Source organism: Rhipicephalus microplus, chromosome 9, assembly GCF_043290135.1.
Source record: "Rhipicephalus microplus isolate Deutch F79 chromosome 9, USDA_Rmic, whole genome shotgun sequence".
Classification (NCBI taxonomy): Eukaryota; Metazoa; Arthropoda; class Arachnida; order Ixodida; family Ixodidae; genus Rhipicephalus; species Rhipicephalus microplus.
Window position 1 is genome coordinate 8,006,214 of NC_134708.1, and position 118,210 is coordinate 8,124,423.

At 45.4% G+C, this 118,210-nt stretch overlaps 3 protein-coding genes across 4 annotated transcripts; 1 reads left to right on the forward strand and 2 right to left on the reverse strand.

Annotated features, from left to right (window-relative positions):
• Positions 1 to 5,448: 5,448 nt before the first annotated feature.
• Positions 5,449 to 27,811, reverse strand: LOC119163415 (ethanolaminephosphotransferase 1). Its single transcript, XM_037415405.2, has 9 exons — positions 27,617 to 27,811; positions 27,278 to 27,346; positions 27,014 to 27,206; positions 24,085 to 24,347; positions 22,252 to 22,357; positions 20,601 to 20,649; positions 13,729 to 13,909; positions 9,572 to 9,748; positions 5,449 to 5,645 (listed from the first exon to the last, which is right to left on the reverse strand). The coding sequence occupies exons 1-9, from the start codon at positions 27,662 to 27,664 to the stop codon at positions 5,580 to 5,582; spliced, it is 1,152 nt and encodes a 383-aa protein (XP_037271302.2). The 5' UTR covers positions 27,665 to 27,811; the 3' UTR covers positions 5,449 to 5,579.
• Positions 27,812 to 29,161: 1,350 nt separating this feature from the next.
• LOC119163416 (DGAT1/2-independent enzyme synthesizing storage lipids) lies at positions 29,162 to 37,632 on the forward strand. Its single transcript, XM_037415406.2, has 7 exons — positions 29,162 to 29,624; positions 29,918 to 30,089; positions 30,764 to 30,931; positions 33,448 to 33,705; positions 36,276 to 36,351; positions 36,418 to 36,481; positions 37,074 to 37,632. Exons 1-7 carry the CDS (start codon positions 29,544 to 29,546, stop codon positions 37,164 to 37,166), a joined length of 912 nt encoding a protein of 303 aa, XP_037271303.1. The 5' UTR covers positions 29,162 to 29,543; the 3' UTR covers positions 37,167 to 37,632.
• On the reverse strand, positions 36,160 to 117,689 carry LOC119164835 (uncharacterized). Of its 2 annotated transcripts, XM_075873052.1 has the most exons (17): positions 117,462 to 117,689; positions 115,519 to 115,627; positions 113,450 to 113,530; positions 107,581 to 108,026; positions 100,320 to 100,433; positions 88,745 to 88,852; positions 87,451 to 87,540; positions 81,196 to 81,503; positions 76,474 to 76,549; positions 75,285 to 75,896; positions 73,251 to 73,326; positions 69,078 to 69,224; positions 65,606 to 66,073; positions 61,674 to 63,254; positions 48,200 to 48,372; positions 40,261 to 40,394; positions 36,160 to 37,316 (listed from the first exon to the last, which is right to left on the reverse strand). In XM_075873052.1, exons 1-17 carry the CDS (start codon positions 117,528 to 117,530, stop codon positions 37,214 to 37,216), a joined length of 4,695 nt encoding a protein of 1,564 aa, XP_075729167.1. In that variant the 5' UTR covers positions 117,531 to 117,689; the 3' UTR covers positions 36,160 to 37,213. The 2 variants fall into 2 exon arrangements, with proteins under 2 accessions (XP_075729167.1, XP_075729168.1); XM_075873053.1 differs by lacking the exon at positions 113,450 to 113,530 and having other exon boundaries at positions 107,581 to 108,021; positions 115,514 to 115,627.
• Positions 117,690 to 118,210: the final 521 nt, after the last annotated feature.

Here is a 118,210-nt window from a genome sequence, read left to right on the forward strand (position 1 = left end):
ATGCAAGGGATAATCTGTAAAACGTGTTGCGTTTTATTAAAACTTGCTCTGAGCATATCAGCCAGTACAACAAGCCTTTGAACTTGCAAAAATGATGAATCGATGTAAGGGTAATATGTTCATTTAACCTTGAAGTGGGGCATTGCTGTGGTGTTCATTTTTAACAAAAAGAAGACTCTCACTTCGGCGACATAGGACTAGGACTACATGGCCAATTTGGTTGTCCTCGGGAGTTACTTAAGCTTCAAGCTGCAGAGCACCAGGCCGATGTGCAATTTTTCCTCCTTTTTTTTTATTTTGGCAGCATTTCGAGGTTGTACACCCAAATAACCATGCTCCAGGTAAGGGTACGCCTCGACCTATCAAAGAAAACCATTGGGTTTCTGGCTTGATGTGCCACTCGCACCCAGAACCTACCACTTGGAAAGCAGATGCTGTAACATTTCGCCATGTCTGCTGTGACCTCCAATTAAAGAACTGTATGCCCCTGTTGGCAGGCTGAAACTATTATTGTCTTGGGTGGCAAGATGGCATCTTTGGGCCGGGTAGTTCAGAAATTGTTTTTGCCAGTCAAGTGAGCGATCATAGAATCAAGATATCATTTTTATCGAAATCCAATGCAGCTTCCAAGATTTCTATAGGCATAAATGCCGAAAAACAATCGAAAAAGTTGCGGCCCTTATCACCTTAATGGTGAGGCAAAATGTTTATCTGATGTGAGATGGACCAAACTAGTGGTCGATTAGGTGGTAAGTTCCCCTGAAACGTTTTCCTCACTGCAATGAATACCGAAAAGCTGTCAAAAAAGCTTAGGTTTTTATCACTTAAGATAAGGCTCAACTTTTGTCTGTCTTTGTGCCTTGCAATATGGACCTATTTCAGTCCCTTCCGAGCTAAGTTTCCATTAAAGTTTGCTGCACTGCAACATGCCGAGAACCAGACAAAAAAGTTTAGACCCTAGTCGCCCATGATTAGGGTCAACTTGTTTGACGTCACGCCTGCAAGATTGACCTGAGTAGTAGTCGGAGGTAAGTTTTCCCTGAAACGTTTGCTTCACCACAACAAAGGCTGAAACTCAGTCGAAAAAGTTGAGGTCCTTATCACCTATAATATGGCTCAACTTTGGTCCGACGTCATGCCCTGCAAGATGGACTTTAAGTAGTAGTCGGAGGTAAGTTTCCCCTGAAACGTTCGCTTCACTGCAATGAATGCCGAAAACCACTCGAAAAAGTTGAGGGCCTTATCACGTATGATAAAGCTCAACTTCTGTCTGACGCCATGCCTTGCAAGATGCACTTATTTCAGTCTTTTCCGAGCTAAGTTTCTCCTTAAAGTTCGCTTCACTGCAAGAAATGCCGAAAACCAGTCGAAAAGGCCAAGGCCCTTATCAGCTATGATAAGGCTCAACTTTTGTCTGACGTCATGCCTTGCAAGGAGCACCTATATCTTAGTCCCTTCCGAAATAAGTTTTCCCTTAAAGCTCGCTTCACTGCAACAAATGCCGAAAACTAGTCGAAAAAGTTTAGGCCCTTATCAGTGATGATAAGGCTCAGCTTTTGTCTGACGTCATGCCTTGCAAGGTGCACCGATTTCAGTCCCTTCCGAGCTAAGTTTCCCCTTAAAGTTCACTTCACTGCAGCAAATGCCGAAAACCAGTCGAAAAAGCTGAGGCCCTTATCAACAATGATAAGGCTCAACTTTTTTTTTTTTTTTTTACGCGATGCCTTGCAAGGTGCACCTATAATTTCAGTCCCCTCCGTGCTAAGGTCTCCCTAAAGTTCGCTTCACTGCAATAAAGGCCAAAAACTAGTCGAAAAAGTTGAGGCCCTTATCAGCGATGATAAGGCTCAAGTTTTGTCTGACGTCACACCTCTCACTATGCGTATATTTTGTACCACTGGGGTCAAAAACGCTCAAAAAAATTTTCCCACGGTCTGTAATGTTGGGAAGCCAACTTTATGTCGCGTACGAGTTGTACGTGACAGGAAGTTGGCTTTTCTGCAGCGCAGACCGTCGTACGCAGCAGGAAGTTGGCTTCTCAACATTACAGACCGTGGGAAAATTTTTTTGAGCGTTTTTGACCCCAGTGGTACAAAATATACGCATAGTGAGAGGTGTGACGTCAGACAAAACTTGAGCCTTATCATCGCTGATATGGGCCTCAACTTTTTCGACTAGTTTTTGGCCTTTATTGCAGTGAAGCGAACTTTAGGGAGACCTTAGCACGGAGGGGACTGAAATTATAGGTGCACCTTGCAAGGCATCGCGTCAAAAAAAGTTGAGCCTTATCATCGCTGATAAGGGCGTCAACTTTTTCGACTAGTTTTCTTCATTTGTTGCAGTGAAGCGAACTTTAAGGGAAAACTTAGTTCGGCAGGAACTGAAATATAGGGTCACCTTGCAAAGCATGACGTCAGTCAAAAGTTGAGCCTTATCATCACTGATAAGGGCCTCAAATTTTTCGACTGGTTTTCAGAATTCATTGCAGTGAAGCTAAATTTAAGAAGAAACTTAGCACGCAAGATACTTTGTTTAAAAAGAGCGCCTTTTCCAATTCTTTTGATTTGCGAGTGTTGCCGCACTGCGGGAATATGTAATCTTTTTTTCTTGCACTATAGCCTCTGAAACTCGGAGGTCACACTTGCACAAGTGTTATTAAGTTCAACTTTTTTTTTTTTTTGCTTTACAACCGTGTGATGCATTGAAGTTTCGGTTTCGTTCTTCAGTCGGTTTTTGCTTGGGCGCCTGCAAGACTAATGGCGTTCCAGTATGTATAATTTCTCATTTATTTCTACCCGGTTATACGTGATTACACCTGTTGCTACGCAGACGTGCTGACTGACACTGTGGTCCCTAGAACTACAGTGTTCTAGAAGGTTCTAGAACACTGTACTAGAACTGACACAAACGAAATGTGCAATCATTGGGTTGCCAGCATTGCCAGCTCTATGCACTTTTTTACTGTGGCGCAAAATACATTTTGCAAAAAAAAAAAAAAAAGCGGTTGTGGGGAGGGTCAGAAGAGAAGAAAGTGAAGCGCCGAACTATCAACTGCTAAATAGACTTAGAAACGTACCAGAAAAAGAAGATATGTCCGCGCATGCATGAACAGCCAATATATGACGTAGATGCCAGTCATACACAACGTTACTAGATCCTTAACGTTGAATCATACAAGCATCACCATCATCATGTGACGTGCAGTGACATGGTCAAGACATTTTATCAAGAAAGCACATTTTTGCCGAATATAAAGTTGTATAAGTGTCACTGACACAATCGGAACCCCCCATTTCCCCCCCTCTCTAATGAGTGCTTCCAACAACTCGGTTAATTTTCTTTTTTTTTTCTTTCACGATATGAAATTTGCACCGCAGTTAAGTGTGCCTAGGCAATGTAAGCACCAATCCGCTCAAAAAGTCCTTTCGATGCTTCCTCAAGTTTCATGCCCATCATTCTGTTTCGTTGCACACACCATCATTCTCGACTACTACCTGGGCTTCTTTAACATTCTCAAAGTTTATGCCCTACAGGTTAGTATAGCAGATAGAATGCAAATATTGAATACTTTCTGCTTTCGAGACATCGATAGGTGCTGTAATGCTTTGGGTATGCTTGCTCTACACGCTCCATTCATCACGGGGGCGTCTCAATAAATGCGTTGCAAGGTTCTTCAAAAGAATTGCGATGTTTGCTCACTACCTTTGGCAATGCTTTCTCTGCAACAGCAGACGAATACAGAATATAATTATGGCAGCAATTGTGTAAATTAAGTTTATTACCTTACTTAGCAATGGAGATTCCAGTTGGCTCAAAATGAATTGAATGAAGGCCTACCTGTGAAGAGTCCAGTGTCACTTCAAAATTTCAAAGCATCAGTCACCACAAATTCGTATGAAGTATTGAACATCGATTAAATTCGCCTGTAAAATCGAAGCCAGCGCTTCGAAGAGCGCAACTGCCATGTCGCACAGATGTCCAGAATAATGGGACTGTTTTCAAAAACGATTGCAAGTTCTGCATTTGTTAACCTATGTGCTCCATGAGTGCTATCACAACAAGTGATAGCAAGGAAGTTTGCGCACTCATGAAGCACGGTAGGTCGATGGTTGTTCTAATGACTCACTCATTCTAGACACCATGGACGAATACATCAGTTGCAATAAAAGTAGAATGCACTATCGCTTTGTGCCCACATCAAACTGTTGTCACTACCAGTTGTAATCAAATCAGTTCTGATGCAACACAGTGAATCTTGAGGCACTGAAACACAGGCATGCAGTTTGTTTTGCACAACCGGCAACACTAACTGCTAAACATTTGAGTCGCTGTGGCACCCTGGAAGAGGGGCCCTGCCTGCAATAATTTACCTGCTGCTTTAGTTCACTAAAGCTTACTGTCTCTTTTTCCATGTTCACCTCACTCCATTTATTGAGCATGTGGAGCGGGGCAGCAACACTTACTTTTGTAAGCGTTGCCTTTCGATGCAATTAACATGACACTCTCACAGAAATAAACTAGAAGATGACTCTGTGATAAGGCTTTATTTTTGGCTGTGTTAGATGAGCGCTTGGTAACCCTGTGACAGGTACAGCATGGCTGCTTATATCACGCTGGGATGTTGCCAGTCATATGCTCCAGCTGTGCAAAGCGTGCAGCAGAAAGCAATGGCACGAGACGTACGACTTCGTGGATCACTGTCACGGTGTTTGCCGGGAAGCAGTGCCGCACATTCAGGCTTGCGTGAGGTGCCGAGACTGTATGTGGCTAGAAAGGGGCAGAGACAAGTCTCGTGCTGTTCTAGGCATGCATCTAAATGTGATAGGGGAGGGATAGGCCTGGATCTTTGGAAGACGTGCTCATGCGTCATATGCAGCACCATATTTTCACTAGAATAGCAGTGCGGTGTGTGAGATGCAAGCTTTCACCTGTCCTCGCACAGTTGGATGACACAAGACGAATACATTACACAATTTTCACACAGACACTTGCTTCATTGGTAACTGCCAGTTACGGCATCTTTGGAGAGCGTTTCAGTCCTTTCATTTCCACAGACCCCCCACTAACTGATGCTGGCGGCAGACAGAAGAAAGCCAGCTGGCTACCTTCGTTTCCGGACTACGCAGACAGTGCAGTGACAAAAGACTTCATGATCTCTGTGACTACCCTGCCCCCTTCTATCCACAACAGTCGTGTTGTATGCTGTCATCAATGGTAGCTCGCTTGTGTGAACACAGCACGTGGTTTTTCTTTGCTGCGATGCAGGAAACAGATGGCTATGCCCTCCTGCAGCTCAGTCAGACAGACCTCGAAAGCAACCTCATGCTCAAGCTTGGTCCTGCCCGCACTGTTTACAGCTGCATCCCGCACTTCTGCAGCAGCCTGGCCTTGTCCTGAGCAGCTTGCAACACTGCCACTCTGGCCCCTCCCATGATGGCACGCACACTCTCACACAAAAACATACACCTGTTGTCCATGCTAGCACTGTACCCCCCTCCCCCCACACAGGGCATCGGTGGGGTCCATGAAAAGCAGTCCTTTTCTGTCTTTTGTAATCTCTGTACAGCACCTGCGTCAGCCTACTCCACGGGTGGCCTCTTCAGGGAGAAGCAGTGGATGTGGAAGTGATGGCACATTTGCTGAACCTGCATTATGACACAATATTATGAGCACATGCCATGATGTAGCATATCAGTGTGTGTCTATCTATCTATATATATATATATATATGTGCACTATAGAAAATAGAAACAACAATGAATTTTTCTTTTTCGGCACTAAAGACATCAGTCAGTGGAGTTGTCTCATGGTTTCCTTTGTCATCCACATATCTTGCCACAATGCAATTTTAGTACTAGAAGGCAAAGCATTGTAGTTGTGCACATTTGCAAGTGGCACTGAGACACGAAAAACTGGTAAGCGCAGATGCAACACAGGTAACAAATCAAATAAATTTATCGAGGGCTCATTTTATTTTCGTTACATAAAATCCAATGAAACTAACAGAAAATCAAGCCAAGGAATGTGTAAGGGTGTTCAACTAAAAAATCCAATGAAACTAACAGAAAATCAAGCCAAGGAATGTGTAAGGGTGTTCAACTACACTCATTTAACTGTGCTGTAGTAATTACAATATAAGTGTAGGGACATTCAAGAGTTATAGCTGGCAGATGCAAAACAGCACAAAAGAACAAGGACTAGAAAAGAGTGAACACAACATGAGCGCTTGTGTTGTGTTCACTCTTTCTTAGCCCTTGTTCTTGAACACTCTTATGCCTATACCAGCTATGAATCATTACCAACTTCGTTTAGTTTTCAATTACACATTGAAGTGTCTACACATTTTTATAATAATGTGACCACAGCTAAGAGCAAGACCCTAGGTATGGTTTCCTTTCGGCAGATTTGATGCCTTGGTATAGCATGAGAGGGATTACAGCCCATGCCCAATTTTAATGAACTCCCTAGGAAAGCGGTCCCACAAAATCACTAGGCTTTCTCACACAATGAGGCAGCATCACTGGCGGCACGGCAAGTTTGGTTTATCACATGTTAAATGCATGCGGTACGCATACCACAGCACTAGGCCTCATGCAGTACCGAGCAGTTAGCTGAAGATGCTCACATAAGGATTGTTAGAGATCCAGCCAAACTGGCTAGTTTCCCACCTGTCGTCATCATTTCTCAGAGCACTTTCGGTGCTCATCCGTAAAGACGTCGCCACACAGTGTCGTGAAAGCGACCCCTTCAAATTTTTTATATGATTCACCCCATAGAGTTTTGTACAATAATACTTAGAGGGGAATATGGCACTAGTGTCTATGTGGGCTCCTTCAGCCGGGCTTGTACCCCCATGGGAATTATGGGAAGTACAGGCTTTGAACGAACCGTGATATTGTGATTCATGACGCTGCTTTGCCGAGAGTAAAACAAAGTAATTAGAGATCATATTCAATTGAAACTTGCTTCATTCTTTTACACATTAAACTTGTTGCAAAAAGTTTCTATGACCATGAGGTAAAAGTGAAACCTCGACAAATTTTGCTCTGCCATTGTGTTCCACATTTGGCATCAAGATACAATGAATCATTTTTTGCTACACTTGAAAACAAACATCCTTGTTTTTGTCTCTAAAGTAGGCTTTATCTATTTATGGAAATGACAGTACAGTATTAAGTGAGAAACACTTAACAAATCGTCTGCTGCGAAGCCAGGTGCGTCTGCCCAAGTGTTCTGCCCCAAATGCACCTCTTGTTTTATTGTGAATTCAAGCAAGAGGAGGGTGACGGTGAGTTTATTTAGCTTTGTCGACATTTTGCAGTCGACTTCAACAAGCTCGGCAAGAAGCGATTATGAAAAAGTGTGACTCGATGCAATATCCTGCACTGGCATGGGATGTTACAACTATGCACAGCGGTGAGTGGATAACGCTTCACTAAAACTGTCAAATACCACTTGTAAGGCTCCAATGCTACAGCAAATCAAGAAAGCTAGCGGTCTTCAGCCTCTCTGAGCAACAAAAGCACTGCCTTAGTGTTTTGCACCGCACACCGCTACCCACGCTGCGCGAAAAATGAAACTGAAACTGTAGGAAAAAACTCGTAGACAGTTCGTCAGCTAATGCAATCTAATCCGAAGCCTGCACTTCCGATAACTTCCGTGGGGATAGAATGATCGCAATGCTATATTCCTCTCGAGGTATTATTGTATGAAACTAAATGTTTCACTTCATCACACTTAAGCAATTTCTCAAAACTGTCTTTCACAGTCTGCTACGGTTGCAAATGGATCAACTTACAAAAGCATTGGCCGAACCTATGTGACAACAGACGTGGAAGGGATGGGGGCTGTAATTATTGCTATTTAGGACCTGAAGTTTAGGCAGAAAGACAGAAAAGTCAGAAGCTTAAGAGTAAGCGCATCTGAAATTTTTGACATTCTTATACATTGACTTCTAAAAGACTTATGACGGTGCTACAAAAAGGTTCAAACTTACAAACCTGTCTAAAAAATTGATAGTTGGCTGTATTGGTCAGCCGCAAGCTCGTAAAAATATGTACCACATGACGTCAGCTGGCAAAAAAGTGTTCTATACTTGCTGCCATGGCTATGAGTGGTGCTATCGCTCCCAAATTTACATTCACAGAAAAATATACCTAATGAAGTGGACACAAAAACGATAGTCACTGTAGCTTAATTGGAAGAGCATCGGACATGTTATCCAATGGTTACAACTTGGGCCTCTGCCAAGGGCTTGTTCTTTTCATCCACTTTTTGTCCGGTTTTCTTTGCGGACTTTACATATACATTCGAACCCCTTTATAAGAGACACTGATATAACAGACAAATGGGTATAAGAGACATCGGTTTGCTTATGCTGAAATAGGGGTTGATAAGGAAATGCACATGTAGTATTCTGCTTATGAGAGACACCTCCCATAAGGGACAGGAATTGCTCCCGTGTGCATACCTTTTATAAAGGGGTTCAGCTGTATATCATAATTATTAAGATGTAGTTAAAGGACTACAATTACCGTTCCCTATACCTTCCTTGGTTTCATTGTCTGTTGGCTTCATCAAGTTGCACATGACAAGTAACCAGTGAGATTTCATTCTAAAAGACACGTCGTGCAAGCACGGACACAAGAAGGAAGTCGCAGCACCGCAATTGCCGACTAACAACTGCAAAGGCACACAATGTCGGAAAAGAAAAAAGGAACAAAAAACTGTCTGGGTATGCCCATGCAAAATCTGAACCTATCAATCTGGCACGCGTGTGGGATTGATAGTGACAGATAACTATATTTATATATGTGACAGATAACTATTAAGGCATTTGATTTTGTCTTTCTGCAAGTTAATCAATGATTAACTCCCATGTGTTACCACCATTATCGATATGCCAAACCTAGATATTAAAGCAGGTTTTTTCATTTCTGTGCCAGCACAAAATGCATTCAATGAACTTCAACATGCACTTTGACCCTCAGCAATGTAAAGAAAGGTTATAAGATCGTTTGTGTTCAATCATCTGGTTGATAGAGTGGCCCATCCGACCTACGTAGCAGCAGCTGCAGAAAACGAATGTAATGGCAGTCAGTAAATTTGTTGGCGTGCTTTACGAAACAAATTTCAGTCTGCTTCTTGTCTATTACTCACTCATTCTTCTTCTGCATAGCGACACAAATTTCACCCAATTTATTAGCAGCCATAAAAACAACATCAATGCCATATCTGCTTCCTACTTTCTTTAGTCAGTGAGATACACAATGAATGTAAGGAATACTTATAACATGTTTCTTCTAATCGCTTTCTGCAACCATGCAAAGACTTTAAACATTAAGCGACAGTGGCCACTAAAATGCGATGATAGCCTACATATAAAAAATGCTTAGCCTGTGCTTCATATAACTCACATTCATTTTGTGCTCACAAGAATTCCTCAGGGAAAGCATAAGGCAAATTTATTGCCCATTTTTATGCTATAATGTCACCAGCACCACATATGGCCGTGAAAAACACATGCATCCAAACAGCAACCAAGCTGAACCAACTTTGAGCAAATTCTCACCACACAGACACCGTAGTGGACATGTGCAAGAGCCACCAAGGAGGCCAGCAAGCAGAGCACAAGGGTCTCATCGGCCTGCAACCACAGGCAGCTGGCTACGCCAAGTGCCACGGGGAGAAGCAGCAGGTTCAACGTTTCGCACCGCGTTGACGTCATCTGGCTGATGATGAGACGGCACTAAAGAACAGAGGAAGACCAATTGGTTAGGTTTCAATTATTTTTTGTCATTGCCATTTCCCCGTGTGCTACCATTCTATTATTATCGCTAAGCTGCAGTTCACAATCTCTAACCAGCATAACATTCTAGGTCAGCACTGTGGGAACCATTTTCTCTGGTGTCTCTGTCCTTCTTTTCTCCAGCGTCCTTATCACTGAGTATGGAAAAGGGGTACCTCAAAATTTAAAAAACAATTCTCTATTAATTTTTGTTAACCTTACGGAGCTAACACATCGCTCCTGAAAGCAGCGAAGGTGTTATCACCCCCCGTAAGGTCGTCTGTGCGTCATGATGCGCGAATTTTGTATATTTTGGTTTAATAGCCGCCCAAACTGCATTTAGGATGCCGCATTCAGCTTCAACAGCTGCCAAGCATAAAGTGGCGCTGTGTTTGTGCGGGTGAGAGTTAATGCTGGCACCACCACGTGGCTGAAGCGGTAAGCTAGGCCGGCGCACAGAAAAAAACAGGGAGTCTTTTAGGGTTGGGTGGCTGGCGTTGATGGATGTCTCCAGAGGTGAGTCCGGGTCATCTCCCGTGGATCCCTTGAGGTGCGTCGACCGTTGGCAATGCCACATTCACGGCACCTTGTTATGTTGCTCGTATGTCGTATTGGAAGGTTGATTAGTGAGTCATTAGTGATATAATTGATTGATATGTGGGGTTTAACGTCCAAAACCACTATATGATTATGAGAGACGCCGTAGTGGAGGGCTCCGGAAATTTAGACCACCTGGGGTTCTTTAACATGCACCCAAATCTGAGCACACGGGCCTTCAACATTTCCGCCTCCATGTCATTAGTGATATATATTATTTGGATAGTGATATCATCATTAACAAAGCAAGTGAATAAGTGTACACAAGTTTGTTAGTTTGTAGGAACACGTATGCTGTCTCTGTGAGCTCAAAAAGTGCACGACACTTTGCCAAAGCCCCCAAAGCACAAAATACACTACAAAAATCAAACGTTTGTCCTGTGTCCTTCTTTAATGGTGTCATTGATCTAGCATTTGCAGATGCTATAAAACAGGACAACTGAGCCAACTTCTGTGCTTGCTTATTAGGATATTTGTAACTGAGAGAGTTACAAGATAAGTCCATATAACACTTTGGAATGAGCTGTATGTAGTAAAACAACAGCACAACCTCTAAATTCACTTCAATAAAAATTATGGTATGTTGAACATTTGTGATTGAAATCTCAGCTTAACATAGACTCTCTTGGTAACGTTCAACAAACCACAATTTTTGTTCAGATGAGCTTAGAGCATCTTGTTTTATTGCATACAAGTGTCCTTCCAGATTACTGTTATGTGCCGATTTACTTTGCCACTCTCTCAGTACAGAAAAATAATTGCATAATGGAAATCAACAAACAAACAAATTCAGCAAGCTTTATTAGTGCTGATAAAGAATTTTTAAAAGATGCTATACAGCAGTGTCCCCCTATAGGTCACGTTCCAACTTCTAGCAACGGGACGCTAACTTTCACCCAGATTTGGCTGACCTGCTTTCACTTGCCAAAGAACATAAGTCAGCACCCTGTTTCCAAGCTGTCAAGCGATACAATTTCCATCTTTACTGAACTGAACTCTTGACAGGTTCACTCGACCTGCACGAGTTTATTCTATGAAATGTACATAAAAAAAAAACATCACCATCATCTCAGTGTATCATGCCATGAAAGACCCATCATACTAATTCCTTCGAATGCACTGTAAAGAAGGTGCTGACTTTTTCGTGCAGAAGCTGGAGAGCAATTCTCAGAAATATAACACAACAAGTACAATTGGATGCGCAGAGAAAATGAGCACACACTGCACACAACTGTCAGGAACTTCTGTACATATAACTGGAACGATCATTTTCGCATGCTTAGAGGAATCCCAACTCATAAGTGTAAAGCATTAACAGCCTGAAACTACGCTTGAACAATGTATTGAAGATATCTACACTAACTTGAACTAATGAGAATTTTTTACCCTTTGGCATGTAAATCGTGTCAAGTAGGTTTACTGGCAGTCTGGCCTCATTAAAATGTTCTCTGCAACCTACTTGAGCTTTTGATGTTATGATCAAATTTATGATATCACATCACAGTCACAATGAAGTGCCAACAACGACCAAGAAATTATAGCAGATGAGTGAATGAGTAACTATCCTGCTTGTATTAAAGCACCCTTTGCTGTGTGGATGACAATTGCACAGTACAAATACAAAAGACAGAAAAAAGTATAATTCACAGAGTCAAAGCTGTGTTTGTTCTTTTTTTATGTAGGCATAAGGCAGTGGGGCTGCTGTTCAAACATTTGGTCTCTTTCATAACTAAACAACAAGCGACTGAGTAGGATGCACTTGTCACAACCAACAAACACCGTTAATGAGAGTGACGTGCAGCTGGCAGAGAATACATGACTGGCAACAGGTGTGCAGTTGTAATTTATGCTCCAACCTTGTCAGCACGAATGGAAGTTAGCCAAACAAAGACACCGCTGTCATGTGCTGTCTAAAGGACAGAATGTGTAGCAGCCCTCATGCCGAAGTTGCAGCGTGAATTCAAGACTTAAGGAACTGCGAGTGATTCAGTTAAGACTCGAAAAGGGCAAAAGCATCAGAGCAGTAACTACAAAATATCCACAGATTTACGCCTGCCACTTGATATTCCCTTTACTAGAGAAACTCTAGTAACAAAAGCGTGAGTTATATCTATTTTGCACCATCCTAACACATTTTTACTGTGCTTTTAGTGCCATCGGCCTACACTATGTACATGCATCAGCTGCTGACACACACCGTAGCACCTCATGACAGCAATTATTTCAAGTTTAAAACGTAAATTCTAGCGCTTTACACATGCATCCCACCTGAAAGACAGCATTATGTGAGATGGTTACAGGAGTACACAATGGACTCACATAACAGCTGCCACTAATGCATCATTGTTAATGTCCTATTTCCACATTACAGGCAGTGAGTGGGTCACCCATGTGTTAAATTTTTTTTATGTTGTGGCCACAACAGCCAAATAAAATTTCCCCAGACTTGCAATGTTAAGGGAAGATGCAAAAATATTTTTTTTCTCCAGAACACATATTTTTGTTTTCATTTGCATTCACATGTTTATTTTCTCTACTTTCATGATAAATAAATTGAAGATTGTAGTAAAGCTACAAGCAGGTTATAATTGTATTTGAAAAGCACCAAGTGGCTATTAAAAGATGAAGGGAACTCACTGTATAAAGTCCCCTGGAAATTGTGACCTGGCTGCTTGCCCTTGCATTTCACATGAGAAGCTCACTAAATATATGTGCTCAAAATTGCCATGATTGCCAAGCTCTCATGAAAAGAGAAATCATTTTAAAAGAAACATATCTTTGCCGAATGGATGCACTTATACCTTTAAAATGCGTTAGTCTCAAGATCTTTTTTTGGGCAACTTCTTCAGTTAGGACATCATGTTTTGGTACTTCTGATAGCCAGATCAGGATGAAATTTAGCCCACGTATTCTGTAACATGTGAAAAGTGTAAGTATCTCCTTCAAAACCTGTAATCGCCAGTATAATTATCACAAATTAAAAAAAGAACAATTAGTAAGGGCTGAGCATTCTAAGAATTCTTACACTACAGCTTTTGTTGTCAAATAAAATGTCTTATACGAACTTTCTTGACGGTGATTTGGGTTTGACAGTTAATGTGGAGCAATATGAGCCATAAATGGCTCGGAACCATAAAAGTATAGTGGCATAAAAAGCTGATCCAAAACGATGTCATGGCACAAAATGAAAACTCTGCAATTCGCTATAAAACTAACTAAATATTTGAAATCAGCATAAAAGCCAATATATACAGCGAGAACTTCATTGCCATAGGCTACAGATTAACGAAACTTTTTTTTTTAGAATTTCATCTCCCCTTCACGTGAGAGATGATGTGGCTCACCGATATGTTGGAAAAAAGGGTGCCCAGCAGAAAGTAGAAGAGACGTGGCTGATGACTCAGCACGTCGTTTGGAGATGCGGCTGCCCAGCTCATGGCAAGCACAAACAGCACCACACCAGAGAGCAGAGGCCGCACCGCCTCCCAAAGACTGGGCTGTCGTAGGCGCCCGTCTTGCCAGGCACTGGGATCACAAGGAGATTACTATTGTAACTACTACCAACAAGTTCAGCAATTCTATTAAATGGCCAGTACAGAACCCCAAGGTCCAAAAATTGTTATAAAGATATGTGCAGTTTTGCTTTGTGAACATGCTGCTGCAAGAATTTTGTAAATACATGCTATATAATAAAAATGTTACAGGGGTTTGAACATCGTTTCCAGCTGGCTTCAAATTTTCCTGCAGCCTTGCCACTTTTCTTTTTCACAGGGAGGGGAAGGCGCAGCTAGTCATCGTGACCGGTTTAGACCAATCCATGAGCTGCGTGCTATGTCAAGTAGCCAATCAGTGCCTTTGCATCACTGCGCATGAAAGAAGGATTGGTCAGGCATATGAAAGAAGTGTGGGAATTCGTATTTAGAAATGGAGGCTCTGCGCAGTGCACAGCGCTGCAATATTCGAAAAACGTCATCACCGCTGTTTACTGTACGAATTGCCGGGCGTCTGTGAGGCGTGTATAAAAGAAGTCGGAGCCTGCTGACTGGCCCTTAAAAAAGCAAGATATGTATGAACAGCTCCAATGGAATTCAGCATCCCAAATCAACAACAGGGTAAGTAAAACAGAGCAGAATTCCTCAAAGTTAAATAAAACTCGTTTCTGTGTAACACTTAAAAAAAATATAGCTCATTACATGCTGTTTCAGTAAAAAATCAACCATTGCGACGAAAGGAACGCTTACAGCCAGAAGCATCTTCACGATGACTTGGCTTTTCGTGGCCAATGTCAGTGCAAATCAGACATATCCCAGCATTTCCATGCAGACGATAGCATTGCAGCAGCAGTTTTCCCTCGTGACTAATTGTAAGAATATTTATGTGTGTAACTACATAAACCTCGAATTAATTATGCACAGTTGTACTGATTTTTATAAACAGGACAGACCAAAGCAAGACATGTCCATACTGTCACGTGCGTCGTCATCACTGGAATCCGCAGAAGACGAGGTTGCGGCAGACAAGGTTTATTAGTAAGGAGGCGTACTTGTGCCTCTCTCTTAGGACACAAAAGGAACACTAACAGGATCGGAGCGGCATGCCCATGCACAGCTGCCGTTCCACCAAAGAACAACCCACAGCTTACGCGCTGCCAGTTACTTAAGTGCTGAGAAGACAACACAGAACATGCGCACACCTATCATCAGATACTGCACTGTCTGATACGATGGGCCCATCGGAAGTTAATCGCAGTCCACTCTAGCCTATCTAAATGACGCGACGGCTGTCGCTCTATAGTGGCAGCTGCGCAGAACGGCAGGGCACGTGGCATTGCTTCCCCCTTCAAAAACATCGCCTCAATGTTGAAAGCAAGCACTGAAGTCATAAGGCACTGAAGTTTTCACAAAAAAAAAGATAGAGGAACAAGCGCACATAATGTCTGCTAGCGCGCATAATAGGGTTTCAAACGCACGACGTGATCAATTTCAGACCGCACACGTCGACGCTGGGAGTCTGTCACACTATCCGGGACGATTTCATAGATCAGTGGCCCTACGCGACGAACAATTTTGTAGGGGCCAAAATAACGCCGCAGAAGCTTTTCGCTGACGCCTCGTCGGCGAACTGGTGCCCATAGCCAAACTTGTTCGCCGGGTGTGTATTCCTGATGGCGGTGTCGCAGGTTGTAGTGTCGGGCATCCGTCGCTTGCTTGGTTGCCGTTCGCAGTCGAGCCAGCTACCTGGCCTCTTCAGCGCGTTGTTGAAATATCGCTACATCCGGGTTCGGGTCGCCTTCGTTTAGACGCGGCAACATTGCGACCAGAGTCGTTGTCGCTTCCCGTCCGTAAACAAGAGCTAATGGTGTCAGCCCGGTTGTCTCCTGGGCGGCCGTATTATATGCGAAGGTGACATATGGGAGCACTTCATCCCATGTTTTATGTTCAACATCGACGTACATCGACATCATGTCCGCCAAGGTCTTGTTGAGCCGTTCTGTGAAACTGTTAGTTTGCGGGTGGTATGCGGTAGTTCGGCGATGGGTGGTGTGGCTGTACCGCAAAATGGCTTGCATCAGTTCGCAACAGAAGGCTGTCCCTCTGTCAGTGATAACGACCTGAGGTGCACCGTGGCGCAGGACAATTTGGTGAACGAAGAATCTGGCGGCTTCTTCAGCAGTGGCTCGAGCAAGGGCGCGGGTTTCTGCATAGCGAGTCAGGTAATCTGTCGCCACAATGATCCACTTATTTCCTGCTGTAGACGTCGGGAATGGTCCCAGAAAGTCCATTCCGATTTGTTCGAAGGGCCTTGTTGAGGGTTGAAGTGGCTGGAGTAGTCCAGCGGGTTTTGTTGGCGGTCTCTTGCAGCGTTGACACTCTCGGCACGTCCGTACGTAATGCTTGACGTCTTCTAGAATGCGCGGCCAGTAGTAACACTCACGAATCCGCGAAAGCGTTCGTGTACACCCAAGGTGCCCGGAGGTTGGTTCGTCATGTGACGCCTGCAAGATTTCCTGACGCAATGACGACGGCACGACGAGAAGGTAGGTGCTCTTCCTAGAGTCGAAGTTCTTTTTCACAAGGACATCGTCTTTTAAGCAGAATGTGTGAAGAGCAAGCCTGAAAGTTTTGGGTATCTCCGTACGTTTTCCTTCAAGATGTTCAATGAGACAGTTCAGTTCAGGGTCGGCCCGTTGTCGGGCGGCTAAGTCGGAAGCGGTGATCATGCCCAGAAAACTGGCGGCGTCGTCTGCACACAGTGGTGGTTGCTCAACCGGGGCTCGAGACAGACAATCTGCGTCGGAATGCTTTCTTCCGTTCTTGTGCACTACCGATATGTCGAACTCCTGGAGCCTTAAGTGCATAAAGTACCACTTTTAACCAGCTGATGTGTTCCTCGAAAGATGGAGTGAAGACTATGACGTCGTCCAAATACACCAAACAAGTTTGCCGTTTCAGGCCAGCCAATACGGTGTCCATTACCCTTTGGAAAGTTGCAGGGGCAGTGCAAAGTCCAAATGCCATGACTTTAAACTGGTATAGTCCATCTGGTGTAATAAACGCCGTCTTTTCGCGATCCCTTTCGTCAACTTCCACCTGCCAGTAGCCAGTCCTTAGATCCATAGATGAAAAGTATCTGGCATTGCAGAGACGATCGAGGGCGTCATCAATTTGAGGAAGCATATAAACGTCCTTTCTCGTTACCTTATTGAGTTGGCGATAGTTGACGCAGAATCTTGGAGTGCCGTCCCGTTTTTTCACGATCACTACAGGGGAAGCCCACGGGCTTTGGGAGGGCTCAACGATGTCATGAAGCATTTCTTGTACCTGTTTCCGGATTGCCTCGCGCTCTTTCATGGACACACGGTACGGCGATTGGTGACTTGGTTGCACCTTTTCATCAGTTATGATGCGATGTTTCACAAGCATTGTCTGGCGGATCTTGGGTGACGTGGTGAAACAATCCTGGTAGCTATAGAGCAGTTTCCGCAGCCTTTCGTGTCTTTCCAGGGGCAACGCCAGTTTCACGTTAAAGAACACGTCATGTGTACGAGGATGGAGTGTGTCGTCGATCGTGAGTACATCGCTTATGTCCGGGATGGTCTCAAATAGTGCCACAGTGGTGCCCTTTGCAAGGTGACGATATTCCGAGCAGAAATTAGTGATTAGTACACTGACGGTTCCTTCAACGATGTGAACGACTCCTCTAGCGATAGCCAAACCTTTTTCAAAGAGCAAACTCTGGTTGGCCTCGACCAAACCTTGCGCGCAGATGCAGCTGTCAGCGCCCATGGGGATGACAGCACTCGAGCGTGGTGGCAATGTGATGTGCTCGTCGAGAATCATTAGCACCGCTGATAATGTAGAACTTGGATTTCGCGTGACGCCCGTAACTGGTGACAGGGTAATTGTTTGCGCCCGAAGATCTATGCTTGCTTTGTTTGCAAAAAGAAAGTTCGCACCGAGAATGACGTTCTGAGAGCACTGGTCCAGGACGACAAAAACAGTAGGATACGTATGCCCTTCCACATTCACACGAGATGTGCATCTTCCCTTTGGTGTTATGACATGACCACCTGCTGTTCGTACCTGCGGGCCTTCCCACGAAGTCAGCACCTTCTTCAACTGATCGGCGAACACCGCACTCATGACAGAGAAGTCAGCACCGGTATCAACCAAAGCAATTACGTCCCGGTTGTCGATTTTCACTGCCAGATCGGTCGATATTACCTTGGCGTTGCAAGTCTGTCGTGGTGTACTGTTGCGGCTTGGACGGAACTTAGTGCTGATATGTCGCTTGTGTCTCTTACACGCTGCAGGTAGTGTTGCTCCACTGGGACTTCCGAGCGGGGGAGGGTCTTCAGGGGTGTGCCGGGCAGCAACCACACCTCCATTGGTTGCCATCTTTAGTTTCCCAAATGAGGGCTAGGGGACCTTCCCCGTGATGCTCCTGTGTTGGCAGGGTGTGGCGATGGGTCGTATTGCAGCAACCCCGTGAACCTCCTAAATTTCGCGGAACGCCGTGCGACGACCCCGAGGACTAGCTGGAGCAGTTTGAGCGCGTGGCGGCCATCAACAAGTGGAATGACGAAGCGAAGTTGCAGTGGGTCTACTTTACACTGGAAGAGTCTGCGCGTACCTGGTTTATCAACCACGAATCCGTGCTTAGGACGTGGGAGGATTTCAAAGGCAGCCTTCTTCGGACGTTTTCAAGCGTCGCTCGCAAGGAACGGGCGGAAAGGCAGCTGCATTCACGCTTCCAGCTCCCTAACGAGAGCGTCGCTGTCTTTGTCGAAGAAATGAAGCATCTATTTGGTCGGGCAGATCAGGAAATGCCAGAGGAAAAAAACTCGGATTCCTTATCAGAGGAGTGAAGGAAGAACTTTTTGCTGGATTAATGCGCAATCCACCGCAAACTGTCTCCCAATTTGTTACGGAAGCAGCCGCCATGAAAAAGATTCTCGATGTGCGGCGGAGACAGTATGGACGCCCTGCTCTGGTAGGCGGTACGTCGCCGGCCGAGCTTAATGCTGTAACCGTCAGCAACCTTCGGGACACCATAAAAGCTGTTGTGCAAGAGGAACTACGGAAGATGTTCCCGAGTTCTTGTCCTCAAGTCGCGACGTTGAGCGATGTCGTCAGACAAGAAGTTCAGCAGGCGCTGGGGACCGGACCATTAGTTCCACCAAGCCAGGAGCCTGAGTGGGCTCCGCGAGGACCGCAAATCATGTCGTACGCCACGGCCGCGCGCAACCCGGTGCGCCCCGCCCAACCGACAAACTCTCCACCGCCACGCCCACAACCAAATGTCTACCGACCTCCTGCCGAAAGAGCCGTCCCTAGAAAGTCCGACGTGTGGAGGACTGACGACCATCGCCGCTGTGTTTCCACTGCGGTGAACCTGGCTACTTGTACCGTAACTGTTTCTATAGGAACCTCGGAATACGTGGATTTCACGTCGGCGCTTCACGTCTGCAACCTGGTCAAAGGCCAGCTGAGATTGAAGATTATTTGCAACGACAAAGTTTGCCAGCAGGCTGCTGCAGGTCACCATCACCTTCGTCTCGCCATTACCCAGAATCTCCACCAGATGTCACGTGCGTCGTCGTCACTGGAATCCACAGAAGACGAGGGTGCGGCAGACAAGGTTTATTAGTAAGGAGGCGTACTTGTGCTTCTCGCTTAGGACACAAAAGAAACACTAACAGGGTCGGAGCGGCGTGCCCATGCACAGCTGCCGTCTCTGGCATTTCCGGATCTGCTCGACCAAATAGATGCTTCATATCTTCGACGAAGACAGCGACACTCTCGTTAGGGAGCTGGATGCGTGAATGCAGCTGCCTCTCCGCCCGTTCCTTGCGAACGACGCTTGAAAACGTCCAAAGAAGGCTGCCTTTGAAATCCTCCCACGTCCTAAGCACGGATTCGTGGTTGATAAACCAGGTACGCGCAGACTCTTCCAGTGTAAAGTAGACCCACTGCAACTTCGCTTCGTCATTCCACTTGTTGATGGCCGCCACGCGCTCAAACTGCTCCAGCTAGTCCTCGGGGTCGTCGCACGGCGTTCCGCGGAATTTAGGGGGTTCACGGGGTTGCTGCAATACGACGGCTGTTGACAACTGGGCTTCACTCATCTTGACAGGCCTGGCTTCTTTCGTGGCGGGTGGTTTTTCTGGAAGGAGGCCGTGCTCCGGGGGAAGTCCTAGCTGTCGGCGGCTTCTTCTCTGGTCGTCTTCCTTTGCTTGGTGAGGACTGGTGTCACGGCTGCACGAGGGGTTACTGAACATACCCAGCACCTCCACCAGATGTCACGTGCGTCGTCATCACTGGAATCCACAGAAGACGAGGGTGCGGCAGACAAGGTTTATTAGTAAGGAGGCGTACTTGTGCCTCTCCCTTAGGACACAAAAGGAACACTAACAGGATCGAAGCGGCGTGCCCATGCACAGCTGCCGTTCCACCAAAGAACAACCCACAGCTTACGCACTGGCAGTTATTTAAGCGCTGAGAAGACAACACAGAACATGTGCACACCTATCATCAGATACTGTCTGATACGATGGGCCCATCGGAAGTTAATCACAGTCTGCTCTAGCCTATCTAAATGACGCGACGGCTGTCGCTCTATAGTGGCAGCTGCGCAGAACGGCATGGCACGTGGCAATATCCCCACCCACAGTATTGCATACCTTATTTGTGTTGACACATGAATATGCACTCACCGATGAATGTTGTACAGACACATGGGTATCGTCATAAAGAAAGAGCCAGCTGAAAAACAAGAACCATCACTGTTACATACCATGAAACAGAAGTTCAAAATGAATTAAAGTTCAGTTCCAGAGTTACATAACTATACTGTACTGCGTGCCACAATGCAAGGTTTTAGGGTAACTTAAACAATCTTAATGACGCAATCCACATAGACCAAAAAAAGAAAGGGGACAGGATAGGACCTATCCTGTCCCCTTTCTTTTTTTTTTTCATCTATGTGTATTGCATACTTAAAATTTTTTCAATGTGAGCAAACTATCCCAACAACACGTTGTAGTATTAGGGCAATTTCGACCTACCGGATGTATTTGGACATTCTTAATGCATGCCGACTCTAAACAGATGAAAATTTTTACGTATGTGCAATTTGCCCCCTTGCTGAAGTGCATCTGAACAATTTTAAAGTTTAAAAATTCTAATAGCATTACAAACCCAAGTGCCACATATTTTTATCTTGGGAATCTCAATGAAACTTTTTTTTTCTGTTTTCATAGAAATGCCTTTACCAGAAAAATACTTCTTGCCAGAATTGCTGCCCAGTTTTTAAATACTTTACCTCACTTCCAGTCATCTAAAGCATCCCATTCCCAATCAGAAAAATCAACCAGAAGACACCATACATTCCCACTTACAATGTAAAGCAAGGACACTTTGGATGAGCTTCTAAAATTGACTCAGCTTTTACATTGCAGTCATGTCTCATGATGATGGCCCCATTACACTCATTCTAGCAACTAAGCATGTATATTTTATCAATCTCTCGCCCAAGAAACAATTCAAGTTCACTTCATTATAGTTCACTCTATTAAGGTGTGACTGAACCAATCAAACAGTGCACATTCTCTTCTTTCGTTTCTCATATGTAAGGAAACATACACAGTGGGAGCTCAACAAACAGAAATCGCTTAAACAGAATCACCACTGTGCAAATGGAACAACAAACAACAAACCCTGAAGTGCTCTTAGTTCCGTGTTAAAGTAATGCAGAACAGTCAATCGGAGTGTAAATTTTCTAGACCTTGTATATTTTTCCCCAAAAAGAGAGGATGTAAAATATATACTTCCTTTCTATCCAGAATACCATCTTCAACGAACAAAGGCTTTCTCAGCCATTGATTGGGGCAATAAAAGCTATGCTTTTTTTTTCTTCACCACATCATCAGCATCTCTTCCAAGTTCAAGCTAACAAAGCCTAGTCCACTCGGTAGCCATGACTGCAACCCAAACCACAAGAAAGAACAGCAGATACATCACTTCTTGATGCTTAACATGCAAGAAGGGTTTATGGTGGCTTCTTATGTCCAACACTCATATTCCCTTCCTTATGTTTAGCAATTGAGGGACCTTGACACACCACGCTGTACGTAAAAAAATTTTCTCAGTACACATAATTATTGCTAATTGGAACACACTTCACCACTCCCGTGCAGTTTCGTTTGACCAAGATTGTACCGTAGTCTGATTACAGACAAAATTTAACTGGGTGTAGGTTGTTAACATGTACTTAAATGTGAGAAAGTGAGCACTTCAGCATTCCACTGTATGAATGCAGTAGGCACAGCCAAAGCTCAGCAGACAAACAATGCACCAGAGACTGACCGTGTAGTGTCAGTTCGAGGCATTCGCCAGCACCCCATCCAAGGATGGTGAACTTCCACAGCCGGTACGAATACAGGTAGGTCAGCACAAAGCTTCCAAGAAGAATCTGCACACACAGGGGAGAGAAGCAGCAGTTCAGCTGGCGTTTGATGCAAAGCCAATCAATGCATGAACTTTCAGAGGTGCGACAATGGTTATAAATGCATAGCAAAGCTGATAGCACAGTGTTTACTTTTAATTATTACTAAAATGTTATGAAAAAGGCATACTTTTGAAAAATTTTGACACATTGAGTAGTGTGGAACCAGTCTGGTGCGTAAATTGTCTGGTGCATAAGAATGTACGAACCAGACGGACGAAACACAAGTGGTTTTACATGCTGTACAAGTGTACATCCAGAATCACGCTTAACTAGTTTTCAGTGAATAATCATTTGGTTAATCACTGTTCACTGAAAACTAGTTAAGAGCAAATAATTTTTGCTTATTACCCCACTGATATAGTATACTAAATGGCATCCAAAGCCTGGGCATGTTCACCTTGGTGTAAATCTGGTAAATATTAATAAAAACTTCACTGTGCAATGAGGCAGTACTTGTTGATTTCTTCTTGTCCACCTCCTACTGAGCCAACTAAAGACAACTGCTAGTGGCAGGCAGGGTAGACCCTCTCACAACCAAATATTCTGCTAAAATAGAGGAAGGTCTGGTTAACGATCGGTAACATCTGAGCATCACAGTCCTTGTATTAATTTTTATTACTATTCATTTTTGTCAAAATAAAAATTTCTAGACTCAAGTATCTTGATGTGCTATCACAGGCCGCAACACTCGCACCTTATGCATCTCTCTAGAAGTAATTTACCAGCTGAGTTTTTCAGTCACTCCTTGTATCAACATTCAGACATGCCAATGACCGAAATTGTGGAGGCCTGCTGAGTGCAATACCACCTGTACTTAAAAAAAAAAAACCCGTAAATGGCATTTTTGTGTTTACATTTCACAAGTGTGCAAGCAATCCTGCATAGTACACTAATTGAACAGTGTGTTAACGCTCGGGGCTCACATTTTGAAGACGATAATGCAGACAATGTACATTTAAACCTTTCTGAAAAGTACTTCTAATTCTTGCAGAGGCAACTTATGCAACAACAGCGAAGAGTGCAGTGATTGTGGCGATGCAGTTCGTTTCCTATCGTCACACCCAGGTGGCAAGTCAATTCACTCTATACCGCAAATTTGTTCATGGGCCTGTTTTGATTTCAGAACAGTGTTTCGTAACTGATATAGTCACGGGGTCGTGAGTTGGACGAAGGGAACAGTCCGCGTCTTCAAGGTGAAAATGTTGACTTGGCCGAACTTGTGGCCGATAAATGGAAAGTCAGATTGCAGCAACGCAATGGCACTGACAGCAACGAACAAAGCGTCGGCCGTCGATCAACTGATCATCGCTGGGACGCACTATCTTTAACACATCACGCCTCCAACTTTCTAGCCTTATTACTGGTGGTCGCGCAAGTTTTGGAATAAGCTTGAGTTTTTGCACGATGAGCACAACCTTAACAAATTGATTTACTACAGTTATAAAGCTTCTCGAACACTGCAGGCACGGTTTGTACTGAGCATTGCATACGTAAAAACAGAATACAGCAGAAGTGAAATAAAAAACGTGCATGGCAGTATGTTCGAAGGACTTAGAATTACCCATGAAGGAAGACTGTGTATGAGAAACTATACATATCACTCCATGAAAGCCCTTAAACCATTCAGATGGGAGGGAGAGCACAATTGATTCCCAATGACAGGCTGAAAACGGCGTGTGTGTGGCTCCTACCATCTGGGAAATGTCGTAACCCCAGGGCAAGTAGAGGATGCCCGTGTTGTATTTCTCCCAGTGGGAGAGGATGAAGCAGAAATGGATGTTGCACAGGACAAGCAGGAAGCGCCACGTGTTGCAGCTCATCTCGGCTCGACCAAACACCGAGTAGAGGCACACTGGCATGAACAGGGTGGCCCAGCTGTCCAGGCCGTGGTCAAAGAGTTCGCCCAGTGGACCACTGCTTCCAGTGCGGCGAGCATGCTTTCCATCTATTCCATCTGCAACAGAGAAAAGGTCGATGTGATTTCCTGAGCTTGAGCAGCTATGAGAGAGGCTATTATGGAGGTGTAACTCTTTAGGTGCCAGTTAAATCACGAAAAATTCTTAGAAAGTTTCCAAATTTCTTTATGATGCAAAATGCTTCAGTAACACATTCAAAACAGAAAAATACTTGTGAAAAATTTTGCAGTGGACAATTAAGCCTTATTATTCATTTTTTTGCACCATCATGTAATACCCTGTCCCTGGGGTACTTTAGAATTTTCTGCAATATCTTTCGAACATAACAAAAATAAACACAACACCAACATCAGTCACTCGTGTTTTCATCATTCAAAGGAAAAAGATGTACCGTGCGAAAATGCTACATGGATGTGGTAATAGTCATCTATAGCACATGACAGACATAAGATGTGCATTTCACAGTTTAGTGTTAAAAAAAGTGATAACCACTGAAACTGCGCTGCCATCTATGTTTTAAATATGAAAACATCATTTGACAAGTTATGCTCATCAAGAGCCTCTCGAAACATTGCTGAAGAGTCACGATGAGCATAGAGGTTACGGCTGGCTCTGGTCGTCTTAAGCACTTAAGGGGCTATACATAGTAGTTCAGTGAACTTTCAACTTAAGTTGGTACGACCTTCTAATGCAGTTACCCATGTTGAACCCGAGGGCTTACAGTGACTTGCTTTTATGTGTAAGATGATGTGGTATAGTTCTTTGCTATCATTACTGTTTCGTGAATATCTTTGACTTACTTCTATGAAAATAAGCAGTTTGCACACTACTGGTCCTGTTACCTTTGTAATTATTTCTTTTCACTCAGTGCAACTACATTAGAACGGAGGATTTTAACACTTGCCTCCCACTGACGAGTACAGTCATCACCACAAGATATGTTGATGTGTTCGAAAAAATATTTCTGGAAACATTTTCTAAGTAAACCATGTTTTCATTGTCTAATAAACTATCAATTCGTTTTCCTCCACTTCTTTTAGTTGCATCTGCTGTATTATGTCTGTATGATGTTTGTATGGTGTTGCTCGTGAAGAAAGAACAAACAAGCCTGAATATATTAAATGAATACAGCAATTAAAAATTATTATTTGCATGTGTGTATTGGCTTAAAATTTCAATAGCCCCTCGAACATTTTTCTTAGCTATAATGCAATAATCTCACTGTTGGTGCATAACGCCTAATGAATCACACGGCGCAAAAATGTTTAGAATCCATTAAGTCCGAGCAGCGACTCAAATTTTACTTCTTTGGTACAAGCAAGTACAGTGAAAGCTATGTAGGGAAGGGGATGACATGGAGACAAGGACATGCAACCCTTCATCAGTGCATGTCATGACCTTGAGCACTTCTCTTTTCTGCTGAAATGTTCAGCTCAGTTTGAGTGTGATTTCGAGCATTAGCACGTGGTGCCACCTCATGGTAGCCATGGTAACTATAGAGCTCACAATGCTCGAATCAGCCCACAGCCGTAGACTTTGAATATATGACACAGTAATTTGCACACATGGCATCATTTAGAGAGAAAAGGGAGCAATTTATAGCTGACTTTGAGAATTAATTCTGAATTTCAGGTCACATGCTGTGTTATAATGCTTGGCTTGCTTGTTCTTGGAAACTTCAACCCTTGAAAAACAGTGTTTTCTGACCATGCTCAAAAAGTGCCAGGGGCCCCTTTGAGTAGTCAAAGCTTGTATTCTTGTTATAATAGAACGGTGCAAAAGATGAGATAAAGTATTGCTGCATTATTCAATGATACAATTGGTGCAGTGTTGTATATTGTCTTTTGTTACCTATTCAGAGTTTTCTATCGGTAAGCCCCACAAACAAACCCATTTGTGCCTTCGACTTAGTTCTGTACATTTGTGAATATATGTGTATGCATTGAGAATCCCTTACCTGCCGTGTTAGCAAAGCAAGCTGAGATGTTGCACTGATGAGCATGAGGTGGTGGATTCAATTCACAGCCACAGCAGTGGCATTCAGTTAGGAGCAAGGTGTCCTAACATACAACCCCAGATGGTCAAGCTTAACCTCCCCCCCCCCCCCCCCCAAGGTTCAATAAGTCTGAACTCCTACTTTGAATCCCCCTTAAAACATTTCAAGGCGTGCAACTATCTGGCAATAAAATGTGCATGTTCATTTATGTATGTTATATTTGAAAGGTTGCCACAGTTGTTTTTTATTACTACAGCTGTAAGCTTGCAATAAAGTGCCTACTGATGTATTCATGATGACCCCATGACCATACCTGCTGCTTACAGGTTGAATAAACATTAGTAGGTCATGTGCATCATGCGGTATATATCTATTGTCTTCTGTTTGAGTGCAGATGGTAGCCAACCCCAAAGGTATAACTTGTCAGCTAGCTCTTTAGACAAGCGGGTGACCTAGAGAGATTCTGCTTCAATTTCAAGTGGTGAGGAATTTGAAACAAAATACCATCTACTTCAGTTTCTGTAAGGAGAAGCATAGCCACTGTTCCGACTGTTCCGCCCAGCTTACAAAACGCGGTGCGCGGCCCTTAGCCGGAGCCTTGTTTCCCAGTTATATGGAGCTCAAGGGCGATCAATTACCGCATGGTCGCTAGAGGGGTGTGACGTGCGTTTGTGCGTGCGTGCCAATAGAGCGGTGACGCTTACTCACCTAACGTGTGCGCCAGGAATTGGTTCACCGCGCACACCAGCCACACCCACGGCGGCACCGGTGGGGCCTCGGGGTGCAGGTCGCTCGACGCGTAGAAGGCGAAGTCGTAGTAGGACAGCAGGCCCACGTTAACCAGTGTTAGCACGAACCCCGACATCGTGAGCACGTTGGGGGCCACCCCACGCGGCACGAGCTGCGTCGCGGGCCATGATCGTCGCGTAAATGCGTGCGTCCTTCGAAGACGTTTCGCAATGCGTCCCTTACCTTGACTGCTTGGTCCCAGAACGGGTGCATCACGTAGTTGCTCAGCGGGCTGGTATCCTTGCACGTGTACTGCACAGAGGACACAAAAACGTTGACCGGGCGCCGCATCACCGATAAGCACGAGCAGGATCTCAAACAGCCGTCCTTTCGAAACCCCGCTCCACACTCGAGGCACACACAGGGCTGAATATGGCCTGCCTCTAGTTACACTAAGCAGGATATCGACGCGTTTGGGAAGGCTGGAACACGGCAGCTGGGCTTCCAGGTTGGCTCAAGGCAGGGAGCTTCGCGTGATCGTACCACATCGGAAGACAACCTGGCTCGGCGGTAGCACCTTACCTCGTAGTTTTCGAAGCCCTTGAGCTCTTCTTCCGACAGGTACTTCATGTTTACTTGTGACCGAGTTTGCTTGGTACTTAGTGATGACTTATTAATCTAAGCATTTATGATGTGAGACTAGAATTCACTGCGAACACACACGAGCGGTGCCTCTCTTGCGCTTCCTCGCCGCCCGAAAGTGCAAGGAGGAATGGTGGGGAGAAAGCACGGAGGAAGGAAAGGAAAGGAGAAAGCATGGGAGAAAGTGAGAGGAAATGGAAACCGCGCCGATCCCTGGAGGCATGAGAGAAGTCACATGAGAGAGGAATGACCCAGTTCGTGTGGCGATAACGAATACAATTATCGCGAAAAAATGGCATCACTAACGGCTTTAAAAAATATATTAAATGCTCCTTGGTAAGAGTCGTATGAGCATTACGCCCACTCGATTGTTTGATTAGTTAGAGCACGACCTACTCTACTCTTGACCTGCCCATAAAACAACTCTCCAGCGCCTACCTTCTAGTTCATACATTATGCCGCTAGGGCCATAACCTAACAACGACGTGGCGCTAGTCGGCATCTGTTTGCTGACGTCATCTTTACTGTTTGTGGTCAAATTTGAACCAACAAAACACTCATAGTGCGTATTAATTAGGCACAATTTAAAATTATTTAGAAATAAATATACTAAAGATTATTGATTTTTTTAAATTCAACTGGACGCGACAACACACAGGTTGTCCTACACCCTTTAAATCTACAGGTTCCCACGTTTGTGAACCAGTGTGCTATAAATATTAAGCGAACTAAACAGCTTACTTGACCAGCAATCTAAGTGAAGAAATACGCACATATATGCCGGCAGTTTATCACAGAATGCAGTCATTCTTATTCCAGCGCCGTCAAAGCAACCGGTACAGTAGCAGACGAACAGGTTATAGGTAGCGCCATTATTGGTGAGCGGTTGAACGAGAGCGGGGACACGCGTTTCCATAGGAACCCTGCTATCTGAGCGGGTCAGGAGTACAGTAGGTCGTGAGTTAGAGTAACTAGAGTGTACTCTCTAGAGTAACTGTGAAAAGGAGTTTTTTGTCGTAAATTGATTGGAGAAGTGGCGGCACCTAGTAAAGAAGACGAGAAAGTTGCAGGTATATACATGGCTTGTGAGATAGCAAGCACACAATTGCCGTCTTGGAGGCCACGGTATATATTAAAATTATGGATACAAAGATGAAGTGCGTGAGTGGTTGTGTAACTTGTATGCCACATGATCTAGCTGGTGGCAAATTGTGCGTGCAGTAGTAACAGCGCTTAGCTATTTATGAGCCTTATGAGCGAAACAATTAATTTCATTTGTTGGTTTCTCTGTCACTCAGTTGCACACACACACACACAAAAAGCTGCCGATTGTAGCGTTACCTATCATAAAACAATACAACTGACTTGCATAAACAAATATCTGCTTGATTATTTTGTTATGTTTTATATCGGCACATGACGCCAATATCTCTAGTTTTGCGAATTTGAGCGCGAGAGATAACGGGACTGCTGAGGTTTGGGTTTCGCAACTGATAAGTTGAGCGAGCGTGCGCGCATTTGCAAACAAACACCACTGCGCCGCTGGCATGGAAGAAACTAGTTTCCGTTGCGCTTTCCTGCTGGGTGCAAGGTCTACTGCTGCGGCAAGGAAAATGAGCACGCTATCGTAGATGATCGGATCAGACAAGAACCTGTGTTTGTCGGCTACGCAACGAGCTGAGAGAAGTGCGCGTAACCGCGGTGTCGTCTCTGGTATATGCTGTGGGGCTTCGTGGCCCGCGGGTAGCACTTTTCCCCGAGGAGGAAATGCCTAGGTGAGCGGCTGCTGCTGCAGCAACCCAGGTGGTTGCCGGCGGCGGTCGCCGTTGCTTAACCGAGCCACCGCCGCGGCGTCCAGGTGAGCTCCATGGAGGCGCTGAATTTGCTGCACTGGGTATCGGACATCGACTACTTCAACTGGCTCGTCTGGCTCTTCACCCCTGTGGCAGTTGAGTGCTTCGTGTTAACGCGCGTGCAAATGTAGCGTTCGCATGCCGTCTAGAAGACACGCGGCATTTTCCCGCGCGAACGAACTGCGCTTTAGTTTCGCGCAGCGAACGGCTGCGGGTTGAGCGCGTTCGCTCGGTCTCGATTGCACGGATGATTCAGGCCGGTGCCCTGGTGATTCGAGCTACCACTCGGCACGTTTTTCATAGGCATGCGTGCGCATATGTATATTTTTTCCTGGCACCGTGTGGCGTTGTCTCGGGTGGTTTAAGTGGATCGCATGCTGTGCTGCAGGTGGCCTTCTTGCTCCCGACGCTCGTCATCTTGCTGCTGTACATTTCCATACTCTTCCTGCACATCTACCGCTACCGACGTCCCCTGAGAGACGCGTACGCCCGGCACTTTTGGGACGGCGCTCGGTACACCCTGGCGCTGCTGTGGTCGGGCCACGGCCGCGTCTGGCACGGTGAGCGAGCACAGACAACCAACGAACAAGTGCGTCCAAAGCTGAAAAATATGGAGTCGTGTCTAGAGAGGCCGCCGATTACTAACACGAGGCGTCCACTCGCATGCATTGCACACCCCAAGATGACGGTCACAAAATGATGTAGGCATGTGGTGCCTTGCCTTGTCAGCATGCTCGAGCAAGAAAATGCCTGCAGAATAAGTTAAGCACAAAGTGCCTCCATATATTACGCAGCATCAAGTTGTTCCCGGAACAGTATGAACCTCATTTTGACTTGTATGCTTACGCGTGGATAATCAGAACTACATTGCACGTGGTTCATTGCATCAATGGCTTGTCGGCACATCTGCTCTCTTGGTTTTAACACAATGGCGAAATACATAATACTTGGGCATGTATTAGCTGTTGGTAACAAAACTGTATGCAGAAGCTGTGAACAAATTCAAGTGTGTTCGACTCGTATTGTGATCAAACAGGTTCTGCCAGCACTGCCCTCTGCAATGGTCACAATGCACTTTTACACTTCTGTTGTGAAGTGAATGGCCAAGCAATCAAACCCCGTGTTCTTTTGCTGACAGGTTTGGTGTTCCAAACGATATGCAGCAGAGTGTGAATGATGCGTTCACATTCATTTGTTAACGTATACTCACTTATGCTTGCCCCACTTGATTTAGGTTATGAGGTCCAAGGAATGGAGAACATCCCAGACACTGGTGGAGCACTAATCGTCTACTACCATGGTGCATTGCCACTCGACTATTACTACCTTCTGGCCAGCTGCCTGTTACACAAGCGTCGCCTCATCAGGGCTGTTGGTGACCGCTTCCTGTTCATGGTGCCAGGTGTGTGCCTACACTGTAGTGAAACCAGCGTTGAGGTTTACGTAACACACTTAAGTCTGATAGCTCCTAATATTTTATCTACTTAAACCCCTTCAAGGGCATTTCATAGAGGCCGGCATGCCACAAGTCATTTTTAGTGCGGAGCACTTTAGGGTGCCGGGACTGCAATCACGGAACGATTCTATTCCTTTACTCTACGCTTTTTGCCACCACCAGCTGTCTGCGATTGGTCGAAGCGCGACATTTGCCGTCTAACATTGGTCAAAGCTTCGCTTCAACTAATCACAGACGACTGATGACGGCAAAAAGCATAGAATGAACACATAAAATCATGCCACAATTGCCCCTTAGGCTGTTGTATGCTGTTATTGTCGCTTAGCGTAATGCAGGCAAAACTACATATAGCATAGCCAACTGTAGCATATTAAGTGCATGCTCGTGCTTAAAGAGAAATCTGATTCCTCAAGTGCCTTGGTGTCGATATGTGTCGACATTACCACTATGGGCAGGGAAACACGACAGCACAAACCAAGTATATAAAAGATTGAAGAGGAAGCAAGTAAGAAGTAGAAAGAGAAAGGAAAAAATATAGGAAAAAAAGTTGAAATAGAGAAACACAGAAAAAAACTGGAAAATAAAGTAAAAAAAGACAGGAGAAAAAAAGGGAAAACCGAAGAGTAACAATGAAGGCTGCCTTAATTTTGACTATCCCCTTTAGCAGCAGTGCGTAAAAATGTACATGTGAACAATGGAGGTGCGTCATGCACTGAACGCTTCTTCAAATGGCTTGAAGTGAAGTGTTTCTATTTGTACTGACTTCCAGTCATTCAACTTCATTGTGCTTCTTTCACAAGTGGTTTACCAATGGGTCATACAACACACAGCACAAGAAGTTTTGCCGAGTGCATTGTGGGTCATCATTTCGTCAGTCTTTAACATAAGAAAAGTATTCTCCTGGATGTGTATATCCTTTTACAACAAAAATAATTTTTCTGCGTTCATGTCATAAAGTTATCGCAGCCGCAACAAAAAGATAAATGCACGCAACTTTGCAGCGTATATGGAGAGCGCAGGCCATGGCCCACTGGCGACTCATGAAAACGAACGAGTAGCCTCCACTGAATTGCAATTCTTTGTAACTGAACTGGCTGGTAGTTGTGTTTTCTGAAGTCAATATTTTTACTTGTTTATAATGAACCTTTTGTAGGTTTCTGCATTTTTGTATGGTCTGCATTTTATGGCTTATTCCCATCTACTAGCCCTGTTTGCATCACCAAGTTAGTTGCCGATTCCGAAAGAACCGTTTTGGTCCAAAAATGACTGCTTTGCCTGAGCCACTTACTGCTCAAATTTTCGGTCTCACAACTGCAGTATCAAACCTCTGAACCAATCAGATTAGCAGTTACAAGACATCAGTTTATTTTGCAAGGCAATCTCGATGCAAGCAGACGTGACTTTGCTGTGACGACAGGTACAGGTCTGTCAGCTTGAGTCGCTTTTTTTTTTTTCCACCAGTCAGAAATGGTCCGGCACTACCGTAAAACCCCAAGCAAGTGCCGCCTTCTTTTGGGGGAGAAGGGAGAAATTTTCAATATTCCTCAATGTTTACTGTTTTGAAATCTATGAGTGCATGCATATTCAAAAAAAATTTATTAGGACCACGGGTGTGTTTTTTTTTTACAGCAACAGTTATGAAATCACAAGAGCCATCTTTGGCGCTGTAGTTGCCCGCCGCTGGCTGTAACAGTTACCGCTCGATACAAGATAGACAGAGAGAAAAGAAAAGAAGGAAATAAAAAATATTCGGGATGGACTGGGTTTTGAACCTGCGTCCTCTCTGTTGTAATCGTGTATTCTACCACAGAGCCATGCCAGTGCTCGAAACCCCCTTGCAAAAAGACTTTATACAGGTGCTATGTTGGAAAGCAGACACGTTGACATGTGTAATATAGTGTGGTGGAAGAGTAAAGTAAACCAAGTGTGGCTCAATGCGAGTTACGTTACCAAACGTCCAGCAATACACATTGTGTAACTAGTGGGTCATTGAATGCGTCCAACCCAGCTCGGCAAAATTGTTTGTCAGTAGCCACTGCATCAGCAGAGTGCACATAATGCCTTTCAATTGTGTAGTGGGTACCTCGCTTCTCTGAAAAATAACCAATATTGGTGTAGCAAGTTCCTCACACTTCGTAGCCCCCAAGAAAGTTTACTTTAAAAATTCCACTTTTCCAGCTCTCGCTGTGACTGTGCTGCGCTTTCCACACAGGCCTGGTGTTTTGTTTTTAATTCTTAGTAGCTTTTTCTCCGCCATCTTGAATTTTGCTCCATGACCGAGCAAGCATACTCCTTCCAAATCTTTTCAGAATACCTTTCACTGTAGGAATGGCGCTTGCCTGGGATTTCACGGTAGTTGGAGGTGTGATTAATTCCCAGTTTTTGCAAGGTTTAGCAAGCATTAACTGTTTCCTTTAACACTGCTGAATTCCGCAGCTCTCAATCGCGACTGCTTGACGCAGGGTTCAAGATCTTGACTGAGGTGTTCAAAGTGAGCCCTGGCACCGTGCAGAGCTGTGCCCAGGTTATGCGTGATGGCAACCTCCTCGCCATTGCCCCCGGAGGTGTGCTCGAGGCACAGTTTGGAGACGAGCGGTATCGCCTGCTCTGGAAGAAACGGCTTGGATTCGCCAAGGCAGCCATAGAGGCTCGAGTGCCCATCGTGCCCGTCTTCACCGAGAACATCCGTGAAGCCTTCCGAACAGTCGCCTTTGGCCGCGGTACTGCTTGTGCATGCATCGTATTAAGAAGGAAATCGAAGCACATACTTTTACGCCATAGTTGTAGGGGAATATTTTGCCACTGAAAGGAACACACTGCAAAACAAGTTTAGGACAAGGAGGGAGATGCACACACAGTGCTGACTTGCAGCACTTATTTCATAGGAAGGGAAGGATGAACTTTTATGCGCATGCCACTTACATGCACCACAACCAGGGAAGATGAATTTTAACTGAAGTATTATTCATGGCCTGCTTACGATAATATTTTGAGATGAGAATACATTTGAAGGAGTACTGATGCACATGCTATCAAAACTTTCTGATGAAGTCAACCACACTGATTTCATGTGTCAACCAAAAATTATGCCTAACCAGGACCTTGCTTCTTTCCAAGGGTGCACAACCACAGTCGGGACAATGGATACCCAAGTGGCCTTGGACCATGTTGTACACAGTGTTGTGGTGCTTTCTTAGTCACTTAAGCCTGCCAGTCTGTCCCACATATTTCTTCCCGCAGAAGAATCGCGTATACCTTAGCAGTGATACAGGGCGCAAACTGCTGTTTCACAGAGCAGCCACTTCAAGGAAACTTGCAAATTTTTAACAGTTTTTCAAAGTGGAAAACAGTGGCGTATGCTAAAAATTGTGTAGAAGTGTTGCCAGTCAGTGCTGTGCGTGCGTCGACCTGCCTTGTACCAGTCTTCTTTTACGCTGTGTTCACTCCAATGTCAAACCAACATGCTTCAACACTTATTTTGTCACAACCTTGTGCTGGCCATATGTGTTCAACACAGTTCCACCTACATATAAGGGCGATGAACTTCATAATGTTAACATACAGCCATGAGAGACATCATCAAATTCATGCTTAATCAGAAATAGATTGTAATACACAAATATAAATGTGACATATTCAATTGCAAAAGATACCTTTCCACTTGAGCTCTTGGTGAGCTTTTGCATTTGCCAGTGACGCTTAGATACTGTGACCTTTGCAGGGGTACTGACACAAAAATTTTGGCCTCTTTATTTTTTTGCTGCAATGCGTAACTGGAGACCTGCTTGTCATAGCATGTCAAATCATTTGCTGTAGTGCATGACAGAATTAATGACAGGTACCTCATTCTGAATGTACATACTGTTAAAACAGTAGTTCTTTAGTCTCCAAAGAAGTTATTTGCTGACTGCTTAAGCCATAGAAACTTCCTATGCTCAATGGTTAGAGCATAAAGCAAGCATTTTTTGCTGCTGACGTGTTAAACACTCGCCAAAACTTAATGTGGCTGATGCCACCATATGCCCCAAAAGGTCTTACTCCATTATGCAGGAGTGGCTTTATGCACACATATTTATATTGGAATGGACAAATATGCCAATATACAGCGTATCCCTAACAATCTCGTCACAATGTCTTCAGTCATCTGCTGTAAATGGACTGTGTACTTTGAATAGAAGACAACCCAAACTGTCTCTCTGCTACGTCCTTCTGTGCTTCAGGCATATGCAGTTTGTATCACTTGCAGAAATGAAAGCAGCATGTCAATGATGTGTTGAACCAATGCGATTCTTACCATACCCGCAAGGAGTGGACTGGGTAAAAACGCCATGCCAAAGAGCTTTTACGGTACAGCATGTGCACAGCACTGATGGAATTAGCTTTGCTGGCAATGCACTAAGCACCAATAGTTGGGGGCAGTTTGCTGCACCATGTTTTGTTGAAACGATGCCCGTTTTCGGTTGGTAGTAAATAATTGTACAGATGTGCACACATGCATTGGGAAGTCGAGCAGTGTGTTCCCCATCACAATGTTTCTCGTGTAAAACCCAGAATTTTTTCTTCAGTGCTTTGGTGCATAAAAGACTGAGGCCTTCTTGTCAGTGCTTTATGTAACAGTTAATGTGGCTTTTGACTTGTTTTTTTTTTGTTTGAAGCGGCATGTTGGTAGATGCACTTTTGTTCATGGTAGTCAATGTGTTCTACAATTTAGTGCCTAGCTGTCTCATTCCTGGCACATCGTTTAAGTTTTGCTCAAGGAAACCTCGGTGCCACTATTAACTATTTTCTCTATCAACTTTTTACTAAGCTTTTCAAGAGAACTACACATTTCATATTATGAAAGACTACAGCGCACATATATGGGTACATAAAAGCGACACAGAAGGAAGAACACACAAGACATAGTGCCATGCCTTAAGCTTTCCTTTGTCCCCCTCTATGTGTGCTGTGGTTTTTCATGATGTAACACCAACTAGTCCACCTACCTATCCTTGTGCTGCAAGGCAGGCAACTTGGTTGTTTCAGATCAGAATTGCATTTTAAGAAGTCAATGACTGCTAGCAGTATATATAATGTTCTAGATCCACTTGAAGTTTTATTCAAGAAGAAGACTGCTTTGAAAGCAGTCTTCTTCTGCTTTGAAGACTGCTTATGAAGACTGCTTTGAAACAAGATTTTTGCACGCAGAACAAGTTTGTTTATTTGCACGTCTTGAAAATTGTGAGAGCATCAATATCGTTCTGCAGGACGGCCTCTAAATGAAGGGGGTGGGGGTGTTCTGCTGGCACAGGTCTGTTCAAGTGGCTATATGACAAGACAAGGCTTCCCATTGTACCAATATACGGAGGGTTTCCTGTCAAATTGAGGTAAATGCCTAGCGAAATACTATAGTTGAATTGGTGACCCTTATAACCATCACACCCTTGCTGCAGAACCATTATTGGGCCTCCTATTCCGTTTGACCCCAATGCATCACCTCAGGAGCTCGCTCACAAGGTGAGTGGCCCAACGCTTCGTCAATTAATTGGCTAGACAAAGAGCATTGCACCAACTGAAATTACAGTTTGCTGCATCTTGTGCGACATGCACGCTGAACTTGCCATTGCATTCATACCTCCACTTTAAGGGCTCCTAGCATTCAAATAAAAAAAGTTCAGCTACTCCAACAGTTCTGGGAAATTCTGGTGCGAAATTCAAATAAAAATTATCTACACTAAACTGTACAGATAGAGTATTCAATGCATTCATCTCGGAGCACTGCTCTCGCATCATTTCGTCCCAAATTTTCACAATTAACTTAACAACTGCACTAGAATTTCCCGTCATGTTGGAAGTCTTCACAACAACATAAAAATGCATCAAATCCCACATCTATGCAAAAAAGTGAAAGTGGGAGATGAGCACCACACTGTGTAAACAGGCATATAAGTTAAACAAATCAGCTTAGCTCACTGACAACGCCAATGAGTTTTTATATCGGGCCAATTGTGGGGCAATTTTTTTTCAGTGCCCTTAAGTTCCGTACTGGCACAGTGCGAGGCCATTCCCACTTTTTACAGCATCATCTGCCACACGTCAAATCTTGCAGGCGGCCAGTGCCGTGGAGGCCCTCATACAGCAGCACCAGGAGATTCCAGGCAGCATAGTGCGGGCCCTGGCACAGCGCTTCAGCAGGACCTGAGGGCACGGCTAATGCGTATGGCGGCAGCAGCCAGAGACAGTTCAGAGCTATCGCGGTGTGGGCTTTCGTCGGATGGCCTTGCGAATGCGACGCTGCTGTGTGGTGCCGCCGCTGCCGCTGGTGGCGTTGAATGGGTTCTCGGAATCCGGCCTGCGTGGGCCAGGGACCAACCAACACACAACACCGTCAACGAAGATACACTCCAGTTTACGGAGGCAGCACTAACGCTGCCCGCTAGAGATGCAGGCAATTGAGTCGAGCCTGCTGCTCTCCTCAGCTTGCAAGCCAAGCTCAGGCAAAGAATGCAAACTCAATGTACAGTGCAGGGAGTATGAACAGCTCTGAAGAGGTACACTGAATTTTCATAGGCAGTCTATTGTACATTTTTGAGAAAAGCAGTTCTAATAGATGGCAAGCAGAGCCACAAGTGGAGCTTTTAATAAAACATCGAGCTCGCATTCCATCACTTTCGTCCACTGTCTGTCTATATATGACTTAGGCCCATATTTTGCATTTTCCTTATGTGTCTTGTGCCTCTAGTACATTTTATAAAATAAATAGATCAGTATTCACAAAAAATTCACACCATCTTCCCAGAGGGAACCCTGATGGGATGCGAAGCAACAGCATTGCGCACAGGTGGCATCACGAGTTGAACGAAGCTAACGCGAGTGCTGCGGTCAGCGCTGGCTGGCGTAGGTGTCGTTGTTTCTTCTCAGTGGACACTGGTGCTAGACTGGAGCTGGCGCGCGTTTTGCCTCGACTACCACGGCCTAGGGATCGGTGAAGTGCATGCTGACAGTTTTCTGCATACATTCAATTTCGATGTGCTCTCGAGCGTTGCAAACGGCGGAGAGGGTGAAGCAAAAGAGGCGACAGCTACAGACATGTTTCAACATGTACGTTAGCCGCGCATCAGGTTTATTGGGCGTGAACCAATGAGTCGGTGGTTATGGTAGTGGCAGGCGTTGCGAGCGAATGGACGAGGCGAGAGCTTTGGGTGCTGCGGTGGGCGTGCAGCAGGCAAGGGAGAGAGTTACGTCGGTGTGCACTGCGAGGGGAGCGTGACGTCAACGTGCAGCTGCAGCGAAGGGAACGCGTTGCGGCGCGTTCGTACAGACGCACGTACGTAACTCACGAGTCAAAGAGCCGCTTCGCACTTAATACATCTTGAACTTTCTGTTCTGTTGTTAATTCATATTCCTTGATGGTATGGGCATTTTTGTATTTCAGTAAGCATGTACCAACTAGCCCAACAAAAACTTTTAAACATATTGTAGTTCTCTTTCACCTTATTACCATTTTTGCACCGTTAACATAAGCACATTGCACAGAAATTTAGGGAAAAAGAAAGCAGAGCGGATCAGGGAACAAACCAACGTTGAGGATATCATAGCTAAATCAAGAAGAAAAAATGGACATGGGCCGGGAATGTAGCGCTGAAGCAGGATAATCGCTGGCCAATAAGGATAACTGACTGGATTCCGATTCCTAGAGGAAGCAAGCAGGTTAGGGGGAGACAGAAAGTTAGGTGGGCAGATCAGATTAGGAAGTTTGCGGGTAAAAGTGGCAGCAGCAAGCACAGGACAGAGTAGACTGCCGAAACATGGGAGAGGCCTTTGTCCTGCAGTGGACGTAGTCACGTGGATCGTGATTATGATGGCTTATGTAATTAAGTACACTCCATAAACAAAAATTTGATATGGAACTGCTGCTTAAATGGAACAAATATATGATATGATTGGTTTAGTACCCGCCCTTTACACGCCTGTTAATTTCTTGGCAAACGGAACATGTTCTGTCCCCTTTATAATTAAAGGTGCCCTATTGCCTCATGAATTCAACGCCACGAAAATTGCAAGAATCCGCCCAGAACGAGCGGAGCTACAAAGATTGGTCGCATGCTGCAATCTCGTTCTCTCGTCTTGACGAAAGCGCTGGAAACTAAGCAAGGAGGGATGGCAGGGGCCAGGAAAAAATATGTCACGTGACCTTAAGTACCTTCTTCAAAGGCGCAGCTTTTTCAGTGTGACCGCACGCACACGCATGAAGTCGTAGCCTCCCGCGGTGATCTCTGTAACTACTGAGCGCGCAGTGTTCAAATCAGCCAATGACTGATAGATGGGCTTTGAGTTATTTTTGAGCAGCCTCTTCAGTCATTTGTTGAAAGAAGAAAAAATAATTTTTACCTGACTTTGATAATTTATATTGAATTCCAGGTCACGTGCTGCGCTATAATATTTGGCTCGCGTGTTGCCGGGAGCCTCTACTACCGATCGGCAGCGTTTTTGACCATGCTAAAAAAGTGTTGCAGGGCCCCATTAACGAGAGAGCCTATTTATAATGGTTCACACAGTCTATGAGGCATAATGTTCTTAAGTTCTACATAGGTTATGATAAATTTTGTCGAAGGCACCAACTGGTATTCTCTCGCTTGAACTCTGAATAGCAGGAACATTTCTGCATGTTGCCTCTAGTCAAAATGCAGCCTATCCGCACTGCTCAGAATCAAACCCCACACAAAGTGCCACATACAGAAAAAAAGCCCGACACGATGAGCAAGACCAATCGAAGGTTTGTTCGTGAAAGGCATAGTTTCCTATAAATCGAAGGTTTGTTCGTGAAAGGCATAGTTTCCTATAAATCCACTAGACGAAACTCTGGCACTAGTGTCTATGGGAGTTGCAACGCACGGCGCTTCAGCAAGCATGGGAATGATGGGTAGTTTGTGGATTGGTCTAATTTTTGTACTCTTTGGCTCTGGTTGGCTTTGCATGGCTTGAAGTTGCTTAGTCACGAAACAAAAATCAGTAAATTTTCAGCAGATACATTTTACTACAATAACTTTTTAGGCTTGCTATTTAAAATCGGGTCACAAAGTTAAAAAGGGTTTGTTCTTTCCTTCAAAACAAAACTGAAACACAGCAATAAACAAAGTCAAGTGCGATAGGCCTGCAAGTATCAAGACCGGGCAAATCCTTGCACCACTACCCATCATTCCCATAGTCGCCGAACAATCGCAGTGCCAGAGTCCCCTCTAGTTAATTTTGGGAAGCTCTGTGGTGAAAAGCACCAATTGGAAAATGAGGCTTACCCGGGGAAAAGTGGTGAAGGTGACATGCCGAACTGCATGGGGGGAGTCTGTCCAAATGGGGCTGCGCCAAAAGGTTCAAGGGTTGGCTGCTGTTGCTGTGGCTGCTGCTGCAGAGACGTGGCCGGCTGGCTGGGCTGCACCATTGGAACAAAAATGCATCATTTAAAGCTGTGAAGACGGTCAACTCTGTTTGCGTCTTAGTATCTAAACAAGGGGTTCTCAAAATTAGTTCAGCGAGCCCATTTATAAATTTTCCCTGGTTCCCAACCCGCCCATTCAACTCACTTAGATGGCGATCCTGAGGGGTGATCGATCCAGGGAACCTCCATTATCAGCGCCAGAGCGTCAAAAGGCACATCTCGGTGCGTAAGGGAAACATCCCGGTGCATAACGGAAACATGTGAGCTGCACAGTAAATTTTGCCAGCAGTTTGTAGCCAGCCAGACTCCGAAAATGAAACGCATGATGGCTCAGCTCTCGGAAGGGGGGGCTTATATTACCACCATGTGCATTTCGACTATTCGAAGATAGGTGCTGCTATGCTTAGGCTCTGCGCCTCTGCTACTCTCGTTTGTCCACCACCACCGTTGGCCCCGCATGTACTGCGCACTATGCTTAGCCCTCTAGATACGATTGTCCGTCATTCAACATGAGCAAGATGGCCAACCAGAGCTTACTCTTGGAGTTTTTTGCAGTTCAGATTTTGAATAAGAGTTTATTGAAAATAGAAATGAAAATAAGCTCGCCAGTTTGTGTGTGTGTTCCTTGGCACTTAACATAGCATAAAAATATGGATATAGGTTGAACCGGAATATAGGTCTACCCTCCCTTCTTTGGATCTCCGAAAAATAAATATTAAACAATCAAAGTATCGCGGCGCACCCTTACCTTAATAAATACGCGACAAAACCAGCTGCACTGTGGTGATGTTTTTATTTATTTCGACACTAATCTTGTGTAGTTAAACGCTAGAAGGCCAAAAACTGCTATCACTCAGATTCATCCGAACTTTAGTCCGACATCTGTTTCTCACTAGTTATGTTCCAGAGTGCATTGTCCTCCGTTCTATTTAATGCATTGCTAATGCAGCATTTGCGGAAAGACTTGCGCACCATCTCTTGCGGAAGAGCTTTCCAAGCTGATGACACCCAGCCACAAATGGTCGCGAGCGGCGGACGTTGTATACCAACCAGCGGTGGTCTTGGGATTGTTGCCCAGCATCTACTCATTGTAGAGCCAGCGCCTCCCAGAAAAAATTATGCCTGTGACATGAGCCACAAAAGCGCTGCTCTACCCTTCCACTTTTTCTCCTTTTCATACGACCGACCTGGTACAGTTGCTAGATCCTCTTGCGGCAATTCCTTGCAACCTGAAGGAGCACCGTTGGTAACTCAAGCAGATGACACGACGGGCGTCTGCAGGAAGAATGCTGGTGTTGCCGAAAGCAACAGAGGAGTTGATCAAACTAGAGCGTGATGAAACGCATCTCGAAGGCATTAGCAACGTGACACGGTCAACAAGTAGACGTTACCGCATAAAAAATAGGCATCGAGAAAAATAAACGCATGAGAAAAAGTTACAACGCCCGTTCTTGGCGAGCTTGTCTTGCTTTTATTTCATGCGTTCATAAAAAAGTGATGCATTTTCGAGCCATATGTTCACCTTACCAAGAAATCCAGTTTCGCAACATGCCCAAATGCTTGCCGAGCCTCAGGAAAAAGTTGCACATACCTTCGGAGGGCTATTTGAGTGACTTGAGACGATTTTGAGAGATGACCAGGCGTCAACACGTAATGGTGCTCGAAACCCCTGTCGCGAAAAGCTCTTAAACTGCAGCTGAGCTTCCTACCACGAAATGACTGGTGTTTGCTAAACTGACGCTCCTCCAAGGGGATTCACGAATGCGCAACCAGCCAACCGTACGATGCAGCCAGCTGCGCTGCTTTATCAACACAATGTTGCCAACATCGTCACTTCTGCTGGCTTCGGCGGTACTGTCGTCAACACCACCACACAGCGCCCGCTGGAAACGTGTGGCAGCGTTCCTCTATGATAAAGCTGACGCAATCCAGGCATAATTTGACTTACGAGATTGGCATTTGCATTCTCAAAGAATGCGGCTGTTTTTTCAAACCGTGGATTCAGCGATCTAACGCGCCTGTTGCGCTAGTGTAATGGAGCGACTTTCACGATTGACGGCGTAAATGTGTCACTTCATGCGTTACCATTTCAAGCTTACGGTCTTTTGTACTAGTTTGTGTGGTGTCTCAGCTGTTCGCATGTTTTTGCGGTGCTTTGTGGTGTTGCATGCCATGACCATGGCGCACAACGGGAAGAAACAGACTGCCTTGGCGTATGTGACAAAACTGAAGATCATTCGACATGTCAAAAAAGGAGAAAAGAAGCAGGCGATTGCTGAAGCTTTCAAAATACCGCGCAGCATGTTGAGAACAGTCTTCACTCAGAAAAAGAATTTGGAGAAACACGACGAGAAGCATGCGCACGCACGGTGTATTCAATCTGTGGCATTCGAACATGTCGAACAATGTCTCAATTGGTTCGTAGATGTAAGGGCTCAGGATATTCTGGTGTTGAGGCCAATGCTGCAGCAAAAGGCAAGGGACTTCCGAGTCATCCTTGATATTATATATTTAGGTGCCAGTGCCGGGCTGCTGCAAACGATTTAAGAACTGCTACGACATTGTTGAAAAAACCGTCTTGGGTTAGAGCAGGTCTGAGAACACTGCACCGATCTACAAGTGGCTCAAAAAAGAGTGACCTCAGATTTGCTTGAGGTACCAACCAAGAGACATTTTTAATGCTGTTTGATTATTAATGTTTGAAGCAAACATGCATGGTTTGACAAAGCTTCGTTCATTTGCGACCAGCAAATTTAAGACGCCCAACTGCACGAGGAACTGTCGCGACCTCCCAGTCACCTATGCTTCGAACCGAATGTCATGGATGACACGTGAGCTGTTCGAAAAATGGTTGAGAGACTGGGATGGGGAGCTTGAATATTATAAGGGCACGAAAGTGTGCTTCCGTGTCAACAACTGCTTGGCACACTAGCGGATGTTGAGGTGAGCGACATTCAGCTCCAGTTTCTGCCACCATAACACCACCTCGAAGCTCCAGCCCCTCGATCAAGGCATCACCTGTGCTTTTAAGGGGGGACGTGCCTTTCAGAACGAACTTTCTTGTTTCTGGTTAGATCTTGATGAAAATTGGCACAGAGACTAAGAATGACCTCATAATGCTTCCATAAAAATTTCAAGATGATATCATGAAAACTTTCTGAGAAACAAATAATTTCATTACTGGACCTCGTGGAGTGGCTGGAGAGTTTAAAAAATGACATAGAAAGTTGGTAAACACTGTGTGCAGAGGTGAATGTATGCTGTAGGGGGCTGCGTTTTCAAAATAATATTTTTGCAACACTAAAATTTGTAGTTCATGTTTTCTCCACTGATACTTCAATGAGCACATTTGCACTACAAATAAGAAACCCTACCAAAAATTTTTAAAAGGCTAAATTTTAAAAATAAGAACGCAGCCCCCTGAAGCACAGTTCAAGGAGCATTACAAAAAAAAAAAAAAAACAGAATCAAAATCTGTCAAGTAGTTGCGAAGATATCTGCTCCACGAGCTGAGCAACATGCCAAAAAAACAGTATTGAGAAAACGAGGTTCAAAGCCATGAGTCACGGTTTACATGCCTAATAGGCACCAGGGTTGTAGTCCTTAGTGTCCTTTGCAGTGCGGTGTCATCCACGTCCCGTCGTACACCACCGTGACATTCTTGGTGGGTGTTCCCTCCATTTGGCTGTACACATTGCGAACGGCTGCAACAGCGTCGCAAAACACACGTGCCGCGGCTGCTGCGCCAGCAGGCCGAAATTCCCCCTTGAGATGCCTTTGAAAAGTCTTGTGGTGAATTCCCCTATGTGATACATTCATCACAGACCAAAAATCACTGAGTGCAGCTGATCCCTTTCCAATAGTTTTTATAGCTTGCATGGCCCAAATATTTACTTCAAATGACTTACTGTTTTCCATTCGCGGCGACGACCACGCATTTTTCGCGTCCGCGCCGCAAGCAGTGCAGGTGAGCTCTATCTTTACCGCTAACCCGTGCTTAGTTCCGTGCTTCATCTTGAGTCCCGGCTCTTTGCACTGCGGGCACAGGGCACTGCCAAACAGACCATTCAGGGCCGCGCGTTGCACGAGGAAAAACTCATCTTCGTCTTCCGTTTAGATGTCGCTCTCGTCCCCTTGGTCCATCAGTGACATCTTGCGCTCCGTCGCAGACACTGCTCTTAGGGACTCCTGAACAGCCGCGGCGCGTTCGCGAGATGCCTCCGCTGACACGAAACGAGGCTCTAATCGGGCCCGAATCGTGCTACTGGTGGTGCTGGTAGACAGCCTCGCATCCTCGCGCGAAGTACTTGGCTGAGCATCCGCAATGTCTACATCCTCGCGCGAAGTGCTAGGCTGGGCATCCGCGATGAATACATCCTCATGCGAAGTGCTAGGCTGGGCATCCACGATGTCTGCAGCCTGCGCGGAACGACGAACGGATGTTTCCTCAGACAGCACAAAGCACTGCTCCACAGGCATATGAACAGTTTCGTCGATGCTCGCGGACGATGCTCTGTGCGTGCTTGTGCTCGGCTGCGAGTCCTCGTCGTGCCGCAAGCCGTCGTCGCTGCTCGCAGAAGTTGCCGGACTGAATTTCTTTTACACGATCGGCGGCTTCGGCTTACGAGCACCAAATCGCTGCGCAGTCTTGCGGTTCTTCTTGAACGATCGCCGGTCCATGATCGCATGCGGGAACCGATCTCAAAACTGCAATGCGCCAAACTGGATAACGTTTTTCTCCTTTCACGAGCGCCGGTCTTATCGCAGCGCGATGCGATCTCGAAACCACGCCGCGACGAGCTGAAAACAAATGCAGTAAGCGGCCCGTCAGCGCTGTCAGCGCATAGAGCAGACGACCTTTGCGCCGATTGCTACAAGCGACTGCACGAAACCACGCCGCGACGAGTTGAAAACAAATGCGGTAAGCGGCCCGTCAGCGCTGTCAGCGCGTAGAGCAGACGAACTTTGCGCCGATTGCTACAAGCGACCGCACAGGCGACCAATGCGGAGCCGCCGTAGTCACGTGATGTGCGTCGCCAATCGGAAACTGTTGTGATACCTTTACACTTTGGCTTGCTGTGGGCTTGCTCTTGCCTGGTTCAGCCGGCCGAGGCGGCAAATTTGAAACGGAAGAATCGCGCTATCCATAGAGACAAAGATGGCGGCGCTAGGTTGCGTGGTTGCGGAGATATCGCGGTTCGAAAAACGCCGTTTTTTCGCAATTTCCGTGAAATTCATCGCCACCCTAGCTTCGATAAAAATTTTTTACGTCATTTCTACGCTGTTTTCAGGGACGAAACTTCGAAATTAGATAGAAAAGGGGTCACAGAATGTGAAAATGAGATTTTCAGAAAATCGATTTTTTGGCCAAATTTCGCGATGCCAAAGCCGCGTCCCCCCTTAAAGTGATATGCAAGTGAAGGCTTAACGAGCCGCTGCTCATTCAACTTTGCATGGATGAGGAGGTTAAAATCAATTTGTTAGGCGCAATAAGGAATGCTGAAAGCTGCATGGGAGAGAAGGAATAAATGGAACGATTGCTAACTATTTCCAACACGCTAGCCTCATTGTTGGCGCTGAGGAAGTTGTGGAGCCTACTGAAGGGCCCACTGAAGATGGTTTCGTTGAGGGCTTTGAAGAGGTTCACAAGTTCAGAAATGTGGAGCGATTTCTCACGGTTGGTAGGCCACGTCTTGAACACACTGACACTGGATGATTTTTTTGGCGACGACGACACGTCAGAGCCGGTTGCCGAACTGAATGATGTGGAAATGGCTGCTGAGGTAACACGCCAGCAACTCAGAAATGTAGCCACGGAAGTTGAAGCTGCCCGAAAACATTCCTCTGCTAACTTCTGGTGAACCCCAATTGGTCGAAATTTCCGGAGCCCTCCACTACGGCGTCTCTCATAATCATATGGTGGTTTTGGGACGTTGAACACCACAAACCAACTTCTAGTAAGGCTGTGGCTGGTTCGTTCCTGGCGAGTCGCTACTGTTGCGCAATAGAAGACGCCGGGCTCAAGTTAGTGGAATGCCTTGAGAGCAAGGCATAACACGACATGCAGCCAGACTACACTGCACAGGTTCTTTCGCCCCAATAAATGTATTTCTGTTCAAGTAGGTGTCTCCATTTTTTGTCAAGCTGCAGATCCGCTCACGCTAGACTATGGCAATTTCTTGGTGCAAATTTTTATAGCGAATTTAGGCTACAGCAAACTATTTCGTGGAGTTCGCTATAACGAGGTTCAACTGTATTAACTATCAGGAAGTGGACTTCAGTGTTTTGGAGCAGCTCAGGGAGCAGGAATAATGCTGTTTTGAAGCAGCTTTGATACAGTAAAAGGGGAGTTTTGCAACAGTTTCCGAGCACTGAAAGGCGAGTTTTGGAGCAACGCAAGTTAGTTGGGACCAGCTTACTATACTTGCAACCTGCGCGCATGCGTCTGTGTAAAACACGCTCATTTCATAGCGTGAAACGAAAAATATATATATATTCTGGGTGGTATAAACATGGAGCTATTTCTTTACGAAAATGTATCTACTACAAGGAGTCTCACTAGCCAACTCTATGTCGCTAGCCTCTGCAGCATTGCACCTGATGTGTGAAACGTAGTGTAGATGATCGCGGCGCACTTCGCTTGGTGGCAGTTCGTTATCCCAATGCTAATTAAACACACCACTCTGCTCGTCTTTGCTCCATGTGGAGCAAAGTGGGGATGAGCAATTCACACAGCAAATTAGCGCGCATGGCACAGCGAGCCGCCTGGCTGTGACAGTATAGGCAGCATAGGCGCCGCGATGCACGCAACTAATCATGAGATAATCCGAGTCTACACGACCTCTTTGTGTTTCAATGAAATTGCCAGTTGTCGCTTGGTATCATATGTCACAGTAAAGTAGCGCAAATATGTATTGCAGAAAGCCAATAGTGTCCGTTGTGTTGCTATTTCAGTCGCTGTGTATCCTGCACTCTGTAATAGTTTTGAAATGCTCCTTGGCGTTGACACTGAGTGCGATAAAACAATCATGCAAAAGTGCCAGCCCCATATAATCTTTTCCGCACTCTGGCAAAAAGGAAAAAAAAAAGACTTTCTGGATGGTACTTTGGGTGACGCGCTGTGGTACTGTATTCCTTTATTTGTGGCGATAGGGCACATCAGTAGATGCACATTTGCATTAGTAAATGTGCACTGCCGTTCAGTGCATGATCGTGCCGCGTTGTCAGCTGGCACCAATCATCAAGGTTTCACAGTATTACTAGATAATTAACAATTACTCATTTGGTGCCAGCACTTTTGCGGGGAAATGACATCAGAGAGCCCCGCGAATCAACCGAATTACGTGATCGAACTCCGCTGGATATGAATGCGGCCGCGTCCTTGGTGTTGTCAATGCTCAGTGTTGCTCTCGATGATAATAAACAGCTAGATTTGGCTGTTAACACTTTCAATTAACAATTATTAAGAAAATTTCCGTTTATGCACAGCCTGGCACAGCACTTCAACTTTGAACAATGTATGAACAAGGAATGTTGTTTTAGCTAGAATAGATAGCTTAACAAAGTAACCTTGCTAAAATGTTAGCTACAGCAACATTCCTTACTCATTTTGAGCATCGTAAGCTTTTATCATGGAGCTAACTTCTACACAGTTTTTTAGAAAATTGTTCCTTATTATGCCTATGTTTGTTTAAATGTTTTACTTTAATGTCTCCTCTGCATCTGGTAGCCTGCATCTGCTACAGGTCAATGTGATTATTAAGCTATCCATTAAGCATTTCCAACAAGGCTGCAGTCACCTGAGCTCCAAAGCGGAAGACACCACCCGAGGTTGGGCCAGTGCTGCCAAACTGGAAGGTCACTGGTGGTGCGGCTGTCGGTGGCCGAAAAACGAACGTTGACTGGGAGGGAACAGTTGCAGCAGGCACCCCAAATCCAGTACTAGGCGTTTGCTGTTGCATACCAAAGCCACCTGGCAAAGGAACAAAAACCAGTTATAGTTTGTCCCCAACCTTCCCGGTGTTTGCAGATTAAAAGATCTGAACTCTGGGCAGGTTAGAAATCAATACAGTAAAACACACACAATTTAGACTTCATGGGACCGGAGAGAATGTCCGAATTGCAAGAGTACGAACAAAACACTTCAACAATGTCTTCTACACCATCAGACATTTATTTCTTAAAAAGTTTGTGATCGCAGTTTGCTTCACGAACGCAATGTGCAACGAAGTCACAATTTTGCGAAGTTCCTGCAGGTGGCTTAGTACGCGTACACTGTCCGAGGAAAGCATGCGTATGTCCTCCAAAACGGCCAACGCATGCGCAGCCCTTGTCATAGTGTGGCGTGGACGCTCGTCACCATCACTTACGCCCTCTTCAGCCGATTCCCCATTTACCGCCCAAGACTTTGGCGACGATATCGCTGTCGGTCACGGTGCCGGCCACGGCAACATCGCTGTCAATTGCGAAGTAATCGCCCAGGGGCACATCAGCTGGCATGATGCTCACATAGCGGCCATCTTGCTCTTCGCCGGATTCCTCATTGGCCACCACTCCCAGATCAGCAGCGTCGTGCATGAAGCCGTTATGCCTGAAGCAGTTTGCGACTACTGCAGGCGGTGTGTTGTTCCACACGTATGTCAGCATCTGGATTGCGCTTAGCAGGCTTACGTTGTACTGCTTGCCTGACTTTATGCAGAGCAACATCCGCTCGAGTACCTGCCGTCGATAGCGGCTTTTCATGAACTGTACGATTCCGTGGTCCATCCGTTGCAGGGAAGCGAATGTGTTCGGAGGCAGGAATAGCAATTTAATGTTCTCGAGCCCGGACACCTTCGTGTGCGCACTACAGTTGCCTAGCACGAACAACACCTTTCAAGCCTTGGCCGCAAAGCGGCAGTCGAGCTGATGCAGCCAGGCTTGAAAGAGTTCGGCAGCCTTTCTGTTGAACCGGTAGCCGCTTAATATTCTTAAAACATCTTAAAACGCGATTGTCTTGTCAGGCAGAGCCTTATAGAACAGCGCTGTCTTATCAGCATAGAAAATGTTGCACGGCTCGTACGTAGAAAGGCACGCGGATAGTCCGGACTGCTAGTCCTGCACAACATTTTCGTCAACCGCACCTCTTTCACCACACACGTTGCAGAACACCAACCCGTGTCGCTTCTTGAAGCGGTCGAACCAGCCTTCCGACGCACTGAAGGAGTCAATGTTCATGGTTACCGCGAACTTTTCTGCTTGTGCGCAGATAAGGGGGCTGCTCAAGGGCAAACGTGCATAGCGCGAAATGACAATCCAGCGCTACGGCACTTCTTCTAGCTTGGGATGCGCAGCTGTTCGAAGCCTCTTCCTTTGGTCGCCAAACATGTCCCCTGTCATACGCTTACATATTCTGCTCTTTGTTCTTCACGCAAGTGCTCAGCGTGCTTTTCTTCACATCGAACTTTTCCCATCACTTCTTTTCGAGATGCTCCCGCTAGCAACGCCTTCAATATTTTCACCTTCACAGCCAAATCCTTTGCTTCATACTTCGCCCTCTTCGCTGCTAGAGTTGGGGCCGCAGGAGACGGAGGCGAAGCCATCCCAACGTCGCTCGTGCTATGGTCACGCGCACGTGCACGAAGTAGACAACACACACACACATACACACAAAAAAAAACGCACGGTGATAAAAACGAAATGAAAACCGGCGAACTTTTCAAAAAACAGCAAGCAGTAAGACTGCAGATGGCAGTGATCACGAACGGATAAATAATTTAAAGCACACTAGAGGTGAGCAATCCAACCCGACCATCACGCAGACGTGTTCGACACGCAAGAAAAAAGGAAAGGCGAATCCGTAGGTGGACCGTTGCTGATGACAGTAGCGATGCACTGCCTTCCATTTTGGTTGTTTAAACCACTGTATTTTTTCGGGGGAGGGGAGGGGGGTGCCTCCAAGTTGTACTACCCATGGACGAAGTTTTGAATCTCAGTGGCCGCAATCCGATCCCAAAGTTGCTTAGGTGCGCCGTCGATTTGGCCAGCAGAATCCGCTGCTGCTTTCCTATCCTGACTCGACCGCGGTTGGGCGTTCGAATGAACCGAAGCACGGCCCAATTTGTCCGAATTAATGAGATTTTTCAGTCATAGATCAATGTACATTTTGGACTGGACCAGACGCCGTGGCCTAACTAACCGAAATTCCGAATCGATAGGGATCAAATTAACGAGATTTTACTGTATTGGAAATGAAAGCATACCTATAAACCCAAGAATGCCGAATCCGGGAGATTTACGCAACAGCAAGGGGGTTGCCTCACTGAATTATTTGCCCAATTTTCTTCTTTTTTTTGCACATTTTTTTGTATGAAGAAAAAAACATCGCGAAAAATACCAGGACGGGGGGAAATGGCAAGTGCAAACATAGACGTTGCGGTCTTATAATAGCTTGTAATGGCCAAACACATGAGGGTAGGGTTTCCCAGTAAGGCGAGAGTTTCAAGTGGGAGCGCGAACACTCCCGTAATTTCCCACCATCAAAACAACTAGCAAAATTTAATTCCGTGAAAACAACTCGCATATGTCTTCCTGGGACACACGTGAATGGATGGGATGGTGCAGCTGGCTGCCATGAAAGAGCCGGTCGAAGCTTTGCTCGCTACTAGATTCTTTTGACAGGAATGCCAAAACGCTTCTAGCCTTTTTTACGTATTTACTGCCTTCAGCTACGTTAGCCGCATGCCTTCGGAGTTCGTAGATCACTATCATGTGACCGCAACCGTGATTTTGTGCGCGGTGATTGTGGCAAACGGTAGTTCCATTTTCAAACCACGTGCGCTGTCTGCGCACGTGTCTACAAAACCAAGCCGTTTTATGCTATCTATGATCGCATCTGCCACGGTTTTGTCCACAAAGCTTGCGGAAAGCAGTGTTGCTTTAACTGGTCGAGCGTCGGACGCGCGCACATTTTTGGAGTTCTGTCACTTGCGTCATCGCCATATATGATCGTGTTAAAAATCACCACGATTTCGTCCACAGCCATTGTGGCAATGACAAACACATGCACTGTAGAAGATGGTACGTACGCTAGTCGCACGCGTACTTCCAAAGCTTCGAGCACACTGCTCTAAGCCTTGGTCAGACGGTTTCGGTACTAAAGTTCGTATCACCCGCCGCGATTAGGAAAAGTGTTCGGAACGTTTGAATTTTAGCCCGATGAACACAGTAAAATTTGGCTGGAGAATTTGACGAATTCAGATCTGCCGTGTTTTCGCATTCCCGAGATTCTACTGTACCTTTAGATGAACGGCTCCTGAATTTGTTTATAATTAAATGCGGAGCGTTGGCGAAAAGCCTGGAGCGGATTGACCTGCATTTTTGTCAATGCAACCAGATCCCGCACACAAATGTGGATTTCCGGGAGATTTTCATGACGATTGTACAAACAGAAGAAACGGTCAAAATTCGGGAATCTCCTGGACAATCCAGAAGATTTGGTAGGTATGTGAAAGACAAAAAAATTGGACATGAAGGAATGAAAGATGCGGAGCGACGTCTATGACGCGCCGTTCATCTGCACCTTTTCATTCGTCTTTTAGCGTCCTTCATTTTCAGTTTGCAGATTACTAGGATACTGAAAATTTAAGCGAGAAAGAAAAAAAAATGAGTAAGTGTTACATAACAACCTTCAAGCCTATAAATAAACAAATAAATATGTGTGTGTCTATGGACACACACATTTATGTACAAGTTCGCTTCAGCGAAAAAATGTCCTTATACAGAGAAGAATGGTGATGCGGAAGTATGAAGTCCAGTAAATTATTTTGAAATTCAAGTCATGTTTCGCATATGGCACCTACAGACATCAACAATAACGTGACATCAGGCTACAGTGTCAATTCTGATGACTTTGCACTACAGTATAGCTAATTGGGACTACGTCAGGCAGCAAGACATTCAATATGGCCGCCTGAAAATCGCCAAGGCAGCCCTGGAGCAGAGTGGCTGCGGAAATGTCACGACATTTTACACAAGCACGTGTCATGAAGCTAATCCCATGTTGTGTCGTTAGGGTACAGTAGGAACCGAAACATATTGTAATTACTTTTTCAGGGTGTGGGAATTGAGGCTGGCCCGCTGCCTTTGCGCGGGCTTTCCCGCCTTTTCTGCCATTCTCATGTCCCGACATGTCTGCCCTCCTTTGCTGTCTGCCGCGCTGGGAAGGGCGGAGTGACGTTTAACTCCCTCACCCGGTAGCGGATGTTGACTGTGGCGCCGCGCGCGGGGACTCGCAAGAGGTTTTCGCGCGCTGCGTCGGGAGCGGTGAGTACTGTCCGGGACTTCAAACGGTGAGCCACGCATTATTTTCCGTCCGTCGAGTCCCGTCGCTCGGGGCTCGTCGGACTTCGCCGACGGCGCCTCGCGCCCGAGGCGAACGCTCACCTTTTGTTGCCCCGCTGCGTACTCACGGCCGAAGGGCAGTACGGTGTCCTAGTGCGTGGCCTAGCTACGCCGACCAGTCTCCCTTCGAAGCCAACGCGAGCGCCTTTGCCCTCGCTCGAGCAACCGGGCCTTTGTTCCGGTGTCTCCGTGGATCACCTTTACCGCGGAGACGTGCTCGTGGCACCCTGTGTAGTACTTTGTGCCCGTGGCGTGGATAAGCCTATTTGCTTTCCCGCCGCACCTTTTTGCAACGACCGTACTGCGTTCGGTGTTGCCACAATAAAGTGTTGCGACGTTGAGCAGTATCGTGTTTCCCGCCACGGCGACGGTTAACGCGTGCCCTGCGGCTCGCTAAGACCGGACCCACGCTGGTGGCCGTACTCCTTCGGGATACGTGTACACCACACTGGCGCCCAACGCGGTGTCAAAAGCTCTAGCTTTTGACTGCTCTTAGCGAGTCAGTTCGCCTGCGCGATTCGGGCTCGTCGCAACATGTCTGCTTCGTGGCATGCCGCGTTGCACCAAGAGGCCACCGCCTCTATCGACGGGCGCCCTTCGGCGCTCGCCTGTGTCGTCACCCCTTTTTGTGGTGAATACACTCCTACGTGGTAGCTGACGCGCTATCTCGTGCCCCCTGTTGTCTGCCGAGAACCTGGATTTCGGTGCGACGGCCGCTCGCGGTGCCTTAGCACATGCAAGCGTCGGGGGCGAAACAGCAGCTTCGCCGCCATTCGGCGAGAAGGGTGAGTCCCCATGCGGACAAACCTTGGCTGCTAACCAGGTAAGCGGCGCACCGCGAAGCGGCCGAGCGGGGGAGCTTTCCGAAGGCCACGAGGCCGAGAGCGAACCCGTAACGCCGACTCACGCGGCGGTTGCTGCGGCCCTGAGTGGGCGCGATACCAGACTCCCCCATTTGGGAGAATGGGAATTGCTTTCGGCAGCGAAGAGCTACTGAAGGCTCAGCAGAGTGATCCGTTTCGAGTCTCGGAGGGACGGAGCGCCGTATACGCTGCTTGCTTTGCGGCGGGCGCCGTTAAACTGTCTTGAGAGGCGCGCCGTTACGCTGCTTGTTCTGCGGCGGGCGCTATTAGGGGGCTGAAACAGCGTGTGTCGCTGAGTCCCCGGCGGATTCATTTTGCTGGACCATGACGGGCTCCTGCTGAACTATATAGCCACTGACGACGAGTCCAGCGACCCGTTTAAGGTGGTTATGCCCAAAAGTCTGAGAGCCGCACTGTTGCGATCCTCTCACGACGAATCCATGGCCGGTCACCTGAGTGGCTCGAAAGTTTTTTGCAAACTGAGCAATGTTGTGACCTGGCCCGGCACGAAGCGTGGCTTTTATCGCTATTCCGTGCCTGCCACGTCTGACAAACGGTTGAGCCAAGGGTTGGAAAGCCGCCCGGTTTTATGAACCGATTGTCAGTGAGCGTCCGTGGCGCGTACTAGCTGAAAGATCCCCTTTGGGAAAACTCAGCCGTGCCCACATCGCAGACCTGAAGCCCTTTGTCACGGTCTGACGAGCTCGCGCCAGTGCCCTACGGCACTTCGCGCAAGCAACGGGCACACCCGGAGCGGCGGACCGCATTCGGACCCCGCACCGGTATAATCTGAGGAAGCGGTCACCTTTGTGATTTCGCGCCGGACGGCGGACTTCTCCGCAACCGAAGGCCCTCAGTTTACTGTCTAGCCTCAGTATAGGTTAGCTTCTTTACGGCCTTTTCTCGTAAAGGAGTTGACCCCGCCCTGTCTGCTGCCAGTGTTTCTTTTTTTTTTTTTTTTGAAGTGTTCATGTGTATTTTATGTTTCTTTTGTCTAATATTAAGTGTTATTTGTATTTTATGTTTTTTGCCAGATGTTTAGTGTCAGTTTGCTCTGTGTTTACTTTTTTTTCGTGTTCGTTTCGTCTACCGCGAAGGGAGCTGTGTGTGACCTTGTGTGTCGGTGCTTGCCGGGAGAAAGAGAGACGAAGGACGCTTTGCGCCTACGCTCGCGCAGCTGTCGGCGGTGTGTGTGCGTGCGTGCTTCTGTGCGTGTGCAAGTGCGAGCCCGCGAAGAGTGCGTCATGGCTTCCCCCCCCATCGACGCGGGCACTGGAGGTGCTGGGGGGCATTGACACACTGACGTCAGACCATCTGGCTGTGCTCTGCTCTCGGCTGTCGCCGAGGAAGCCCTGCTGCCTTTTCCCACCATGGCTCCTGCGCGAGGCCAGCTGAAAGCAGCTATATGCTGCCGGCCAACAGGGCGCCTCGCAGCCATTTTTGGTTCTGCCTCCCTGACCACCGGAGAGGCCCGGCTTCCCGCAACGTCCAGCTCCGTCATCGAGCCAGAAATGCGGGGCCTCCGAACAACCGAAGCGGCTTTCGTCGGACTCGCGGCTGATCAAGAGCAGCAACGAGCCATCAGTGAGCCCCCTCCCGTACCTCTGACCTCGCACTCGGGCATCGCACCCAGCGGACACTCACGCCCTTTTTCCGCCCCTCCGCGCAGTGGACGCTATCCCACTTCAGCACCAACACGAACACTAGTCCCACTTTTCTGTGCTCCCTTCCGCAGTTATCTTTATAGTGTCGTGTGTTTATTTTGTTATTTATGTTTTTGTTTCTCCTTTGTAATCATATTTTTTTTTTAAGTAGCAGGGCTGGACTGAGGTTAGCTACCGCTCATAGCAGTGTCATTTTAACTGCATGGGTGACGTCCGGCTGCCTTTTGCAGACCGGTAAAGGACAAGTTTAGGAGAGGGGGATGTGGGAATTGAGGCTGGCCCGCTGCCTTTGCGCGGGCTTTCCCGCCTTTTCTGCCATTCTCATGTCCCGACATGTCTGCCCTCCTTTGCTGTCTGCCGCGCTGGGAAGGGCGGAGTGACGTTTAACTCCCTCACCCGGTAGCGGATGTTGACTGTGGCGCCGCGCGCGGGGACTCGCAAGAGGTTTTCGCGCGCTGCGTCGGGAGCGGTGAGTACAGTCCGGGACTTCAAACGGTGAGCCACGCATTCTTTTCCGTCCGTCGAGTCCCGTCGCTCGGGGCTCGTCGGACTTCGCTGACGGCGCCTCGCGCCCGATGCGAACGCTCACCTTTTGTTGCCCCGCTGCGTACTCACGGCCGAAGGGCAGTACGGTGTCCTAGTGCGTGGCCTAGCTACGCCGACCCGTCTCCCTTCGAAGCCAACGCGAGCGCCTTTGCCCTCGCTCGAGCAACCGGGCCCTTTGTCCCGGTGTCTCCGTGGATCACCTTTACCGCGGAGACGTGCTCGTGGCACCCCTGTGTAGTACTTTGTGCCCGTGGCGTGGATAAGCCTACTTGCTTTCCCGCCGCACCTATTTGCAACGGGCTGTACTGCGTTTGGTGTTGCCACAATAAAGTGTTGCGACTTGAGCAGTATCGTGTTTCCCGCCACGGCGACGGTTAACGCGTGCCCTGCGGCTCGCTAAGACCGAACCCACGCTGGTGGCCGTACTCCTTCGGGATACATGTACACCACAGGGGTGCTTAGCTCGTTCATTCTATGCAGAAAAAAATGCGCTAAAATAGAAAAGGACACCAAAAAGAAGGAATGCTAAACATATCGAGAGCAAACTACCAATCCTTTTTTATTGACTGCAGAGCCTCAGTTAAATAAGCAAACCAAACATAGCTGTGCAGACGTGCCCAGCAACATCATATGCTAATGGATTTTATTCATCACAAAGAGCACTTCTCCACCATTTAATGGTACCGAGGCCTCACTAAGCAGATCCGAGTTTGCACTCGATCTAATTTTTCTGCACTTTTTCAGGGTGCACTCATGCTTACAAACATGTTTTTTAAGCTTCTAAGGGCACGGCCTTACATTTGAATAAAAAAAACAATATTAATAAAAATAGTAATAAAATAAGCTGGTATTTGTGCCACTACTGACACTACATTTCGCGGCCGAGACAACCTGCATGATCGATTCCCGTGAACAAACGTATAAAGCCGACATCCTATTTCTCAGCGCCCGAAATTCCAGACATGCCCGGTTTCTTGAACTCATATGTGGCACCATCAAGTTCCCCGTAATGTCAATGTCTCGAAAAGTCCGAAATTCCAGATGTTTATAGCTTTTGCCACCTGATTTTCCGAACTTTTTACCACAAACCGCAGACTCAGTCACCATCGACGCCACCATTTTGGCTGTTCGGACCCTCGAACCCAATACGCCGCGGTTGCCGTACCCTTGAAACCGAAAAGGCCGCAATCCAGCGCACGCCAATCCGTTGCCAGCCGTAGCTTAGGCTGCATGGTGCTGTTATTACTGTTATGGTGCTGTGCAGCCTGTGTTCTGACAGCGGGAAAAGCTACGCTGTCGACCTATGGTCTGCCATCGGCATGCTTGCAGACTCGTGGAATGTTACGCAACAGACCCTCCGGAACTGTTTTCGTTACGCGTGCTTCATACTGGACGCTAACATGGCCGTCTTGCCTGCAGAGGACAGCGTGTGCGACGAACTTCCACCCACGACGGAGATTGCTCTCAACGATCTGCACGTTGCCAGTGTTTTGATTCCAGCCAAGATAACCCTTGAGGGCTTCGCCAACGCTGACAAAAACCTTGAGCCACGAAGGATTCCGACGACACCAAGATCGAAGAAACAGTGCCTACACAACAGACGAGCTTGGGGATGACAAGCGCACAGACTCTGTCATCGGTGCACAACGACAGGATCGTATTAACTGAAATTGAGGCAGACACCATCGCGGCCAAGTGGAACGCCGCGCAAACAAAAATAAGCGACCTTTTTTTTTCTTTCTTTTTGCACATAAGTGTTTACAAATGTGGTATTGCTTTTTTCGTTTCTTTTTTTTTTCAGGGCCACCTAAACGACGATGCATTGTAACGACACCCTGTACTCCTGCTGCAACCCTCTTCGTCATTGAAAAATACATATTAAAAAGTGTTTTCACTTGCATTCATTTTTCTGGACTGTCTGATTTTCCGGATGTTTTCACGGTCCCTTGAAAGTGTGGCAAATCGGACGTCGACTGCAAAATACCAACTGCGAACATAGCTTGGAAGGTATTCTTTATTGATGTTTGTGTGCGTGATAGGACACCACTCCCTCGAAAGTGACCACGATGACCTCCCTACTTCCCTCATGTCACCTCGTTGCAGTCAATACCGTATATACTCGCACAATGATCCCACTTTAAAAAAAAATTGACTCCCATTTCGGGATGCGATCATTATGCGGGGTAAATTTTCTGTGAAAAAATATTCTGAGCACCGGAAACGCAAAAAAGGCGCTAATAAGAATTCTTACGGTAGCTATCATGAGCATAACCAAAAATAAAAGTAAATTAATGTTTACCTTTGTAATAAAATGCACGCATTACGCAGGAGCTACATGCATGGCACACTGCCCTTTCATTTTTTACCTCTCTGACCCCCTAAAGTTCATTCAGACTCTAAAGCATCACTGGCGTCAGTGTCGTCGCCGCACGATTTCTTGTCGGAACCAGCAGTGTCTTCATTGTCCCACAGAGGGTCATCTTCCGTTCCATCGAGCGCGTTGGAAATGCCAGCGACAGTCCATTCCGCCGCATGAAGCGTGTCGTCCAGCCGGAACAGGCACGGAAATCCTTTGTGGCAATTCCCAGCCTCCAGGAAACTGTGAACGCCTGCGTCTGTATCATGTCTCATGACACTACATAACCGTCCTTGCGCATGTCCTTCACGTATTTGAGGACTGCCTTTTCAATGTCAGGGAACTTGCCAGATTTGGGTCCGCAGAAAGACAATCGCGTGCTGTTAGTAGCCATGAGCATGTCGCGCTGTTTTTTTCAATATCGGATCCGGATTTCGTCGACGCCGAAATGTCTGCCGGCAGCGCGGTTGCCGTGCTCTAGCGCGTAGTCAAGCGCCTTCAGCTTGAACGCGGCAGTAAAGCTCGCATACCGTTCCATGGTGAAACGGCGCTTTAAGGGGAGATGCTCCTTGAAAACTTTTTTCTTCAGATATTTGTGACAGCTCAATGAAACTTTCACCAGTTATAGAGTTGGAGCTCCTTTTTTAAAATCTGCTTTTATTTTTTTCATGGCTCATTTAGTTAATTTTTTGCAGACCATGCATTTGTAAAAACAATGCATTCTTGTGCAAGCTTAGGCAACAATAGTAAGCACAAGAAATCTCTAAAAAATAGCCAATGTTGCTCCTAATGAATTGCAGAATTCAATAAAGCAAAGAAACATTGTGTAACATTTGTGTGCAGGCCTAGAAAAAAATTCTAATGCTGAATTTGAGTTTTACCATACTCAAGGAACAAGCTTCTGGAATTATCCAGCTGAATATGCTTTGGAGACCTCTGAAAGTTGTTAATTTGTATTCAGGACATGTTAAACTTCAAGTATGCCAAGTTTCATTGCAATCCGACTATGTAAAACATACAAATTATAGTGCACAAGCTCTAAAAACGCCGAAAAATGAGGAACTGAGAAAAAGCGGTTTGAAAGTTCAAAAACATGTTTAATACTATACTCTTCAACCAATCTGAATGAAATTCACAGAGAATGTCAGCAAAGCTATCTTGAAAATGTTGACAGTTTTAGAATAACCCAGCACTATATATTGGACCCTTACAGTCTCTGCAAGCTGTCTCCTCCCGACGAGCATTTTTTTTTTCGGTACTGCGGCGACGGGCCGTTGCTCTCGGGCTCATTCGAGGTTTCGGCGGCGGTATGCACTTTTTTTTTTTTTTGCTAATGGCAGTTCTTGTGACGCACCGGTTTTTTAACACCAATGATGGCACAAAACCAGCACAAGCTGCTCGTGTCAGATGCCGATCGCACGCGGTGCGACCCAACGTTACTGCGACCATCGACTTCACGCTCACAGCGAAGCTGTCCCGTGCACTGCCGCTGGCGGACGTCTCCTCGCTTCCACTGCATGACTGATACACGCGGCTTGACGCATACGTGGACGAAACAACAGTTGCAGCACATGCGTCATTTCGGCGCTAAAATTCCGAAAGCGATGCCTGTCCTTATCGTCTACTTGCCATTACTCAACTAGACAGCTCGCACCGCCCGCAGTTGAGGCATACTACGCCACTGACGAGGTTGTGCATCGCATCGGTCTCACAAATAAATGTGCTTCCGCGTTAGTCCTGACACTTGCTTTAGTCGTCGAACATCTTTATCTTTTCCTCTGAAGCGCTGCCGAACTCATCGACGGTAGGAGTAAAGCTCGAACAATCTAAATCGGGTGCGTCGCTGCTGCCGCGGCTAGGCCTAGCAACAGACGGACCTCTGGCCGGCGCTCACTGTTTGTGTTTGGGGTGCCTTCTTTCGTACTGGTGCCGCGTAATGAACTTCCGTGAACGAAAGTAGAGTTTCTCGCTGGCATCCATGGCGCGGAAATAACTCCGGCGGTTGAGTTCGTCGATGTCTCGGCAAAAGCAGGAGAACGAAGAAAGCGCTCGCATCCGACTGCGCGGCGGAATGCTCGCAACCAATGACAGGGCTCCGATCATACCACGTGACTTCGAAGGCCCAGTCGCCACGCTAGAATGCTGCGGGAAAACGATTTTTTGTAGTATCTTTAGCGTGAATTCAGCTTTGCCGAAGCGGGCTCTGGGAGAAGAGGGTTAGGCCTACATGCCCGCGAAATTTCAAGAGCCGGCGATGCCGTAGAGCGAAGTGCCGTGTGCGTGAAAATCGGGTAACTTCGCACTTTCACGAGCCACCGCGAGTGCTTTAATTGTATTTTTCGATAACTTCTAGCTGATTCTCAGCTTTGATTCTTTAATATATTAAGGAGAAGGCTTGGAAAAACACAAAACACAAGAAAACACAAAATCGACTTTTTCGAAAAAAATTGCGGTTTTTCGACCCGCATCTCCCCTTAACAGACGATCACAAAGCACACCAAGAAAAAAAAAATGTGGTCTCAGGAAAAAAAAAAACATTGCTACGGGATGAACACAGGTCGGCCAACAGGCAGCTGCCGCTGTAACAGTGCGGGATGTTAAAACAAACATGGCAGCTCACGAAGCGAAGCCACCGCATTTTTTTTTTTCTTCTTTGCGTCAGTTCTGGAGGTTTTAAGTACGTCGAGCGCGTCAGAACAGTTTCTTCCATCTAAATAAGGAATGCTTTCATTTAAATCAGTAAATTTACAGCATTAGCATAGTGGTGCCCGCTTTCAGATCACAGAAACAATAATAGACGCGTTCAGCTAGACGTGGCACATGACATGCCGATGCGGTAAGTTCAGGGTGCGATCATTACGCGGGGGGAAAAAAAAGTCGAATTTAGACGACAAAATTTAGGGGTGCGATCGTTATGCGAGTGCAATCATTACACGAGTAAATACGGTACAACAAGCTACGATGATGTCATAGCTGCCATTCTTTGTGCTATGTTTGCTGCAGCAGGCAATTATGTGGAGGTAGCTCGCGAGTCTGTGACAGTGGCACACGCATTGAATGTTTTGTGTTTGGTGACATCTGTCCAGTTTCCTGTTTGAACGACTGATGTGTATCGCACGAAATGCGTCACAGTTTTGTGTGCCAATGTGGTCTTGCGTTTCACATGCTAGATGGCGATAGTTGCACCCAGCGGCTTGTCATTTTTGAAGCTCTCTAAAACCGAAACTGACTGTTTGGTAATGAGGAACTTGTAATTAATTGTCTGTTGCACACAGCACTAAACGATGTACTGTGTTTTGACAAATGGGCCCCAAGCAACACATCGTAGCAACAAAATGCAATGCTAAATTTTGTGTCAGTGCCCTTTAAGCTTGAAAACGTAGCCACTGCAAGTCACACTAAAATTCAGACTATGACAAATGGCACAAAAAAAGCCAAACAACTTCAAGGAGAGCCAACTCACTTGTCATGCTGGTGGCCGTGGGTGCTACTGCAGGTGCGGCAGCAGGCTTGAGAGGGTTGAGGGCACCAAAAGCAGGTGTGGGTGTAGCCCCAATGCCAAATGCCGGCTGCTGTGCTGCCACATGTGGCTCTGGGGGCTTGTTTGCCAGAGTGCCAAAAGATGGCAGAGGGGTCGATGCACCGCTGGCAGGTTGGGGAAAAGCTGGCGACACAGGCTGGGAGCCAAATGAAAATGTCGCAGCGCTGGCATCACTCTTCTGGCCAAAGACAAACTGGGAACTTGGAAAGGCCGGCTTAGCAGGTTCCATGGTTGGTGCTGCTGCCGGCAGGGAAATGGCCGCATGCGCGGTAGTAGCTGGCGCTAGGAAGCCAGCCAGTTGTCCAGCAGTGGTAGTCTGGCTGCCTCCCGGATGCACTACAGATGGCTGCTGCACTGCCGCTGGGGGGGCCGACATTTCACTGGGCTTTGCTGCCAAGCCAAATGAAAACTGCTTTGGTGCTGTCTCTGCTGCTCCTGCTGTAGTTGCAGGCGTCCCGAAACTGAAAGGCTTAGTGGGAGTGTCGACAGTTGCACCTAATTTTGGTGTTGGCTCTACAGTGGCACCAAATTGAAACAGCTTAGACGGTTCGGTGGGACCCGATGGGTTGAGGAACTTGAAAGTCTTTGCAGGTGGTTGCTGTTCTTCGGAGGAACCAGGCCTGACACTCTTCGTAGAATCCTCTGCAGTGGCGCCAAACTTGAAGCCTCCAGTGGATGTCTCTGTCGAAGGGGTGGTGCCAAATGCAAACGGTTTTGCCGGTTCCTTGACAGTAGTGGACCCAAAAGTAAATCCTTTGCTTGGCTCTGCCATGTGGCCGAGTTTGAAGCCACCCGATGCACCTTCTGCAGAGTTGGCGACTGGGGATGGCTTGGCAGGCTCATCTGTGCTGGCACTGAACTTGAAAGACTTTGTAGAAGCTTCTGAGCCACTTCCAGTCTGAGGCAACTTGGCTTGCTCGTCTGTGGTGCAGCCAAACTTCAGAGGCTTCGAGGGCTGCTCTGAGGACGAACCGAAGTTGAACAGCTTAGCTGCTTCTTCTGTAGTTGTGTTTGGTTTGGCTTTCTTCGTTGGCTCCTCTGAACTAGCACCAAATGTAAATGACTTTGTCTGCTGTTCAGATGCCGTTGTGCCAAACTTAAATGACTTTGTTGCAGGCTCGTTAGTGGTGGTGCCAAATTTGAAAGGTGTAGCTTGCTCTTCAGTGTTCGAGCCAAACTTGAATGCCTTTGATGCTTCACTAGCTGACGAACCAAAATTGATGGCCTTTGATGGTTCCTCCGAGGACGAACCAAACTTGAAGTCCTTCATAGGTGCCACAGCAGTTGTAGAAGCAGGGGCACTTGTAACAGTGGTAGTGCTAGTAATGCCAAACTTGAAAGGTTTCCCTGCACTCTCCACAGAAGGAACAGCCTCGGATGGCTTCGCAGTGCCCGATGAAGGTATGCCAAACTTGAATTGCGCAGGTGCCGCAGCAAATGGCGCACCACCGAAACCGCTGGACTCGGAGGAAGGCAACTTGAAATTGAATGCTGCAGCAGCCGCTGTTCAGAGAAAAAGTAAAAAAAAAGTGATGGGAGTCACAAAATAAAATGAACAAAGACACAAAGAATGCAGCAAGAGTGGCAGCTGGAAGCGTTTTACACATTTATCTTCCCCCCCCCCCCCTTTTTTTCACCTGTCACTCTAATACAATGCAGCTACGTTAATCAGATTAAAAAGGAAGAGAGACAAGAAAATGAAATATTCAAATGTGTTAAAAGGCTTGCAATGAAGGACACAGCATATGATAAAACAACCACCTGCGTTTCAGGCACTAGCATAGGCAGAGACTTGTGCGATAGCAACTCATAGAAAACAATGCTAATACAATGCTAAACAAGCTTTAGCACTCTCTTCCTGGTAACACTGACACCTTACCACTGAAATATTCCTGGCTGCCACTGGTGAGCTTATTACATGTAAGTACCTTCATTTTTAATCATTTATATTTTCGCATAAGTTGTTCTCTTTTAATAGCCCTAAATTAAGGGGGCAGATAATGTGTATATCAAAAGCGTGTAAATTCAATCCTCGCTGATTTGGAACATTGGATAACTCTAATGTGTGTTTCTAGCACTGTTCGTATACCTTAAAAAACAGAATATAAGTTAAACTAAAAAAAAGAAATCACGCAATGTAACGTCGACCCTCGTCTTGTATAGAGGTCATTGGCAGAAAAAAAAAAAAACGTCTCGCAACTATGGGCAGCTGAAGTCGAAAGCCTTCACTGCCATCGTGAGCATCAGCACCGGCATGGTTGCAGAACTATGCAAGGCCTACAGTGTTTAGCAACACAATTTTGCCTTGCTTATCTGCTGTCAGTCTGCTGTTTTTTTTTTCTATTTCCTTCAGAAAAATGGTAGTCGACGGCAGTTTACAATAGGCTTTAAGAAAAAAGTTATCGAGTATGCTGAAGTGCACGGCAACATAGTGGCACAATGGGAATTCGGTGCATCGTTGAAAAGCGTTCGGTACTGGAGGAGCCAAAAGCAGTGCATCGCATCCTGCAGCCAAAAAAGTTTCGTAGGCAGACTGCACTGTACCCCGAACTGAAAACGCTACTCGCCAAATTTGTCTAAGAGCTGCGTGCAAGGTCGCTACCCGTAACAGGGGAGCGCATTCGCGTGAAAGCTCTCGAGATAACGGCGATTCTGTGCTCACGAGGGTGCAATTTAAGAGATCGCCATTGTGGGCGTGCCGATTTATGAAGCGAATGGGCTTTGCGCTGAGGCTGCGCACTTCCGTCTTTACGCAAAGCATGAAACGGAGCACGATGCACTCTGGGACGTTACTAGTGAAAAACAGACGTCGTCGGACTCAAGTTGGGATGAGTCTGAGTGACTGCGCTTTGTGGCCTTCTGGGGTTTACCTACAAAAGATTAGTGTCTAAATAAAAAGAAATGTCACCACAATGCAGCTGGTTGCGTCTCGTATTTACTAAGGTAACGGTGCGCCGCAATACTTTGCGATTTCGAAACAATTTTTTTTTTTTGAAGATTCAAAGTTTGGGGGGGTCGACCTATACTTCGGTCTTTACAGTACATATAGCTGCATTATGTCTTTTTTGTGGGCCCATGAGTAGCATGACCGTGAGTGGCACAAATAGAGACCTTCAGCTGCACGCCAATCGGGAAAAGTTACTGCAGACTGAAAATAAGAAAAATCTGATCCTTGAAGACTTCCTGACTTTCTTAAGCAACTCTGTGTATATTGAATTTGTCTAGGCAATAGCACGCAATGAAGAGGTATCCAAAAGTGATATTAAAGCCAGTAAAACAGGCTCACGAAAGGTGACCAGTCAGAAGAATAAATCTTGCTTTCTTTGAAAGGCGATTCCATGCAAGATCAAACAATGCACGGCCGGTTGAAATCTTACATTTATTTAAAATTTTATTATTTGTTGCTTGATGAGTGAAAAGAAATGCGCAATTGGTTTTTTTTTCCTGAGCATTGTAAATCAATAATGACGAAAAAGTTATGAGGCATGCTCATCTGCGCAGTTGCTTTTTCTGAGGTTACGAGTTACATGAAGTATAATATATCCGTGAAAATTTTTTTTAGCTAAATATACACGTTTCCCTTGTGCTCAGTTATTTTCGGTTTGCCTGTGTAGTGAACATATTTTCATAAATGATTTTAAAATTGACCCAGGAAATCTCTTTTTGCCTACTTTGCAGGTCTATATTTTGAAAAAGGCGTATGACAAAGCGGTGAAAATTCCGCATTATGTTATCAGCATGCTTACTTATCAAAATACCAAAGCTTTTATTTATATAACTTTACCACCTAAGTTCCTTTTTTTTTTAATACTGTTTCTTAAAATACTGTGTTCACGGAGAAGGGAGACAATCACCCTGTGCCGAGGAAAGAGCGGCAGTGCTGGCCAACGGCCGAGGATTCTCGCACGCGCAACAACGTGCTGCCGATGGTTGGTTCCTGACCAGGCACGTGTCGCACTCCCAGAGGGACCCACTGGCCGCCGCGGAAGGTGCAGCACCGGCCGTAGCACTGTTGGCTGACGACCGAGGAGTCTCGCACGCACAGCAGCGAGTTGCGCTGGTCTCGTTCCTCACCAGGCACGTGCCGCACTCCCAGCGGGGGGAGGTTGCAGCAGCTACACTCGCAGGCGGTGGGGCCACAGGGGCAGGCACAGTTGAAGCGACACTAGTAGGAGCTGGTGCTGCTGGTTTGGGAGTGGACCCGGGACGCGGCGTCTCGCAGGCTTGGCAGCGGCTTGCAGAGGCCGGATTGGTGATCATGCACTCCGAACACGACCAGCTTCCGGCAGCTGGCTTGAAACGTGCCCACAGGTCTCCGCCACCTGGCCACAACAAAGAAGTTAAGGTTTAACGTCTTGAAAATCAAGAAGTAGGGGTTTAACATTCCGAAACCACCAAATGATTATTGAAGACGACGTAGTGAAGGGTTCCAAAATTTTGACCACCTGGGGTTCTTAAACGTGCACCTAAATTTAAGCACGCAGGCCTCAAGCATTTTCACTCCCATCTAACATGCGATTGCTGTGGCCGAGATTCGATACTGCAACCTGCGAGTCGGCAGCTGAGTATCTTAGCCACTAGACCACCATGAGAGTGGCAACAACGAAGCAGGTGCAGGAAATTAGTGCAGGGCAGACCTTCAACACTTTTCTGGCATCATGTGAAACCGCTGCTGGTCAACAAGTTATAATACAAAAGCCGATCACTGTAGCACAGCAAACGGCCTAGAATTTACAATTATTTATAAAGTCACCTAGGCATTTTTCAATTTTTTTTTCTACAAATGATGCCATCTACCCACATTTCACGGCACTGGTTGATTTGAACACTTTCCGACGCCACCTATAAAAATCTGTTCGTATATGTGTCAAATCCCTACAATGTTGCTTCAAGGCGTTCAGTATTTTATTTTAAGGGGGCCGACTGGTCTTTGGGACCAAAAAGTGACAGAAAAATTCATTTTTTAAGATTGACATATTTGGTTTTTGCAAGTATTTTTCCATCTCTCTGCAAATTTTCACACAACAGAAAGTGGTAATTTTTTTGTAATGTCATTCTAACTGTCCAGATTCTTGGTGCTGTTAACATGCAGAGCCTGCGAAAAAATGGGAAACCGACTTCGAGGTTTCTTTTTAATTAGCCGACACCTATGTTTGAACCTCTGCTACGAACTTATGAGCACTTTTATGAGGATTTCAAAACATGCGCATCATGATTGTTACTTTTTGAAGAAGCTGTGTTTTCAGATTTCTTTTTCATTTTTCTCAAAATAGTAAATTTACGACTGTTCAATTTTGAGGCCTTAATATCTCTGCAGCTAGGGCAGGTACAACAATAATTCTTTTTGCAATGGAAACCTGTATGTGTGTAGAGTGCAAGTATGGGAGCAGAATTTAGAGCCCAAGCCTTTTTAATTAATGACTCATCAAAATTGTAATACAATTGCAACTGCTTTTGAAAATGGATACTTCATTTTGCTGTAAAATAACCAAAAAAGGCTTAAAAACAACTCTTGCAACTCTTGCATACTTTCAATCTATAGTCATTAGTCTATGTTGGCATATCTTAAAATATCGCTTTTAATTAGGCACTTTTTTTTCTATATTGAGGTGGCCTTAAACAATAGGAGGTGAACTTAAGCTATCTCAGGAACAAGATGAGTTACAGAAAAATCAATTAAATGTTTGAAATCAACGGAAAAAACTGCATAATTCTGTACAGTTTGATTAAGATCATTGAAGAAATAAACAGAAAGATGTCCAAGACCAGTCTGCCCTCTTAACAACAATAATGAGATAATTGTTGCATTTATGTGTGTTACAGTGACTCATCCTAATTAAGTTGTAATTACATATCTCTTTACCCTGAAGTCATTGATACTTATTTTTGGCATAAACAAAATACAATATCCGGCTAGGAATAAAGTGAAAAATTCATTTTTTATTTATGTCCATTCTTAGAAAACAAAAATTCTGCTTTTCACGTTGCTTGTAAAAATCGGCACGTCACATGGCTCAACAAACGTGGTAGCGTCTTCAGAAAGGTAATCATATGTACCAATACACTGCAAAATGAAGTTGAACGAGGACAAATTTATATTGCAGGAGGTTCAATTCTCATGAAGTACAATATATCTTGCTCTTTCTCAGCCTGTACTTGCTGCAAATAGCAAGAACGAGTGGTGTACACAATTGTGTACATAGCGTCTCAAAGGGTTAGTACTGTGAGCTGCATAGTCATCGTGGCCATCGCAGCAGGCCACCACGTGCTCTCGCACTCGCACAAAAAAAAATGACACATTCAAACAAACAAACAAAAAATGTGCTCAAGGTCATTACGTGCACGTGACATAGCTTCTTTACCTCGTACCATCCTGCCTTGCTTAGTGGCTTACAGTGCGTTTGTCAATACGTGAGAAGAGAGAAAGCAATTACAACGTCGTATCTTGTGCATGGTCATTTGACAAAATGCTGATATGTTGCCACATCAGGGTAACTGTGTTTACTTTTTCAAGGTGCACTCCCGCTTGCCAACACATTTGCCGAGCTTTTGTGGGTTCGCCTTCTCGTTTGATGGGGAAAAAAAAAAGAAAACAAAAAACAGAAAATTTCATTTAGTACCCCTAAGCCATCCACCCCCCCCCCCCCTTATCCTACTCCACTTTACCTGAACTAACACCACAAGACACAAAGTGCTGCTAGAGGCTGCTAAGCTTGACAATGATTATCCAACCTTAAAAACAGCACATACGTACTCTTATCATAGAGCCATCACATCGAGTTAAGGACAATTGCAGTGAAGGGTCATCCCTTGAAGCTAATCTAGCAGTGTCCAGGGCCGCCCTCCTTGCTGACACAAGCGCTACATATCAGCTTCCTGCTTCTGGTGTTGCTAATACTAACATTGCTGTTGGCAGCGTTACACAACAGTAAGCATGCGACTGTTTAAGAAACATCTGTACATACATCTGTACATATCCTTAGCGTCATTTCATAATGTTTTGCTCCATAAAAGAGTTACAACACAGTCGCCTTCCCTCTACATGCTTCGCATAACATCAATTCCCAGGCTACGTAGGATTTGCCGAAATTTTTTTTGTCATTTCGAAAATTCCTTTGTAGGTTCATGCTTAAGGAGGGAACTCAGCACTATTTACCTCTGCTTGTATTCTTTTCGTGATCGTAAGACGCAGTAAAAGCCTTTAAAATAGATCATACTAAATCACCTAAGGTTTGACTTTACCTCCCTACTTTGCTCAGCCTCCTAAAGCTCATCAAGCCCACACCGGGCATGAAACTGCCGAGCGAGGAGAACACTTGCGAGCACCTTTTGTGGAACTGCTGCTGTCCTTGTCATTTTTGGCCGTGGCATTTCCGGGCTTTCTTGTGTCTCCAGACTTCTTGCTCTCTGGTACACTAACATCCGGCTCAGACTTGGTCAAAATGGCTTCTCCGGGTTTCTTGTGACTGTGGTCTAAATTAAATGGTCCAATTAAGCCATTGCAAACACACACAAGCACACATTTTCTGTATTTTGTGCGAATAAACAAGACAGCTTTACGAATCAGAAACTTCACCTTCTAAACACTGCTTCATCCAGAACTATCTACTTCAAACAATAACCCATCACTGTTAAACAATGCTGAGAATTTTTTTAGAGCTTTGCCCAAGAATCATCATGGCTGAATTAGTTTAGAAAACGTGTGTGACAGCATACATACTGCCAGCCACAGAAACTGCTACACAAGGTACAGTAAATGTCAGTGAATTCGACACTCATTAATTTAAAAAATCGGATACTTCAGAAGTGTTGTCTGTAGACTTGTGCGAATAGTGAATTTGAGGTTCGAAGCGAATTTGAAGCGAATAGCGATTTCGATCAAATAATTTCAAATCAAATTTGAATGGTATGTATGACATATAAAAAAAGGAATATTTATCATGACCTAACTAACCTGCACAATATTTCTTTTGAATTGCAATAAGGACTTTATGCAAATGCCATTTTTTTTCGTTCAGAGCAAGTCGAAACTACCTGAAGTAGTAGTTTAAGTAGAATGCGAGTGATAACCTCTAAGATATTAAACGTCTTAAAATTTATTATACTTGGAGGATATAAGACATCATAACAAGCCTACTCAAATGAAGAATTGATTTGAGGAAAACATGTTCCTTTAAAAGGGGCCCTGCAACACCTTTTCAAGTAGCCATGGAGCCAGTAAACGTGCTTATTGCCTCACAAATTTACCACCGTAAGGTTTCTAGAATCAGTCCAGTACGAGCCGAGCTCCAAATATTTGCCGCACGCTGCAATTGCATTTTCTTTTCTCGTGCACATGAAACAGCCGGAAGCTAAGAAGGAAGGAACGGCAAGGTGAAAAAGAATACGCCACATGCACCTCGTGACCTTGAGCACCTTTCTTTTTGCTTTTTTTTTTCAAATGCGCGGCTTTTCAGTGCGATCGCGCACGTACTCGTGGACAAGGGGCAGCCTCCTGCGGCGGCCCTAGTAGTGTGTGTCATGCTCAAATCAGCCAATGGCTGTGACGAGAGCCGTATATTCCTTCTTGGCTCCGGCAAGTGATTTTTTTTTTTGTCATTTGCCGAAGGAAGAAAGCAATTTTTAGCTTTGAAAACTCAATGTTAATTACAGGCCGCGTGCTGCGCTATAATTTTTGCCTCGCTTGTTCTCAATAGCCTCGACTACTGGTCGGCAGCATTTTCTGACCATGTTCAGGAAGTGTTGCAGGGCCCCTTTAAATTTGAAAAGGGGCTTCGCGGCAAAGCAAATTTTCCCCGGATAAATGCTTTCACGGCTAAGCATGCCTACAATGCAGCGAAACCACCTTTACAAGCGATGACATGCGGATTAATATACACCTATCCGTTCATTGCGAATACTTCGAAAATATTCGATAATTTAAGAAAACTTTTTGTTGGGCGAGTTGGTGTTTGTTCATAATTGATTTTAAGGTGCAAAAACACAATCACAAGAGAGAAAATGTGTCAGAGGGCTCTTCCCCATGTCCTTTTTTGCTCTTTAGATTTTTTTGCGCCGTAAAATCAATTACCTGGTCGGGCCAAATGTAGCTGAATTAACGAGAATTTGGTGCCATTGAAAAATGTATGTGCTCGCTGAGCGGGACCAGATAACTAGGCTTGTGCAAATATTGGAACGAATAGTTGAGTATTCGAATTTGCTTCTATTCGAATTTAAGCCAATTCAGTTAATTCGGGTGACCTTCGGAGCATGCCAAGCTAAAGCTGCAAATGTAAAATGCAAGGCAGCAAAAACCGTGTTAGTGGACAGCCGAAATCGCTGAGGGCTTTCGGAAATACATGGCAGCCATCCACAATCACGTTGTTAGTACGTAATAAAGATATGGGTTCAGGGCACATTTTGACTTAACATGCAGGCTCTTGAGCTGCATTCACATATTGAACGAAGTCACAAAAAATATTGCGACTTTTTCACTGCTCTTATTTAAAGTAATTACAGGATTTAGTATTCCTTAAGAATATGAAAGTGCATTGATAAAACAAAGATTTGTTATACGTTTTCTAGATAATTCTGATAACTTGCCAACTTAGTAATTAAAAGAGCACTGATATCAAATTTGCTCATGTCAATATTTTTGGGTCAATAATCATCATCAATTGCCTAGTAGTGATTCACAACCAATAACGCAACTGATGAATAACTATCACGTTTATTGATTTATATCAACAGTATCTAGCAAGATTCAAGACGGCCTGCAATCCCACCATTTTTAGCGCTGGGAGCGCTACCAGTGACGCTACCTCGCAGTCACCACGAGACCACACCACAGCTGACCACTTCTTCACAGAAAAGAGTGACGTGAGTCCATTCTGCACCACCAACATTTCGTCTGCTGATTGATTGATTGATTTGTGGGGTTTAACGTCCCAAAACCACTATATGATTATGAGAGACGCCGTAGTGGAGGACTCCGGAAATTTTGACCACCTGGGGTTCTTTAACAGGCACCCAAATCTGAGCACACGGGCCTGCGACATTTCCACCTCCATCGGAAATGCAGCCGCCGCAGGCGGGATTTGAACCCGCGACCTGCGGGTCAGCAGCCGAGTACCTTAGCCACTAGACCACCGCGGCGGGGCGTACATTTCGTCTGCTAGGTGCATACATTCAGTCATGCCTTGTCACCAGCATTGCCGTCATCGGGGTCGAATACGACAGTCTGGAGCTTGGAATTGCTGCAACTGGCGCCGTCGTGAATTATTTTTGCTTTGATCAACCCTTTGCAGAACAGCGATTTCAAAATAAATGCTGTTCCAAGCAGCAATGAGGAGGTGCTCAAGGATGCATGCTTTGGCCACGCTCGCACGATGGCCACTTGTGCGGCTTGCACAGAATTCAGCTATATGCAGAGGTGTCAATGGAATAATAATATAGGAGAAGAACACCAGCGGAGAAACAGAATATGTTCCCTGCTGCCAGGTTCTTTTTTGCGACTCCAGATGGCCCCACCTATCCGGTCTCTCACAGTGGTGGCGTGAGTAGCCCAACGCAAGAAGTCTCACAGATGCAAAGGAGTCTACAGATGAACTAAAATTCAGTATTAATGATACCGTTGTATCAATAACAGACCCTTTGTTATTCAAGACTGCAATCTCTCAGCAATGCTTGTAACTATACGCAGTTTCCATTGTCTATCTTTGTCTTGTATGTGCTTGAATTCTTATACATTTTTAGTTGACTTATGTTGCCTTCCTGATTTGCGCATCTGATACTTGTTTCTTTATTTTGTCTTTTTTTCTTGTGTGTTATATATGTTGTACCCACCCCCTCTGTAATGCCCTACGGGCCCTGAGGGTATTCTAATAAATAAAATAAATAAATAAATAAATACCTGCGTGTTACTTGTTATCATGTTGGCATGTAACATACGCATAATGAAAAGACACCCTCATTGCACCCTTTCCGCAGTTCCAACCAGACTACTGCAACTCACAATGGTTCCCCGACGCTCTGACTGACTAGTACACGTTGAATTGTGCTCTGGTGGCTTGCATCTTGTTAATTTCATGAAATAATTCAAAGCGGTGCGACTATCAGACATAATGAGCGAGTACGTTTCCAGGCTTTGGCGCAACGATAAAAACACTCGGATCATAGACGTCATGGCTACTAGCGCATCCTAACACAGGATGGTATGCGTGGAATGTATAACACCGAACCCATAGCACTAGTGTCGATGTTGAAGGGGCACTTCATTTTTTATTAAGCTATCGTATGCTGTTTGCCGCCGAAATAAAATAACTTCCATTGCGTCGGATGCGATTCAAATTTGGCCAACAGGACCTACGCCCACAGAACAATCGAATGAAGGGCACATCTTGATTTTGAAATTTGATGTCAGTGCTCCTTTAAGACAGTCTTTCTGGTCTCGTGAAATCCAAATGAGCATTTGCTGTGATTCAAAAAAAAAAAAAAAAGAAAAACTGCGCCAAAATTCACCTGTTTTGTCACTCAGTGTTCCCATCTTCTGTCCTTCGTCACCACGCGGCCCCCAAGGCTCAGAGAATTGATATACCTAGACAGCATAAACGAAAAAGCAGCACCGTACCATGCTTTAGTAACACCTAAAGAAAAAAAGCAAAGTGAAAGTTTGACATTTTTTACCAGTGAAGCCTTCCTACAATAAAGTCACAACATAAAAATCTGTCATATCTAGGAAGATAGCTATAAGCAAATAAAATATAGACAGAAAATTGCAATAAGACCTGAGATAATGCAAGCATGATGTGACCAGTACAGCTTCCTAGGAGATATTGAGCATCCAACAGAAAAACATGCTGCTACACAAAACAGGAAAAGCAATAAAATACATACACAGAACACAGTGGGACACCGATGCAACCTGTTAGCTTCATGGTTGCCACTGGGCAAACTCCAAATGCAACGAGAAGCTATAAGTAGCCAAAGGTAACCATGCCAATTAATCCTCGCACCAGTCATGTAGCCAAACACACAACAGTAATGGAGTCAAGAACAGATATTTGAATATCAAAATATTTGAAATATGTCTGAAAATACCAAAAAAATTTCTTGAAACATTTTAAATCAAGAAAAAGAATAGCAAAAGCTTTTTCCTCATGCTTGGTGTCAAACTAAACATAAGCAGTAAATAAATAAGTAAATTATTACACAATCACAGCTCTAAATTTATAACCAAATAGAACAGCAGCAATATCATTGAAGCGCCACTCACCAGGTTTGACAATTTTGAGCTGATAAGCGTAATGTGTAGACGAGGCGTTTATGATCACATCTGCTAAAATTTGGAACGCTACGTGCCGCGAAAATGGGTCAATTTTAAGATGAACGCTGCTCCCCCTCCCCTCTGCCGGTGTGCACCGGGAGAATGAGGACATGTCGTGCGTGTATGAATGGCCTTACGTACACGGCAATGCAGTGATGTTGGTTCTCTACGTAGAAGACTCTGCTTTGACGTTGCAAACAGTGGCACGTGACATGGCTAAAATTATTTAACACGGCATGCGTAGTTCAAGTAATTTGTTGCTTAAAGAGATTTAAAACTCTAGAAAAATAATGAGACGCAATAAGGGAATGTGAGCGTCTCCTTTACATTTTTCTCCCGTGAATTGCAACGAGATGCGGGGCTAATGTGTCGGCGTTTCGCATGCGTTTGTGTCCTCGTGGTCAGCGCGAGCAGACGATCGCCCTATGCATTCGCGCACTCAATGTGCTCATCTATTGTACCGCGTCTAAGCCAGCGAAGACCACAAAATAACGCTGGTCAACAAAGCAATGCTGCTCGCGTGCTCGAGGGTTGGACATGTTTGGGCACGTCATACGCACGTCACCTCTTGATCGGATGCCGGAGAGGGTGGGGAGATATTTGGCTTGCGAAGGCTACGCAGAGAAGCGGCAAGAGTTTGGAGCTCGCCTCCTCTCATCCTCGTTTAGCGCCGCTTCTTTTTCTGCTCGTGATGAACCGATTCAAAAAATTTTTGTGGCAAAATGTTCTTCGTCAGACACCCAACAACTTCCACTGTCTAACTAAAATTTGGTATGAGGCCTGGTGAGTGGCCCTTTATTAGAATTGTCTCAACAAATATCCCTTTGAATCACTACAAACATAAAATATAGAATAAAGAGCCCAACTTTTCCCTTCTTGCTTGGTTTTCCAGTGACTTGTAGGTCATATTTATTTCAAAGTACTCAATATTCTATTGCAAACATGGTAAGGTATTCATTAGGAATGATAATATATCGATTTAGATTTTACTGTAAATTTTACTTTAAGTACACCACTTTTTATTTAATCTTTTTATTTTATTTAAGCAAATGACTGACAACGCATCATGCCTGAAAAGGCAACTGAACCAATGCATACGATGAGAATAGAACTGAAGATTGCATAACTTTTCATGTGCTGCTATGATCCTTTATAAGCAACTCATGATGTGCCATTATGCAAGAAGACATAATGGAGTATAAAATAAGACAATGTTTAACAAAGCTCACCTGGTCCCTCTGGGATTGTGCCACCAATGCAGCACTAGCGCTAGCCAATGGCTTTGGCTTGCTGAATGTGAACTCAGCACGAGAGTGTGCACCAGCAGGGTTGGTGCTGGTGGGGATACTGCTGATTGGGCCAGATCTGACAAGGCTGGAGCTCACAAGGCTTGAACTGATAGGGCTGGAGCTGACATGGCTGGAGCTTACAAGGTTGGTACCTGAGAAGCCAGTGTTTACAATGCCAGAGCTGACAGATCCAGAGCTGATGGTGCCAGAGATGGTGGGGCCAGAGCTAACGGCACTAGAGCTCAAGGCACTAGAGCTGACGGCACTAAGGCTGACGGCACTAGGGCTGACGGCACTAGGGCTGACGGCACTAGGGTTGAAGGCGCTAGAGTTCACGGTGCTAGAGCTGATTGGGCTAGAGCTTACAAGGCCAGAACTGATACTTCCACCACTTGTCTTCCCACTGCTGTTGCTTGTGATAGTGGTCGGTGTTATTACTGGCTGTGTTTGTGGTGGATTGAGGTTGAAGGAGAATTTAGGAAGCTTCTGGATGGGTGGAAGGGGTACCGGAGGGGGGAGTTCTTCCTCTGGTTCCAATGGTGGGCCACTCATCTGCAATGTAGGCATTTAAAATAAGACATAGATTGGCAAATAGGGAGAACACAACTGGCCACTCTACTTTTTTAGGCAAATGTTTTGCACTAGTAAAGCATTTACATCGGCATGATATTGATTGATTGATATGTGGGGTTTAACGTCCCAAAACCACTATTGAGAGACGCCGTAGTGGAGGGCTCCGGAAATTTAGACCACCTGGGGTTCTTAAACGTGCACCCAAATCTGAGCACACGGGCCTACAACATTTCCGCCTCCATCGGGAATGCAGCCGCCGCAGCTGGGATTCGAACCCGCGCCCTGCGGGTCCGCAGCCGAGTACCTTAGCCACTAGACCACCGCGGCGGGGCATCGGCATGATAAGACAACAGTGAATGCTTAACAATATCGATAACTAAATCGAGAGATTTCCAGCTTGCAGAGCTACATTACGATTTTCAAAAGAAGTAGCCTTTATCAAGTGCTTTATTGCCTGAGCTAATTTAGTTCCTCCTTTGTGTTGCTGTAACCGCCGTCACAGTGAAACGTCACTATAGGGACTAGAGAATATGGATTAGTATTAGTTAATGTCTACCTTCAGTGGTGCTGGGTGGGCAGAGTGGATAACACGAACCATCTTTCCTCCTCCTGCCGCTCGATCAGATGCTGATCTGCAAGTGACATTGACAAGAATCTCAACCGGCTATCAAAAGCACAAAGCATTTTTAAAGCTCGGAAACATAATGTATCGAGTGAGTGCTACCAACAGACTTATTACTCAATAAACCCACCAACAAAAGTTTAGTATGAGTGGGAGGTGTTAAGATGCTATGTTATCCTTTCCCTTCTACGGTATACTGCCGTTCATTTCATTTTCATAGGGAGGCCTTGGAAGTGCATAATTCCAGCCAAGCCTTTATACAGCAATTGTGACTACTCCAACTGATTTGAATTACCAAGTCAATTACAGTAAAACCTTGGTGACACAATCTTGGTTCATACGAATTTTAGGGCTATAAGATTTTTTTCTGTAGTCCTAGCCAAAACTCATTAGCCTGCAGTGTAATACAGCACACTTGTTACAAAACGATTTCCACCCCTCGATGTTTGCTACGAACTTACGCTACCATCCAGGTATGAGCAGGTGCTGCTCGCACTGTCGTGAAAGACATGGAAATTGCACGTGGGTGCAGAAACCCAAGCATGGACATGTGTGCCGCACTTCCATGTTGTCAGAATAGACCATCAGCAACATTGTACCCTCCCAAGACAGTGCATGCAAATCTTGGATGCCTTAATGCACTTTCGCATTCAAGTTACAAACGGCAATGGTGTTTCACTTTTTCCCTTTTTCTCAAACACACCGACATGTGCTGCTGAGCTCGAGGCAGCACCATTGTACTGTGTTAAAAAGTGTCTGCCACATCGATGCATAATAATAATAATTGTTGGGGTTTAACGTCCCAAAACCACCATATGATTATGAGAGACGCCACAGTAGAAAGCTCCAAAAATTTTGATCTGGTGCTCTTTAATGTGCACCTAAATCTAAGCTCACAAGCCTCAAACATTATTGCCTCCATCAAAAATGTGTGCCACATAGATGCAAGCAATGCCCTTGCTATACGACATCCTATGAAATGTGGCCAAGGATCAAAAGAAGAAGCAGACTGCCTTCGTGGAGGAACTAGGCCTTTGATTACAGAGGACACGCACAATTACCAACTCTCTAGACTTGCACTAGAAATTCTAAAACTTTGCGCAAACCTCAGCCGGGCTAGGCCGTAATGCTCTCGAAAAGCAATCCTAATACAATGAAAAAATAACACAGAACAGTGGTTCTAAAGATTTCTGACCATCATCTGTCACGTGAAAAGAACTCTAAGTCACTTTTGCTACAGTATGGCAGTGTCATGTAGAAAAGCGTAAGGTTGCCGACAGTTCATTCGGACGCTAAAAAAAAAAAATCGGACATACTCGTTTATTTGAACACCTTCGTGGCACCGTCACTCGTCCCACCGAAGCATGTAAGCTCACAACCAGAAATTCAAACATCCCACAATGTGCCATTTTATTTTTTGCACTTCGGCTGACGGATAAAGTGCAACATCAAATGCCATGATGAGCTGTCAGTGATGCTTACGATGTTTTTGCTAGGTTGCCGTCATGTAAAGTTTGCACTGTTTATACACGCAGAAATTGCAATGGCCGATCTTAAAGGCTATGCTTGTTGGCCACGCGCAATAGCCAACTTTCAGATCTAGCCTTTTATTGAATGGCTACTATGGCCGAACTGTAGGTCAAGCCAAGCCATGCTCGGAGTCGGGTCACTGTGGTGGCTGCGAACGACCCCGCGCACTGACATGGGATCTACACAAGTGGTTATAAACGTACTCTGGCTACACCGTATGCATGGCAGCACAAACTAGCTAGACATCATTCGTTGGCATTTGAGAGTTTGTGTTGTCAGTTGTTTCTGGTGTTGCGTGCCTCTTCAACCCACCACACAATCTTCTAGGCTCTATCTCGACATCTTGTGCACACTGCCTAGAGTCGATCCCGAATATATCGAACTCGAAGGGGATCGCAAAATAGTTAGATATATTGTTAATTTAAAATACAAAATATACACATTAAAGACATATATCAAAGCACTGCAGGTCTCGGAACAGTTTTCAGAAATTTTAACAAGCAGTATGCTAAAAAAAAAAGGCGACAACTTCTTTTGCAAGTTACTGCACTTTATTACGCATGAAAATACTGTATTTATTCGCATAATCAACGCACTTTTTTTCTAAAAAAATCTGAGCAAAGTTGGGGGTTGCGTTTATTACGCAGGGTAAAGTTTTTGAAAACTTTTTTCGGGAGAAGAAAAAATGCAATAATGCAAAAAAAAGTTAGGTTGTTTAGCCTTTCGCGATTTACATACGTGTACACTGTTTGGAAACATCTTCTTGGTTGCACTTTACTGATCTTCCATGGTTGATGGTACTATCTTCTGCAAGCTGCAAAGCGGCCGAAAGGGACAGTTAGAGTGAAGAAAAAAGGAAGAAGGCTAAAAAAGAAAGGGGGCTGGGGGGGGGGGGGGGGAAGGGGGAACCTTCGCTCGCTCGCTGTGTGCTTATCAATACCGATTTTTCTACACTCCCACCGCTGGATAGGCACATGGCATCAGGCGAGACCGGGGAGGAAGAGCGAGTCGAGGTGGTTGAGGAGGGTCGGCAAAGTAATAAAAAACGGAAAGGAGCCACCGGGTGAGGAGGTGCCAGATGTCCCTTAGGTTAGGGGGACTGCAGCAGACAAATGTAGGGGATGCGTTTATTACAGATAGAAAAAAAAAAGCAATACAGCAGCCGTGCGCACGGGTGAAGGGGGGAGGAAGTGAGCCGAAGTGGCTGAGGGGGTTAGCAAAGTAATCAAAAATGGAAGAGATCCAACGTGTGAGGAGGGGCCAGATGTCACCTAGCTGGACTGCAGCAGACGAATGTAGGGGATGCATTTAATACAGATAGAAAGAAAAGCAATACGGCACCCATGCCAACAGGCAAAGGGGCAGAGGAAGCAAGCCGAGGTGGTTGAGGGGTTTGGCAAAGTAATCAAAAACGGAAGAGATCCAACGAGTAAAGAGGCGCCAGGTGTCGGTTAGCAGACTGCAACTGATAAATGTAGGGGCATTCATTATGCGGGTGAAAAAAATCCAAATGCCACATATGTGGTTTCTCTTGATGTGATTATAATGTACAGACTCTTTGTTCCTCACTTTCATTTGTTTTGTTTTTTTACCCCCTTCCCTTTTATTTTCTTCTCTGGCCAAGCTCTTGTGTTTTTCTATTCTTTACTATACTCCTGTTGAGGAACTGAAGAACGCGAGGAGAACACGGAAGGACAAATGGTTTTTGTTGGTTGGTTTGCTGATAAAGCCAACCCTTTCTCCACCTGCAGGCTAGGGGGAGGAAAACACCAGCTTTATGCGCCGACCTTTCTTTTCCACTTATCTCGCTTCCTCCCTCCAGGTCGCAATTTCTTTCGATTTGCTTTGAGTCATTATGGCAGAAAGTTTTTTTTCCCCTTCTCGTTTACCTAAATGCCCCCACCAAGATTATAAAGATCGTTGCTCAGAAAGATCCGCCGTTGTTGGTCGTTACGAGAGTTTGTCTTTACAGAAGAGGCCTGTCATGGAGTTCGTCTTAAGCGGATTTTTTGTCAGTGTCAGTCAGTGTCAAGTGCCAGTTAGCGGGACGGCAGCGGATGAATGTAGGGGGTGCGTTTATTACACGGGTAGGATTTGATGACTGAAGTTTGGGGTGCTTAGTTTATTATGTGAGTGCGTTCATTACGACAGTAAATACGGTAGTCTATCGAATTGTCATGCTTGCGCGCTGTCAAGTTCATCAAGTCGCCCAGTGATGTTCCATACTAAGCCGAAGAATTCCCATTCAGAGAAATAAAAATTCCCTATTTCGGGGATTTTTCCCTGCAAACATTGACGAAATTCCCAGAATATTTGCATGCACAACAGTAGTAATTTTCGCCCCATACACGCACATGCATACATTATAATTAATTACACTTGTTTTTGCCCCCATACACACACATGCATACACTGTAATTAATTGCACTTGTCTGACGTATTCACAACTTTTGAAATCATAAATAGCCCCTCCACTGCTGCCCAACAAAAACATAAATTTATTATTTTATATACTGTTAGTACGCTGCACATTGTGGTCTTCAAGTCTAATACCAATAGCAGGGGCATAGCCAGGAGGTGGCACACCATGTACATGCCCCCCCCTCCCCCAAAATATTTTTTCACCATGGCAGAGGGAGCAAGAAAATGGCTATTTTAAGAAGGTGCCCCTCCCGAAATCAAGGCGGTTCCCACATGGAACGGTCGGCTTTCACTACTAGGATAGAGGGGTTAACGTCATTCCTACTCTCCCAGTGCCGACGGACCGCGGAGGAGGGGAGTCATGTTGGGATATGAGAACGGCAGAAATAGGCGACAAAGCCCGCGCAATGATGGCAGGCTAGCCTCAATCCCCAGCATCTGACATAACACTTTTGCCTTAATGATCATCATCATCATCAGCCTGACTACGTCCACTGCAGGACAAAGGCCTCTTCTATGTTCCGCCTTGATGATAATACTAATACAGTACAAAGGCCTCTCCCATGTTCCGTCGTAATACGGGTTCATAAGCAAATGCATACGAGGTGCCCTCCTTATAAGAGTCATCTATAAAATGCAGGAATTACTGCCTTGAGCGTGCCTCTTATAGAGGGGTTTAACTTTAATGCCACAGAGAGCACATACCTACTACATGGAGGTTCCCAAGCAGAAGCCACCGAGTTTGGTTTGACGGTAGGAGCCACAGTCACGCTGCTTGTTTCAACACTGGGGGCCTCCGTTAGCCTTAGAGGGTATTGCTTGGGAGCATCAACTGAAGGCACTTCAGGTTTGCCAGTGTCCGTCCGAAGCACCTTTGTTTTGAGAGAATCAGCCCATGAGGATTCGGCAGCAGCACTTTCCTTTCGAGCGACCTCCAGTCGGGAAGCTTCTGTCCGAGGCGGCACTATAGTTCGAACAGATGGCCTAGCTGCACTCTTGACCGGAGGCCCACCCTGCAAACGCAAAGGATAGGCAAAAATATTGTAGACAAGCGGGCATGTCAACCGTGCATGCTTTAAATGCAGCCTAAAAGACAGCAGAATATAAACTTTACAGTGCCCTTTTCCCCCTTCCCCACCATCACAGTATAAGTGCCCTGCAAGGATGCAGTACAAATGATGACAATATTTCAACTCTATCATAATACAGATGATCCCGGATATATCAAACTCTTATATACCGAATTAGTGGCTACATCGAACACTTGAAAAATCCCCTTGAATTTACCATGCAAAAGTATAGGACTGGTGCACCTGTATATCGAACTTCTGCGCAGCGGGACCTCAGCTATATCGAATGCTGCGCCACGCTGAAGCCCAGAAAGAACACTTTTCCTAGCAAGTATTGATGAATTTTCGGCAGCATTCTGACAATTTCCGAATTCTTTTGTCCCAAAGGTGACGAAAAAGCGATGTTATTCCATCTCGCTGATTAGGTTCGTTTCGCGGCGCTTACGAGTGCACCGGTATGTTTGATTCGCGATCTGCAGGTCCTAACCCGCAGGCGTGTTTTCCAAAAAGACCAATGGCCAAGGACACCAAAATGAGAATGCGAAGCGGCTCGGTGATCTCTCTGCAATGCTCACATTTCCATCCTAGTTTGCTAGCGCACAATGACCTGCGAGCCTGAAAAGTATAGCTTTTGAAATCCTCATGACGTATCTTTAGTGTTTTCAGTTTTAAAGCGCATGTCTCTGAGGCTACACTTTTTCTAGCTTTTCGCATAAAAAAAGTTGAAAGCAGCGGCTGCCAGATGCAAAGCCACAAGTGGCATCGCCATTGCTAACATGTTGGCTGTGAGAACTCTGCAGTGTTGCATCACCTTTTGTGCCTTGTGAACTCGTCTACTTCTCACATCGTTCCTGATGAATCCTCATTCGGGAGTTGAACAGAACGCTGACCCGCATGTAGTGATAAAAATTATGACTGGCACTTGGAGCGACGTCAAATAAAGCACCATCGTAAACTTTCCTTGTAGGGCCAGGCAACGACTTCGGGTGCGTCATAACCGCTGACAACGTCGTACGGTGCCTCAGAGAATTCTGTGACTTATCAGCATTTGCAGGCACCATCTCACGTAGCTGTTTCTGACTGCATCAATGCTGAAATCATGGCTGCCGTCGGTGCTGCGAAAGTGTACCTGCGTGGTTATAAATAAACCAACTTTTTGTCGCACTACAAAGCTTGCATCGACATCGTGCGTTAATCAGCGCTGTTGTGGCTGAAGGAGCTGCATTCACTTATTTGAAAAGCTTCAATGATATTGACTATGACTGCAACTTGACGGCGCTCAAGGACAAGTTTCCGGGCTGTTTTTCATTCATAATAAAGTGCGGTAACTTGCAGTGTACACCTTGTTCTTCACCATACTGTAGGCAAATCGTTATCAGGGTGTCTACCAATTTGATATTTCCGAATTCCGTGACTTTTCCAGGTTTTCTATGATGATTAAAAGCAAATTCCATGACCACCACATCTGGTTGAGAAACTCTGTACACAGTAAACAAACCCTCGAGTGGTAAGTAAACATAATTACCAGACGCACTCAGAATGTTCCAAATGCGTGCGGTAAATGTGAAAAAACATGTATATCAGGCCAAAATAAAACCCCTGAGCCAGGCAGTGAGCAGGTCAGCTGTTTGATGTTCGGAAGAACCAGGAAGCAAACACACAAGTTAAAAGGAAAGTTTGAAGGAGCCAGTGATAGTACGACATCGCAGTCAAAGGTGCTAAGAAAACGCAGTAGTAGTGCCATCTCGCAGCATCCATGCAAAATTAAGAGACGCGAGCCTGGCCGGTTCTGCCACTGGAGTATAACCTATTTTCCTGCAATGGCTGTAGCCCACGCCTATTAGAATGTAGACTGGATTGAAATAGATCTACCTAAACTGCTATATTTACTAACTCTCAACTATTTCGTATGTGGATTGGATTAAATCTGATTCGACCTGCTTTGCTGTATTTATTATTGATTTGCATCACTGCCTCATTTTCGCACCTCTAAAATATACTTTTCAAAAACAACAACAAAAAAAAAAGAGTAACTACTACTCTCGTATTTTGTGTACCTTGCCTTAGAAACGAGTAACGACAACATTTTAAGAACTGAGCCGTACTCCAAAATTTTCTTTCTTTTTTTTTTCCGTAGAGCACACGCATGTTTGTCTTTTATATCTCTGGGCTCCGATACTTGAGGTGCAACAAAAGCTAGGGAAAGTGTTCAAAGTGCCGTCGTATGAATATGTGGTTGCAGGAATGAATCTGTCTAGGTGCAACAGCTTCCTTGATTCCACAGAAGAATTACGAATGTCGGCACGTTACCTTGATTTACATACTATTCTGTGGATATGATGCTGAAAAATAATTGCAGATTTACTTACACAATCTCACAAAACAAATAAAAAATTTAGCTGTAGTTACCCAAGTGCTACCCTCAAAACACGAGCCACCAGCAATAAGTGTGTAGCTTAGGACGTTAGCTGTTGCATCAGCAATATTAATAATATTAATAATAATAATAATACAGTGGACTGGCAATAAACGAAACTCGCTTAAACAAGAATGCCTCATTAACAAAACTAAACGGGCTCATATGGCTGGATTTCTATGAGTTGCGCAGTAAAATTCATCATCAAAACAGTGCTTATTAGTCGCCTAAGGTTAAATGGAACAAACTCTAAACACAGCATAAACTCGTTCAGGCCAAAGGTAGTCTCACAACCATGGCAACACCTCGAGACAAGCCAATCCAGTAGCCATTTTCACTTGAGGTACAGTGGCTAGAGTAGGAAAGTGTGATGAGCGGCAAGCGGCACCTACGGAGCGCACTGAAGCCTCCAAGGAGGAGCCGTGTGAGGGCGCGCGCAATCATTTATCCGTTGTTTGCACGTTTCAGACAGTTTCGCCGGGCGCGTTCGTCCTCGCTTTTTTTATTGCGGTGGCACTCTGACACCAATGCTTCTGTATGCACTCTCATGGCGCGAAAACAAAGCAATTGCTTCGTCCTGGTGTTCACTACAGGCTACAAATCAGCTAAAAAGAAGCATGCGTTGTTCGGCGTTTTCAAGGACGAAGCTCTGTTAGCACAGTGGCGGAGAGCGATCACGCGCGCTGACAGGTTGCTTCAAGAAAACTCGGCTGTGTGCGAGCTGCGCTTTGGCGAGAGGTACATGTTGTGGCACTTCGAGCACTCTGTGATTGGCGAAATTGTCCGCATTCAAAGGGGTAGACCCATGGGCGTGTTTGCCATTCGGGGGGAGGGGGAGGGGGGTGAAGGTTCATTGCAGGGCGCCTCCTTCCTATTAAATCAGTGTATGAGGCAGATTTTACGCCGCCTTCTTAGATGACTAAAAGAGTGCCCCGCTGCCTAGTCAATGTATAGAACAGATTTAGTGCCCCCCTCCCAGGTGGCCAGCCCCCTCTGCCCCCCTCGTGCGGACACCTGTGGGTAGGCCTTTCGGAGAAGCTCTTCGCATTTGTAGACGCCTTTGAAATCACTTTTTCAAAGTGGTTTAGCTACAATGAGCTTCACAGTGACAGCTTGGAAGAGTTTGCTTCCTGCTTGAAAAACAAAAGTGGTCACACTGGGCTGCGCACAACATGGTCCGAGCCTTACCAATCAAGTAAACAAGTTTTTTCTGCTCATCCATTTCTGTTTTTACACAAAGGTACTCCACAAGGAGCGAGCATCGTCCCGTGAAAAGAGGAAGTACCTGAAGCTCAGGTGCATCACCTGGGCTTGCAGCCCAATGTTCTGTGGGGCGCTTGTGAACTATAAAATTTTTTTTTCTTGGGGATAAAAAAGGATGTGCGACAAATTATTAAGAATGCATTGCTGTAAACAGATAGTGAGTCACTACTCGGAAATGCGTTGTATGGCCTGTGTGCAGAAAATAAAGATTTCATCCAGATACCGCTCGTGATTCTCGTCACTGAGTATGACGTTTTGAATGATGGGGGCTTTATTTACAGATTAGTGCTTGAGGAAATGATGGTTCGCCATGGAAAGTGTTGCAAGCAAAGGCTCACAACTGAGTTCATCGTAAATCTCTTCTACCCCTTCACATCGATAAGATGTTTCAGTGCCGTCACGCGCCCACTTTCGGCATCCTGCCGACCTGACAATATTTCAGTTCAGTCGTGCGCCCGCATATGCATCCTGTTTTCCAGAAGCGAATTAACATATTTTCTCGGTCGCCATTTGAGGCCATGCACGAGCAAAAAAATATATTTTAAATGTTTCACATTGCCGGCGTGCGTGGTTGATTGCAGTCTCTACGCAGCGCATCGTCGCCTTGGGTGGCGTTGGATGGATGGATTGATATAGCCGTACCCTTTAGATCGGGCGGTGGCTAACGCCACCAAGCCGTAATACTTAGTGAACTAAAAACTAGATTTTTTTTTTTTCCTTTAAATAGTGAGACTGAGGACTCTTATTTTGCAGTGAAGGGTTTAATTTTCACTTGTGCTTTGACATTAGCCACCAATCAAATAACCTCCTTATAGTTAATTCTACCCGCTTAAAGTCTATTTTGCCCTCCCTGTCTCTAAACCCCAGTGCTTAGAAAAACTCTGCGCCATCATCCTGAACGATAGGGTGAAGCCCTTTACAGAACATTATCAAGTGTTTGGCAATTTTCTCCTCCTCTCCACACGCACTGCATACCGTGTATACCCCTTCGTATTTGGCCCGATATGTCTTGGTTCGCAATACTCCCGCTCTCACCTCAAACAATAGAGAACTACCCCGAGTATTATCATAGATCCTTTCCTTGGCAATTTCCTGCTTAAAAAGTTCAATAGATCTCTAGTGCGGACTTCTTAATCATGCAAATTCTCCACATGTCAGTCTCCGTTTCCTTCACCTTCTTCTTAACCGATAGTTCTTTTTAGTTTGACCCCCTGCTGTTTTCTAGGTATTTACCCGTCAATTTTCTGGTTCGCTTTCTCCATTTTGTAACGACATTCTTCATGTACAAGTAGCTAAGAACCTTCCTAGCCCAACGCTCCTTCCCCCATTTCTCTCAATAGCTTCTCAAATTTTATCTTGCTGCTAGCTTCCCTGCCCTCAAAAGATGTCCATTCCATATCCCCTTGTACTCCCTGATTTGGTGTATTCCCGTGAGCTCCTAAAGCAAGCCTACCTATTCCACATTGCTTAATTTCTAATCTTGCTTGAACTTCTGACCTCATGCACAAGACCGCATTGGCGAACGTCAGCCCAGGAACCATGACCCCTTTCCATATTCCTCTCACAACATCATACCTATTGTGATTCCACAGTGCCCTATTTTTCATCACTGCTGCATTCCCGTTACCTTTAGTCGTTACGTATATTTCGTGTTCCCTTAGGTACTCGGTCCCATCGCTTATCCATACGCCCAGATATTTGTATTTATCTGTTAACTCTAGCGTGACTTCCTGTATTCTAAGCTCACTACCTTCATTATCATTAAAAATCATGACTGCTGATTTTTCCTTACTGAATCTAAAATCTAACCTATCTCCCTCATTACCGCAGATGTCCATCAATCTTTGCAAATCTTCCTTGTTGTCGGCAATTATCACCATATCATCTGCGTACTTTCGTCGAGACGAGAGAAGACAGAATGCAACTGCAGCATGCGACAAAGCTTTGTAACTGCAATCGCACTGGACACATTCTTAAAATTTTTGCGCCGTTGAATTCGTTGAATTGTTACTTGAAAAATTATTTCAGGATCCATTTAAACCCTCGTCTTTACCTTATTTAAAAATCAGCTTAAGAACTCTCGTGATAAAGAGCTCTCTAGATAGTGTGTTACAACACCCAGTGGTGCAACTACAATTAGCAATGGGGCCTGGTGAGGGGCCATAAAGGAAGCCTGTTACATGTTGTACAGCTTATAATACTTGGACAAACCTGCGTTGGTGCCGGGGGATCTCTGTGGTGTAGAAGAGTCCAAGTTCGGCCGTCTGCTATTCTACTCCTAAGTGGTACACGCTTGGCCTCCTGCACAAGTGTAACCAAAATTTACAGAAACAGTAAGTCAGTCTAGAATGGTAAATTATCTCTTTAGAGACTTGTTCCATTAGTTGCACCATAGGAAATAACATTACTATAAGTAAAATAAAACTGATTTCATTCACTCTGCACTGGAAGCCCAGCACCACTTTGTCAGTGCACCGTCGAGCATTTCATTTACGCAGACAGCAAAGCCCCGCTACAACGAAAAACTTATGGTTCCCCGTCAGCAGCCCATAGGAGTCAATGCATAAATATTGTGACCACAACGAACACTTTTTCTTCTGGTGTCCCGCTTCAAAGAAATTTCACGATGCAATTCCAGGCTCAGATATTTATTGCTATACAGTAAACACAATCTTTAACATGCATTTTCAGAACCTGAAAATATGTCGACGAAGTCTAAAACACGTTGGCACCCGCAGAAACCACCTCTGTTTAGCCAGCAGGGACGCCGCCATTGCTTGATAGCGAAACTCAATTGCTCAATGCACCATCGTGTTGCCAGAACTAATCGGCTAATCACGAAAGCTACCCGCCTGCGAACTTGTGACGCGGCAGAAGACAGAAGCGCGTGATGAGTCTACCCCCGAAGATCCGTCGTCTCTGAGAGTTTCCATCAGCGCCTTATCTGGCATTACCTCGGTGGTGACCACACAGTTGTCCGAAATTAAAAAAAGTCACAGTTTCAACACAAGGGTGAAGCACTGAATGCGATAGCAACAACTTGTAACGTAAAGCCGAGAATGGCAAGCAGGTCGAAGCGGGCAGCACGCTGTTCATGCACAAATGACGTAAGAAAACAACACTCACAGAACAAGAGTGAACTAACAACATTTACCACTCAACACTTATGGCACCGTTTAAACAAAAACGAGGCACGAAACATAATTACAGATACAGATATGAGTGCGAACTAACAAGTGCCCCAGTTGTTACTTTGCTGTGTTTGAAAAGCGTAACCGATTCGTCGTAAAATGCAGGTCGTCGCAAAACCGAAGTACCACTGTATCTGTATAATGTACTATATTCCTTGAACAGGTTGGGGGGGGGGGGGGGTCGCAGAAGCTAATGTTCGGCACACGGCGGGTCACGGGAGCCAGTGTTTTGACAACTTATCTCGTCTTCCTCAAGGCAACAGCTGCCTACCTTGGTGCGTAAGCAACGTAAGCATCACAAGTAAGCATCGCACCGTAACAGGAGTCGCCATCTTCTCCAGGGAGGCCAAGATCTGACGAGTAGTGTTGCTGAGCCCAACAGTTGCTCCTCCTGGCTTCACACCTCGGGCCACGACTGGGACCTGAAGACAGAAGCAACAACTCACTTTTATGTCTTGGCTTCAGTCAGACTCCAAACGACTCAACCAGATTAAAAATACAAAAAAGGCTGCACATAATAAATCAGCCAGGCGTGCCAACCCTGTGATAATGTTACTGACACTACTTGACCATGACAAAACTGACTACTAAACAGAACTAAAGTGGACTGCATGACATCGCTCCAAGGGCACCATAGCATTCTGCCTAGGGTATACAGTTTCTCATAATAATACCTAGAACAAAAAAAAGAGGCAGTGGGATTGGGCGTGTTGGTATAACATCATAAAGGGTGCTTACCAGCGCAAACGACAGGGCAGGAGGGGACAGGAGAAGAGACGAGACAGAGCGCTGAACTGCCAACAATTTATTTCTCGTGAAGGTATTCGCTTTTATAGTTACCAGTCGCACTAGTCATGCGCGAAACACAATGACAATGCATAAGTACATCACATTGACAAGCAAAGGAACAACTTTTCCTTATCGGTGAGCGCGACAGAAGGGGTGCTAACACAAGCATCTTTCGTACCACACGCAAGATCGTACCACACGCGAGATCATAGAGGCATAAAAGATTTGTCCATTGAAAGATGCTTGTGTTAGCACCCCTTCTGTCGCGCTCACCGATAAGGAAAAGTTGTTCCTTTGCTTGTCAATGTGATGTACTTATGCATTGTCATTGTGTTTCGCACATGACTAGTGCGACTGGTAACTGTATAAAAGCGAATACCTTCACGAGAAATAAATTGTTGGCAGTTCAGCGCTCTGTCTCGTCTCTTCTCCTGTCCCCTCCTGCCCTGTCGTTTGCGCTGGTAAGCACCCTTTATGACCTAGAACAAAACCTGGAATCATCACCTAAGCGGATTACTTAAGGGACATCGTTGCCATGATGGGAATGACTGTATATATGTCTACAAGGCTTGTGTTGAGCGAGGTTTCGGCTAAAAAGCAGATATGGCTGTGCAAACAAGAGCTTCTCTCAAAACTTTTATAAGGAGATCTCATTCCTGCGTATTATATTCAAGAATCAAAGTTTACTCACTCTTACGGTATAAATAATTGACGAAAGAAAAAAAAACAGATAATAAACAGTGGCACAGTGAATGATGGCCTTGTCTGCCTTCCAAGTTTAGTGGTGTTTGGTTAGCTTTTAAGCACTGCAAAATTGTGCATCGAGGCAGAGGTTTCCAAAGTTACATAAAACTCAATTCTGTGCAATCATAAAAAAAATGAATAGCTTACTAGTCCCCATATTGCTTCAGTAACAAATCAACCATTTGGACACAAGCAATGCACTGAAGCCAGATATGTCTTTTAAGTGTCTGGGCTATCAGTGAACAATGCAAATAAGAGCATAGTCCGAATTTTCTGAAGTTAGGCACGTATTCAAAATGTCTGAGCTATCCGTGAACGATGCAAATCAGAGCAAAGTCCAAATTTTCCGAAGCCAGACAAGTCTTCAAAATGTCTGGGCTATCTGTGAACAATGCACATCAGAGCAAAGTGCAAACTTTCTGAAGCCAGACACGTCTTTGAAATGTCTGGGCTATTTGTGAATGATGCAAATCAGAGCAAAGTCCGAATTTTCTGAAGCCAGACAAGTCTTCAAAATGTCTGGGCTATCTGTGAACAATGCATATCAGAGCAAAGTGCAAACTTTCTGAAGCCAGACACGTCTTTGAAATGTCTGGGCTATTTGTGAATGATGCAAATCAGAGCAAAGTCCGAATTTTCTGAAGCCAGACACGTCTTCGAAATGTCTGGGCTATCTGTGAACAGTGCAAATCGGAGCAAAGTCCGAATTTCACATATACCAGCACTACCTCAACGTACAGCAGCTTGCGGTGCTAGTTTTCCCTCCAGGTAAGTGTAGAAAACTGTATAGCTTGGGACACTTGTCATTTTGCCCTTTTCACTATGTCCCAGATCAGGGTTCGTACAGGTTTCCAAAGCGAAAATTCAAGAATATTCAAGGACTTTCCAGGACCTGTTGCAAGTTTTTCAAGGACTCAAAGCCGCATGCTAAGTTGGAATTCTTCACCCTAAAAATTTTCGAAAATGACCAATTTTTTTACACTTACAATATATGGATATCACAATTATAAAAAAAAGAGCTTAGTATTAATAACTTCTCACACCCTCTCCATAGGAAGAGGGCACGATGTGATGTCGGAAAGCTATACGCTGATGGGCTTCAACGCGCATGTGTCAGGCCTTAAAAGGGGTTGTGCCACAATATTTGTGGCTTGTGTGCTCTTTGCTGCAAGCTTTCATTATAGCTCCAATAAGCATGATACACACATCAAGATTCATTTATTCTCGCTATATAATTTGTCGCCTTTTTGATATAGACAACTTTCAGTTCCTGTTTGTGGGGATCGAGTTGTGCAGGTACATAGCAGTGTATCTGAATTAGTCTCGTAGTCACAGATCTGTGCACGCGTCATGCTGAGTATTGTCAGCTCTCGCACACATGTGCCACACAAGCACCTACAAAAAAATCTCTCCGCTACCTGCAGCAGCCGCAATGCTTTGCCGATATGTACGGGACGGAAGTCTGGAGGTCACTCAGCAGACTACAGATCTGGAGTGACGTCACTAGAACTTTCGTTGCCCTTCCTGTAGAGCTCCGTCAGCATTGGACGCGCTCGCGATGGACTTTGATTAGGAGAATGAGCATTTAGGTACACCTGGAAAGTGACTTAAAATATATTCTTAAACCCACAAGGTGTTTGCTATAGCCTTGAAATTTGACGGCACCACCCCATCAAGAGTGCCGGCTTGTGCCCAGTTGACACTCGCAGCTCATTGCTCAACAACCAAGAAGTAACAACTGTGACAGTGGTTAATTTACACTCATCCTGTGGATATATGTGTGTTCTTTTCTAGCACCATTCTTGGTTTGTTTAAGCAGCACACTTCCAGTGTAGAGCCACGACAGTCGTTCATCAACACTCGTCCTGTGCACTTTCTTCGTGCGTCCTTCGTGCTTAAGCGGCGCGTTGCGTGTATGGGGTTGCTTGCCCTTCTTCGTGTGACATTCTAATTTTTTGCTATCACATTCACTGCTTCACCCTCGCCACAAACCAACTTTTTTTCACATGCACTTTTGCAAAATGAGATCGTGTGCACCTACGCCCCATTACTGCTTCATAAATAGAGAGTTTGACAGGCTCTTACACCAATGTACCACATTTAGGAGGTCGCAATGTCAATATAAGAGTGCACTGCTCAGGAAATTCAAGGATTTTCAAGGATGGCAAAAAATTCCAGGACTTTCAAGGCCCTTGAAAATGAATTTTTCAAATTCAAGGGTTTTCAAAGATTTCAAGGACCTGTACGGACCCTGCAGATGCCATGAAATATCTTTTCAACTAGGAGGCTTTACTTCGGGCAAAGCTGCTTGTCCCTGCCCTGACCAAAACCCTACCAAAACTACAAAAGGGCAGCACAGGAAAATGAGAAAGGCAGATTATTGCGCTTGAAAGAACTGTGCAGCATTGCCATACGCTGTTTGGTCATGCCCAGAGAGGACAAAGCATCTTTCGAGAACTTACAGATTCGTAACTTCATCTAGTGCCCCAACAGACATTGGCTCCCGCACCTGGTAAGCCATTACTTTCAGTGATACCTTCACAAGATTGTCATTAGATGCTTCGGTTTCACTGAATGATAACATTGCCAGCCCACCGTACTAGCCCATAATCAGAATGCAAGAATGACACGGTCTATAAACACCTGAATGTTTTGTGAAAGTACAGCCTACAGCCAAAAATGATGATCAGAAAATTCAGACCTTGCTTCACCTCCTTTAAAACTCCACCACTGTGTTTTAGCAACTCTATGCTAGCCACTCCTCCATATTGCCACTGCTGGCCACAGCTAGCCCCGTGTCGGTATTCCCAATGATTAGTTATTTTAAACTGGCAGCCCTGGTTTTCCTCGAAAAAGCTTACCCACAGTGAATCACAATGTGTCGCAAAACCAAACCAAGCCGAATTCACTGTAGATACTAAACAGCAAAACAGCAGCATTTCTCAGCAGCTGCGAATTTTGCAGGCAAGACCATCACGCTAGTGGACATACGCAAACAAAGAAGCCATAATGTGCTTCATCGAAAACGAATTATTTTGCCTGCTTGCTCCTCAAAACCACGATGGACACTAAGTACACCAGCAGCAGCCAAGCTCGCCACCCAGCAACCTTGGATAACAATTTCACGCATCAGCTCCCCAAAACGAAAAACCCAAGAAGGTGCGTGACAATTTTTTTTCGCCGCGGCTAGGCATAACTGATCATTATTGGACAGAAGATTGCCAAGCTTCGTTCTAAAATTGGTACGTCGATATTCACGGTGCGCTGTCCCCATCTCGAAAGTATACCGAGCGATATGTGAACTCTAAAGTTATTAAATTTGGAATGTCCATGGTATAAATGTCTGTTGTAAAGGCACCCTGACCATCTTGCTGGCCTCACATTTCAGTCAATTATATATCTGAATGTCCATTGTGCCTGAATCCATAGCAAACGAGTTCAACCAATGGAACAAATAGGAAGGTCGGCTTAACGATGCCAATTGGTATTCAGTATCTGAATGTCTGGTGAAAGCAGATCCGTAGTAACGAGATTATACTGTACTTTTGTCAACTGCATGCGCCAAAATATTTTTTTTTTTTAGAATACGTTACTGGTAGAATTTAAGAGCTGTAAACACAGATCTCTGAGATGATGCTTTGGCTTGTGAGAACTTGAAGAATGTCACGGGTGTTGTACTCGAAGTTTCAAGTGTGATGATTTGTAAAGTACAGTAAAACATCGGTAATTCAAAGTCACTGGGACCGTGAGAAATCTTATAATTGAATAAATTTTTGAATTAACAGAAGATACAAAACAAAGATGCGAGAAATTTGAAATTACTAAAAGTATGATCAGGGCTAGTTATTTGCTGTGCTGGGTCGTTTGTGGCTCCAAGGGTTATGTTTTCAAGCAATACAAGGTCACAGTTTTGCGGTAAACAAGGGAGAACGCCAAGCCTCGCTGCTGCAATCGCAAAAAAAAAAAAAAATAAATAAAATTAAGACATCTTCACTGCAACACAGTAGTGACACGCGGGTAGTGTGATGCAATCTTGTAAGCGTTCCCAATTCAGACGGAGGCATCCCGTTCCATAAAGTCACACGCGATTGGCTTAATTAAGTTGTGACAAATGGCGTGACGATCTATGTCACGTGAGTCAAAGTGTTACGTGTCTGTTTTCGTGCGTTTTTCGGACGGAGGTGAAGGAACGGACGAAGAGACCGTCCAAAACGAAACGGATGAGTTGAAATGGCTGCGAGGCGGAATGGATTAGATTGAAATGTACCGTAAGCGCATCGCGCCTTTTCAGTATCCAGGCAATTTGAGAACATGGCGTTTTCTTTTCTATGCCACGGTTTTCCTTCTCGCCTGTGCGACTTCTGCAGCCGAGCAGAGACGACGAAGCGAGGTAAATTATAGTTGACTGAAAAATACTTCCAACAATGCATTGGTCTGTCTAAACAGTGCGTATTATGTGCAACAAACAGCGTATAATGTGCCTCATGCACTTACGCTGTGGCGCAGTCCCTTCTCTGTAGTCGTAGCCACCCCGAATGTCTGTCCTTGTCCGTTGTCGTAGACAGACAGACGGAGGATTCCCGGTTTACCGATGAAACCATTTCAAGCTTCGCCCCACTTATCATTCCCTTCGTGAATATTCTGTGAAATCTTTTTCATATTTCGCACAGTAGTGGTTACAGACACCAGGGGTGCCGGACAACTATGGCGGCGCACGCGATCCTTGTTATAACAGCTTTCTGTGTAAAAGCTGTCATCATCATGAATGTGTACGTGCCACAGAAATCGAGCAGATCCCACAACTCGCCAATGGTTCACTAAAAATGAAGAGGACAGCGGGCGAGCGGCAAACTTCAATGAAGAATTCTAGACAAACGTGTAATCACTAATAAGTAATTGGTAAAAGCGTTAATAAAGCATCGGAATTAACCTTTTGATAAACTGTATATCCTATATGTTTCAGCTTCACTGAATCATCTGTACGGAGTGCTTCAGTGGTACGTACTACGAAAAAATACTGGGGAATGGGATGCAACGGCGGCTGCGAGAAGGCCCTGACACAATTGATGGAAGCCGTACGCCAACAGCAGCATGCCCGTTCTATAAGTATGGGAGTTGTGAACACTTGGTTTAAGAGCAAATTTTGGTCTCTGGAGTTCGGACGTCCATGTCGCATCTGCGGTTTAACTATTTTTCCGCACTTAGAAGCAACCTAGAAACGACCTGGCCTCAGCTATAATAAACTTTATATAGCAACAACCTGAAGTGACCTAGAAATAGCCTATAGCATCACGTATATATATATATATATATAGCATAGCAACAGCCTAGAAGAACCAGATTAGATTTTAGAATCGTCCAGCTTCGCCGTTTCAAGCTTTGCGTCGTTTGGTGCAAGCTTCGCAATTTTTGTAGCGTATACTGCGTTAACGATGGTGCCATTCCTCCAGATATGTTAAGTTTGATGTAAAAGAAAAACTGAATCGTCTCATCTTCTGTAATCGGTAATGTTTTCATAATCTTCTATCTATAATGAATATTTACCAGTTAATAGCAGATTGTCTTAAACTATTGTTATGTACATGTGACTGGATGAGATGTTATCTTATTTGTATTTGTTATTGTTGCTTTTACCATAGCACATGCTTTGAATCAATGCAGTGATATTATACATTATATAACTGACACATTGTATAATATTGTACAACTTTATACAGTTAAACCTCGTTATAATGAGACGGGCTATAACGAAATAATGAATATAACGAGCAAATCCTAATTCCCCTTGAAAGTCCTCATACAAACCAATGTATTCAAAACCTCGTTTTAACGAGGCAAAATATGCCTGTTATGGGATATAACGAACAAATTTTGTTAGGAAGTAAAATTTTGAGCCGATGTCACGACAGTGCACAATGCGAATTTGAGACGGCGCGAATTGAGAACGCGAATTTGAGAACTGTATTTAGCAGTTCAAAACTCCCGCCACGCGCCCTCCAGCAACACGCGCAAAGCAGACGGCACGCGCTGTTTCCGGAGGAGAGGTCGCTGCACGTGCACCGCTTGGCTACCACCGACAGTGGAGCACTCCGCAGCTCTGCGAACGTCTCGCCCTTTTCTTTCCTTTGTGTCTTCTTTATATTCTTCCTCTCCCCTTTCTCATGGCGCTGAGGCGCGCTTCCTAATCTTACATACCCCCTTCCCCTTGAGTAACCGGTTCCTAGAGGGCAGCGCAAAAGAGCACCCCTTCCTCTTCACAGTCACTTTCTCTGCAAGTGTTGTCGCTCGCCGACGTGAGCCGCGTTGCTCTTGCGTGCGTGATTCTTCTCTTTTTCGACCGCTTCCGCCTTATCTTTTATCGTGCTGCGCTCGTGATTCCAGCAACATGAATGCGCCAGGCGGGAAGCGAAAGCGCATAACGCTAAATCAGAAGGTGGCTATGATAAGAGTCGTTGAATCGGCGACCACGATCGCAAACTGCTTTTGACACGCCTCATTTGCCGTTGCACCAGACGCCAGCGATGAGCCATCAGACGAGCCCACTGTGCCGGACGGTTTGGCTACATCAGACGAAGTCGCTGCATCATGGAAGGCACTTCGTGACGCCGGTGTCGTGCCTGACAGCGAGTCGTTTTGCGACTATGTGAGTGCGGACTCGGAGGTGGTGGCAACGGAGCAGCTCCTGGATGACGATATTGTGCGCGCTGTCAGTGATCGTAACGAAACCAGTGACGATGACTCTGTCGACGAACAGGAGACAAACGTGCAGACGGCGTCAGAGGCATTAGACGCGGCGGACGTACTGCGCCGCTACTTCGGCGCTCACGAGGGCGGCGAAGATGGCTTGAACATTGCGGCCGCAGCTGAGCTAGCCATCGTTCGCATCAGAAAGATGCATCAACGTCCAATTACGGACTTCTTTGCAGCTAAGTCTGCCTGAAATGCAAGCTGTGTATTTTGAAGTGCATTAAAACAGGTACATGACTTTTTCCTTTTTATTTGGGAATGCGGTTATTTTGTTGCATACCACCGTGCGGCGGGATGCTATTTCGCCCTCTATTTTTTTGGGGTAAGTACAGTGCATAATATTTGCGGTAAATGCCCGCTACGGCTATAACGAAATATTGGTTATAACGAGCGAATAGCGGCGGCCCTCCAATTTCGTTATAACGAGGTTTAACTGTATCCTCACTGTTTAACACTTGCGTGAAATTCGTGCTGCAACATTTACCTGAACTATACTGAAGGGAAGTTGGGCCTTCGTCAGGTTTATTGAAACACCCTTAGTCCAGTTTGCTCGGTATGCAGTGTTCGGGCTGTGTACCAAAATAAAGTTTTTGTTTAAAATGTTGACTGTATTTTTACTTTGTTGAGAACGGGACAATTGTATAGCACCTCTTATTTGCGCACAATTTTGTACACGCACGAGCCCATCTACCAATTACTTCAGCGGCATTTCAAACTAGAGTTTGATTTTCTCGCATTGACGACGACGTTGGTTCATCTTTTCTGAAAGAGGTTCTCGTCATATTTCTCGGTTGAGCGCCTGCAGACTTGCGTGCACATTTCTTGTGCTCTTGTTCGATTCGGTTCTCCTGGCTTGAGCAGGTGCTCATTCTCTGAGGGCGCCGCCATTGTCAGTGATACAAATAGGTTGCTTCTTTCGACTAAGAATAACTCTTGAAATATTTTGACGAGCTTGCAGTTTGTTGCTACTTATTTTTAAAAACCGTGAAGATGCGAAATTTGTTTTTCGCTAGGTCGATGTATCGATCTCTATGTATACATATTCTTCTGCTCCCCTTGTCTTAGCGCTTACGAAACAATGTCTGCAAGCCCTTCATGGTTAAGAGCGTCACTTAGCTACTGCCACAGCCGCCGCCGGTCGGCGACGGTGGCGCCATGCCCCAGCTCGATGGCTTTCGCTGTGAGCTGGGGATGCTCCTCTATGAAGGCGAACACCATTGCGTACTGAGCTTCAGACAGACGGAGGAGATGCTCTTTTTGGCTACCGATTGAGGTGTCATCCGCCATAATTTTGCTCGACAAAGCCAATGGCTTCAAAACTCGCGCCGTTTAAATTTAAATAGTGGTGGAGACATGAGTTGAGCAATTGCTTTAAGGGGGAAGACTAGTCACGGACATTTTTTGTTTATTTCTTCAGTGATCTTGATCAAACTGCACAGGATTATGCAGTTTTTTTCTGCTGATTTCAAATATGTAATTAGTTTTCCTGTAACTCATCTTGTTCATGAGAGAACTTAAGTTCATCCCCTATAGTTTAAGGCCATCAGAAAAAGTGCTTAATAAAAAGTGATACTTAAGATATGCCAACATAGACTAATGACTATAGAGACTAATGACTAAGCAGTTGGAACTGTGTTACAATTTTGATGAGTAATTAATAAAAAAGGCTTGTGCTCTAAATTCTTCTCCTACACTTGCATTCTACACACATACAGGTTTCCATTGCAAAAAGAATTATTGTTGTACCTGCCTTAGCTGCAGAGATATTAAGGCCTCAAAATTGAACAGTCGTAAATTTACTATTTTGAGAAAAATGAAAAAGAAAACTGAAAATACAGCTTCTTCAAAAAGTAACAAGCATGGTGCGCATGTTTTGCGATCCTCATAAAAGTGCTCATAAATTCACTGCAGAGCTTCTAACACAGCTGCCGGCAAATTATAAAGAAGCCTCGAAGTCTGTTCTCCCTTTTTTCGCAGCTTCTGCATGTTAACAGCACCAAGAATCTTGATAGTTAGAATGACATTACAAAAAAATTATCACTTGCTAGTGTGTGAAAATTTGCAGAGAGATAGAAAAATACTTGCACAAACCAAATATGTCGATAATAGTGAGCAATAATAGTTGAACACATTAAAAACACTTCTCAACTTGCTATACGGTCACAAGCAGACATCAAATTGTGACGCAGGCCTCCCTTTCCCTCATTGGCTGTTCGCTTCCCCTTGTCCTCGTCACCAATGTGGACTGCCCACTCTTTGCCTTAACGAACGAAACGCCTCCGCCCGAATTTGGAACGCGTACAAGATGTACAAGGCTCTTTGTTGCACCAGCACGTCATGATGTGACTATTCACCCATTCTTTCTAGTAAAATAAAATATGTCATAATAGAGAGTGTGACAAAATCACAATGTTTTGGGTGGGAATGATTACCATTGAAGCTTTTGAACAGAGTTTCCAAAGTAGGCGTAGTAGGCAGGATCTCCGCCAGCGCTGAAAGTACGCAAATCACTGAAGCAACCAGCACTCTGAGGTTCGCATACATTGCGAATTCTACCAGACTGTCCTTCATTATATTCTTTTTATTCCCAGAAAGAATCGTAAATTATGACATGCCGACGTGGCAAATAGCATGCGACATGCTGTTCGTGTGTCACCGCTGTGTTGCAGTGAAGCACGTCTTGTTTCCACAGGGGCAGAGTTTAGCTGATCACGAGACCATTACTTTTCTTTCGACATTTTTCTTTGTGCTGGAAGTACCGAGGCTGGGGTACTTCAGTTGCCACTTAGTAGTATTGCTACAGTGCATTGCCTAGTGGCTCTTAAGAGCTGTTGTTCCAGCAGTTTTAAGGCAAAATCGGGATCGGGTATTGTCACACTGACCCCCAAAGCTTCAAATTAACTGGACTGATGCTGACCACTGCTTCAAATTATCCGCTCAAACTTACATGGCAAACTATGGGACCACTGAAATATTTCAAATTAAGCGGGATTTCACAATAGTTCGAATTAATGAGGTTTTACTGTAGTTGGTGCCGTGTGGCGCACTGGTACCTTGCGGATTAGCCCCAGTTAGGTTAAATAGCCGCCGAGCACGAGAGCGCTGTGGTCGCGCAGGTTGCGATTAGTGCTGAGGCACCCAAGAAGCCGTGCAACTGGCAGCAAGGAGGCTATGCTGGCACACGGGAAATAGTGGGGAGTCCCTCTTTGGGGTCTGGCAGTGTGTGCATATGGACGTCTTCTACGGCAGGTCCATGGGCAACGACGCGGTGAGTCGTTTCTTGCAAACTCTTCATGACTCGAACAGTGGCAATGTTGCATTCATGGTTTTTTCTATAAGTGCAAAGTTGCTCGTTAGTTTGCCTGTTTGAGTGTTGTACTGGCATATTGTATATAGTTGTTTAGCACATCACTAGTGATGTATTCAATTCAGATGACGATATTGTCGTTTGAAAAAAAAGTTAATAATTGTACACGTTGGTTTACTCAATCGCGTCTGCTGTGTGCACAACATCCTTCTTAATGTCCAGTCGTAGTCTCTGCAACCAGGTTTCTGAAGCGTGGTGCGTAAATGTAAAGCAAAGCAGGGAATCTAAACCATATAACATACCGTGGGAGTCTGTGACGTCGCCAACATTCGCAGCCTATTCTGGGCCGCAGCTCCGCCATACGTTGTCTGACCAGAGTAGAATGGCGATTTCATGGGGCTATCTTCAAACCAGATCTGTAAGAAAGAAGTGTTGAATTACAAATATACAATAGTTGTGGCGCAACTCAGACAAGCAAAGAAAAAGGAGGAGAAAGAATAGGGCACCAGTGCTTGTCTGAGTTGCACTACAAATATTATATCAAAATACCAATTTGCAACTCGCCCAAGAAACAGCACTCTTAACATCCTTATGTTGCCAATGCCTTACAATGCCTAATAAAAAATTGTATTACGACAGCCACACCCAACTATAAAGAACTTAAACACAACGAAAGCCTTGATACTGTTACGTGATTTCGTCTGACTGAAAGAGGGCATAGTGGGGCATACCCAAGTAAGGTGCCTCGGACTGAGAGTAAAGAAGTGGACATTGTGAGTGAGCTGCGTTGTGGCTGCGGACCGACAACTGTTATTTTCCACGTAACATTTTGGTGGAAGTGCTGGGTGCTCTTCTGACAACGGAGCTACGCAGTGGACGCCTCCTTAAGTCTGCTACCATGGCTCCGGGTGAGGATATGGCTTCGCCACCTACCTCAGCAACGACAGCAACCCGGTACGTCGCCCTAACGCAACCCCGTGATCCCGGTACCTTTACTGGAGAGGACAACGTGAATGTGGACAAGTGGCTTAGCATGTACGAGCTGTGGGGTCTCGGCGAGGCGAACGAGCTCCACGCCACGCCATGCTCTTGGAGTGAACGGACACAGTGGATGCGGTCGGTACAACGCACACCACATACATACATTTATTAACTAATTTAGATGACGATATCTTCCGCCGAATGATACAACAATTTCAATTAACACTAAACCATACAAACAACATAACGCAGGGACGCACTAAACACACAATAACATAATAAACACACACTAACACACTCAACACACTAGCACATACCCAAAACGGCGTCGCCAACGCCTGACTTTTCACGTGGGACCCCGGCGCGAAGCCCGCGGTGCCGAGCACCGGGGACCCGCGCTACAGACAACCGTTCGCGGCAGCCGCCACGCGCAGAAGAGCCTCGCTCAACGCTCGCCCACCACCAAGGCCCGCCTTCCGCCAGGGGCCACCACCGGCGCTGCCACTCTACCAACAGTGGTACTCAGAGCGAACACAACGCCACCTATCGCCCGGTGGTGGTCACCACCGAAATAACGCCCTGGGGCGAGACACGTGCGCCACGCGGCACAGACAACTTTACAGGGGGGGTGTCAGCACCCCCACATTCCCCCAACCTTAAATCAAACCATATCCCGAAATCAGAAATTAGCTACACAAGCTTTAACAAAAAAAATGATATCGCACAACCATAATGTCCTTGCACCACGACACCGCCGCCGGTCGACACTGCTGCACTGTCCGGCTAGGCTTCACCTCAGTACCGGCCCCGCAACAGCAACGTTGCCGTCGGCGCGACGATCCGTCGCTAGCGCCGACACGTCTTCCAGTTGCGACCAGCACTCGCGAGGGCGCCGGACTGCAGGCAGTTGCGCAGGTCCTAGGCATCTCCATCGCCCGACCTCACGACCGCATTCCTGGCCAACGACGCTGACGATATGCAGGACAGCCGGCCGTGGATGACATCCCTCCCGCTGAATACATCAACAAAAAACAAAACTCGAAAGAAACAAAGGAGCGCGGCCCAGGGGAGGAAGCTTCAGGCTTTTCGACCACGTGGTACGGTGGTTAGTACTGCTAGCTAATACATCGGTGGCGGCCGAGACGCCCATCAAAATAAAAACAAAAATCACTTTTCCTAACTCGTGCTCACAAGAAAAAAAAAGTGAGAGAAGCAGAGCGCAACACCTCAACGCCACGATCCACCTAGTTGTGCCACGTGCGACAGGCGGCTGTGCAGAGCCTTAGGCCTAATGAGTCGCTCGGCAACAACCGGCATCCACCCAGCACCCAGCCTAGGCGCAGAAGATGCAGCCGCGAGGAGACGTCCACTCTGTGAGGTGGCCCTATCGCTCGCCGCACACAGCAGCTTACCGAGCGATCGGCGTCCACCGCCCCGGGCGGTGTCACGACGCCCCGGCGTCGAGCCGCAATACAAGTCAGCAACGACGCCCGGCTCCCAGAGCCCAAAGAGATAGAAGAAGCTATTTACAGAAAATCGGACCACCCACGAGGCTTCCGTACTCACTCGCTTCGGGCCTGGCCTACAAACCACGTGCTCTAGGCCTTGCTCACCCCAGGATGCGGACCGCATGGCTCTCATCCTAATTCAACAACGTTTTTGAAAACTAACAACAAAAAATAAGAACACTTGCGAGCAAAAAAAAAAAAAGAAAGTCAACCTGCCGACAAATTGAAACACGTTACAAAACCAATCCCCTCGCTTCTCAACAAAGCATACCACCGACGCTAGCAAAGAAGTCCCCCCTAGGCCTACTCTACTCCGGCTCTAACAAAATCCCTGTACCGAACCGCAAAAACCGTCGTCCGACACTCCAAGAGCTCCACGTTGGGCAGCCAGTGTGGGGTCTCGGCGAGGCGAACGCGCGCACCGCCACGCCACGCTCTCGGAGTGACGGACACAGTTGACACGATCGGTACCCAGCACACAACATACATACATTTATTAACTAATTTAGACGACGATATCGTCCGCCGAATGATACAACAATTTCAATTAACACTAAACCATACAAACAACATAACGCAGGGACACACTAAACACACAATAACATGATAAACACACACTAACACACCCAACACACTAGCACATACCCAAGGCGGCGTCGCCAACGCCTGACTTTCCACGTGGGACCCCGGCGCGAAGCCCGCGGTGCCGAGCACCGGGAGCCCACGCTACAGACAACCGTTCGCGGCAGCCGCCACGCGCAGAAGAGCCTCGCTCAACGCTCGCCCACCACCAAGGCCCGCCTTCCGCCAGGGGCCACCACCGGCGCTGCCACTCTACCAACAGTGGTACTCAGAGCGAACACAACGCCACCTATCGCCCGGTGGTGGTCACCACCGAAATAACGCCCTGGGGCGAGACACGTGCGCCACGCGGCACAGACAACTTTACAGGGGGGGTGTCAGCACCCCCACAGAGCGCATCAGCAAGCAATATGGCTGGGACCCAACCGTTATGCTTGCGAATGTCATTTTCTGTCTTGACAAGACCCCTCGCACCTGGTTTGAGACCCATGAGCACGAAATCACAAGCTGGGAAATGTTTAAACAACAGCTCCGCGACCTTTTTGGCAACCCGTTTGGTCAACAACTTGATGCCCGAAAGCAATTGGCTGTCCGTACACAGACGTCCACTGAGCCCTACTTGACATATATTAAAGACGTCTTAGCGTTGTGTCAAAGGGCCGATCCCAACATGACTGAGGCCGACAAGATTTCGCACGTGTTAAAAGGAATCGCCGACGATGCGTTCAGTCTACTTGTATTCACCAACGTAACGACCATGGACGCCGTGATCAAAGAGTGCCGCCGTCTCGAGCAGGCGAAGAGTCGACGCATTTTGCAGCAGTTTCAGCGCCTACCCAACACCGCGGCAACGTCGTCTTGCGAAGCCACTCCTTGTCATCCGTCTACAACCGACGACGTGACGCGCATCGTCCGACGTGAACTCGAGGCCGCTTACCCGGCTGCCAACAAACCGACGTTGCCCGACGCCTCAACGCCAGCTGTCGCCTTGATCCAGGCTGTTGTCCGCCAGGAATTTGCTAACCTTGGTATCCTGTCCACTGCATCCACACTGGATAATACTGGCCCCTCGATAGCTTCTGTGGACATGAGACGTCGCCGTCCGTGCTCTATTCGAACCAGGAACCCGTCTGAATGGCGAACAGCTGATGATAAGCCAATTTGCTTCCGCTGTGGTCGCGCAGGACACATCGCTCGTTACTGCCGCAGCCAATGGCCATCTATGTCTTCTGGCTCGTACTCCGCTTACAGTAACTCATTCCGTCCACCAAACCACCGTTATCCGACCTGCACCGAGTCTACAGCATTTACTGCCCCTGAGGACTACGGCCACCGTGCCCCGTCGTCGCCACCGCCTCAAAGCCGCCCTTCTCGTTCAAACACGCGTCGCCGCTCTCCCTCACCATCGTTCAACCGCCGCGCGTCCCCAGAAAACTAGGCTGCGCAGCTTCCAAAGCACCTGCCATACCAAAGCACCTGCAATACGTTGACACAATCAACTGTTTATAGATTACTGCAGCAGCTTTTGTTTATATGTACAGAGCATCCCAATTATCACGCAGCACGATTAAAAAAAAAGGAACGACGTTACAAGAAGCGAAGCTAGTGCATATTGTTCCCAGTGTGGTGTAGTAGCTGCTACGTACAAATTTTTTGTTAGTGACAATTAATTAGTCACAATCACACAAGTAATTCAAAAAGTACTTGACTAATTATCAATATATGAATGAGGCAGATGTGCGGATGTTGAAACGACATCTGTCTCATTTACTTTCAGCATCGTACTAATTGCATGCTCATTTTTGCCTGCTAATAAAGAAAGCCTGCGAAACATGAAAATTAACACGTGACTAGACTGCTGCGTACATCAAAAAGAAGCGTCTCCAAACAAGCTCACTTTGATATAGCCAGTAGCAATGAAGGAAATGTAGAAAGAAAAATACGGATCAGGCAATGTGCCAAGAAACGTGCTGCCTTGATTTTACACAGTAAAGCTGTAATCGCTCTAATCATAACACTGATCGGGCCGCGAACAGTTGAGATATGAGTCGTGATAGCGACGTACAATCATGTGGAAGGAACCCTGCAAAACTGTTGTTGGCATGTTGCTGGCACCCAACCTGTGCCCTTGCCAATGTGCAAAACGCCGTCTCTGGCAACAGAAAAGAAGCAAAGCACTTGTTTACAGAAAGCTTATTTGAGGGAATTTTCTTTTGCGGGCGTGAGCGCAGTCACGAGCTATTTTTCATATTTTGCGGGCTTCCTTATTCACAGAAAATATGAGCATGCAATTACTACGTAGTTGGAAATAGCACAGATAGGCGTCATTTCAACAGGTGCACATCTGTCTCGTTGACATTATGATAATTAGAAGAGTACTTTTTGAGTTATAAATATATTTAGAATTATTACTCGTCATTAACAAAAAAATTAGTAGCGGCTACTTCAGTATACTGGGAACCATATGCACTATGCTTCGCGAAACGCCATTCCTCTTTTTTTTTTTTTTTAATCGTGCTGCGCGATAGTCGGGCCGCCCTGTATATATACCCAGTCTAGTGGTCATGGCTACATTTCTGTATGCAATTCGTTTATCCTAGTAGTGTCAACTTATGGCCAAAAAAGAGCAAGATAAATTGTGCACAGGATGAACTGAACCTTCTCCTAGGTCAATGTGTTAACCAGTGTGCAGCGTACGAATGTGATTGATCACTTTGGTGAAGGCATTATGATGTTCGGTGGATGATTCAACGTGCCTTGTTCCAGAACCAACATGAGAAGTATCGCCTTTCTTTTCATGAAATGAATACAAGCGAAAACTCATTGTGCACACATCTGAAGCTTATGTTTTCTTTCATTTTATATCAAAATGAAACATGGCTGAAAACAGAATAATTAAATATTAAGTCACACTAATTACAATTAATGACACTCGCACCAAACAAGCTACTTCATTCTTCTTATTGGAATCTAATACTGAGTGCTTTAGAACTATCCCATGTAAATTTGACACATTCACAGCGGTGTTTCATCCAAATTAGCACCTGAAGGGGATATTGTTAAAACTGGTATCACTATCAGATGATATATTTATTGTTCTACAAGCGAATTACAGTGGAACCCCACTGTTATGTTCCCCACTGCTGCATTTTCTAGGCAGTTACATTGTCTATTATCTGTCCCGGCATTGCTCTCATAAAATTCCATGTATTGTGAACCCCGGTGTCACATCGCAAGTGTGAGAATGTTTCTGCATGATGCGTCGCAACATAGTCCGCCGAACTCGCATGGGCACCGCTATTTTAATTTGACGTTTGACAGTCTTGGCCTGGCTTGGCTACAAAACAGGCTACAAGAAACCGCAGGAGAGTTTAAGAGGCCGCCTAAAAATGGCAATTTGTGAGAAGTGCAATCACTATCATCACTGTGCTCTATCTACGTAATCTACGACAATTTCGGTACTGAACGCCATGCATTACGTAGCATCAGCATGGAGTGCAGTGAGCGCGTTAACTGTATAGCACAGCTTCGTGAAGTGTGGGTACCGTATGGACAGCAAAGAGGAGCCTGCCATCGAAGCTCAACTATCAGAAGCAGCCTCTCATGAGCAAGAGCTCGATGAGGTAACGAATGCGCTGGGTGCCACGGGTACGACGACTACATCACTGTGGATGCTGCTGTCGTGACGTCAGAGTGCCAGTCAATCGCAGAGATTGTTGCACACTCAATAGAAACTGAAGACGAGTACCTCAATGACAACGACAAGCACAAGCCACACGATTCTGAAGAATTGGCAATGACGTTGGCCGACCTCAACTTTGGAGAATCTGTCACGGCCCTGGACTACCTTCGCAGGTACTACGTCACACACCAAAGCGACGCTGAAAGCAATGCGACCTTCCAGATTATTGAGAAACGCGTGGTGATTACAAGGGAGCAAAAGAAGCGGAAGTCAACGATCTTCGAATATTTCAAGCCTTAGGCTCACCTTCACGAAAGATAGTCAAAGCGCCTGTGCTTTCATTCATTTTCGGAGCTTTTCTCACTCTTGCGTTTTCTCAGCTTTTATGTTTTTCCTACCCAGTCCTCCGAAAAACGTATGAACGGAGTTCCACTGTAGTACACAAACGTTATTTTACTCAACATTTCTCTTCACGTTCAGAAATGTAGGTGAACATGTTTTAATTTTACTGTGCAATAATGTTGAGCTATCAAACTATTCCGCAGAAGTAACGAGAATAATGAAGTTTATGGTTTGACAAAAACATCTGGCAAGTAAAAGTCATGGTTGAGAAAAACATTCACTCGCCAACTAAAAAAAAATACAAAACAGTACTGACGTTTCGGTGTCTCCACTACAGGCGCCTTGTTCACAATCTTGTGAACAAGGCATCTATATTGGGTGCTGTAACGTCAATTCTGTTATTTTGTGTTTCTTTATAGTTGGCAAGAGTAATTGTTTTCAACTATGATAAAAAATTCTGCGGCCTACTTTTTGTCTCTTGACGAAGCTAGGTGACCCAACGAGACTTGTTCGACTGCTGTTGCTGGGTGAAGCGCCTGGCCGCAGCAGTGACTGTTGCATTGCCCACTCACTGGGCTGCTCTGGAGACCGTTCCAAAGTACGCTTCAACGTCTGTCCCAGTGGCCGTTCCGACAACCGTTCGGATAGCCGTTCCGATAAACGCACCGGTGATTGTTCATATCTTTCCGATGGCTGCTCAAATAACCTCCCTAATGTTCTTTCCAAAGGCTGCTCCTGTGGCCGCTCCTGATGTCGTTCTGAGGGTCGCTGCAATGGCGTCTCCGGAAGCAACGTCGCAGGCACAGAGGGGCTAGGCGCCACTTCATTAGGCTCGCCGTCCGGCCCTACAGCGCAGTCTCGCGTCGACCGTGGTGGGGATCCCAGGGACATACAAACAGACGAGTCTCTCTCACCTGCATAAGATACAGCAATGAGATAAATTTTGTAAGAACGCAAAATCGAACTAATTGATATGCATTTATCTTTAACTAATGCAGCCCACAGAGTATGAGGATGAAGAATTAAGAAGCACAGGACAAATTTGGAAAGACTGGTGCTCAAACGAATTCAAGTAATCAAGATGTAATAATCCAAGTGGAAGAGCATATACATAATTTCTTCCACAATAGAGCTGATAGCTAACACAAAATATCCGGCAGAAGTATTTATATGTTCCATCTGGGACTAAATACGTATATGTGAACTATGCAGGAGCACGGGAAGGAACCAGGATGAACTGTAATTGCTGTACACAGCGCTCTGTCCTTGACCTGCAGAAAATTTATGGGGTTATATGCACCAAAATCGCATTATGATTGTGATGCACTTCCTAGAAGGTGATTCAACAATGTTTATATGAAAGCACACTGCACCAGCAAGGCTTTTCAAAGTCACTTATCTCCACATAACAGTGTAAATCAAAGGTATACTGAACAAACTTTTTGCTGCCAAGATTTTCAGCCAAATTGAAAGATTGGGTGTTGAAATCAACCAGCCCAACCTTCATTTTAGGCAGGAACTAGAGGAAAATAATGATACAGTAGAACCCCCATTGCACGAATTTAAGGGGACCATGCAAAGCTGTCCGTATAATCCATGCGTCGTATAATAAAAAAACTAAGATTAAGTGACACTAAGCCTTGCCCAATATGACGGGTACAGACCGCCTGAATAAGCCCACGGCATGACTTTGTGCCTCTGCAAGAAAGGTATATTATTCTAGCCAGTGAAGCTAATGACATTATTAGTTAGTTGGAGGAGGTATGAACGAACCTTTATTCTCAACCTTAAAAAGAAATCAAATTCAATGCCTTTCTTTTTAGAAATAATTATACAGTAAAACCCCGTTGATTCGGACTTCACAGGACCGGAGAGAATGTCCGAATTAACCGAGGGTGAGAATTATCACGAGTACGAATGAAACTCTTGAAGAATGTCTTCTACACCATCAAACTTTTATTTTATTAAAAAGCCTGTGATTGCAGTTTGATTCACGGACGCAATGTGCGACGAAGTCATAATTTTGTGAAGTTCCTGCAGGTGGCTTAGTCCGCGCACACTGTCCGAGGAAAGCATGCATGTGTCATTGAAAACGGCCAACCCATGCGCAGCCTTTGTCATAGTGTGGCGTGGACGCTTGTCACCATCACTTACGTCCTTGTCAGCAGATTCCCCTTCGCCGTCTAAGACTTTGGCAACGATATCGCTGTCGGTAAGTGTGCAGGCCACGGCAACATTGCTGTCAATTGCAAAGTAATCGCCCAGGGGCACATCAGCAGGCATGATGCTCACATAGCGGCCATCTTGCTCTTCGCCAGATTCCTCATCAGCCACCACCCCCACATCAGCAGCAGTGTGCATGAAGCCGTTATGCCTAAAGCAGTTCGCAGCTACTGCAGGCGGTGTGTTATTCTACACGTATGTCAGCATGTGGATTGCGCTTAGCAGGCTTACTTTGTACTGCTTGTCTGACTCTATGCAGAGCAACTGCTGCTCGAGTACCTGCTGTCGATAGTAGCTTTTCATGAACTGTATGATTCCCTGGTCCATCCGCTGCAGGGAAGCCGTTGTGTTCGGAGGCCAGAATAGCAATTTAATGTTCTCGAGCCCAGACACCTTCGTGTGCGCACTACAGTTGTCTAGCACGAACAACACCTTTCAAGCCTTGGCCGCAAAGCGGCAGTCGAGCTGATGCAGCCAGGTTTGAAAAAGTTCGGCAGCCTTTCTGTTGAACCGGTAGCCGCTTAATATTCTTAAAACATCTTAAAACGCGATTGTCTTGTCAGGCAGAGCCTTATAAAACAGTGCTGTTTCATCAGCATAAAAAATGTTGCACGGCTCGTACGTAGAAAGGCGCGCGGATAGTCCGGACTGCTAGTCCTGCACAACATTTTCATCGACCGCACCTCTTTCACCACACACGTTGCGAAACACCAGCCCGTGTCGCTTCTTGAAGCGGTCGAACCAGCCTTCCGACGCACTGAAGGAGTCAATGTTCATGGTCACTGCGAACTTCTCTGCTTGTGTGCAGATAAGGGGGCCACTCAAGGGCAAACGTGCATAGCGTGAAACGACAATCCAGCGCTACGGCACTTCTTCTAGCTTGGGATGCGCTGCCGTTCGAAGCCTCTTCCTTTGGTCGCCAAACATGTCCCCCGTCATACGCTTGTATAACCTGCTCTTCGTTCTTCACGTGAGGGCTCAGCGTGCTTTTCTTCACATTGAACTTTTCCCATGAATCCTTTTCGAGATGCTCCCGCTTGCAACGCCTTCAATATTTTCACCTTCGCAGCCAAAGCCTTTGCTTCGCACTTCGCCCTCTTCGCTGTGAGAGTTGGGACGGTTAGGGCCGCAGGAGACCGAGGGGAAGCCATCCCGGCGTTGCTCGCACGGTGGTCATGCGCGCACGAAGTACACAAACACATACACTAAAAAAAAACAAATGCACGGTGATAAAAACAAAATGAAAACCGAAAAACTTTTCAGGAAATAGCAAACAGTAAGACTGCAGATGGCACTGATCATGTACAGATAAATAATTTAAAGCACACTAGAGGTGAGCAATCCCACTCAACCGTCACGCAAACGTGTTCTACGCGCAAGTAAAAAGGAAAGGCAAGTTCGTAGGTTGCCCATTGCTGATGACAATAGCGATGCACTGCCTTCCATTTTGATTGTTTAAACATGTGTGGTTCTTTTTTTTAAGGGGGGGGGGGGGGCTTCGGGATGTATTACCCATGGACGAAGCTTTGAATCTCAGAGGCCGAAATCCGATCCCAAAGTTGTTTAGATGCGCCATCGATTTCGCCGGCAAAATCCACTGCTGCTTCCCCATCGTGACTCGACCGCGGTCGGGCGTTCTAATTAACCGAAGCGTGGCCGAATTTATCCGAATTAATGAGTTTTCAGTCATAGAACAATTTACATTTTGGACGAGACCAGGCGCCGCAGACAAATTAACCGAAATTTCGATTTAACTGGGGTCGAATTATCGAGATTTTACTGTAGTCTGAAAATTGCCTGTGCTTGAAAATGATACCGAACCACGTTGCCAACTGCTTCACTCCAGAAGAGTCAGACACAGGTATCACGTAATGCTGAAGACCTCGCGTAGAATGTGTTCGTGCGGCTTGTGCGCTACTGAGCTGTGCGCGTTGTAATTTGTTGCCTTGTGAAGTGCAACTGCTGTGGTGTCCCGCTCGTACTATGAACATTGATGTGACTTGAAAGCAATGTTGCATGGCGAAAACATTTGTGTCGGGCCCTTATGTGTTCGCAAGCCTGTGACTGCAAGTGGGACAAAGGCAGATCAGCTGTATGTCGACCAGGAAAAGTTTTCCCGGACTGGAAACGTGAAAATCTGAGCTTTTCAGCTGGCTGAAGCTACTCTGTGTGGATAGAGCTCGACTTAGTAATGAACTCGAATACGTTTGTACGAGACTAAAGCACATGTAGAAGTGCATGAACTTCCCTTCTAAGAGACATCCCGTCTCGCTCCGTATTTTTCTGCTCCGTATTTTTCTAATTGTCAGCCCAGGGAAATGATAGATCATGTATTAGACTTGTGAATATTTGATCGACGTTTGATCCGAGTAAAGGTGTTTTTTTTCTTTTGGACAGAATCTGAAAGTCACCGTGAGGTGCCGGGCCGGCGTAAAGCTGTGTTCTATAAGAAAGTTTTTGAAACATTATTTCTGTGAAGATTTTGCCGGGACCAAACCGATTCGTCGTAAAATGCGGGTCGTCGTGGAATGAAGGACGTATAATCGAAATTCCACTGTATTAATTAGTTTTTCACATACTGCTGCATCTGGCAGCCACACCATGAAATAGATGAGGTGACATTACACTTGCCCGAAACGTGCATCCCAACAATGTCAGCAGTTGCCCATGCCTTTCAACCCCTCAGCTCCCACTGCGATTTCCAAACCACTACGGTGGCGAACAATGCTTTTGTCTGGGGTAATGCATCAGTGCATTTGTAGAAGGGGAAGGAAAGGAGCAGAGGAGAAAAAGAACATGTGCACTCTGCATGCGCCTCGGAAAATAGGACAGCACCACCCAATACAATTCAACAAAAATACAGTGCCTCGCCGCGGTGGTCTAGTGGCTAAGTTACTTGACTGCTGACTCACAGGTCACAAGATTGAATCCCGGCTGCAGTGGCCGCGCATTTTCCATGGAGGCAAAGTGCTGTGTGCTTGTGTGCTCGATTTCAGATTTGGGTGCACAATAAAGAATCCCAGGTGGTCGAAATTTCCAGAGCCCTCTACTACGGCGTCTCTCAATCATATCGTGGTAGTGGGAACCCCACATATCAATCAAATGAAAAACCAAAAATACAGCCAACTGTTCAAAAATACGGGAAATAAACTGTTCATTAGAGAACGGCGTAGTTTCATGTTTATGTTCAGCATCCCTTTTACAACCCAAAACATTGAGGCATGCAATTTGATTTTGAGCCTATACGAACTTTTGGTGCTGAAAGCTGAAAAAAAAAAAACTCTCCTTTAATTCTAATGAGATGAAATTTAGGATACTCTCCATACCTTATTAATGCAGTTCAAAAACACTTCTGCACAGCTTTTGTAGCAGCTAGAACCTCAATTTGGCATGGCTATTAGAGTAAGCTTAATCTCAGAATAACAGAGAGCTAAGCATGTTGGTAAATGATAATTGATGGGATTCGAAGTGCCAAAACTACAATTTTATTATCAGAGACGCTACAATGGAGGGCTCCGAAAACTTCAATAGCCTGGGTTCTTTAATGAGCACCAAAATCTAAGTATGCACGTCTCCAGCATTTTAGCCACTATCGAAATTGCAGGCGCTATACCCCGGATTTGATCCCACGACCTGCGAGTCAGCAGTCGAGCACGATGACCCTTCGACCACTTTGCAGGGTCTGAGCAGATTGAAAGGAATTCGTGTTAAGAGACAGGGTGTGCAAACACAAACAAGAGAAATCAAGACAAACGCAGTTTGCAGTATCTTGAATTCTCCGCTGTGTACTTGTTTGTCCACCCTATCCCTTTAGTTGAATTCATCAAGAAAGTTGAATTCATCAAGCAAGTTGAATTCATCAAGAAAGTGTAGAAAAAAAATTAGTCCATTTCATGTAGAGAGCACCTGAAACACAAATGGCAAGTACCTGATAGTGTCCCTTGTAAGTTAATATTGCGCAACTTCTTCAATGCACTTAACGCTTTCGAGTAATGAACTAAACGAGTATCCTATGATGGCAACACGACTTGGAGAATCGGAGCGGTGACATCGGGAAACCTATGTGCTATATGCTATATTTCACGTACATGCCACCGCTTTGGGGTACCAGTACCTCTGGAAGGTGAAGCTGCGTCTCCAGGCAACGAGACATAGTCGTCGTCGTCGTCGAATGAATCCGAACATGAGTGTCCACCTGGACGTGCACAAGTAGATGTGCGAGATCATCTAAGTTTTAATCTATCGCATGTGTACAAATTCTTGTTCAGAGACCACAATCTGCTCACTCAAGAGGCCTTCTCAAAAATATTGTATTGGCCATACAAATCTACGATGTAACAGCTTCTGTAGTTCTCAACCAACATTATAGCTCATGGCTATCTCAAAAAGCATGCAATAGAAGAGACCCTGCATTTCTAGTCATTAAAGTTAAATTAGATTACCTTTAAGCAATCTGCTTTCTGTTAAAGGTGCATTGCATCTTGCAAGCATGCTAACTCTTGCTGTAGTCGGCTCACCGTCCAACTTTGGTGTCTGCACACCTTGAAGGCACAACAACTGAGATACACTAACGAACCACATTAGCTTGATCCAACGAAATTCTCTACTGAGTACGTAGTTATTATCTGCTGGCAGATTTTTTCAGCTTGGTAGTGGTCACTTATCTGCTTCTGTGACTGCTCAAAACACTCAAAGTTACAGTGATAGCTATATTACACATTTCACACACCTGCCGTCTTTTTTTTGTAACAGCAAAGCTGTTATTAGTTAACCTTTTGCCATTATTGTTATGCAGCTGGGCAAATTTGCCAATGTGGTGGAGGTGACCAATAAGAAGCTCAGTTACATTCAAGGTGTTAAGCTTGAGGAAGAAGCCACTCTCCGCAGGCAGCTGTGGGAATTGTCACAAGAGCACCTGGCTGTTTCTCAATATCTGCCATGTGTAGAATTGGCCTTACTTTACTTTCTGTTCTGTTCACTAAAATACCCCGGAAACGTGTTATCACACAATTACTTCAAGTTGTGCCCATTCTGTTGAAGTTCGGCAGGATGTAGCAGGCGTCACTTCTTGGCACAATTTCAAACAAGTGGTGCAGAAATCGCGTCACTGCTAATGCAAACAGTGCAATAACATGGTCTATAATCAATGGAACACATTACAGAGCTCCACACCACCTTTCAAATGATATTTGTTGACTGTAGCTGACAATTATAGGAGTGTAGTTCAACTGCAATAAAGTTCATTTTTCAACTCTGCACGCACACAACAAATATGTAGTGCACGCACACAAACAAATGTGTGCGTGCTTTCGACGCAGGCTTTACCATGAAGTAAAAATCAAAACAATACCCCTCCCTTCCCCCTGAAACCGAAACAAGTTGAATAAAAGGTCTTCTGGCTGTTGTTTTTGGCAAGCTGCAATGATGATGATGATTAATAACAATAACAACAAACTCAAAGGCAGAATGATCACACTGTGGGAAGCATGGCTTAGAAGCGCCTTCAATGACGAGCAGACACCGGTGCAACAGCTCAAGGCACTGGAGACGTAAATCTCAAAGGCCTTATTTTTTTATTTAAGCATGCCATAGGCACCATCCTGCAATTGTGAATACTGATCCTGAATCCTGTGCTTTCACTGCTATAAGTGGGACTGGATTAGAATCAATCATGCCTACGTTACATGGTGTATGTGATAAGTGTGCAAAGCAAGAGGGAGGGGGGGGCACAGGCGCTTCCTGGGAATGATGCGAAAATTTGGAATTGGTCGTGAAACTAGAAAGGTGCTTGTTTAGAACTCACTGTAATGCATTTTGCATTAACAGTAAAACTTAAGGAACACAAGGCATCCACTCCACGATGTAGACAGCACCTTGACATCTGCAAAGCAACATGGATGATCGATACACAACTGCTACAATAAACTAATACTACATGAACGGTGCAGTTCACCATTCAGGAAGACATTTGAACATGCAGCTCTCACTGTCCTGGTGCAATAGCTAAAAGTGACATCCGTTAATTTCCTCACAGAGTTGAAGTGCGAATGGCTAATCACACGTCACCTTTCGCAAAGCACTTGACAGAGAGGACAATTCGTGCGTAAACAGTTATGTGTTCTTTATAACAGGAAACCACGCTGTATAGATCCAGCCCACACTAGAAATATGTTACCACCTCACCATTTATAAGCTCTGGTCTTTGATCGATGACAGGCTCAGATGAGGGTTCACTCAACCAGGAGGGTGTCAGCAGGTGACGCACTACCGATGTCATAGTTTGCAGCACAGACTGCAGCAAGTATAAAAGCAGGCTTAATGTCACAAATTGTGGAACACTTCTTGCATTGATAATCTTTCTCCAACACATCATACGGACCTATTATACCAAAGTCACAAAGTCGGACACTTTGTTCGGCTGTGCATTGAATTTTTTAATCAGAATCAACTATGATCACTTCTTGATGTTCTAGTAACCTGAATCAAGCACGGCTCAGCTCAAGTGCATTGGTTCTCATGAGTAGGTCCCAAAACTTATTAATATTATCTAATACGATTTGAAATGTCTATTGCAAGTCCCTCCCCACTAATTTTTTCTTCTTCTGGAACCTACCTCACTTCTAGTCAAGTGTAACAGCAATCAAAATATCCGGCTTCCAGAACTAGTCAATACATATTGTTGGGGAAGTAAGTAAACATGACTGAACAACGGTGCCAGAAACAAGGCATTAATTTTGCCGTTATTTCTTGTCTTATATCCAGGGCACCATTGCAGAGCTAATTTAAAAATGACACAGTGCAGTGGTCACAAACACAGATCTGTGACCATAAGTGAAAATTTCAATTTTAGGACATACACTCTCGGAAAAAGTCTTCTTGTGTTTGACAAAACTCTAGTTTTTAGTGTTTCTTAAGGGACATAGTGAGCTAGAGGTTGCAGATAGACTGCAATCGGAGAGCTTGATCACTATGCGAAATCGTAACTGCTGCAACCAAAATCGAGCTCAATTTCAATAATGCATGAGCTCGGTTCTAAAACTGTAATGATAATATGGTTAGATTATGGAGCAAATGACTTACTCTAATTGTAGACTAATTACTTACACAATTTCAGAAACTGTGCCAGTGAACCTTTCATCTCGGCTATATGGGTGTCAAGATGGTGCACTTTGGTAATGAATTGGCATGGGCAATGTTCAGAAGCACCAGATGAACTGTGCACTCGTCACAAAACATGGAACAGTTAAAGAGGGGTGTTTTCTCCCCCAAAAGAGATGTAGAAGTGTGTTTATGAGCTCCACCAGAGTGCAAATGTTTACAGCATTAGAACCAATTTTCTACAACTGTTTTGATGCTAATACATCCACTGCAACGTACAACCATTATAACGAAACATCAAGATACAGACAATGCATATTAATACAAGACCACAGTTTTTATGCAAGGGTTCTAGATTACAGTTAAAAGGTTATTCATTAATGCTCAATCAAAACGTGCGCATCATGCAATTTTGAACGTTTCGAACTCACCCGAGAAGGGAAGCACCGCGTACAAATTTAGACCGCCGGAAAACTTCGCGGGGGTTCATGCATCATTTTTGTTGCGATTAGTTTCCGTTCCTTCTCACGTAAAGTTGAGCGTTGCGGTGATGCCCAAACAATGCTCCGGTTGAATTGTTTCTTCTCAATAACGACTGTATTGATAACCAGCTCAAGCTAATTGGTTTTACACAGAGTTAGTGGTAGTTGTGGGCAACGCCAGCTCAGTTGACACTTCGGCATTCGTTTCGCTTTAGCAGCAACACTTGGAGTCTTCCGCTGACGTCATACGCAGCCCTCAAACACCTCTAGAATCAAGTGCTTTTAAGTCTGTTTTCATCTTGCCGGTAATTTTAAATACGGCGATTGCAAGCCCGCACAAACAATTTTCTTTTTTCTTAATAAGACGAGACTGAGTTACACTCACTGGCGCTGGCCTCTTTACCACCGTTTAATATTGGCTTCGACGAGCAAGGAAAACAACGACAGTTTCACAGCGCTGCAGTCCGGATTTCGTCCTTCCGCTCGGAGCGATAAAAAATTCTCAATGAAACATGCCGGGCCACTGCGTCTTTAGGCTTAACTCACCCTGGGTCTTTCGTAAGGTCTCAGCCTATGTTCCCTCTCATCATTACGGCGGGTGGGTCTTCCTGCCATGGCAAATGGCCCTCCTAGTACGGAGAGACAAAATTAGATAAACTGTCACACTTCGCAACTTGCATGAATCACGAGAAGCGGTTTTGATGGTCCCGCGAACCGCTTCGTGAAACACACACACGCGCGAACTGTGCTGTTACTGCTGTTTAGATGAATGACGCAGATGTAGGGACTATGACCAATAGAGCTGCTGTAGTGAACAATTGATGCTGCGTGTCTTTGACCGCCACTTACTTACTTCCCCTCTTTTTTAAATTAAAAAGCATTTACAAAATTATAAAGAAACGTGTAGCTTTGTAACTAAAATAATTTTAAATAAATTACCCAGCTGTGCACTTACGTACCTACGTTACAATAATTAATGTGCATTTTAAACTTTTTTTTTTAATCGCAGGCAAGAAGCGAACAGAGTGGGTTCAAAGCAAACTTTATGACAGCAATAAAGTAATTACACTAAGCAAATAATTTAAATTTGTGAGTGTGACATTGTCTGTAGAGTTTCTGCAATATTAGAAAACGTTGGCGTCACTAGCATAATTATTTGGCTAGTTTTTTTTAGCAGACGCCATTAGCCATTCCAAGTCGCAGCCGCTTCTGTGTGGCCGGCTCTCGTACGTAGTCTACGTAATAAATTAATTTCTATACTTAGAGCGTTGCATCATGCGCGAAATCGGTGACTA

Bases quoted from the DNA above. Each gene is read 5' to 3' on its own strand.
- LOC119163415 (XM_037415405.2), bottom strand. From the start codon at position 27,664: ATGAAGTACCTGTCGGAAGAAGAGCTCAAGGGCTTCGAAAACTACGAG. The intron at 27,347-27,616 runs GTAAGGTGCTAC...TCCTCTGTGCAG, and splicing joins AGGGCTTCGAAAACTACGAG to TACACGTGCAAGGATACCAG. The intron at 13,910-20,600 runs GTGAGTGCATAT...TTGTGATCCCAG, and splicing joins TGTCTGTACAACATTCATCG to TGCCTGGCAAGACGGGCGCC.
- LOC119163416 (XM_037415406.2), top strand. From the start codon at position 29,544: ATGGAGGCGCTGAATTTGCTGCACTGGGTATCGGACATCGACTACTTC. The intron at 36,352-36,417 runs GTAAATGCCTAG...CCCTTGCTGCAG, and splicing joins GGGTTTCCTGTCAAATTGAG to AACCATTATTGGGCCTCCTA. The intron at 36,482-37,073 runs GTGAGTGGCCCA...CAAATCTTGCAG, and splicing joins CTCAGGAGCTCGCTCACAAG to GCGGCCAGTGCCGTGGAGGC.
- LOC119164835 (XM_075873052.1), bottom strand. From the start codon at position 117,530: ATGGCAGGAAGACCCACCCGCCGTAATGATGAGAGGGAACATAGGCTG. The intron at 63,255-65,605 runs GTGATTGTCTCC...TTCTCTGAACAG, and splicing joins CGCTCTTTCCTCGGCACAGG to CGGCTGCTGCAGCATTCAAT. The intron at 37,317-40,260 runs GTAAGCCTCATT...TGGCCCACGCAG, and splicing joins CCTTCACCACTTTTCCCCGG to GCCGGATTCCGAGAACCCAT.